The sequence below is a fragment of the Amblyraja radiata genome, chromosome 13 (assembly GCF_010909765.2).
Source record: "Amblyraja radiata isolate CabotCenter1 chromosome 13, sAmbRad1.1.pri, whole genome shotgun sequence".
Classification (NCBI taxonomy): domain Eukaryota; kingdom Metazoa; phylum Chordata; class Chondrichthyes; order Rajiformes; family Rajidae; genus Amblyraja; species Amblyraja radiata.
The window spans coordinates 32925098-33028619 of record NC_045968.1 but is presented as its reverse complement, the minus strand read 5'-3'; the positions used below and the strand labels follow the sequence as shown (position 1 = coordinate 33028619).

Sequence of the window (103522 nt, the reverse complement as noted above, 5' to 3'; positions counted from 1 at the left end):
AACTCCAGCACCGTGCTCACGCACAGGCAGCACCTGTGGTTAGAATCAAACCCTGTCTGGTGTCTGGTGCTGTGAAGCAGAAGCTTGACCGCTGTGCCATTGTGCAGCCCAGGACAGGAAGTTCCAAGATGTGGAGCCGTCAACGTTCGAGGAACGATGATATATTTACAAGTCAGGGCGGTGTGTGATTTGAAAATAATTTACAAGATTCAAAGAAAGAAGCAGAGGGTGATGGTGGAAAGTTGTTTTCTGGATGGGAGGCCTGTGACTAGTGGTGTGCCAGTGCTGGACCCATTGCTGTTTGTCATCAATATCAATGACATACAAGGCATGATTAGTAAGTTTACAGATGACACTAAAGTGAACGGTATTGTGTATAGTGAAGATGGTTGGGCAGATGGGCTAAGGAATAGTTGATGGAGTTTAATACAGAGAAGTGTGGGGTGCTGCATTTTGGGAAGTCAAACCAGGACAGGATCTACACAGTGAATGGCAGGGCTCTGCGGAGTGTTGTGGAACAGAGGGATTTATGAGTGCAGGTACATAGTCAGGGCATCACAGGTAGATAGGGTGGTCAAGATAACTTTCGGCACATTGGCGTTCATCAGTCAAAGTATTGAGTGAAGTTGAGAAATCATGCTACGTTGTAGAAGACGTTAGTGAGGCAACTGTGTTCAATTTTGCTCACCCTGTTATAGGAAAGATATTAAGCTGGAAAGGGTGCAGAGAATATTTACAAGGATATTGCCAGGACTCAAGGGCCTTAGCTATAGGGAGAGGTTGAGGAAATTCAGAGTGTCTCCGAGGATCCTCCAGTGCTTCTACTCAGCGGCTGTGGAAAGCATCTTGTCCGGAAATATTACAATCTGGTTTGGGAATTGCTCTGCCCAGGACAAGAAGGCTCTGCAGAGAGTAGTGCGTTCAGCCGAACGCTCTATGGGAACTTCACTCGCCCCCCTGCAGGAACTATACATCAGGAGGTGCAACTCCAGAGCCAATAAAATCATGGGAGACCCCTTCCACCCCAGCAATGGACTGTTCCAGCTGCTACGGTCAGGCAAACGCCTGCGTTGCCATGCTGTGAGAACGAAGAGGTTGAGAAGGAGTTTCTTCCCAGAGGCCATTAGGACTGTAAACTCCTATCTCACCAGGGACTAACTTTTACTGTCACCACTCTACTGCTTTTTTTTAAATTGCCGTTTTTTTCCCTCCGCCCACAATATTTAATATGTAAAGAATATGTGATTTTGTTTGTTTGTCTTTTTGCACAAAGGCCGCGAGCATTGCCACTTTTCATTTCACTGCACATCTCGTATGTGTATGTGACGAATAAACTTGACTTGACTTGAGCAGGCCAGGACTTGGAGCGGAGGAATATGATGGTTGATTTTATAAAGGTGTATAATTTGCAAATTTGCAGATGACACAAAGCTGGGTGGCAGTGTGAACTGTGAGGCGGATGCTATGAGAATGCAGGGTGACTTGGACAGGTTGGGGGAGTGGGCAGATGCATGTCAGATGAAGTTTAATGTGGATAAATGTGAGGTTATCCACTTTGGTATCAAAAACAGGAAGGCAGATTATTATCTAAATGGCGTCGTTGGGAAAAGGGGAAGTACAATGGGATCTGGGGGTCCTTGTTCATCAGCCTATGAAAATAAGCATGCAGGTACAGCAGGCAGTGAAGAAAGCGAATGGCATGTTGGCCTTTATAACAAGAGGAGTCGAGTATAGGAGCAAAGAGGTCCTTCTGCAGAACCCCTCTGTCAGTGAATCACCAACTTCCTGACAGACAGGAAGCAGCATGTGAGGCTGGGAAAGCACATCTCGGACCCGCAGACCCTCAGCATAGGAGCACCGCAAGGCTGGATATTCTCCCCTCTCCTTTACTCTCTACACCAACGACTGCACCTCCACAGACTCCTCTGTCAAGCTTCTCAAATTTGCGGACGACACAACCCTGATTGGACTGATCCAGGATGGGGAGGAATCTGTCTACAGACAGGAAGTGACGGAGCTGGCGTCCTGGTGCCTTTGTAACAGCCTGGAGCTCAATGCTCTTTAGACAGTTGAATTGATAGTAGACTTTAAGAGAGCTCCCCCTCCCCTCCCCCCACTCACCATCAACAACACCACAGTCACATCTGTGGAGTCTTTTAAGTTCCTTGGAACCGTCATCTCCAAGGACCTCAAATGGGAGGCCACCATCGACTCCACAGTCAAAGAGGCACAACAGAGGATGTACTTCCTGTGGCAGCTGAGGAAGCACAATCTGCCACAAGCAATGATGGTCCAATTCTATACTGCTATCGTAGAGTCTGTCCTCACCTTCTCCATCATGGTCTGGTTTGGCTCAGCCACCAAGCACGGCACCCAGAGGCTGCCGCGAATCGTTCAATCAGCTGAGAAGGTTGTTGGCTGCAACCTTCCCCCCCCATTGACGAACTGTACACTGCAAGGGCCAGAAAGCGAGCGGATAAGATCATCTCTGACCCCTCTCACCCTGGTCACAAACTCTTTGAAGCACTTCCCTCTGGAAGGTGACTCCGGACTGTCAAAGCTGCCTCAGCCAGACATAAAAACAGCTTTTTTCCACGTGCAGTAGCTCTACTCAATAACCAAAAGTCTGTAGCGGGATTTTATTTCATTCACTTGTTTAAACTATAATGTTTTATTCTTAATGGTTTATGTTTTTTTCTTAATGGTTTACTGTATGTCGTGTTGTTACTTGCGAACGGAGCACCAAGGCAAATTCCTTGTACGTGTACATACTTGGCCAATAAACTTATTCATTCACTCATTCATTCAGAGTAGGTAGTCGGAACCTTTTTTCCCAGGATTGAAATATCATATACTATAGCTCTATTGAGTCCATAGCTTTAAGGTGATTTTACGCAGAGGGTGTTAAGTGCCTGCAACTCGCACCTAGAGTGGTGGTGGAGGCAGATACATCAGTTGCACTTAAGAGACTTAGATAGGCACGGATATGCAGGGAATGGAAGGATATGGATTATGTGCAAGCAGTTAAGAGTTGGTTTTGGCATCATGTTTGGCACAGATGTCGTGGGCCAAAGGGCCTGTTTCAGTACTGTGCTGTTCCATGTTTTGTCACAGCTCAAGGCATGCATTTGTTGCACGTGGAGTTGTTTCAGAAACCTGATTACCTCTCTATTCCTCCCTCTGTGCACTGTCTTTATCATTTCTCCGACTACACCATCCTTCCCCTTGTTCACTGTTCCCATCCTTTCCTCTGACCCGTACCTTACCCCTCCTTCTGACCATACCTCCATCCCTCCCTCTGATACCCCCCAATCCAGCGTTGCCCTTCCATAATATCCCTGCCTCCACATTTCTACTCCAGTTCTCTCGATTGAGGTTTCATTGTGTTCTCTATGTCAACAAAGCTCAACCCCTGCTGGCCCGAGCTGACTGTCCAGTGTACTATCCCTCTCCCTCACCGTCCCTCTTGCGTCAACTTTCCTGTTGCCCCATCGTCCTCACTCACCCTCCTGTTCTTCTGATCCCCTCAGTGTCTCTCTCCACCCCCCATCGTGCATCGCTCTCCTGTTTCCCCCCCTGACGGCCCTTCGTGTTCACACAGTCCCTGCGCTGTCAGATCGCGGCCCAGTCCACTCTGTGGCCTCGCTCCTCTCAGCTCTCGTCTCCTTCAATCTGACAGCCCACGTTCACTCTGGTCCAGGCCCCCTGTATGGCCCGGACCTCTACCTGCTTATGATGCCCCCTCATTGGACACCGGCTCAGTATTTCCTCATGTAGCACTCTGAACACTAAGCCAAGCGCCACACTTTAATGAAACGGCACAGTTCATTACGGTTCCCCACAGTACGGCATTAAAAACATGTCAAAAGTAATTTATTCGCTCTTTGGACATGTCTTTGGACATGCTCAAGACATAAAAGGCAAATTCAATTTCTAATTCTTCCTTCATTGAACATCCTGTGAGATCCGGGTATTAAATGAAGAGTTTTAACTTGATCACCTTGTGAAGCCTCAGTCAAGGGAAGCCCACTGCATAAAACATATTCATTACCATAAAACAGATTTTGAGATGAATTACATGTGTTTTTTTGGTTTTAATTCCGCTCAGCTTCGCTTTTGTTATCCATGGCAGGTTGTAATACGGGGTCAGATTATTTTATAACTCCCACTTCATACTGAAGGGCAAATGTAAACTTGCTGTCAAACATTTTATCCGAGACGCCAACATTGAGGTGCTTGTTATCTTCCGTGTTGCAAATGCCCTCCCAGTAGCCCTCCTTGGTCATGTTGAGTGGACACGCTACTTTACCATACACCTGCACATTCCTCACATGGGGGATCTTAAGCTTGAATTTGATCAGCTGGTGAGGGGGCAGTGTGCCGGAGAGAGGCTCCACCAGCTCACAGCCGTCTGTCCAGGAGCTGAAGATCTTGGGGAAGCTGGACAAGTGGACATTCTTGTTGGTGCAGGAGATCAGGTATTCGCAAATGTGGTCGTGGGTGGGGCTGCGGCTGGTCTTCTCCTTCCCGAAGATCGCAAAGACATAGAGGCCCGACTGAGGGAGCTGGATCTTAAACTCCACCCAGTTGCCGAACTGAGTCTTGAAGACGTGGCTCTTCATGTCCTCGTCTGACAGCCGGACGTCATCGCAGGACAGCTTGCTGGCGAAGCTCAGCTCCACGTTCACCATGAACCTGATCGCACACCTGCCGTCCTCACAGTAAATCAGGGGCTCAGGGTGAGACGGCTGCAGAAGCCCCTTGGTCTCTGTAAGCCAGCTGGGACCCATGGGGTTATGAAACGACTTTGGCAGCTTGAAATTTTCATCAATCAAATCGCATCTGACTAGATAGGCGCAAATAAAGGAATACGTCTCCTCTTCCGAATCCCAGAGTTTTGCATAGATTTTTAACTTGTGGTTCCCCGTCTTCTGCGGCAGAACCTCCAGCTTCATTCCGTACTTGGTCAAGATGATGATAGCGCAGTCCTTCCTGTCGTCGAGATTGTACATGAACAAAGTTGGGGAATGGCCCTCTATGTTGATGATAACTCTTCCATTCACTGTTAGAGAATAATTACAATCAGTTAAACGTGTCCAATTTGACCAACTCCCTTCTGTATTTCTGCGGGGGCTTATTCCTGCTTTTCCGCTGAGTTTCGCTAACTCTTCATAAGAAACGCGGTGTACTTGACACCCTGCCATGGTACCCTCCCAACTGTTCCCTTCTACCCACCATCGCTCCCTCTGGTGGCGCAACGATAGAGTCGCTGCCGAGCAGCGCCAGAGATGCGGGTTCGATCCTGACTACGGATGCTGTCTGTACGGAGTTTGTACATTCTCCCCGTGACCTGCGTGGGTTTTACTGCTTGGTAAAATTGTAAATTGTCCCTAGCGTGTGTAGAATAGTGTTAATGTGCGGGGATCGCAGGTCAGCGGCCCGAAGGAATGGAAATCCTCATCTTGGCAATGGATGCAGAGATAATGGACAAATTGAGAGTGAAGAAAGGTTTTGTCTAGATAACTGTGGACGCCAGCGGCTCTAGACTGGACCATTCTGACCAATTGTTACCCCAGGGCCATCTGGAACTGTCGCCAATCCTGCACTAACCTATCTGTCTCTTGCCTCCTCCTCTGCCAGAGTGTGAATAACTAGAGACTTAGCACAAACTAGAACAGCGCCTCACATTCCACCAGACTATTCCACAACTTTATGGCATGAATACGGAATTCTCCAATTTCAGGTAACCTCGGTCCCGTCCTCACTTCTGATGTTCCCAGGTCCTCTTACACACTGCCTTCCCTCTCCCAACCACTCTACTTCTTCATCACCCAGGCATTGTTTCCACTGCCCCCACTATTCCCATCTGTCCATCTTTCTTCCTAATTTAGTTCCATGCTTAGCAACTCTCAGCCTCTGTCACTATATCTGTCCTTCCCTCAAACCCCTCTCCTCTTTCAGTCCAAACAAAAGTCCCGACCTGAAACTTCATCTGCCCATTTCCCCTGATTCACTCTGCTGTCTGACTCGCTCTGTTCCTTCAGCAGATTGTTTTATGCGACATTTAAACCCCAATTTGGATGATTAAAGCTAAAGATCAGGGTTAGATCCTGGAGATTTCCCAGTACCCTTGGTTCAAGGTCATCTTGTCTATACCTAACAAACTTTATGCTGGCATTTCCAATGGATTGAGTGAAAAGAAAATGGTTTCTTGGATAAAACACAAACGGCTTGACTCTCTCTTAGCACCATAAAAAATGACATGGCAGTGTTTTAAAGATCTTCCCCAGGTGTCCCACAGAATAATTATGCCTCTATTAACATCACTTTGATTATCTGGCCATTAATTTCATTTCTGCTTCTGGTATCTAGCTGTGTGTAAACTGGCTGGTGTGTTTCCTAAATTATAACATGACTATTCTATTGGCTTTGAGAAGTCATGCAGTTGAAATTGGTATAATAGAACAACAGTCTTTTTCTACTCAGACTGTCATTCAATTGATGTATTGGTAAGCTGCGTTTGTATAACATGCGGTCTGGTATTTCCTGGAAATGGGCATTGAAATAGTAACATAGTTCATGGGCTGCTCCCTAAACTTCCTCAATCGTTTCTGTTAATTCTGCAAACCTTTCATGAAGATCTTGTGCACTCCCAGCCCCTCAAGCAAATCACAGCAAACTTCTTCAATTGGTCCTATTGTAAATAGGCTAAACCCTTATGCTCCAATTCTAGGTGCGACAGAATACAAATTTGTATTTCTGATGAATTGAATGACCTTCTGGCACAATTGTGCCATATTGTGATGTGTTTGTAAATGCCATTGATGCTGATTTTGTCTTCTGCTGATTCACAGAACTTCTACACATATCTCTGTCTCTTCCCATCCAAATCCCTTTGTTTTTCTGTCTCAACTTCCCTCATGCTTGAGTAAGTACATTCTTATGCTCTCCCATGTACATTCTACCAGCCCCCCTGTCTCCCTGTCAACGTGTAACATCTTGTATCTCTATTCTGTGTATCTGAGTATTTTTATCTCTGTGACCCATTGCCTCTAATCCCATATCTTTTTTGTGTCTCTCTGTCTCTTTTTACCTGTGTCCCTGTCTCTGTATCAGAGTAATATAGCATGTAAAACAGACCCTTCGACCTACCTCGTACATGATGCCCATCTAGCTAGTCGCATTTGGCCCATATTTCTTTAAACCTTTCCTACAATGTACCATGAATCCAAAAATATTTTAAGTATTTTTATTGTTATCGTCTACCATGGTCTCGGTGTCTTTATGGCTCACTCTCTTTATTTCTCTGTCTCGTTTCATCTATCTCAGTATCCTTGATTCTTTGTCTATGCCACACTGTCCCTGTGTCTCTTTGATTCCTCATCTATCTGTCTGTGTCTATGTCTCAGTTTCTGTGCATCTGTCTCTATGCCGTACTATCTCTGTTTCACAGTATTTCGTCCTGTGTCTCTATGTTTATGACTGCTTCTCTTTCTCTGTATCTGTGCCTCTGTTGTTGTGTATCTCTGTCCCTGTTGTCTGTGTTGCTCTATCTCGGTGTCTATGTGTCTGTCTCTGCACCTCTCTGTCTCAGAGTCTGTCTCTCTATTTCTGTGTCTCTGTCTCTGCATTTCTCTGTATCTGGTTGTTTCCTTTGCACCAACTTGGTCTCTCTCACACTGTCATTCACTTTTACTTTCTAATGATTTCCTGTCCATATTAAACAACCCTAAAATGTTTAAAGTCATCACATTCTGTCACTGTACCTGTGGATATCACCTGCACGTCTGGGTGGATGTACTTCAGACCCATTTCAAAGAAATCTCCTGTCCTGAACACCATGTTTTCAAATATCTTGAGGGAAATCCTCGGGGAAATCAGCTGCCACTTTTCCTCCATAGGGAAATGATTATTGATGAAGAGTGTCGGATGTGTGAAGAAATAAAACTCAACATACCTGTAATAGAAAGTCAGCATTTCTTAGGCTGATATAAATTAAATCCCAGAGAAGCCTTGCAGAATGGTACCAGTTAATGTTGCTGTCTGGTGGGTTCAGAACGTCTGTGTGAGCTCTTCAAGTCACTTTGTGTGTCCTTTACTAGTGAGGCCACATCTTCCATTAAACAGTTCACTATCACTCTTAAAGGTAAACTAACTATTCTCTCGCACAATTATAAAACAGAAATCTGAGAAACAGCCAGCAGTGCAGGTCAGTTGTGATGTAGTTTTCCAGACCTAGACCAATCTCTCAAAGAGGGAGAGTAGCACGGTATATTTGTAAGTGAACATGTAAATGAGCCACGTGTGTGACGGGATGATCTAACTGGAGTCAGCACACATTCTAGTTGTTGTTGGTCTTCAGTAGAGACAATAACTGTGACCTCACCAGCCGTGCCATGCGACACACAGACTATCTACCAGTATAGAGACTACTCACCAGTACACAATCCACCTACCAGTACACACAGACCACCCATCAGTACACAATCCACCTACCAGTACACACAAACCATACACCTGTACACACAGACTATCCACCAGCACACACAGACCACCCGCTAGTACACAGACACCACACCTGTAAGCACAGACCACACAGCACAAACAGACCACACACACCAGCACACACAGACCACACACCAGTACACACAGACCATCTATCTGTACACACAGACCATCTACCTGTACACACAGACCACACACCAGCACATACAAACCACCTACCAGTGCACCCCAGAGAAAGAAGGGAAACTACAAATATAAGGCCCTGGTGAAACATATAGTATTGTATAATTTGTAATATTGTATGATTTTGTGTTCTGTCAATGTGGAAATGACAAAGGAAGAGCAGGATTTACTTGCGGGTGAACTTAGAGCAGGTCTCATTCACGTGGCCTGATCCCCAGGTACTGTCCAGAAGGTGCCACTTCCCGTCCAGAAACACGGCATTCCAGGCATGGTCTGAATCACCTTTGAACTTCTTCCCAACTTCGTAATTATATCCTTTGGAGTATCCTGCGATTTCAGTACACTGTATATCTGCAAAACTAATTTGTTGGTGGTTAATACACATTTGATCAGCAACCACTTCAAGTTGTGATTAACTTCTGCATTAAACGCTGTGATCTCTTCCAGTCATATTAATGTCCAAATGAACATGTGTTTGGTTAGGGTAAAAGCGCGTGGGATCAGGCACATAAAGGGTGGCAGGCAATGTTGAAGGGTGTAGGATTGCAGGAACGATATGGATACTGGGGATGGCTCCACAAAGATCCTACAAGCATCAAAGACTGTTCACTAAATCTTGATATCAATGCACCAAGGAGAAAACAGGTGGAGAGGACAATCTTTAGGGCCAATTGGGCTCCAAAATGAAATGTAAACAAAATTGATTACCTTTCTCTTGGTCTGGCTTCCAGCTTACGACATATTTGTTAGTTTCTTTGATACAATTCAATTTATTGTCATTTGGACCCCTTGAGGTCCAAACGAAATGTCGTTTCTGCAGCCATACATTACAAAACAAAAAGACCCGAGACACAACACAGTTTACACAAACATCCATCACATCGCTGTGATGGAAGGCAAAAAAAACTTATCTCTCCACTGCACTCTCCCCCCCATGTCAGAGTCAAAGTCAAAGCCCCCGGCTGGCGACGGCGATTGTCCCGCGGCCATTAAAGCCACGCCGGGTGATGCAAGGTCGCACACCGGCTCTTGGTGTTAGAGCCCCCGGCGTGCGCTCGCAAAGTCCCGCGGCCATTCCAAGCCGCGCGGGGCGATGCTGTAAGGCCCAGCTCAGGTGCTCTTCAACCCCGCAACTCGGGCGGGTGAAGTTGCCGTTGCGGAAGCCCCGAAAAGCGGTCACCCAGCAGGGACCCGCGGGCTCCCGCTGCCGCCATCTGCCAAACCCGCAGTTGCAGCCTCCGAATCTCCGGGGGTCGGGTCGCAGCAGCGTCCACCACAGCTCCACCCGCTCCGGACTCGGCCAGCCCCGTGACGGTGAGTAGTCGGCAGCTCCGCAGCTGGAACCCCAGGTCGTTCCTGTTGGAGGCCGCTCCACGTTGCAGCCCCAACGACAGCGGAGACCCGACAAAGAAAAGGTCGGGTCTCCCGTGCAGGGGAAATATTTTAAAGTTACCCCCTCCCCCCCCACCCCACCCCCACCCCTACACACACATACCCCAACAACAAAAAATAACAAAAACTACATAAAAACGAGACAAAAAATAATAAAACACAGACGGACTGCAGAGGCCGCTGCTGACGAGAGTCGCGCCGCCCACCGTCGTAATAGAGTCACTTTAATTATAGATTCGTTTGTCTAGCTGATTTGAAGTGCAAAAGATCTAGATTCTTTAGATTGAGATTCTTTGATCTAAATAATTGATTTCTGTCAAGGAAGAAGAAATGTTTACAGGCACATTAGGGGTTAAACATGATAGTTTTCCTGATCAGGCACTGGAAAAAAGAGTAACTCATTCTGTGGATGTAATGTAGATAAGATTGATGCTACGCCATGAAATCACATCAACATTACTTTCTCAGTGACTCGCGTTCGAACCTGACCATGTACACATGTATAGGAAGGAACTGCAGATGCTAGTTTAAATCGAAGATAGACACAAAATGCTGGAGTAACTCAGCAAGGCAGGCAGCATCTCTGGGGAGGAGAGAACTCTCAAGAGATGCTGCTTGGCCTGCTGAGTTACTCCAGCATTTTGTGTCTATTTTATGTACACATGTACCTGTCTTTATGGATTTTGTATGTCCTTCCTGTAGCTGCATGTGTTTTCTCTGGATGCTCCGGTTTCCTCCCACACTCCAAAGATGTGCAGGTTTGTAGGCTAATTGGCTTCTGTAAATTGTCCTTTGTAAGCGGGATAGAACTAGTGTGTGGGTGATGGCTGGTCAGCGTGGACTTAGTGGGCCGAAGGGCTTGTTTCCGCACTGTATCTCTAAATTAAACTCAACTAAGACTAAAGAAATTCAGCATATCTCCAATGACCTTTACCAATTATCTACAATGCCTCAGAAAAAGCATCCGATCTGAATAATCACAGCTTGGTTTGGCAAATGTACTGTCCAAGTACGCAATGAATTGTAGTCATGAACACAGGCCAGTTCATAATATAAACTAGCCTCCCCCCCCATCGATCCCATCCACACCGTGCCTTGGGAAAGCTGCCAACACAATCAAGATCCTCTGACACCCCTGTCATTCTCCCTTTTTCCTTCTGTTATCGGGCAGAAGAAACAAATACAGGTAGTTTGAAAGCATGTCCCACCATATTCAAGGACAGCGTCTTCCTGCTGTAATAGCTAGAATTAGGAAACTTGATGGGATGAAATGGGATGCAGTGAGAGATTGGGTCCATGATCCCAGATCAGTAAAATAGAATGAATATAAAAGGACATTCAAGTAGCTGACAGACTGCTGCCCTTTTGTGGAGATGGGGGTTCATTAGAGTGACTGCAATGCCTCGGCTGGATGAATCCAGGTCGGACCACACCTGGATGAACATGACTCGTACCTCGGCAGGGGGGGACAACAGACATTTGCCGGAATGTTGTCAGGATACAGGAATCATGAGTCAAGAGTGTTTTAATGTCATACGTCTCCGATAGAAAAATGGAAGTAGCAGCACAACAGAATATGTAAACATAGTACTCTGTAAACAATATAATAAATGGAAAAAAAAGTTATATATAAGTTATATATATATAGAAGCAGGTTATTGGCTTCTGTAAATTGCCCCTAGTGTGTTGAATAGAACTAGTGTATGGGTAATTATTGGTTGGTGGGTCTCAGTGGGCCTAAGGGCCTATTTCCATACTAAAAAACAAGCAAAAACGTAACATCTACAAAGTATGGATAATGGGAATGGAAGAGAAGTGAAACATTCCAACATTGGAATGTGGGCATAACACAAAATGCTGGAGTACCTCAGCGGGTCAGGCAGCCTCTTAGGAATGCATGGGAGAACAGGCGTGGACCATCCCATCCCTGGAATGTGGGGATGGTACAGGAGGGGACCGTCCCAGTATAGGGATATAGGGGAACAAAAGGAGTGGACTGTGCCAAAATTGGGATGTGGGGTTTGGAGGAGTGGATCATTCAGGCAATGGAAATGTGGGGGCTGATAAGTTCAGGGCCGTAACTTGCAGCTCTGGGGCTGAAGGTGGCGAGGAGTGGGGAGGGTTGGACAGGGAAGCTGCTGAAGAAAAATAATAAAAGTGACATAAAACCGCCTTACCTGCACATTTCACAGAAGAGTCCCGAGTACCCAGCACACACTGCTTTTCCAGACTTCAGAACATCGATGGCATCAGAATGCAAATGGTCCTTGTTGTGATATCCCTTCACATCATACTCTGCAAATACACAGAAACCCTGTCTACTACATTCTGCTTCATCAGTGGCTTCACAGAATCCGTCGGCACTTGCAAAGTGCAATAAAAGTTTGAAAATATTAAAAAGCAGGTACCTGAACCTTTGTCTTCAGAAAGATGGAAAAAGGAGGGGAATGTGGGACGATAAACAGCGAAACTCCGAACCTAACCTTGGAAGCGACTGCATTGAATTCATGTCTATCACTATGATTTACAGAGGTAAACTCTGAATAAGCAAATACATAAGACTTTTACATTCATATATATATATTTCAACTGGGTGCACTTTGTGTTAATATTCACAGTAGACAATTAACTCACTAAGATTCCACAAGCAGGCAATGTCCCTGATTCTGAGCTAATAGCCCTTGAAATGGACAATCGCTTCACGATCCTCCCAGACCATGCCACCTCTAATTGAGTAGACTTCTCAATGTACAATTCACAACATGATTAGAAAATGCTTTTGTTGATCAATGGTTTATAATTGAGCACTGTTTACAACATGAGAAAATGTACTTATGAAATATTGGTATCATCATATTTATTATGATATCTACATAAAATATACATTGGCTGTTTGCATTCCACTGGGAGAAATGTTGTTATCACTAGGCGGCACATTATGTGGTGGGGGAATGTCCTCTCTGCTGAAGAGAGTTGAAGAGAAGGGAGCCGCTGGCGACGACGGATGCGAGGAGTGGGTTGGTAGGAGAGGCTGGTAGGCACCTCCAGCGCCTTCAAGGTTGGATGCAAGAGGCGCTCCCAGGACACAGACATAATCGGGTGAGGAGAGGGATCTCAGTTCACGGGCCAAGCTGGTCAAGGGTTCCACTGTTCTGGTGAAATGAGGAACTGTCAGTCGCTTTCCAGCCAGCACAGATCAATGTTCAATCATAGTCACTGCTCCCTTTTCCTCAGACAGCAGAGGAGCCGTCACCCAGTTGCTGTTATTTACACCATGAAACTCATGTTTTTTCTAACAAACTGGAGTCTATTGTGGCAATTGTTTGATGGGACCAACCAATTATTTACATGACCACATCGTCTCTCCACAACATGCAGGAAAGTTTATTTTTCCTTTCCAAAAACTATGAAGATTCCACCACCCATCAAGTGCTCAGCAGTAAAACTGCTTCATCCTATTGTCATTATTTTTCTTGGCTACTAACTGCTCTGCTGTTGTAAATGCTTTCTCTTTACTTACTCTGGTAAAACCATTCATGATTGTGTACTGTTCTATCACGTCCCTTCAGTGTGTTAAGGAGAAATTCAGGGGTGATCTAATTGAACTATACGAAGCAGGCTGGAGAAGTTGTATGGTTACTCCTGTTCCTCTTAATGCTACATCATTGCAGTATTGGAAGCTCCCAGCACTTTGCTGCCTGCAGGGAAGAAGTCATCGAGCCGGCCCCTGCTCGAAGGACCCGAAGCATTGCGGCCTGCAGGGCAGATGCTGCCGAGCTCGTCCCCTAAAGACAACATCTTTAGCCGGTGATGACAACGATGACGGACGTGATGGGCGAGAAGCAAAGCCCATAGGAGAGGAAACCGGGGACTGGTCTAACGCACCCTCAAGGTTGGCTGCGGGAGTTGTCCCTGGGTCACAAGGTGGATCGGGCGATGAGAGAGACATTGCGTCCAAGGGGGGCGATGGCTGGAGGCCCGGACTCAGTGGACTATTTCAGGACACATTGCTACTCGGTACTACTCCTGTGCTTAGGTATGGCAATACTTTTCTGGACTATGTGGAAGAAAATAATTTCACTGTGCGTTTGCACATGTGATGATAAAAAACACCATTAAAATGACCATTGGACCATTGGTTAAAATCCATTTAAAACTTGAAACGTTAACCCTTTTCCTTTATTCAGCTGACTGTTAACACTTCTGAAGTCCAACATTTAAGGTGTATCTGGATACATGCTTCAATCGCCAAGCTAGAGAAGGCTACAGACCAAGTACTGGGAAATGGGATTAGTGTAGATGGGTATTTGACGGATGGCCAGGATTGGTGGACCTGTTTCTGTGCTGTAACGCTATGACCATAAAGAATATTTTACTCTTGGTTTTTTGTTTAGTTTAGTTTAGAGATACTTGGCCTATCTAGTCAAACATCAACCATCAATCATCTGTATACTAGTTCTATGTCCTACACACTTGGGGCAATTACTGAAGTCAAATTAACCTACAAACCCGCATGTCTTTTTTTGGAATGTGGGAGGAAACCAGAGGATCGAGAGAAAACCCACTCGGTCACACGGAGAACATACAAACTGCGCGCAGATTGCACCCATAGTCAGAATTGAACCAGGGTCTCTGGCGCTGTGAGGCAGCAACTCTACTGCTGCGCCAGTCGATAAAGTACAACTTTAGTAATTAAGCGATTGGACTCTTGTGGTGCATGGACCCAAGGCAAATTGTTGTTGGCAGACAGTTACAAAGCTGGCTGAGCACATCCCCTTCTGAGACACACTCGAAGGGAAGAAGCCAATAGGTAAAGCCACTGAGTTCACTTCTGGGATCTGGCAAAGAGATGTAGATTGATGGCATTTAAACGTGGTTGTAAAGATAGTTCAGGCACATTTAATTTCTATTGCAAATAACTCCTTTGCAGAACTGTTAAGATAATTTAACTGCAGATTTACCAATATGACAACAGATCCACATCCACATTGCTCGAATTTTCTCCAGATCCGTGCTTGCATACTGCAACAAATTCTGTACCAGGGCCTCCACAGAACCCATTGGTGGAACCTGTTATTACAGGAGATGGTTAATGGTGAATACATCATGCTATCTGGGGAAGCTTTTCATTTCAAGGAGCTCCAATTGCAAGTATTTGATATGTGCAGAAGAAATAGGTTCAGTATTTTCAGCTTCTCCCCAGATCCAAACATCACTTTTTTTTTAAACTAGTCACCAGAATTTTAGTTTAGTTTAGAGATCCAGCATGGATATAGGCCCTTCAGCCCACCGAGTCTATGCCGACCATTGATCACCCATTCAGACTAGTTCTATGTTATCCCACTTTCTCATCCACTCCCTACACACTTGGGGCAATTTACAGTGCCAATTAACCTACGAACCTGCACGTCTTTGGAATGTGGAAGGAAACCCATGTGGTCACATGGAGAACATGGAAACTCGACACAGACAGCACCCAAGGTTAGGATTGAATCTGAGTCTCTGGTGCTGTGAGGCAGCGGTTCTAAGTCTGGCCTCTGATTACTGACAACCGTTTGCCACAATTTTAAACAGAGCTCCTCCTCTCAACTAAAGCAGTCGATTTCTGTCATCCCTCACTCCCAAAGCACCAGTCTAAAACTCATGTGTGAGCCTTCCATTAGAGAGGAGTGGTAGCAGAAGCAAGGGAGGAGGGTATGATGGAGGACTATGGGTGGGGATGTGGGTCAATGGGGGACTGAGTGTGGATGGATCGGTGAATGATGATGCTGTCAGAATCTATAAGTAGTAAAGTCCTCAACAACTTGTTAGCATCACATCATCCCTCAGATTTCCTCAGAATCACCCACTGTCTTTCTCTGGACAGACACCAATATCACCAGTGGGACGCAGTGGTCCCACTTCAACAGTTTGAGGAGGAGATCAGGTGCCATCTGTTTAGTTCTATCTAGACTGGGCAGTGAGGCTTGCTGTCCATGTCGAAGTGTGTGAAACTTTGAGTGCTGGTTGGGCAATGAAGGTATTGGGGATTGCTAAACTTGGGACATTCTTCAGGAGTTACCGTGGTAACAGCCAGTTAATGCGAATGAAAATCAGTCTTCAACCATGGACAAGGATACCTGCACAATACACACTAACGCCTGCAGAAAGATTCACCTCTCAATATAGTTTTAAAAAAGGCTGATTTTGGTGCCTTGAATCGCAACATAGGTGTTTGGAAATACAAAGTTCAGTTTACGTGCACTCCCATTGTAAAGATGTAACCCTACAGAGCTAGTGCCTTCACCACCCAATGTATTGAAGTAAACAATGACATTCTAACTATTGAAACTCTATTTAATCACCTGCTGTTATCTTTGTGCTTAAAGGGCATAACATCACAATGTATTTTCAGTTCGGAGAGTGATTCTCCAGAGATTTTCTCAGAACCTTCCAGATATGTGTGTCAATCGTTTTTAGAGAGAGAGGGGTGGGTAGCTGGAATGCACTGCCAGTGGTGGCAGTAGAGGCAGATACAATAGTGGGATTTACGAGGTTTTCTGATAGGCACCTGGGATTAGTTTAACCCGGCATTCTGTTTGGAATGGACACTGTGGGCCGAAGGGACTATTCTTTTGCTGCTCTGCTCTATGTTCTAAACTAATGACACTGAGAAAACTTACATCCCTAGGACCCGATGACCGAAGGCAGAGGTAATTGTGTCATTTCAGAGGCTTTTCGGTATTTACGTAAGGAATAGAGAGATATGGGTCATTAACTTAGCATCATGACTGGCACAGACATTGTGCGCTGAAGAGTTTGTTCCTGTGCTTTACTATTCTATGTTCCATATTCTATTGTTCACTTCCAGTCAATGTCTGGATCAGGTTGGCTCAGATTCTGCGGAGGGGGGGGGGGGGGGGGGGGGGAGTGAGCACAAGTGAAGCCTATCTGAACTTAGTGAAGAGCTAGCACAGATAAGATTCAAAAGTAGAAGCCAATTAAAGAGCAGAGATTAAACAATTACCCCTCAGTGAATAGAAATTATGCACTGAATGTTTCCAGCATCTTCCGTGTGTATTTCAGGTTTCCAATGTGCATATTAGTTTGCTTTTGCAAAATATAATTGCTTTGGGATGGGAGTGATGGGAGGATTTGATTGGGCTGGGACTCAACATGTGTTTAGTAATTCCATCACACAACCTGCTTTTTGTGTACCCTGTGGTCTCACTTTGAATGATATATCAACTAATTGAAAACCACGGACTCATAAAGTTCGTGATTTCGGCAATTTGTCCTCCAGCCCCTCCATGTGACTGGTACACTGCGGTACAAAGGAACACAATATTACAATGGCTGGAAATCTGAAATACAACCAGAAGTCTAGGACATCCTCAGCAAATCAGTGGAGAAAATTGTGGAGAAATAAATGGTTAACTTTCATTTTCCATCAGTTCTGATAAAATGTCACTCTGTGTTTCTCTCTTCACTGATGCTGCCTGACCTGTTGAATGTTTCAAGCGGTTTCTTTTTTTAATTTAATGCATGATGTTGGCTTGGTACAATACCACGCAACACAGGCCTGTAATTCCCAGCAGCCACTTGCACGTGGCTTTCACACCAGATCCCAGTAGGTGTTGGTTCAGCTCCGCACGTACAACTTAGAGCTAGGTACTTTGATAGCTTTCTTTGAAACCTATTTAGTTGGCCCTATCACATTACCTCCCTAGCCGCCTCAAGACCCTGACTCCCACCCCACCTTGACAAACATGAACCTAATCACTATTCCATCTCATTTGCCATCACTTTTCAATCATGAACCCCATGGCTTCCACTAACTGCAGAGTACTCGAAACACCACTGGACACTGATCCCACACCCAACTCTTGATCTCACTGCTTAATTTTTAACTTCAGCATTCCCGCAAACCCCCCCCCCCCCCTTCCCATTGTGAATCCCACTCCACAATCTCCAGCCTAACTCCTCTGCTCAAACATGGCTCCTCATCACTGGCAACTGACCTTAGTTCTGATCCACTGGAAGTTCCTGACCCTAGCCTGACTCTGGACTGACCTGATGTGGTTCATGCACTCTGTGGCATTCAAGGAAGCAAGGGGGACAAGGTCGTCTAAACCATGCACTGCAACCTCTGGGGATTTTCTGGGGCAAAGTGGCAAACAGGTCTTCAGTTAGCCACTGAAAATGTTGTGGAGTTCCAGGAACAGGGTACTTACTGACATTTCATTTACCATTTGGCCAGAGCAGTCTGAAAGTAGAGCACCCCTCCCCCCATTTCTCTTTGATACTTGCCTTGCAAGCATACAAATCAAGAGCCTCAAATTCTGCCACATTCATTTTCATGGACTTCAGGTTGTACATGTCATCTGAAAAATAAAGTAATGACTGTTATGTGAATGATTTACTAACGTCAACTTGGTAGCAGATTCATTCCCTAAACTTCTCAGTCTCTAAACAGTGTACATAATCTTTTGCCCTAGGAAGACAATAAACAATAGGTGCAGGAGTAGGCCATTCGGCCCCGAGCCAGCACCGCCATTCAATGTGATCCTGGCTGATCATCTCCAATCAGTACCCCGTTCCTGCCTTTTCCCCATATCCCCTGACTCTGCTATCTTTAAGAGCCCTATCTAGCTCTCTCTTGAAAGTATCCAGAGAACCGGCCTCCACCATCCTCTAAAGCAGAGAACTCCACAGACTCACAACTCACTGTGAGAAAAAGTGTTTCCTCATCTCCGTTCTAAATGGCTTACCCCTTATTCTTAAACTGTGGCCTTTGGCTTGTACTTCTACTACAGCCTTACCTGCTTTGCTAACTGTTTTAGAATAATGTGACTTCAATGGCCATGCATCTTTAACCCTGGATATTTATCTGGCACTGATTTGACAGAGGATAAAAAGAGGTAGAGTTACGATTGTAAATTAAATCTATAGGATTTTGATCAGCTGGGCAAGTGTAAGATGTTACATTTTGAGAATTCCCGCACATTGGGAACTTGGGGAGTGTTGTAAAGTAGTGGGACCAAGGAATACATGTGGATAGTTCTCTTAAAGCAGCATTGCAATAGATAGGGTGGTATTGAAGGTTTTTGGCACACTGACTTTGTCAGTCTGGGAATTGAGTATAGAAGTTAAGATGGTTACAGATGTACAAGATATTGATGAGGCTGCACATGATATTGTGTTGGTTTTGCTGCAGAGAAGATTTATGAGAATGTTGCCAGGATTTGAGGGTCTGAGGTGTAGGGAGAGGTTGGGCAGGCTAGGACTTTATTCCTTGGAGCGCAGGAGATTGAAGGGCGGTCGTATAGAGGTGTATAACATCATGAGGTGAATGGACAGATAAATGCATAGTCTCTTTCCCCTGGAAGGTGGAATCAAGAACTTAAAGGCATAGGTTTAAGATGAGTGGGGAAAGATATAATAATAATATGAGGGGATTAATTTTCACACAGAGTGTGGTGGGTATATGGAACAAGCTGCCAGATCAAGTAGTTAAGGCAGGTAAAATAACAAGATTTAAAATATATTTGGACAGGTACATGGAAAGGAAAGGCTTAGAGAGATATGGGCCAGATAGATACAAGCAAATGGGACTAGCTTGGATGGGACATCTTGGTCAGCAAGATGTGACTCTATGGCTGTGAATCTATGGCTGCTGATTGAAATGCAGGCATTATTAATTATTATTATCAGCAGCCATAAACCACCATGTTCAGTAACAGAAGACATCTTGAACAGCCAGGTCTATTTAAACTAACTATTCCAATATCTATCAACCATTCAACCTCTGCCGATCCAGAGAAAACAATCCAAGCTTGACAAGTAATAAGGAAGGTAGATAATGGAATGACATTTCATGAAGACAATATGTATTTTTAGTAAGGTGCCTGCAAAGTTCAAAGTTAGGCAGAAAGGCAAATGGACATAGCAAGCTGATAATATAACATTGGATTAAAAGTCACCTCAGTACAGAGAAGAAAAGGGTAATTATTGAGGAATGGTCTCGACCCGAAACTTTACCCATTCCTTCTCTCCCGAGATGCTGCCTGTCCCGCTGAGTTACTCCAGCTTTTTTGTGTCTATCTTTGGTAATTATTCAATGTTTAAGTGATAGGAGGGTTTTATGTGTGAGTATGTCAGGCTGCAGCACCAGGTCACTTGAATATCAATGATTTGGAAGTAAATCTTGTGCAATGATTGAAGGTTTTGTGGGTACAAATATTGTCTGTTTAATTATAAGCAAGAGCTGGAGACCTCAGTAGGGTATCAAATGACTGAAATGGTGGTCAAAAATGGCAAATGCATTCCAACACACCAAAGGAAAGTGTGGTAAATATGGTATTGGGGCATTGATTATAAGAGTCAAGAGGTCATGATGCAGCTTTATAGGATTTGGTTCGGCCAAATTTGGAATATTACATACAGTTCTGGTCGCCCCATTGCTGGGGGAATATGAAGGGTTTGGGGAGGCTGTAGAAGAGGTTTATCAGCGTACTGCCTAGATTGGAGGTATTAGCTCTAGGTTGGACAAACGTGGATTGTTTTCTTGAGCATTAGAGGCTGAGAGGAAAACTGATAGAATGATATAACATTATGAGAGGCATAGATAGGGTAGACAGTCAGAATAGTTTTCCAAGGGTGGAATTGTCAAAGATGAAAGGGCATAGGTTTAATGTGAAAGGGGCGTAGTTTGAAGGAGATGTGCAGGGCAAGTTTTTTACACAGGTGGGTGTCTGGAATGCCCTGCCATGGGTGGAGGTGGAGGCAGACACGTTAGTTGCATTTTGCAAGGAATGGAAGTGTATGGATCATGTACATGCAGATGAGATTAGTTTAGTTTAGTATCACGTTTGGCTTAGACAATGGGGGCCGAAGAGCCTGTTCCTGTCTTGTGCTGTTCTATGTTCTATTTTCTGTGAATTGCATCTTCATCTGAGGAAGTTACCTGCTGCTTTTTCTGAAGGTGTTTAATGATCCTTTTAGTCGTGCTGTTGGGGGTACTTTTCCCACTGCTGCTCAGCTGTATGAGCATAAATGTATTAATTAGCAGGAGCATTAATCTCCTTGTTGGCAGCATTGGCAGTGCACCTACATTGTTCCCCAGCACTTTATGCTTCCCAATCAATTAATAGTAAGTAAAGAATCAACGTTGAAGGGAATATTCTGTTGATTCAGTTCACAAGGTGAGTAGCAGGTGGAAAGACTGTTCTGTCCAGGTCATCCATTCCAAGAAATTTCTCGCCCCAATCACAGCATCTAGCTCAAATGTCCCACTATTATGTTCCCGTGTAATTGACATGTTTGACTACTGTAAGGTTTAGGTTTAAGTTTATTATTGTCACGTGTACCGAGTTGCAGTGAAAAGATTTGTTTTGCATGCTGACCATTCAGATCAGAGAATACAATACATAAATACAACCAAGTCAAACTCAAGTACAGAGATGGAGCAAAATGCAAGGTCCAGTGTGTATAGGACAAACTGACATCAATTCACAATGCCCTGCCTTGTCGTGCTCACTACTATTTACAGTATAGTCCCATTTATACTTCATTAAGACCATACCAGTGAGGATGTTGAGAGCCTGCACTATCACCTCATCCCTACCAATAGCTACCACTGGGCACTATATTCCCACTGGGAATGCACACAGTCTTGGTGTGACAGGCTGGGACTGAACTAAATACTGTTCTGCCTTGTTGGTTGTGGCTCTCCCCAAGAAGTTGCCAGTTAGCTGAGAAACGTGTTCACTTGCAATGATCATCATTGTTGTTTTGCACTGGGGATCTTAAGTTATGGGTATGATATTTAACGTGTGATGAGGATCATGGACTATAACTGAAATGGAAACCTTGAACCAAATGCTCTTTGTTGCAGTTTCTATATCAGTGTGAAGGCTTGCTGCCAACTTCTCCTGAGATATTTTGAATCCTTTTGTAGCATGGAAACACTGATCATAACAGAGTACATTGACTTGACATTTTCTTGGATTGGCAAAGAGTAGTTTTATTCAAAATCTTTCAAAAGAGCTCTAGTTCCAGATATAAAAACCACAAGGCTGCTGTCTATTAGTGCACATTCACTCATTGTTGAATTCTCTGCAAACTATATTCATGAGTCATGGAGTGATACAGCCTGGAAACAGGTACTTGGTGGTCCATTGTATCTGTACACTCAAGCATCAGTTTTTACAGTAATGCTATTCATTATATTTCACCCATTCTTATCAACTCCCCCCAGATTCTAGCACTCAGTTACACGCTAGAAGTAATATAGAGTGGCCAATGAACCTAACAACCCGCACATCTTTGAGTTGTGGGAAGAAACTGGAACACCCAAAGGAAACTCAGAGTTGCAGGGAGAATATGCCAACTTCATTTACACAACACTGAAGGTTATGCACCTGCCCCACTTAGGAAACCTGAGCGGAAACCTCTGGAGACTTTGCGCCCCACCCAAGGATTCTGTGTGGTTCCCAGAGGTTGCAGGTGGTTGCCGGAGGTTGCAGGTAGTGAAAGCAGGTAGGGAGACTGACAAAAACCTCCGGGAACCTCCAGGAACGGCACGGAAACCTTGGGTGGGGCGCAAAGTCTCCACAGGTTTCCGTTCAGGTTTCCTAAGTGGGACAGGAGCATTAGGATCAGATCCAGGTTGCTGGAGGAGTAAGGCAACAGCTCTGAGCCACAGTCACTGAGCCACACAGACGGAACAGTACTTATTTCACACTGAAAGTAGTTTTTAACCTTGCAAATTTATTTTGTGCCTCTTAGCACTTTATATCTCCTTACATACATTTTGAAAATTTGAATGTCAGAAGAGTGAGAAAAAATGAAGTTTATCGTAAATGATGTTTACTGAGAGTGTAAGCATGGAAAAATATTTCAAAGATTTGACAAAATCATGTGGAATAAATTTAAAGCAACAATGGGTCTGGTGCTGGCGACTGAGGTGGCCAATTGGAAGGGTGATCATCATATCAAGGATTTAATTAGCAATGGAGAAGTTCAAAGAACAATCTAAATCTTTGGAATTGGAAGAGAGATAGGGAGGTGGGAGATCTAGCCAGGTCATAACAGAACTAAAAATTGATAAGAAGTATAAATGAGGATTAAATGTTTTTGGAGGAGATGTTTCAGGCAAAGGTGAGGTACATTCCTGAAGAGAGTAAGGTTAGGACCTTTTTAAAAAACAAGATTAAATAGGAGAAGTTGAGGATGTTCTCCTTGGAGGGAAGGGGGCTAAGGTGGACAAAATTAAGGTGATTTTAGATAGGTTAGTCAAAGGACAGTTATAGGCTGCTTTTACAAGGACTGTAGGATACAAGTGAGGTTCTGAAGAATTGGCGATAGGAGGAAGAACTGTTTTAGTGACCTGGAACTCACAAGGGCAGTGGAAGTGGAGTTGATCAATGATTTAAATGGAAATTGGATCTGCCATTGAGAGGAATAAACATGTTGCATCACAGGTTAGAACAGGGATTGGGAAAGGTTGGATTGCTGCACAAAGAGCTGGCGTGTGCTCAATGGAGTGAATGGCCTTCCCTCCTTCTGTAACAGGTTGAGTCCCTGACATCTAAACATTGTAGGTGATTTAACAGCATACACATATTCAGCTAAAATGGGTCTTCCTAAGAAGAATATTTAGAGGAATTTTGGTCAAATATGGGCAAACGGAACTGGTGTATATGGGTATCTTATTCAGCATGGGGGGCTTGGACTGAAGGCCTGTTTCCATGCACAATGACTATGACCACATCAGGATTATCCCTTGAATGTTCTGCCTCCTCTGGCATCCTACATTTAACTATGAATGAAGCCACTCACATTGTAGGCAGTAAGATACAGTTGTGAGTTTTCCATTCCACACCCAATTGAAATGGCCAAACTGTTATTCTAGTTCATGGTTCTCAATGCAAATTCCAATATACAATACACACTCTAATAGATCCCCTATATTTGTACAGGGCTCCATTTGTGTGTGTTGCACCAGCTGGGCATGCCAAAATAGAGTGAATCCATCACCTAAGCCTCTGCGCTGTATCGCTCAAAAACACCAACCATGTTGGCTGAGGTTTTTTTTTCCAAGTAAAATTCCACAGTGATTTTAATTTGAATGGTCTCAACTGGGCCAAATAAAAGTTTCTTGTCAAACATGTAATTTAGATTGTTCAGTGTTCTAATTATTTTTGAAAAATGAAATATTTGCTTGAACCAACAACAGAAAGTGCTGGAAATAAGCAGCAAGTCAGGCAGCACTTGTGGAAAGAGAAATGGTTAACGTTTCAGGTCGGGACCCTTCATCAAAACCAGTCCGGAAACATTGCCGGAACTGTTCTTCTCTCTTCACAGATGCTAGCAGACCTACCAAGTGCGTTTTCTGTTTTTGTTTCAGGTTTCCAGCCTCTGCAGTATAACTTGCGTCTCTGAGCAAATATAAAGTTCTCATTGATGTAACAGGGAGCTCAAGCCGCACAAATGAAGAAGAGAGCAGCTTTACCTCCACAATACCCACCTTTAATTTCTTTTAGCTTATATTTTTGACCAGAGGCAACATCTGCAATATCAAGATAATGTTTTTCAGTTGCAGTGTATCTTTGTGACATTGCATGCAGCAGCACAGAATAAGAGAACACTTAAAAAAAAATATTTTACATATAAATGTCCTTGGCTGATTTGTCAAATTCGGCACTTCAGCCCTCTGAGTGTGTGGCAGCCATCAACTACCATTAGGACTAATCTAACACTACAATCTGTTTTATTCCCCATAATTGTTAATAAACTCTCTCAGATTCTGCCACTTACGCACATCAGGGGTAATTTAGAGTCGCCAAATTAGTAATCAAAAAGGTCAATGAGGGACATGCCATAGTTGTTGTCTATATGGACTTCAGTATACATTTGATGTAGTTCCACATGGTAGGCCACTCTGGAAGGTTATTATGCATGGGATTCAGGGAGAGAGAGAGCCTACCCACTGGATAGAGAATTGGCTTCATGGAAGGTAGCAGAGGGCGAAGGTGGAAGGTTGTTTTTTCAGACTGGAGACATGTGACCAGTGGTCTGCCTCAGCGATCTCTGCTGGGCCCATGGCTGTTTGTGGTTTAAATCAATGACTGGGATGAGAATGTACAAGGTGGGCAAGTGGGATGAGGAATTATTAATGGAGGTTAATGCAGATAAGTGTGAGGTGTTGCATTTTGGCAAGTCAAAACAGGGCAGGACCTTCACAGTGAATGGCAGGGTTCAGGGGAGTGTTGTAGAGCAGAGGGATCTAGGAGTGTAGGTACATAGTTCCTTGAAAGTAGCATCACAGGTAGATAGGGTGGTCAAAAGGCATTCAGCACATAGAACAGTACGGAACAAGAACAGGCCTTCGGCCCACAATGTCCGCCAAACATGATCCCAATCTCTTATCTATTTATGCATACTCCATATCTCTCCATTCCCTGCATATCCATATGACTATCCAAATGCCTGTTCAATGCCACTATTGTATCTGTTTCAACCATTAATGCTGGCCAGTTGGTTCCAGGCACTCACCACCCTCTGCGTAAAAATATTGTTCCGCATATCTCCTTTAAACTTTGCGCTTTCCTCTTAAAGCTATGCTCTCTAGTATTTGATTGCTATACCCTCTAGTATTATCTACCCTATGTACGCCTCTCATAATTCTGTATCTCCCCACAACCATCTAAGTCTGTCCAACCTGTAGCAAATATCCCCTAATGCAGGAAACATTCTGGTAAACATTGGTCTTCATCAGTCAGAGTATTGAGTTTAGAAAGGTCTGAAGAAGGGTCTAGACTCAAAATGTCACCCATTCCTTCTCTCCAGAGATGCTGCCTGTCCCACTGAGTTACTCCAGCATTTTGTGTCTACCTATTGAGTATAGAAGTTGGGATATTCTGTTCCAAGATGTTGGCGAGGCCACACTTGGAGCATTGTGTTCACCCTGCTGTTGGAAAGATGTTGTTAAGCTGGGAAGAGTGCAGAGAATATTGATGAGGGTTTTGCCAGGACGTTAAGGCCTGAGTTGTAGAGACATGTTGTGGAGGCCAGGACTTTATTCCTAGATATGCAGAAGGATGAGGGGTGGTCATGTATAAGATCATGAGGGGAATAGATAGGATAAATGCACAGTCTTTTACCCAGGGTAGGGGAATCAAGAACCAGAGGCTCAAGGTGAGAAGGTACAGATTTAATGGGAACCCGGGGAGCAACTTTTTCACACGTGGAATTATGGAATGAGCTGCCAGAGGATGTAGTTGAGGCAAGTACTATAACAACATGTAAATACATTTTTACATGTACATGAAGAGGAAAGATTTAGATCGATATGGGTCAAATGTGTACAGGTGGGGCTAGTGTAGATGGATCATCTTGGGTGGCATGGGAAAGCTGGGCAGTGAGAGGTAACCACGGCACCTGGGGGAATCTCATCTAGTCAAAAGGAAAATGTTTAAACAACACACATAACACCGGAGGTCAGGATTGAACCCGGGTCATTGGAGCTGCTAGGCAGCTGTTCTACCAGCTGTGTCACTGTGCCACTCAATTCCAGTCATTGCAGTGAGTTTCCAACGTACCATTATTTCTCTCTGCCATGAAGATTGAACATCGGGTGTATGGTATCCACTGTTCCAAAAGCCTTGGTGGAGGGTTTATTCCCCATGGTAGGGGACAGCATCCCTGGACATGTCTCATCTGTCTGTGGAGGATTCATGGAGAAACCATTGATGCAGGCTAATATGAGCCTTAAGGGGGATCCATTTAAATAACATACCTATGCCTATTAAGATGGTCAGATCAATCACTTGGACACTATTTATTTTCAAGGCCATAAGCTGTCAGTAAAATCAGGGAATGAGAAGCTCAGGACAACAATACAATTCTGATAGTTTCCAACCAACTTCCACCCCCTATCTTGACTGATTTTTGGAAGTTACTTTATAGCAGGAGTGAATGGTTAGTTTAGTTAATTGTCATGTGTACCAAGGTATAGTGAAAAGCTTTAGTTACGTGCTAACCAGTCAGCGTCATTAGTGATCTTCATTGGAGCGCCTTTCTTGTCCTGGTCTCCCCAGTAGCAACATTGGGCTCTCCCAGAAAGGATTCAAATCAAAGAACATAAGAATAAAGGAAAGGCAAGCTGCAGAAGGCCATTCACTTCCTCTTGCCTGCTCAGCTACTCGATAAAATTGACAATTATTTTTTAGCACAAAGCTACTTGCATGTTCTGAAATTCAAATCCCTTGATTCTCCTAATATCCAGAAGTCTATTGGTGCATGGATAGGGTGACTGCACACAGTCTTTTTTCCCCCAGGTTAGTGGAGTCTAAAACTAGATGGCGTAGGTTTAAGGTAAGAGGGGAAAGATTTAATAGGAATCTGAGGGACAACTCTTTATATGCAACGGGCTGGTTGATGCAACTACAATAACAGCATTTAAAATACATTTGGACAGGTATGTGGAGAGGAGCATTTTAGAAGGGTACTAGTCCATATGGGACCCGATGGGTCCCATCCCCTCCATGGGGAGAGGGCGGCCTGTGGCATCACACACACACTAACACCCCCCCCCTTGATATTATATTAATATTATTCATTTGCTCCTTTTCCTCCTTCCCCCACCCTATCCACTCACACATAGCCCCCAACTACACAGGCATGGTTAGAGAGGGAGAGGGAGGGGGGGTAGAGAGGGAAGGGGTAGAGAGGGAGAGGGTGAGGGGGTTACAGAGGGAGGGTAGATGGAGGGGAAGGGGGAGGGGTAGAGATTGAGGGGTGGGGGGGCACGCGGCGTCACAGGGGAGGGATGGTCCCCGAACGCAATACCCCGCCACTCACTCATAGGTCCCAATACTCACCACTCCCTAGAGAGGGAGTGGGGTTGGTAGAGAGGGGGAGGGAGGGCAGAGAGGGAGGGGGGTGGGGCAGAGAGGGAGGAGGGGCCAGAGAGGGAGGAGGGGGCAGAGAGGGAGGAGGGGGCAGAGAGGGAGTGGGGCAGAGAGGGAGGGGGTAGAGAGTGAGGGGGGAGAGGTAGAGAGGGAGGGGGTAGGGGAGGGGGATAGATAGGGAGGGGGTAGAGAGGAGGGAGGACAACTTGCTCTATTTGATCTTATTTGATTGTGCACGACAGGTTGATTGCATTCGTGGAAACACATGAATGTTGCAATCTCCCACCCCTGTCCCATTGTGATGTCATATGTAAATGAGATCCATTGTGATTGGACGTCTGTGAGATGGCACTGTGACATCATCAATGGAAAGTGCTGCAAGAGTCTCCCACTGAAAAGCAGTTAATTAAAAAAAATAAACGATTAAAACAAAAAAAACCTCGGAAATATTGGTTGGAAGGCGACGGGAAGAAATTTATCCTGTCGAGGGAAAAAATGTGAGTAGCATGTGTGAAAATGGGAAGGCGGTGGTTAAGCATTTTGGAAGAAGATACAAATTAAGGAGATTAAAAGAAAACCAACACTACCCTGCATACACATGAAAATTTAGAATGTTGTGAACAAAGGAAAGAGTTTTGGTATAATATAGATTGTTCAAATGCAAGAAAATGGGACCATCGTAGCTGATCATGTAGGTCAGCATGGATGAAATAGGATAATAGGCCTGTTTCCATGCTGTATGATCCTTTGACTCGATATTGAATATATTCAGCGAATAACCTTCTGCACCCCATGGACAGAAAATTCTGGATTCATTCTCATCTGTTCTTAATGGCCGGGTCCTTATATTGAGATGGTTAACCTTGATTCTGAATGCCCTGAATAGAGAAAACATCCAGCTTGCTCAATGTCAGTAGTGAATGTGAACACAGGTTCTCTTGTCCAATTAATGATACAGGTAGTGAGCAACTGGCCCTTGTGCAGATCCCTGTCTCCCAATCTGAAAATAATTCCTTTACTCTTGCTCTCTGCTTTATTCTGTTCACCAATCATCAAAAATTTCCAGTATATTTCCTCAATACCATGGCAGTCAAATTCTTTTGAGCAATCTTTTATGTGGCACCTGAATGGCTTCATACAATTTCTACAGCAACACCATAGAAAGTGTCCTAATAAGATGCATTACAGCTGGTTATGGTGACTCCAACTATACTTAATGATGCCTCTGAAAAACAGCCAACATACACCAGAGAACACCCTGGTCTTTCCCTCTTTTCCAGTATCCCGTTGCGCAGAAGATACAAATTCTTGAAAGAATATACCACCAGACTCAATGTACCACAGCTTCTTTCCTGGTGTTATCAGACCCTTGAATGGGCCTGTCATGGGCTCGCGATGAATTTCCAATTTTTTCAATCAACTTCTTTGTGGCCCTTGCACTTTTTTTTAATCTACACTTTCTCTGTGGTAAAACCTCTATATTTTGTACTCTCAAACATAGAACATAGAAAATAGTGTACAATACAGGAACAGGCACTTTGGCCCACAAAGTTTGTGGTGAACATCTCTTATCTACCTACACATAATCCATATCCTTCCATTATCTGCATATTCATATGCTTATCCAAAAGTCTCTTAAATGCCACTATTGTATCTGCCTCAATCACCAACTGTGGTAGCACGTTCCAGGCACTCATCACTCCAGAACGTTTCAGGCACTCTGAGTAAAAAGGTTGCCCTGCACCTCTCATTTAAACGTTGCCACTCTCATCAAATGCCCTCTAGTTTTTGATTTTTCACATCCTGGTAAAATGGGTCTGAATGTCTACCCTATCTATGCCTCTCATCATTTTATATACCTCTATCAGGTCTCCTCACAACCTCTGGTATTCCAGAGAAAATAATTCAAGTCTGTCCAATCTCTCCCTGCAGATAATATCCCCTAATCTATGCATCACTCCTCACCCTTTCCAAAGTCTCTACGCCCTTCCTGTAATGGGGTGACCAGAACGGCACGCAATACTCCAAATGTGACCTAACCAAAATCTTATTAAGCTGCATCATGATTTCCTGACTCTTATACTCAATGCCCTGGCCTATGAAATCAAGCATACCATATGCATTCTTTACCACTATCCACTCTATCTACTCGTGTTGGCACTGTCAGGGAGTTATGGACTTGGAACCTAAGATCCCTCTGTATATCAGTGCTTTTAAGGGACACGCCATTAATTGTATGTTTCCCCCTTACATGCACCTCCCATAGTGCAATCTACTTGCTCGGATTAAACTCCATCTGTCATTTCTCTGCCCATTTATGTCACTGATCTTTATCCCTTAACAGTCTTCCCCGTAGTCTGTATCCCCAGCAATCTTGGTGTCATCTGCAAACTTACTAACCAACCCACCAACGTTTATGTCCAAGTCAATGTCCAAAAAAACTATTAATTGGAGATAAACTTTGTTTATTTTCTAAAAAGAAGAAACTGCGGATGCTGGTTTACAAAGAAATCTCCAGGAATTTGTGTCTATTTGTTTATTTGCTCTTTTGCACTACCTGATGCACAGATGTATGATTAGACTGGATAACATGCAAAACAAAGTTTTTCACTGTATCGTGTGACTTGAATATAATAAAATATACCAATACCAATGTCATTTGAAAATCCACTTTCACCACTGTTACCTTCATGCATATATGTATGTTCATGTTATTTATTTTGTGAACTGCAATCTCAGAATTTGTCAAACCTGACGTACCTTTCTGAAATTTAGATTTGCTTCTGCCAAATCATAATATTATTTTCTATGTGCCCAGGTACCCATTTTCTTAACAACAGGTTCCAAAGGTTTTTTCGTACTAAATTCAGGCTAATTTGACATAGTTCCTGTTTTTTCTCTAAATGCACTATAGCTCCTTGTATTTTCTTTCCTTCATTTCTTAAATAATGCAGTGACACTTCCCGCCTTCCATTCTGTTGAAACTGCTCACGATTCTGCAGAATTTAGGAAGATGACAACAAGTGAACCCACTCTCTCCACAGAATCCCTACGATGGAGTTCATCAGATCCTAGGGATGTATCTATTCCCAGTGTAATTAATTTACTTGACACTCATTTTTTTCAGCTCATCTTTCAATTGCGACCTACTTGCGACTCCACTATTTCCTACATTAATATTTGTTTAATTTTGCTGTCATTTCTTTATTCCCCAATTTTCCTGCCTCAGTCTGGTTTTATATTTAACTTTCCTTATCAATAAGTTGACCCTCTGCTGAATTCTGAAAGTTTTTCAAAGCTCAGCTTTACTGTTGTTTTTTTTCGCAAACTCCTTTTTTTCTAGGATGTATTGATCTCTTTAACTTCTAATAGCTATGTCTGATCCACCTTTTGAATTGGGTTTATTTGCCTCAATTACGGTTAAAACACAAAGCATGTGCTATAACACAAGGATACATGCTCAACCAATAAAAAAACAAGTCCAAAGCCAAAGTAGGATCTAAACTAACTATACACACTTATTCTATAGGACAATAACTAACTTCATACTCAGTAATAAGCTGTCAACATGTTAGGAAATACACAAGCTAAAAACCCAGCCCAATGCCACATGCAATTCTAAAATGCCTTTACACAGTTACACAATTGGACAACAAAAACTAGGCGTGTAAATGCCAGTGTATCGTTGGGGTTATCAAGTGGGGATCGTCCTTCACTGGTGTTCCGTTGAGTTAGGTTCACAACACTTCGAAAGAGCTCAACAGTTAGTTCAGACGTTAGTTAGAACCACCCCGACTCAATACCTGCTCTCATCAGTTATGCTACCAGTATACGCTACTAAGCAGCTAACTTTGTAAATATCGACTAAGTAAAATAAACTACAGATGATCGATTCAACACTCAAGCAAATGCTAAATACTCTTATCCTTTCTTACACTTATCCTAACCTTCCATCAAACAATTGTAATGCCACTAATATCAACCTCACATATAAAACCGGAAGGAATACACTTACTGCGCGTTGCACATTTCCTTTCTTCTCCACCAAATCCACCTACTACCTTGCTCTGCTGCCTCTGGCATCTCCTTTACAGAATGACGTAAACCCTATCCGCGAATTCCTAGCTCTCCAAATAGCGACGTGGTTGGTCTCGCAATGAAACCTCTACAACCCACCTCAACCGAACGTACTCTTGTACTCCATCCTCCCTGCTCAACCTCTGCCGTCAAATCTACCTATCTAAGCTTTTTCCTTTCATAAGCCTCATCCACTGAGTTTTCCCAAGGTACCGTCAGTTCTATAAAATACATTATCAACTGACTAACTGACCATAACTAGCCTCAAACTAGTACGAATTATTTCCTGCAGAACAACAAGCTTTCATCTCAAGCCTACCTTCATTTCCCAATCATTAATTCTCCTTAGCTGACTTAACATATACCCGTCTGAAAACTTTCCTCCTCTACCTTTCTCTCCCTCAGACAAAATGAATAGCTACGCTCTCAGCCCTATTGCACACTGAATTCAACTGTTCTCTCAAATGTTGTAGCAATACACTTCAAGACCTGGCTATGCTACCAAGTATTCTTGCCATAGAGGGAGTACAGAGAAGGTTCACCAGACTGATTCCTGGGATGTCAGGACTTTCATATGAAGAAAGACTGGATAGACTTGGCTTTTACTCGCTAGAATTTAGAAGATTGAGGGGGGATCTTATAGAAACTTACAAAATTCTTAAGGGGTTGGACAGGCTAGATGCAGGAAGATTGTTCCCGATGTTGGGGAAGTCCAGAACAAGGGGTCACAGTTTAAGGATAAAGGGGAAATCTTTTAGGACTGAGATGAGAAAAACATTTTTTACACAGAGAGTGGTGAATCTCTGGAATTCTCTGCCACAGAATGCAGTTGAGGCCAGTTCATTGGCTATATTTAAGAGGGAGTTAGATGTGGCCCTTGTGGCTAAAGGGACCAAGGGGTATGGAGAGAAAGCAGGTACAGGATACTGAGTTGGATGATCAGCCATGATCATATTGAATGGCGGTGCAGGCTCGAAGGGCCGAATGGCCTACTCCTGCACCTCTTTTCTATATTTCTATGTTTCTAAGTATACTGACCTTGATAAAGATTAGTCTTACATCCTGACAAAACTTTGCCATCTCTGAGCATGTATAGATGATGAGGTATGTACATTTGCATTAAATTACGTATTAACTCTTTACATGTTAGCCACTGCTCCTTTACTATCACAACTTTCCATAACGTTTTCCAATCTACCGTGTTTCACACTTTCATAGATTCCTTTGTGTAGATTTAAGACCTTGGTTTTAGATTGAACCAAATCAGTTTCATAATACCATCAGATTTTTATCACCCTTATCAGACTCCTGAACAGCTAGAAATCAAAAAGGAAAACAGAAAACCTACAGCAGGTCAGGGATGACCTGCAGGTTAATGTTTCAGATTAATATATTTTTATTTGGTCATTGTGGTGACATAATTGGTGCAAGTGCTGCGTACAGCAGCATGAGTGGCTGAGAGAGAAAGACCCATGTATGGAAAGGAGAGTGTACAATGTGGGCTGAACAATGACTCCTACAAACAGCAGAATGGATTTGATGAGACCACAGACAAAGAGAAGGTTAGATTCAGAGTATCAGTTGTACACCTGGTGCCAAAATGAAGGGAATTCAGAGGAATGAACGGCCACAAGGTGTAATACACCTAGGTGTAGGAAGAAGGACAATCAGTGACATTTCACCTTGGCTTGAGAGAAGGGTGTTACGTTCTCCCAAAACAAGTCATTTCGTTCAAGGCAGTGCACTGAATGTTAGAAACATATAAAATAGGTGCAGGTGGAGGCCATTTGGCCCTTCGAGCCTGCACCGCCATTCATTGAGATCATGGCTGATCATCCACAATCAGTAACCCGTGCCTGCCTTCTCCCCATTTCCCTTGATTCCGCTAGCCTCTAGAGCTCTGTCTAAAGCCCCTGTCCCACTTACGTGCCCTTGGCACACTAATTACGCGACCATGAGTTGAGGCGCGACGGTTCCGCGAAGGTCGCGGGCGATTTCATGCGCCCGCACAGCCGTCTGGAGCGGGTGACGTCATTTGAAGATGGACACAAAATGCAGGAGTAACTCAGCGGGACCGGCAGCATCTCTGGAGAGAAGGAATGGATGATGTTTCGGGTCGAGACTCTTCAGTCTGAAAGAAGGGGCTTGACCAGAAAAGTCACCCATTCCTTCTCTCCAGAGATACTGCTGGTCCAGCTGAGTTACTCCAGCATTTTGTGTCTATCTTCAATTTTCTTGGCCCCACTCTGGAAGTAGAAGTGGGGGCGGATTTGGACCGCAAGAGCCGTGAGCCCCAGGCCGTGCTCGGTGATCGTTTGCCTGCTTCTGCTGCTGTTGGAGGTGAGACGTTGCGTCGCGCCAGGGTCTTGGGCCTGTCCCACTTTGGCCGTCAGTTACACGACAGACTGTTGGCGCACGAAGATTTCGTTCACTACAAAAATTTCGGACCCCTGCGCGATTTCCCCTCGCGCACAATTACATACCCCTCCGTGCTTCTCAGTGGGACCAGCTCCGCACGGCCATACGATGCCTGTGCGCCTCAACGCGATGACGAGGTAGCGTAATTTGCTTGCCAAGGACATGTAAGTGGGACAGGCCCTTAACTCTCTTTTAAATTCATCCAGTAAATTGGCCTCTACTGCCTTCTGTGGCAGAGAATTCCATAAATTCACAACTCTCTGGGTGAAAACGTTTTTTCTCATCTCAGTTTTAAATGGCCTCCCCTTTATTGGGGACTGTGGCCCTTGGTTCTGGACTTCCCCAACATTGGGAACATTTTTCCTGCATCTTGCTTGTCCAGTCCTTTTATAATTTTATACCTATAAGATCCCCTCTCATCCTAAATTCCAGTGAATACAAGCCCAGTCTTTCCCAATCTGTCCTCATATGACAGTCCCGCCATCACGGGGATTAACCTCGTGAACCTACGCTGCACTGCCTCAATAGCAATGATGTCTTTTAGGAGACCAAAACTGCACACAATACTCCAGGTGTGGTCTCACCTGCAGGAGGACCTCTTTACTCCTATACTCAAATTATCTTGTTATGAAGGCCAACATGCCATTAGCTTTCTTCACTATCTGGTATACCTGCATGTTTACTTACAGTGACTGGTGGACAAGGACACCCAGGTCTCGTTGCATTTCCTTTTTTCCTAATCTGACCCCATTGAGATAATAATCTGCCTCCTTGTTCTTGCCGCCAAAGCAGATAACCTCACATGTATCTACATTATACTGCATCTGCCATGTCATGTATCAGACTGTGATGGTGCTCAGAGATGGTGACAAACTTAAAGAAGCAAGGGTGCTATGATGTAGCCTTCAGTGTGGTAATCCAGAAGGATGTCACACCTACACTGGGATGTGTTACAGCCTGTGAAACTGATAAAGATAGACATGGTTAGATTTAGAAGATTGCCTCAATACAGGTCACTAATTCCTTTTTGCAAATGACAGGTGAATATGCAGACATTGTTTTCGGATGAGAGAAACTACCTGTGCAAAATAGTGCAGGGGAGATCACACTGCTTCAGAGAGATGGGCAGGATGAAGTCTAGAAATGACTTGACACTCACCACACGCAGACCATGTGATATGCAAAAGAAGAGAACATCCCAGGAATAAGCAGCACTTCAGGACAAGCTCCCAGGGGTACCAGAGAATGCACTACTAATCCTACAAGTGTGAACACCACAGCTGAGTATCAGGTCCCAGAGGAAGTTAGGACCAGGTCATGAGGAATTGTTTGCTGGCCCAAGCCACTGGAAGACATCAAGCCAAAGGAAAAAGTTGTTGTGGATGTTTTATCTTCTGTTTTTCATTGTTAAAGAGAATTCTAACATGCGGTAATAGTTGTAGTGGCTTGCTGAACCCCTTAGGGTTGTGAGGTGATTGGCTGCTGTCCATTTTGTGGCAACAATATCTGTGTGGAAAGTTCTAGAGAGTCTGTCACTCTCATTGTCAACAGGCACAGAAAGAAGTGCAGTCACGTTGATTTAAACGTCTACCTCAATCAATAAGGTCCCTGTCGTGTTATTTTTAATTATGAACAATTTTCCAATATCTTATACCTCAATCATACTTTAAAAGCAACTGGATTCCCATAAAAGAATGCAACAAGAAGTAGACGTGTTAGTTCTTGTTCGGCTGCCACAGACTCATTAAGCCAAACGCCCTCTTTATGTGCCTGTAACGTCAATGCACCCACACATTTATGGTCAGTGATCCATCATGGCTGATCCAGTATTCAATTAAATATTGGCTGATCAATGTTTCAATTCCATGGTTCCATGACCCTTAACTAACAACATTCCAAACAATCTTAGTTTTGGGATTTTCCACAGGCTTTTTTCTGCAGCTTTTGGGAGGCAAGTGTTCCAGATTTCCCCACTCATGCTGTGCATAACATTACCTGAAAACCATCTTCAATGCTCAGGCTCTAATTCTAATTTCACACCGCTTGTGTTAGACCCCCCCCCACTTGGAGAGTCATAACTGCCACTGTTACACCTGGCCCGAAACCCTTTATCACCTTAATACATTTAATCACCTCGTAATTGTCAGTACAACTCTATGCAACCTAGCTTGCTAGTTAACCCTTTAAACCGTGTTATAATGTTGGCAAATCTCTGCTCCACTTCTTGCAGTTCATCTAATCTGAGCTATTCTGGTATTCAGTAAAGAACACAGTAATGCAGGATGGGTCTAACTAAATCTAAAAGCAAAATCAACATTATTGCTTGGTTGGCAATAAGGGAATTCATTTGCATACTTAAATAAGCCCAATGCATGAAATGTATGACAACTAAATATATCAAACCTTTTTTGTCCTTGGATTCCAGGGAAGGTTCAGACACTTTATCTGCTGTTTTGCTACCTGTGGAGAATTTGCATCATCATCAAGTTTTCTATTCTTCTTAAGTAAAACTAATAATATTTATAAATAAATGTTACATGCAGACATATCTTTGTTTAGTTTAGTTTAGAGAAACAGGCCCTTCAGCTACCGAGTCTGCGCTGACCAGTGATCCCCGCACACTAACACTATCCTACGAACACTAGGGGAAATGTACAATTATACCAAGCCAATGAATCTACTAACCAGAGGAAACCAGAGCTCCCGGAGAAAACCCACGCAGCTCACAGGGGGAACGTACAAACTCCATACAGACAGCACCCGCACTCAGGATCAAAAAACCTAGTCTCAGGTGCTGTGACCCAGCAACTCTACCACTGTGCCGCCGTCCGCCCTAAAGGCAGATGTGTATTACTATTGGAGAAAGATAAATTCCAACAGCATCTGATGTTCATTCCAAGGAGGATTCAGGGAGAGCCAGACAACTGGATGGAAAATTGACTTTATGGAAGTAAGCAGACGGCGATGGTGAACTGGAGGCTGGTGACTAATAGTGAGCCTCAAGTATCGCTGTTGGGCCCCCATTGCTGCTTATGGTTTATTTCAATGATTTAGATGAGAATAAACAAGGTATGATTATTAAGTTTGCAGATGACACCGAAACAGGTGGTATGGTAGATAGCAAAGATCAAATATTACAGAAGCATGTTCATCATTGGGCATTGGATGAGGTTTAGCTAATGGAGTTTAATCTGGATAAGTGCAAGGTGTTGCATTTTGGGAAGGTAATCAGAGCAGGACCTTCACATCAAATGGCAAGTGTCAAGAGAGTGTTGTAGAGCAGAGGGATATCGGGGTGCAAGTACATAGTTCCTTGATAATGCCGTCACAGGTCGATAAGGTGGTCAAGAAGGCTTTTGGCACATTGGCCTTCATCAGTCAGAGTATTAAGGACAAAAGTTGGAATGTTACTATGTTACAGTTATACAAGACGTTGGTGAAGATTTTAGAGTATTGTGTTCAGTTTAGGTCACCTTGCTATAGAAAAGTCTGAAGAAGGATCTCAACCCGAAACGTCTCCTATTCCTTTTCTCCAGAGACGCTGTCTGACCCGCTGATTTACTCCATCTTTTTGTGTCTATCTATATCTAAATATGTTGTTAAGCTGGAAAGATCGCAGAGTACATTTATGAGAATGTTGCCAGGATTGAAGGCTTGAGCTACAGGGAGAGGTTGGGCAAGCTAGGACTTTGTTCCTTGGAGCGCAGGATGATGAGGGGTGATCTTATAGAGGTGCATAAGATTATGAGGGGAATAGATAGGGTACTATAACAGCACTTAAAAGTCATTTGGCCAAGTACATGGATAGGAAAGGTTTAGAGGGATATAAACTAAACATGGGATTAGTGTTGATGGAGCATCTTGGTTAGCATGAACAGTTTGGGCCAACTGGCTTGTTTCGGGTAGGCCATTTAGGACTGAGATAAGGAAAAACTTTTTCACCCAGAGAGTTGTGAATCTGGAATTCTCAGCCACAGAAGGCAGTAGAGGCCAATTCACTGGATGTTTTCAAGAGAGAGCTAGATTTAGCTGTAGGAATCAAGGGATATGGGGAAAAAACAGGAACAGGGCACTGATTTTAGATGATCAGCCATGATCATGTTGAATGGTGGTGCTGGCTCGAAGGACCGAATGGCCTACTTCTGGACCTATTTTTCTATGTTTCTAGGTTTCTATGCCATATGACACTTTGACTGTCATTAACATCTCTGGTCCACCCTAAGTGTCAGCCAAGGCTCAGTGCTGGCACTCTCCTCACTGATTCAGAATTAACAGGAACAGACATAACTTTGGGCCACAATGTCCATGCCAAACATGATGACAAGTTAACTAATCACCTCTGCTTGCACAGGATCCATATCCCTTCATTCCCTGCATAACTATGTGTCTATCTAAAAACTTTGTAAACGTCACCATTGTATCCACCACCACCACCCCTGGCAGTGTGTCCCATGTACCCACCACTCGGTATAAAACACTTGCCATCAATCTGAAGAAGGGTTTTGACCCGAAACATCGTCTATTTCCTTCGCTCCCCAGATGCTGCCTCCCCCGCTGAGTTTCTCCAGCATTTTTGTCAAGCTGCCATTTACATCTCCTTTAAACTTTCATCCTTTGAACTTATGCCCTTTAGTCGATTACATTTTCTCCCCGGGACATATGTTCTGACTGTATCCACTATCTATGCTTCTCATCATTTCATATATTTCTATCAAGTCTCCCCTCAACCTCTGATGCTTCAGAGAAAATAATCTAAATTTGTCCAACCTTTTGGTTCTGCAACTAAGGTCAGTCTGGGCAAAGATAACAGATGTTGGATGCAAGGGAGGCACAGTGGCACAGCGGTAGAGTTGCTGCCTTACAACATTGACAGCGTCGGAGACCCGGGTTCCATCCTGACTACGGGTGCTGTCTGTGCGGAGATTGTACATTCTCCCCGTGATCGTGTGGGTTTTCTCAGACCTTCGTTTTCCTCCCACACTCCAAAGACAAACAGGCTTGTAAGTTAATTGGCTTGGTATAAATGTAAATTGTCCCGAGTGTGTGTTGGATAGTGTTAATGTGTGAGGATTACTGGTCAGTGCGAACTTGGTGGGCTGAAGGGCATTTTTCTGCGCTGTATCTCTAAACTAAACTAAACTAAAAGCTAAAGCGAGCCGACTAATGCTCCAAAGTTTATAGGATCTCACAGCATGAAAACAACCCACCATCGAGCGCCCATTTACTCCAATCCTACCATAATCCTTTAGTGTGAAGAAGGGTCCCACCCCAAAATATTGTCAGTCTACTTCCCCCACAGATTTTGCCTGTTGAGCAAACTAAGTTCCTCCAACAGTTTATCTCTTGCTCCAGGATCTGCAATCTCTTCTGTCTCCTCTCCATAAATTCATAGTAATACAGTGTGGAAACAGGCCCTTTTGCCCAACTTGCCCTCAACATCCCATACCTCCGCTCTTGCTTCCCCTCCCCCAATCGCAACAGAGACAGAGTCCTCACAGTCCTCACCTTTCACCCCATCAGCCATCGAATACAGAACATAATCCTCCGACATTTTTACCTCCTGTAAAGGGATCCCACCGGTAGACTAATATTCCCATCTCCATCCCTTTCTGCTTTCCGCAGAGGCCATCCCCTCCTCAACTCCCTGGTTCACTCATCCCTTCCCACCCAAACCACCCCCTCCCAAGGCACTTTCCCCTGCAACCACAGGAGATACATCACCTGTCCCTATACCTTCTCCCTCGACTCCATCTAAGGACCTCGACAGTCCTTTCAGGTGAGGCAGAGGTTCACTTGCACCTCCTCCAACCTCATCTACTGTATCCGTTGTTCTCAGTGTGGACTCTTATATATCGGCAAGACCAAGCGCAAACTGGGCGATCATTTCGTTGAACACCTATGCTCAGTCCGCCTTGGCCTACCTGTTTGCCCGGTTACATGGCTTCCCATTCCCACACTGACCTTTCTGTCCTGGGCCTCCTCCACTGTCAGTGATGCCACGTGGAAATTGGAGGAACAGCACCTGATATTTTGCTTGGGCAGCTTACAACCCAGCGGTCACAAATATTGATTTCTCTAATTTCAGGTAGTCCCTGCATTCTCTCTCTCTGCCCCTCCCCCATCCTAGTTGTGCAGCTGGTTCCACTGTTCGCATCCATATATCCCTTCGTTATCACCTCTTGCGCAGCCACCAATGGACCATTGTGGGCTCCACCTTTCCCTGGTCATCGGTGCCGGCTCTGATTTACTCTGAACCTTTTCATGCCTCTAGTTTCCTTCTCCCCTGACTCTCAGTCTGATGAAGGGTCTCGAACCGAAACATCACAGGTTCCTTTTCTCAAGGGATGCTCCCTGACCCACTGAGTTACTCCAGCATTTGTGTCTGCCTTCTTTACCAATCTGTCTACTGGTGTTGCTACTTTCTGTGAGCCATCGATCCCACGATACCTCAATGCTGTTAAGGGTCTTGTCATGTATATTTTTGTCTTATATTTGATCTCCCCAAATCATCTCTTTACCCTTTGAATATAAGTGGATAGAGAACTGGCTAGCAAACAGGAAGCAAACAGAAAGCAAAGAGTAGGAGTAAACGGGTCCTTTTCAGAATGGCAGGGAGTGACTAGTGGGGTACCGCAAGGCTCAGTGCTGGGACCCCAGCTATTTACAATATATATTAATGATTTGGATGAGGGAATTGAATGCAACATCTCCAAGTTTGCGGATGACACAAATCTGGGGGGCAGTGTTAGCTGTGAGGAGGATGCTAGGAGGCTGCAAGGTGACTTGGATAGGCTGGGTGAGTGGGCAAATGCATGGCAGATGCAGTATAATGTGGATAAATGTGAGGTTATCCACTTTGATGGCAAAAACAGGAAAGTAGACTATTATCTAAATGGTAGCTGATTAGGAAAAGGGGAGATGCAACGAGACCTGGGTGTCATGGTACACCAGTCATTGAAAGTAGGCATGCAGGTGCAGCAGGCAGTGAAAAAAGTGAATGGTATGTTAACATTCATAGCAAAAGGATTTGAGTATAGGAGCAGGGAGGTTCTACTGCAGTTGTACAGGGTATTGATGAGACCACACCTGGGGTATTGTGTACAGTTTTGGTCTCCAAATCTGAGGAAAGACATTATTGCCTTAGAGAGAGTACAGAGAAGGTTCACCAGACTGATTCCTGGGATGTCAGGACTTACATATGAAGAAAGACTGGATAGACTCGGCTTGTACTCGCTAGAATTTAGAAGATTGAGGGGGGGATCTTATAGAAACTTACAAAATTCTTAGGGGGTTGGACAGGCTAGATGCAGGAAGATTGTTCCCGATGTTGGGGAAGTCCAGGACAAGGGGTCACAGTTTAAGGATAAAGGGGAAATCCTTTAGGACCGAGATGAGAAAAACATTTTTCACACAGAGAGTGGTGAGTCTCTGGAACTCTCTGCCACAGAAGGTAGTTGAGGCCACTTCATTGGCTATATTTAAGAGGGAGTTAGATGTGGCCCTTGTGGCTAAAGGGACCAGGGGGTATGGAGAGAAGGCAGGTACAGGATACTGAGTTGGATGATCAGCCATGATTATATTGAATGGCGGTGCAGGCTCGAAGGGCCGAATGGCCTACTCCTGCACCTATTTTCTATGTTTCTATGTTTCAGGTGACCAACTAGTCACAGAATCTTCATGTTCTCTCCTTGCTTTATTTTGTGCACATAGTTTTAATCTCAGAGGTGACATTGGAATACAAATTGACTAGTGCAGTCATGGTGTGCCACCGTTCTGTCTCGATCAGATTCTGTGGGGAAAGCTGTAAACTAATCTTGATTTCATTCTTGGATTGCCACATCTCATTTGTTTTCACTGCACCACTCTTATCCATGGATATTCTGTCTGCTGAGTATGTGTTCTGTGTTGTACATACTGACAGCATTCTTCCACGTTGTAATCACTCATTTATATGTATTTCCACTTCCACTCAATCCACAGGGTTGACGATGCTGCCAGTTATCTGCTACTTTAATTCTCCGTCCCACAGTGTTTCAGACCTCTCTGCCTTTGGCCTCTGACTTTGTTCCAACAGAGCCCAACATAAGCTTGAGGAGCAACGTCTCAACTTATGACCAGATACGTCACAGCCCTCAGTGAGCTCAACAGTTTCCAATGTTCAGTCATTACAGCTTTGTCCAGTTTTCAATATCCAGGACTTCTTTCTACTCTTCTGGTGTTTCAGATTTCACTCATGACCCATTCACAGCTCCCCGAGACACACCTTTACTCCACTCTTTCAGCCAACACTGTCGCCACTATTCCCTCCTGCTCTATGCCTTCAACTTGAAATACAGTTTCTCTCTTTTTCTGCTTCCATATCTTTCCCTTTGTTGTTCTAACCCCATCAGTTCAGTTAAAGAGTGGCACGGTGGCGCAGTGGTAGAGTTGCTGCCTTACAGCGCTATAGATCCGGGTTCGATCCTGACTACGGCTGCTGTCAGTATGGACTTTGTACATTCTCCCCGTGACCTACATCCATTTTTTCCAGGAAGCTACGGTTTCCTCCCACACTCCAATGACGTTCAGGTTTGTAAGTTATTGGCTTGGCATAAATGTAAATTGTCCCACGTGTGTGTTGGATAGTGTTAGTGTGCGAGGATCGCTGGTTGGCGCAGACTCGGTGGGCCGAAGGGCCTGTTTTCCCGCTGTATCTCTAAACTAAACTAAAAACTAAGCTAAAGTAACGTCTCAGATCATTGCCTGAACTACAAAATAACTCTTGGCCACTTCTATTGCAAACAGAAAAGCTCAAGTTTTTGAGACCATTCCTCATGTCCCCTGTAAGTGAGGTGGGGATGTAATGGGGGAGGTGCGGGTGGTGAGGTGAGTGTTGGTCAGAGATTGTAATAGTTAATATGGCATAATATGAGCAGCAAACTCAACCTTTGAATCATAGTGGCAACCAAGGCATCCTGACTAGCATAACAGTGGAAGGCCCATTATCATCTCTATCACTCTAGGTCACTGTTGTAAATTTGCCCTTCACTCCTTAGTCCAACTGCAGATGCTACCTATGATACCACTGTGCTCCCTCTGCACTGCTCCTTTTGTTCTTCTGTAAACCTGTTTGATCCGTTCACTCATGATTGAGACTGTTAGATGTTAGTCTTGGAGTCATAGTGATACCGTGTTGAAACAGGCCTTTCGGCCCAATTTGCCCACATCGGCCTACACTAGTCCCACCTGCTGACGTTTGGTCTGTATCCCACCTTCTTGTCCTATCCATGCACCTGTCTAACTGCTTCTTAAACGTTGGGATAGTTCCAGCCTCAACTACCCTCCTCTGGCAGCTTGTTCCATACACCCACCACCCTTTGTGTGAAAATGTTACCGCTCAGATTCCTATTAAACCTTTTCCCCTTCACCTTAAACCTATGTCCTCTGGTCCTCGATTCACATGCTCTGAGCAAGAGACTGTGCATCTACCTGATCTATTTCTCTTATGATTTTGTACACCTCTATAAGATCATCCTCATCCTCCTGCGCTCCAGGGAATAGAGTCCCAGCCTACTCAACCTCTCCCTGCAGCTCAGACCCTCTAGTCCTGGCAACATCCTCGTAAATCTTCTCTGTACCCTTTCCAGCTCAACAACATCTTTCCTATACACATGGTGCCCAGAACGGAACACAATACTCTGAATGTTGCTCTGTACTATTTGTAACTAACCCATGTGATATATTGGGGATTTTTGCCTAAACAGGTAGATAGCTTACAGGATACCCCGGGCTTTGATCAGACTGAACTCAAACAAGGGACGTAAGGGACTATTACTTGCAACTAGTCAAAACTGCAAAGACACAGGAATCAAATGTAATGTAGCAAACCTGCATCTTCACTTTTAAGTGATTTCTTCTCTGCATTTGATGGGGATGGTTGTTTGTCTGTGAATGAATAATTAATTCCAATTCAGAAAATTTAAAAAATATAGACCTACTTACAGCAGGAATGCTTAGCATCTCCATCATACTAATTGAAGCATTGCTATAGACATTCTGACTTACATTCAATGCCCCTAGCAATGAGGCTTTCTTTACCACCCTATCCGCTGGTGCTGCCACCTTCAGTGAGCAATGAACTTAGATTCCAAGATGCGTCGCATTGCAAAGCTGTTAAGGGTTTTGCCATTAACCGTATACTCTCCCCATACATTCAAATCTTTAAGTGCACAACCTTACACATGCATGGGTTAAACTCCATCTGCCGATTCTCCACCCATTTCTGCAGCTGATCTATATCCCACTGTATCCTCTGACAGCATTCTCAATGTCCACAACTCTTCCAATTTATGATGTTGTCAGCAAACTTACCAACCCGCCTACATTTACATCCAAGTCATTTATGTATATACAGTGGCTTGCAAAAGTTTTCATACCCCTTGAACTTTTCCACATTTTGTCACGTTACAACCACAAACGTAAATGTATTTTATTGGGATTTTATGTGATAGACCAACACAAAGTGGTGCATAATTGTGAAGTGGAAGGAAAAAGATACATGGTTTAAAAAAAAATTTACAAATAAAAAACTGAAAAGTGTTGCGTGCAAAAGTATTCAGCCCCCCGAGTCAATACTTTGTAGAACCACCTTTCGCTGCAATTACAGCTGCAAGTCTTTTGGGGTATGTCTCTACCAGCTTTGCACATCTAGAGACTGAAATTTTTTCCCATTCTTCTTTGCAAAATAGCTCAAGCTCAGTCAGATTGGATGGTGAGCGTCTGTGAACAGCAATTTTCAAGTCTTGCCAGAGATTCTCAATTGGATTTAGGTCTGGACTTTGACTGGGCCATTCTAACACATGAATATGCTTTGATCTCTAGCTGGGTGGTTTAGCGCTCCCTAACTTTATGTACTATAATTGGGCAGTAAATATTAAAAATATGATTCACCTGCTGGACAATTCTGCCCAGCAGGTGGACTGGATTGTAATGGAGAGAGAGGACTGCTCTCCGTGTAATATAGGAGCGACTCTCCTTTCACCAATGAATCTGAATAACAAAAATTACAATAGAAATCCAATCATACATAGTGCAATTAGAACTTGGAAACAAATAAAACAGAATCTAAAATTAAGAAATCTATCTCTTTTAATGCCAATAGTCAATAATCCGTCGTTTAAACCTTCTACATAGATAAATCATTTACACAATGGGAAAGAATAGGAATTAAAACGTTCGGAGACTTGTATGAATTTGGAAAATTACTATTATTTCAACAATTACAACTGAAATATAATTAGAGAAATAATCAATATTTTAAATATCTTCAATTGTGTGACTATCTGAAAAAATACACAAAAGACTATCATAACATGCCTCCAGACTTACTGGTCGAAGCAATGAAGACAAAGGCCGAATCAGCAAACCTAATATCATACTTATACAACACTATTTTAAATATAGAAATACCTACAACTGATGGTATTAGAAGAGACTGGGAACAAGAACTAGCTATAAAAATTTCAAAAGAGAGCTGGGATAAACACTTACTATATGTGCATAAATGCTCGATCAACGTACGACATACTCTAATTCAATTCAAAACATTACATAGACTATACTATTCAAAAACAAAAATAAATAAACTTTTCCCTAACGTCTCACCCATTTGTGATAAATGTAAGTCTCATGAAGCTACCATAGCGCACTCTTTTGTTTTTTTGTATAAAAATCCAAAAATTCTGGAACGAAATATTTGAAATCTTCACAAAACTATTTAAAATAAAACTCATACCAAAAGCAGAATGGATTATTTTTGGAATAACGGAAGGCAGCCCTGAACTAAATGTGTTTCAAAAGAATTTACTTAATTACGGGCTAATAATGGGAAAAAAGCTTATACTCAAATTCTGGAAAAATGCTCCTATACCAACAATAAAAATGTGGATTTCAAACGTGTTCGAAACATTACACCTGGAAGAGATTAGACTCCTCCTAGCAGGCAAAGCAGACCACTTCCAAAAGACGTGGTCTGCATTTATGGACTTATTACAAGCATAAGGTGCAATAGTAATTTAAAAAATAAATGGTGCCAGGATCTGGTAATGGGGGGTGAAAAATATGGCTGGTATATCCCTTTTTGCGGAGTTTAAAAAAAAATAATAGTGCGATTGTTTCTCTTTTTCTTTCTTTCTTTTCTAGGGTCTATTTCTTAACTTTCAATCAATCAATCAATCAACCTTTATTATCATCTTGCAAGCAACAGTTGTACAGTGCAAAATGAAAAGACGTTTCCCAGGGAATAGCGGAGCATCGCACATGAAATTTAAAAAATTTCACACATAATACTAAAAACAATCCAGTCCCTGATGGAACAGTATAAATAGTTAAAAGCAGGTAAAACACAACGTTAAAATACAATAAACCAATCATAAAATGTCCAGGGCAGCTGATTTGAGTGGCCAGTGCCAGTTATTAAAGTGGCCAGTGCCAGTTATTAAAGTGGCCAGTGCCAGTTATTAAAGTGTCCGTGCCAGCCGCAGAATCAAGTGACTGTGAGTACAGAGTGACTGTTTAGCAGCCTCACAGCCTGTGGTATGAAGCTGTTTAGCAGTCTTGTAGTCCGGACTTTGATGCTTCGATATCTCTTGCCTGATGGCAGGAGATCCGGTGTATGTGGAGGGGGTGCAGTTTGTCCTTAGCAATTCTCTGAGCTTTTTTCAGACAGCGGCTCTGGAACAGTTCTTGTACCGAGGGTAGGGAGATGCCAATGATCCTCTCTGCTCCCCTCACTACCCTTTGCAGAGCCTTCCTGTCCGAGCAGTTGCAGGTGGAGTACCACGTATTTATGCAGTACATGAGTACAGACTCCACCGTACCCCTGTAGAAAGTCCTGAGGATGTTGGTGGGGAGTGCAGGAAGTGCAGTCGCTGATGGGCCCGCTTGACGGTCCCAGTGGTGTTCCTGGACCAGGTGAGGCTGTCTGTAATTTGCACACCGAGGAACATTATGCTCTCCACTCTCTCCACTGTAGTGCCACTGATGTTGAGGGGTATATGCTTTGGCTGCGCCCTCCTGAAGTCGACAACCATCTCCTTCGTTTTGTCGACATTTAATTCTAGATTATTTTTGTCGCACCAGTCCACTAGTTGTTTTACTTCCTCCCTGTACATTGATTCGTCATCTCCGCTGATGAGTCCCACCACTGTTGTGTCATCCGCACATTTTATGATCTTCTCTAACTCCTTTTCTAATGGGCTCTCTTTTCCCAACACTTTCCTGCACTTTCACGACTCTTTCTCACTTTCCTTACTTCTTTTATTTCTATCTTTTTTAAAGTTCAAAAATGAAGGGGTAAAACAAATGTAATGAGATATATGTGGTGTGTATTACTGCAACTTAATGTACTTCTAATAAAAAAGAAAAAAAAGAAAAAAAAAAAAGAATATGCTTTGATCTAAACCATTCCATTGTAGCTCTGGCTGTATGTTTAGGGTCGTTGTCCTGCTGGAAGGTGAACCTCCGCCCCAGTCTCAAGTCTTTTGCAGACTGTAACAGGTTTTCTTCCAAGATTGCCCTGTATTTGGCTCCATCCATCTTCCCATCAACTCTGACCAGCTTCCCTGTCCCTGCTGAAGAAAAGCATCTCCACAGCATGATGCTGCCACCACCATGTTTCGCAGTGGGGATGGTGTGTTCAGGGTGATGTGCAGTGTTAGTTTTCTGCCACACATAGCGTTTTGCATTTAGGCCAAAAACTTCAATTTTGGTCTCATCTGACCAGAGCACCTTCCTCCACATGTTTGCTGTGTCCCCCACATGGCTTGTGGCAAACTGCAAACGGGACTTCTTATGGCTTTTTTTCAACAATGGCTTTCTTCTTGCCACTCTTCCATAAAGGCCCGATTTGTGGAGTGCACGACTAATAGTTGTCCTGTGGACAGATTCTCCCACCTGAGCTGTGGATCTCTGCAGCTCCTCCAGAGTTACCATGGGCCTCTTGGCTGCTTCTCTGATCAATGCTCTCCTTGCCCGGCCTGTCAGTTTAGGTGGACGGCCATGTCTTGGTAGGTTTGCAGTTGTGCCATACTCTTTCCATTTTCGGATGATGGATTGAACAGTGCTCCGTGAGATGTTCAAAGCTTGGGATATTTTTTTTTATAACCTAACCCTGCTTTAAACTTCTCCACAACTTTATCCCTGACCTGTCTGGTGTGTTCCTTGGGCTTCATGATGCTGTTTGTTCACTAATGTTCTCTAACAAACCTCTGAGGCCTTCACAGAACAGCTGTATTTATACTGAGATTAGATTACACACAAGTGGACTCTATTTACTAATTAGGTGACTTCTGAAGGCAATTGGTTGCACTGGATTTTATTTAGGGGTAGCAGAGTAAAGGGGGCTGAATACTTTTGCACGCCACACTTTTCAGTTTTTTATTTCTAAAAACATTTGAAAACCATGTATCATTTTCCTTCCACTTCACAATTATGCGCCACTTTGTGTTGGTCTATCACATAAAATCCCAATAAAATACATTTACGTTTGTGGTTGTAACGTGACAAAATGTGGAAAAGTTCAAGGGGTATGAAAACTTTTGCAAGCCACTGTATATCACAGAGATTCCAGCAAAGATCCCTGCAGAACTCCACTGGTCACGGACCTTGAGCCATAATATCTACCTTCCATCACACCCTCTGTCTTCTATGAATAAGCCAGTTCTGAATCCATACAATCAAGTCATCAGGAATCCCGTACATCTTAATCCTCTGGATATGCCTGCCATGAAGCACGTTATCAAATGTCTCACTAAAATCCATGTTTACAACATTCACACTCTACCTTTATCAATCTCCTTTGTCGCTCCTCAAAAAACTCAATCAAGTTATTAGACTCTAAAATCTTTGCAACCTCTGAAGTCGGGCAATAGTTTCCTCTCTTTTGCATCACTCCCTTCTTGAACAGTGGAGTAACATTTGCAATTTTCCGGTGCTCGAGGACCACTCCCGACTCCAGTGAGCCTTTGTACAGTTTCTCTATCGCCAGTTGGCTATTGGGAGGCTATGGTACAATACTGCTAGTGATTTCACTTTTCTTATTGGTGAGTTCTACCATATTGCCTCAGTGGACGAACCGTCCAGTCCTCCCAGATTAGTAAAGCAACTCCACGCACTTTTTTTTAACCTTCCTCTCTTTGTCTGAAACATCAAAACCTTGGAATATGGAACTGCTAGTGGTTCTTGCAGCACCATAAGTCCAAGTACTGATCCAGGCTCTAAGTTCATCTGCTTTACCCACAATACTCCATGCATTGCAATAAACACATTTCAGCCCATCAGTTTCAATACTTCCTACCTGCCTTTCCTTTCAGACTTATGGTTATAACCTCCACCTTCCCAAAGTTCCTTCAATATGCTGACTTTCTACTCTGATGTTCACTTACAGGACGATAGACACAAAATGCTGGAGTAGCTCAGCATACCAGGCAGCCTTTCTGAAGAAATGAAACAGTTGACGTTTTGGGTCCGAACCCTTCTTCAGACCTGACCCGAAACGTCACCTGTTCTTTCGGGTTGGGTTTGAAGAAGGGTTCTGACCCGAAACATCACATGCTTATTTTCTTCAGAGATGCTGCCTGACCCGCTGAGTTTCTCCGGCTTTTTTATCTTCGGTATAAACCAGCATCAGCAGTTCCTTCCTAACCACTTCCAGGAAGCTGCATACATTCCGACTCACTCCCATATAGCAATGTACAAATTGACACACTCCCAAACAGCAGTGTAGAAATTGACTCATTGCAAATAGTAATGTTTATACAGACACACTCGCATATAGGAGTGTGAAAAGTGACACACTCACAGAGAGAGTGTACAAACTGATACACTGCCAGGTAGCACTTTGATAACTGCCATACCAGCTTCCAGAGTACAAACTGACATACTCCCAGAGACAAGTATGCAAATTGAGACACTCACAGATAGCAGTGTATAAACTGACTCTCACAGATAGGAGTGTGCAAATTGGCACACTCATAGTCAGCAGTGTACTGACTGACGCACTTGCAGATAGCAGTGTACAAATAGACCTACTCCCACATAGCCGTATGCAAAGTGACACACTCGCACATAGCAGTGCACAAACTACCACACTCCCAGGGAGCAGTGTACAAGCTGACCCATTAGCAGAGAGCAGTATACAAATTGACAGACTACAGTGGAACAATGCAAACACCATATCTCTGGCATTCCAGATATGCTTTCAAGAACGTTGCTCATAACACCAAATTCCATTGCTATTGCTCAGACTTGTGAAGGAGTATAAGGTGAGCACACGCTTGCACCAACCTGCTTTGTTCACTTGTTCCGAGACACCCTCATCTTCTGGTGTAAAAATATCTTCTCCTGTGAACGAGATATTTATACAACTTTAGAATTTGCGCTGAGCAATTCTGTGTCTTGTACTTGAGGAGAAGGTTCGTTAATTTTAATACAATTCAAAGTCGGCGGTCTTGAGCTACCATCTACCTCATTGCAGACCCTCGGACAATCTTCAATTGGACTGGACTTTATCTTGCACTAAATGTTATTCCCTTTATCCTGTATCTGTACACTGTGGATGGCTTGATTGGAATCACGGATAGTCTTTCCGCTTGGCTTGCAACAAAAGCTTTTCACTGTACCTCGGTACATGTGACCATAAACTAAACCAAATCCTGGGGAGACCGTGGAAATAATGAAATACATCCATGTTTAGTTAGTTTCATTTAGTTTGGAGATACAGCATGAAAACAGGCCCTTTGGTCCACTGAGTCCTCACCAAAGATCAATCATCCATTTACACTACAGGCGGAAACTATAACAACATTTAAAAGACATTTGAACAGGTACATGGATAGGAAAGGTTTCGAGGATTATGTGCCAAATGCATGCAGGTGGGACTAGTACCTACACTAGTGTGACTTGGGGCATCTTAGTCGGCACAGGCAAGCTGGGCTGAAGGGCCTGTTTCCATGCTGTATGGCTTAATGTGAGACCCTGGTGCATACCACCACTCCTTTGTAAGTTCTGGTCTTTGTATGAATACGGACTCATTGCTGTGATGCATTGTGAATGCAGGCAGATTCCCAGTTGGTCAATAGCCCGGTCGTGAATGTCCTGTTGGATTCAGTATTCAGTATTCAGTATTTACTTTAATGTCATTTTAACTGAGTACTTACATACACAGATGAAACAAAAAAAATGTTTCTCAATCAGTTCCCATCAGTGCGGTTAATAAAAACAGAATAAATACATATAGCTTTAAAAATTAAAAATAGGCCTAAAAATTGAAATATAAACAGGCATTCAGACCAAACAGTGCCTTTGCTTTGACAGGTGCCTAGCTGTCAAAGTATGGGAGAGGTTAGATGTGTTGGTGTATGTATCATTCACCCCACAGTATCATTGACAATCTTGGCACAAACATGAACAAATAAGCATAGTTCTAATGGTGAGGTGTGGTTGTCAGTTCTTGGCATTAAATAAGTATTTGGAACCAAACAGCTCTGGATGGGAACGTGGGAAAAGGAGTGAGCTGTTTAACTCCTTTGACAGTCCATGGATGGTCTCTGCATTTATTCCACATGCTTGCTTTTCCCCCACATCCCTGAATGTCTTTGGCTCGGAGGTCATATCATATTCATAGCAAAAGGATTTGAGTATAGGAGCAGGGAGGTTCTACTGCAGTTGTACAGGGTCTTGGTGGGACCACACCTGGAGTATTGCGTACAGTTTTGGTCTTCTAATCTGAGGAAGGACATTCTTGCCATGGAGGGAGTACAGAGAAGGTTCACCAGACTGATTCCTGGGATGTCGGGACTTTCATATGAAGAAAGACTGGATAGACTCGGTTTGTACTCGCTAGAATTTAGAAGATTGAGGGGGGATCTTATAGAAACTTACAAAATTCTTAAGGGGTTGGACAGGCTAGATGCAGGAAGATTGTTCCCGATCCAGAACAAGGGGTCACAGTTTAAGGATAAGAGGAAATCTTTTAGGACCGAGATGAGGAAAACATTTTTCACACAGAGAGTGGTGAATCTCTGGAATTCTCTGCCACAGGAGGTAGTTGAGGCCAGTTCATTGGCTATATTTAAGAGGGAGTTAGATGTGGCCCTTGTGGCTAAAGGGATCAGGGGGTATGGAGAGAAGGCAGGTACAGGATACTGAGTTGGATGATCAGCCATGATCATATTGAATGGTGCAGGCTCGAAGGGCCGAATGGCCTACTCCTGCACCTATTTTCTATGTTTCTATGTTTCTATGTCTCCAATAAATATTTGGAACAGTGGCAGAAATAGTTTCTCTTGATATGATCCATCAGTTCCCTGAAAGTTACAATGTAAACTCTTAGTAACTTTCTAAATTCCAGTTGCGTGTAACAAAAGGAAAAAAAATGTTGATGATCTGATGAAGGGTCATTTTCATGAAATGTTGCTCTCCTCACTGCAGCTGCCTGAACTGCTGAGTGTTTCCAGAATTTTCTCTTTTGATTTCAAATTCCAAGGATCTGCAATTGTTTTCCTTCAATTTCGGTTTGTGTAATCTCACTTTCATAATTTATTCCTTGGGGACTAGGTATATTCTGGCAAATCAACCCTCCTGAACAGTGGTGGACTGGATCTAAAAATATTGGTTGCCAGGAGACAAAGGGGGCCCACCCACAACTACAATGCTATCATTTAACAGGGGCCCACTTGCCATCACTTGCTATCACTTCATCAGGGGCCCACTTGCCATCGGGCAAGTCAAGTCAAGTCACATTTATTTATATAGCACATTTAAAAAACAACTCTCGTTGGCCAAAGTGCTTTACATTTGTTATAAGAATAGTATAGACAAACAAACTACATACATATATACATATGCAGATGACACCCTGGCCAATCCGACACTGCTCCTGAACCACTATCTCCTCCCAAGGTGCAATGCCAGAGCTGTCGACAATCTTCAGAAGTGAGCATCATTTCTCTTCACATGTGTTCCTGCTTCCTGGACTTGAAGGCCACATTTCATCAACTCATTGTTTACTTGTTAAATCTTTTCATAAGATTTATAACAATCCATAAGACTCCAGGAATTCCTACAACAAATGCCTTTTCACCTTTGTCCACGATGAACTGACCATAGTTGCAACTATTTATATTGTATCTTCTTATGATACGAAGGAGGTAATTTTGTTTCATTGAATCGGTTGGCTCACAGGCCAATTTCGTTCCCCACCAAATTTCCCTGTAATGTATTCTCCCCATATTTCTGTCAACAATTCTGGGGGGATCCTCACATTAGGGGCAACTTACAATTAATCTACCAACCCTATTGTCTTTGAGCAAGATGGCTGCTCTACAACTCTGTGTTCAACGCCTGAAGGTAGAGTTTATTAAATAGTTGCACAAACCCACGAAGACCTGACGGGCCGCGGCCTTTAGGGGGAAGCTGCCGAGCCGGCCCCTGCTCATCCCCGACGACCAGAGACTGGAGAGAAGGGAGCCGGCAATGGCAGACATGAGGAGCAAGGCTAGTGGGAGCGGGAACCGGGGTCTGGCCTTCCGTGTCCTCAAGGTTGGATGCAGGAGGCGCCTCCAGGACACAAAGGTGGACGAGTGAGGAGAGGGATGTCGGTTCACTGGACAATCCAGGAAGGTGAAGGTTGGAGGCCCAGCAGCAGCCTGTGGCTGCCTGGATTGGGCGCCGCTCATAAGACCTAGACCTAAATTTTGAAAATGGCACCAAATCTTGGCACTTCTTGCATGTGGCCTCAGTGGACTAAGTCTGCATACTTTGCTAATTGCAGATTGTGCATGCATATGGCAATACTTTACTGAACTGTATGGAAAACAAACATTTCACTGACAATAAAGCACTGTTCACCATTGACCATTGATATATTGGAGCAAACAAGGACACCTTGCAAAATCCAAATGGTTTCACAGGGAAAATGTGCCAACTCTACACAACCAGCTCCAGGAGTGGGAATCAAATCCAGGTTTCTGTGAGGATCAGCTCTACTAGCTGCACTTATTCTCTCAACATTATCTTGCAATTTAGTGGTTCCATCTGCACCACTCACCAGTGCCGGCTCTCCCAGTGCCAACAGCAGAATTGGATAGGTAGTTTCTATCCCATCTTTCACATTTATCAGTATGGTAATTAATTGGAACTCGAATAAGGATCCAAGCGGGACCTCATCAGTAACATCCTGCCAATACCCAATTCATGATTCCTCCTGCTGCTCAACCAGTTTCCGTGCCAGGTCAATAATCCACCCTCAGTTCTGTGAGCTTCAACTTCAGCTTCCAATTTCTTCTGAAAGATTTTCTCAAAAGTTGTCAGGAAGCCCACAAAATAACATCAGAAATATTAAACATTAACCCATTCTACTACATTAATTAACAATATTGAAAATGTAACAAGGATTGTCAGGCATGATCTGCCCTTCACAAATCCACTAGTTGTCTCTGGCAACAGACATTGGGGTAATTCGACCATGTGGCCATAAGAAATAGGAGCAGAATTAGGCTATTTGGCCCATCGAGTCTACTGTGCCTTACTATCGAGGCTGCTCTATTTTTCCATCTGAACCCCATTCTCCTGCTTTCCCCCATAACCTTTGACACCCTTACTCCTCATCTACATTCTAAGGCTATGTCATTTTATTCTGAGGCTGGGCCCTACACCCCCACTACTGGAAACTCCCCTTTCACATTCATTCTATCTAGGCCTTTCATTATTCATTAGATCTCAATGAAATCCCCTCTTCATCCTTCTAAACACTAGTGCCCAGAGCCATTACAGGCTCCTCATATGTTAATCCAATCATCCCTGGGATCATTTTCCTAAACCATCTCTGGACTCTCTACAATGTCAGCACACCCTTCCTCAGATGTGGTGCCCAAAACTGCTCACAATATTCCAAATGTGGTCTGACCAGTGTCTACTTATAAAGCCTCAGCGTTACATCCTTGCTTTCAAATTCGAGTCCTCTTGAAATGGATGCTAGCATTGCCTTCCTTACCACCGGCTCAGCCTGCAAATTAATTTCTCCCCTTCACAATTTGCAACTTTTCTATCCTCAAGCTTTACAATTTTCAATTCTTCTGCCTTTTGGGCTCGCATCTATCTTTTTCTCTCTGATTTTTGTCCAACAATCTACCCTCATCTGTGTTCACCTATTACGGCCATGCTCTGTCCTGTTCTTCCTCGCTTTCAGCTTTTTTTCTTGCCCCCCCATCCCTTGCAATTAGTCTGAAGAAAGGTTCAAACTCAAAACGTCGCCAGTTCATGTTCGCCGGAGATGCTGCCTGACCCACTGAGTTACCCGCAATTGTTTAAATTATCTTCATGCTGACCCTGGACCACATTCTGCAATTCATGAAATGGTAAGTACATGGAATAATGAACACTTTGCCAAATGCCCCGGTCAGATGTGGAAAACTTGGAAGTTAAATGCTGAGCAGGACAAACCTTTCTGATCGGATTCGTCAAATGCTGATGCTTGTGGTTTCTTCTTAGAATGTTTTCCTGCAAGAGATTCCATCAGAGGCAAGTTGGAAACAGTGTGAGACAATACTGGGACACATTATGATTGTATCATTTTAAATAGATCGATGAAGGTGAAATGAACTCATGATGAAGTGTCGACCATTTCTCACTGTGTCAACTGAATAACAAAATACTGCTGTAAATATGAAATGAAAACAAAGACTGGCAAAAACACTCGGCAAGTCAGGCAGTGTCTGTGGAGAGAGTCACGAGGTCAGGTTGATGAGCTGATCTGACTTGGAGAAGTTTGCTTTAAGCGTGGAGAATGGATGTCTCTCTCCCTCTCAAACACGATCCCTCCACCTCTGTCCTCTTCAGCAACTTAGAAGATGTATTTTCTCAATTTGCCAGTCCTGTCCTAATAAATGGGCATTGACCTGGAACCTGAACTCTGTTTCTCTCTCCACAGATGCTGCCTGACTAGTTGACACATTAAAGTCATAGTAATAACTCACAGCACAGAATCAGGTTCTGCAGTCCATGCTGGCCGTTGAAAACCTATGAAAACTAAATCGACACTGATCCCACTTTTATTCTCCCCACATTCCCACCAACTCTTCCCAGATTCTACCACCCACCTCCACACTGGGCGGCCACTGATCGCCTATCCAGTGGACATATATCAGGGAAACAGAAGCACAAATCGGGTCTAGTGAGGCCACAACTGGCAGTGGGAGCACTCAATAGATAAAAGGTGATGTGTGGTCCCAGGTGGTGTGGAAGAACCTGGCTGATAACCTGGCAGCTGCTGCATTTTACACCAGCCAATTAACTGACTGATCCACACGTCTTTGGGCAGTGGCAGGAAACCAGACCAAAGGAAGCCCACACGGTCACAGGGAGAGTGTGCAAACTCCACACGGAGATCTGGATCAAACCCAGGTCCCTGGAGCCACGAGGCAGCAGCTCTACCTGTTGCATCTACTACATCATGCCAACTGTCTTCACTGATTTTGATAGAAAATTAATCTAGGTAACAGGGGGATGGATGTGTTTTGCTGAGCTAATTTCACACGCCGGGTGCAGACCAATTCCCGCCTCTCCGAGTGCAACTTGACAAGAGCCAAGTGTTGCCTGAGACAATGAAGTGGCTGTGACAGAGATAGCCAGCCCTTGCTGGATGGGCTTTAGAGAGCACTGAACTGGCTGGTTACATATCCCAGGAAACAGAAGCGGAAATCAGGTACAGTGAGGTTGTGGGAGTCAAATGAGAATTCAATAAACACTAGGTGAAGGGTTGCTTTAGATGGTGTGGCAGAGCCTGGGGAGAAAGATTGGGTGCTAAAGTGGCAGCTCTGCATTATAAAATAGTTACTCTGTACACTCTGGGAAAGTACAATGTGACCTCTGAGCTGGCTCCCTCTCAACGTGTTGTGGAGGAGGTGGATTCCATGTTCCACCCAGTGATGAAAGACATCATGGCAGTAGGGGTCAGTGATCGGGGGTCACTGTTAGGGTGAGAGTTAGGATCCTCGCACCATCTCACGAGCTTTAAACGATGAAGGGGAGAGGGAGTCAAGGGGGCAACATTTAGAAATGTGTGTAAGGCAGTGGCTGGGATTGTGTGGGTGGGGCTTGCTGAGGAGCTGATGAGCCAGTTGATCTGAAACCTGTCCCTTCCCAAGCCTATAATGTCACAGAATCATTGTCATACAACATAGAAACAGGTCCTTCAGCCCACCAAATACACGCTAACCATCGTGCTCAGCTACACTTACCACATTTACAAATAGTGAAGCTGATTCTGAAAGCCCAGCTGCCAAGTTACTGTGAGAAACATGTTTGTTTCAGATGTTATTAACTTTGGGTAAAGGGCCTGCCTTCCCATGAAAAGCGCAGAGGAAAGGACATCTGTGGAAGTCTGGGTTCTTCCGCGACCAGTTTCTCTGAGTAGCAAGTGAACGGTTATTGTCCAGCATGAGGTTCCCCTGAACCAAGAGAGGGGATGAGATGGCATTAGCCTTTATCGGTGCTGCATGACTCCAGGACTCCACTGACAGTTTCCACAAATATTACCACATTCATCCGTCTCACAGCCAGCCACCCATGTAACAACCTGCCCACCACTCTCCAGCAGCGGCAGAATCTGTGAGTCCCACATTGGCCTCATCAGTCACCATAGGACCCACGTGAGTAGAAGCATCCTCAACCCCAAGGGCCTGTCAACCATATCCGTATCATAGGCATGCCCCTGTGGATATTGTTGGGGGGGGATGACTGGTCAGGGGAGATCAGCAGCAGCTGCAGTCTGGTTTGTGGTGTTGGTTCTGACTCTCAAGCACATTGGAGAAGGGAAAAGCCACAGTGATCGGAGACCCATTGGTTAGCGGGACAGACAGGAGGTTCCGTGGCACCAAACGAAACTCCAGGATGGTGTGTTGCCTCCACGATGCCAGGATCAAGGATGATTCAGAGCAGCTGTAGAGCATTCTCAAGGGGGAGGATGAGCAACTCGAAGTTGTGCGCGCATTGACACAAATGATATAGATAGAAGAAGGTCTGAGGTCCTTATGAGTGATTATGGGGTGTTTGGCAAAAGGTTAAAAAGCAGGACCTGAAGGGTAGTGATCTTTTATTATTTCCAGTGCCACGTGCTAGTGAGGGAAGGAAAAGGTGAACTTGTGGCTGAAACGTTGGTGCAGGGGGCAGGGATTAAATGTTTTGGACCATTGAGATTTCTTCTGGGGCAGTGGTGACGTGTACAATTGGGAAAAGTTACACCTGAACTGGAGGAGAATTGATATCTTGGCGGGCAGGTTTGCAAGTGCTACTCAGGAAGGCTTAAACCAAATTTTGTAGGAGGACAGTTTCCAATGCAGGTGAGAGGCTGGAAATTCAGTAAGGAATGCGATGACAGCAAGTTCAGTAGACAGGATAGGCAGGAGCACAGCAGGGATTAAGGATGGAGTGTTGGAGTAAATGACATCAATTTCAATGTGAGACAACTGACATGAAAGGTGGGTGAACTCAGGGTATGGATAGGTACATGCGATTGGGATATTATGGGCATTATGGAAACCTGGCTTAGGGAGGGACAGGGCTGGCAGCTGAATATTCCAAGGTACAGGTGCTATAGGCGAAACAGACATGGGGTAAAAGAGGAGAGGGAGTTTCTCTTCAGTGTAAGCTAGCATCTGTAGTTCCTTCCTACTAAGAGGGGACTGCTCTGCCTGACAGTTGGGTAGAGGGGTAATTGATAGAGATTCATGTATTGGATAAACATCTGAACAGAGTGTGGGAGCTGAGTGCAACAATTGGAGACCTTGGCAACGTGGTTGCAATTGATGCATTGGGCTGAATGGCCTCTGATCATTTAGTGAGAGTCGATATTGCTGTTTAGTCCCCATTCATACCTGCATTATAAAACTTGTTCAATGACGACTGGGATATCTTTCTCATCTGAGGTGATGGTGCTGAGAAAACAAAGTTCAATGTTTGTTTCAGACATTGCTCAGTGAATCCAAGAGAAGACATTTCCCAGCCCATGTATTAAGCTTGGGACAGCACAAGGAGCAGAATCAGTGAATCAATGAGAAAAATGGAAGGAGAAGGGAGAGGGGGTGGTCACATGGAAACCAGATGTGTTAGGGGAGAATTATTTAAAAATTGGAGAGTTGGAGTAGTTTAATGTAGTTTAGTTTAGAAACACAGCGTGGAGACAAGCCCTTCGACAGAGTCCATGCTGACCATGCATTAGTTCTATCCTACACACTAGGGACAATTTACCCAAGCCAATTAACCTAGAAACCGATCACTGTGGCTCTCTCTGACTTTTCCCTTCCCCAATGTGCCTGAGAGTCAAAACCAACACCACAGACCTGACTGCAGCTGCTGCTGATCTCCCCTGACCAGAGAACCTGGGGAAAACCCACGCCATTACAGGGAGAACATACAAACTCCTTACACAAAGCACCCAGGATCAGGATCAAACCCGGTCTCTGGTGCTGCAAGGCAGCAAATCTGCTGCCGTGCCACTGTGCCACCCCAAATGCAGGACATTGCATTCTGTGCTCCCAAAGTGGCCTCCTATAGATCGATGAGACCGAGCATAGACTGTTTCAGCAAACACTTATGCCTAGTCTGCCAAGGTCTGATGGATCTCCCAGTTGCTGACCATTTTAACTCCTTTTCTGATTCGCATACTGATCTTTCTGCCCAGGGCCTCCTCCATTGCCAGAGTGAGGCCACACACAAACTGGAGAAACAGTAACTCATCTTCTGCTTGGTTAACTTACAACACAATGGTACGAACATTCTGAAGAATGAGTTTGAAGAAGGGTCTCGACCCGAAACGTCACCCACTCCTTCTCTCCAGAGATGCTGCCTGTCCCGCTGAGGTACTCCAGCATTTTGTGTCTACCTTAGATTTAAGCCAGCATCTGCAGTTCTTTCCTACATGGTACGAACATGAAATTCTCCAATGTTAGATAATTAACCACGGAACAAGGGCCCCGACCCAAAACGTCACCTATCCATTTTCTCCTGAGATGCTGCCTGACCAGCTGAGTTACTCCATCATTTTGTGTCTATCTTTGGTATAAACCAGCATCTGCAGTTCTTTGTTTCAATAACCAACAAACTCCCCCTCCCAAACTCCCTCCCACTTTTCTTTCCTTTATTTCCTGTGCCTCACCTTCCCTTTCCCCTGTCCCCTTCCACCTATATTCCTTTCTCTAACTTCACATTTCATGCCTCTTCTCTTATCTCTCAGCATTTTGTCTTATTTCCATTTGTGGCCTTTGTACACCCATCTGCTTATCTATACGCCCCTTACCTGTATCTACCTGCCAAGTTTTTATACTGCCCCCATGTCAGCGAAGGCAACATGGGCAAGTTGGGCCGAGGGGCCTGTTTCTATGCTGTATAACTCCATGACTCTATGACCTCTCTTACAGGTTTCTCCCCCCCCCCCCCCCTACTACAATCTGAAGAAAGGCTCTGATCCAAAACATCACAATGTGATACGATATGATAGAACTTTATTTATCCCAGGAGGGAAATTGGTCTGCCAACAGTCATAAAACACAATAAGAGACATGAAACATGAAATTAAAGTGATTAGTGGAAAGTCCAGGATTGGGGATGTGCAAAGACTGCTGAGGGGGATGGGGGGAGGGGGGTGCGTGGGAGGGGAGTCATTCTACCCCACAACAGACAGGGGAGGAGTTGGACAGGGTAAAAGGAAAAAAAAAGGATCTCCTGTGGCGTTCTGTCCTGCATCTTGGTGGAACCAGTCGGTTGCTGAAGGTGCTCCTCGGGTTGACTATTGTGTCATGGAGGGGGTGAGCTGCATTGTCCAAGATGCTCCGCAGTGTGAGGAGCATCCTCCCCTCCAAGACCATCTCTAGTAAATTCAACTCAACCCCCAGGTCGGAGCCAGCCTTCCTGATGAGCTGTTGGGGTCCACGGCCTTCGCTCTGCTGCCCCGACACACGGCAGTGAAGAAGATGGCACTGGCCACCACCAATTGGTAGAACATCAGCAGCATCTTACTGCAGATGTTGAAGGAGCAGAGCCTACTCAGAAAGTACAATCGGCTCTGCCCTTCTTATATAGTGCCTCAGTGTTCCTGGACCAGTCCAGATTACTGTCCAGGTAGACTCCGAGGTACTTGCACTCTTGCACATCCACACCATTGATGGAGACAGAGGAGAGGGATGTTCCACCACTCATAAACTCGGTGTTGAGCTCAGCCCACACCACTCAACAAAGTCGTTGATTACACCTCTGTGTTCACCTTCCCTCCCCTCACTGGTGCACCTCACAATTGCAGAGTCATCTGAAAACTTCTGCAGGTGGCAGGATATCTGGTCCAAGGTGTAGATGATGAACAGGGAGAGAGGACTGTCCCCTGTGAGGCCCCTGTGGTGTTCACTACCATGTCCGAGATACAGCTCTGCAGCCTGACATACTATGGTTGACCAGTCAGCTAGTTGGTGACCCAGGGCACCAATAGAGCATTCACCCGCATCTTTGTCAGTTTTCTCCCTAGTAGTGCAGGCCTTAGTGCGGTTAAAAGTAGGCCGGATGGTGTTACAAGGGTTAAAAGCACAAATATCACCTATCCATGTCCTCCAGAGATGCTGCTTGACCTGCTGAATTATTTTGATCTTACTCTGAACGCACCTCAACTATATTCACTACCCACTTTCCCCATTACTTAGAAGTTACTTTAGCTCAATAAAATAGCAAAACTGCTGAAACTGCAGATGCTGGAATCTTGGGGGTGGCACAGTGGCTCAGTGGTAGGGGTGCTGCCTCACTGCGCCAGAGATTTAGGTTGATCCTGACTATAGGTGCTGTCCGTGTGGAGTTTGTACGTTCTCACTGTAGGTTTTCTCCATGAGCTCAATTTTCATTCAATATTTCAAATACATGCAGGTTAGCAGGTTAATTGGCTTCTGTAGATTGCCCCTCATGTATAGGACGCAAACATGGGCTAACATAGAACTAGTGTACAGGTGATCGATGGTCGGTGGGAACTTGATGGGCTGAAGGGTTTTTTCTCCACGCTGTATCTCGAAACTTCAAATCTCACCGGTCCAGACAGTCACAGACCATTCATTGGTAGCTCCAACATATTGGATGACAAAGAGAACCAGAGTCCCACCCAGCAAATTCACCTGGGGGCTTAGGCACTGCATAAAGCCCTGTGAACCAATTTTGTCAGCTGTCAAATCTGTCAATGGTCAATGTGCCTGACATTCAGAATCATTGAAAATAAAACAATTTAAAATTATGAAAATAAAATACAATTGAATAAAACATAAAACATTTTAAAATAATTAATTTTTCCCCATTGCTTCCCTCTCCCTATAATCCTTATTCACATGATCCATCAGTTCTGCATATAAAGTGACTCTCAGACAGACTCAATCCCCTCATGCCGAAACGCTCCACCCATAAGCCATTCAATCTGCTGCTGAACCAGTTACACTTTTGTGCCAAATAATGCTATCCTGCGATCTGTCGCATAGGTGAGCTGCCAGCCCGAGAGACGTGACGTAACAAAACAACACACTCTGTCCTCTGCTGGGTGAGATGTCATGTTGAGACATGAGGGCCAAATGTTGATCTCTTGGATGTGGAGAGGATGTTTCCACTAGTGGGAGAGTCTTGGGCTAGTGGTCTGAGCCTCAGAATTAAAGGACGTTCTTTTAGGAAGGAGATGAGGAGACATATCTTTAGCCAGAGGGTGGTGAATCTGTGGAATTCTTTGCCACAGAAGGCTGTGGAGGCCGTCAGTGGATATTTTTAAGGCAGAGATAGATAGATTCTTGATTAGTACAGGTGTCAGAGGGTATGGGGAGAAGGCAGGAGAATGGGGTTAGGAGGGAGAGATAGATCAGCCATTAATGAATGGCAGAGTATTGATGGGCCGAATAGCCTAATTCTGACATTATGACCTAATGACCTTAACAGTAGGATCCTTGACCTAAATAACTGCTGGATCATTTAAATAAGACATCGCCTCCTAATACTTACTGCCATCATTCTGATCTCAGTGCCTGCACTTGAGAGGCAAGGTCCTGGGTGCTGGTGGGCAGAAGAAGCCACAGGTAAAAAGAGATGTCCTTTATATGTTCAAGGCTGATCTCTCAATGGCATAATGATGTGAGGCCCTGCTAACATTGTTACCTGTGCCTAACTGTGTGAGAGTTACATGGCATTGCATACAATGAAGGGAAGAGATTGAACTTTTTTTCGCCTTCCATCACAGTGAGGAATGTGGAGGTGTCACTGTGGTGGACGTTTATGTTAAAATGTATTTTGTGTGTTCTGTTGTTTTTTATTAGTATGACTGTATGGCAAATCAAATTCCTCGTATGTTGCAAAACATACTTGGCTAATAAAGTATGATTGTGATTGATTAGGTGATTCGTGGACTGATCTCAATGATTAATCGTTACGGGCTCTAAGGATGGAATGTTTGCTACCATTGCAACGCTCCACTCTCTATCAATTGTACGACATGTTTTAACTTCAAACAACTCATTCATCTCCTGTAAGGATGCCCGAGTCTGCCTTCACATTCATAAATTGTGTTATAATTCTTTAGCTTTGCTAGGCCATTCCATTCCGATGCTCTGACCATCAGAGAAACATGGTGAGTGTTTCACTTCCAGAGATGACCCACGAGACCTGAAGGGATTGCTGAAGGTGGCTGCACAGGTGGATAATGTGGTAAAGAGGGCAAAGGCAAGGCAAGGGACGGAGAGAGAGAGAATGCAAGGGTTACTGCAACAACTCCTGCAACACATGTCCCTATACCTTCTCCCTCGACTCCGTCCAGGGACCCCAACAGTTTTTTCAGGTGAGGCAGATGTTCATGGACCACCTCGAAACATCTACTGTATCGGCTGTTCTAGGTGTGGACTCCTATATATCGGCGAGACCAAGCGCATGCTAGGCGATTGCTTTGCTGAACACCTTCGCTCAGTCCTCAATGCAATCTCCCAGTTGCCAAGCACTTTAATTCCCCTTGCCATTCCCATACTGACCTTTCTGCCCTGGGCCTCATCCACTGTCAGATTGAGGCCAAACGCAGATTGGAGGAACAGCACCTCATATTTCGCTTGGGCACCCTATGCCCAGCGGTATGAATTTTGATTTCTCTAACTTCAAGTAAACCTTTCATTCCCTCTATCTCCAACCCTTCCCCACCTTAGCCATGCTACTAGTTTCATTGTTCTGCTTAGTTTCACTGTTTGTATCCACTCGTTATCACCTTTTCCACTGCCAACAATGGACCATTGTGGGCTCCACCTTTCTTTGATCATCTATCTGGCTGGCTTTGATTTGTTCTTTTCATATCTTTCATTAATTTGTTCTTTGTACATTTTCATATCTCTAGTTTCCATCTCCCCTGACTCTCAGTCTGAAGAAGGGTCTTGACTCGAAACGTTACCTATTCCTTTCCTCCAAAGATGCTGCCTGACCCGCTGGGTTACTCCAACATTTTGTGTCTATCTTTGTGCAAACCAGCATCTGCAGTTCCTTCATGCACATTTTGTAAGCTTAACTCAGGGCAATCTCATGAAAGATTCCCTGGGGATTACATCAGAAAGCATGTGTACAACATTAGTGAACTGGCTGTGCAACTGCTCACAGTAACACAAGATTTTCACAAGGGCAATATCAGCCTACTATATCAAGTTGGACTTCTAACCTCATACAATACTGGAAGATAAGTATAATGCCCCTGTCCCACTTAGGAAACCTGAACGGAAACCTCTGGAGACTTTGCGCCCCACCGAAGGTTTCCGTGCGGTTCCCGGAGGTTTTTTGTCAGTCTCCCTACCTGTTTCCACTACCTGCAACCTCCGGCAACCACCTGCAACCTCCGGGAACCGCACGGAAACCTTGGGTGGGGCGCAAAGTCTCCAGAGGTTTCCGTTCAGGTTTCCTAAGTGGGACAGGGGCATTATAATACTATAGTAGTTGAAGAGCAGCTCTCCCCATTTATGTCTAATGGAAAGTGAGAACGATGTAAACTTTCTCCAATTCACACTCATCACTGACATACAATATATATATATATATATTATTGAGCTAATAAAGTACAAATGGGCAGCTCAGTACAATTCAGTCCGAGGATCCAGGTTCAGCCCTGACCTCTGGTGCTGTCTGTATGGAGTTTGCATGCTCTCCCCATGACCGCTTCAGTTTCCTCTGGGTGCTCCAGTTTCCTCCCACATCCCAAAGTTGCATGGGTTGGCATCTGATTGCAGGTGAAGTGGCATAGACTTGATGGTCTCTTTCAATGTCATGAGGAAGTATGGTAATATGTAGCAAAATCGTCTGAAAAATATCCTGAAATGTTAGCTCCCTTTCTCGCTCCACAGATGTTGCCTGAGCTGCTGAGAATATTGGGGTTGATTATTTTAATCAAATCCCTCATTCTTCGAACCTACATACATTAAAAGTAAATATTGCAGTCTCTCTTACCTATCTGGTTGTTGGCTTCAGGAGTTTCTTTTCTGCTCGGCTGTTTTCCTGTAAAAATTCAATCATTTTCCATGATTGTGTTTTGTTAATTTAACCTATAATTTTACCTGGCAGAACATAACAGTCCTTGCAGGCCCCCTCTCCCATTGATCCTGGAATCCATCAATCTTCTCCAACTTGAAACCCTTCTTGATTACTAGATTCCTGAATCTTCCTGAACTCAGGACCACCATATGTCTGAAGAAGGGTGTCGACCCAAAATGTCAACTATTCCTTCTCTCCAGAGATGCTGCCTGTCCCACTGAGTTCCTCCAGCTTTTTCTGTCTCCGGTTTAAACCAGCATCTGCAGTTCCTTCTTACACATACTGTAAGGAATGTTTGATTGTGTCCCTTCGAACTGCTTACTGCAGCCAAGGGGTGAAATAAAATGAATCGACCACTATTTATTTTCTCTATTTATCAGTATTAATATATGCATTCAAAACCAATTAATGAATACATGGCGTTTTGCATTCTCAAATGAAAAGCAACAGAAAATTTCAGAAGCTTCAAGGTCCTGCAATGCTCATAAGTGATAGGAGCAGTATTAGGTAATTTGGCCCATTGTCTACTCCACCATTCAATCATGGCTGATCTATCTTCCCCTCTCAACCCCATTCTCCTGCCTCCTCCCCATAACCCTCGACACGCATACTAATCAAGAATCTATCTATCTCTGCCTTAAAAATATCCATTGATGGCCTCCACAGCCTTCTGTGGCAGTGAATTCTACAGATTCACCACCCTCTTGACTACAGAAATTCCTCCTCATCTCCTTCCTAATGGAACGTCCTTTTATTCTGAGGCTCTGATCCACAAGAGGGATCATCTTCTCCACATCCACTCTCTCCAGGCCTTCTGTCCTGAATGGATATGAAAGATCCAAGAGCAAAATCTGAGAATGGGAAGATGTGTAAACAACCAGTACTGGTCCTTGGAAATCATCAACAACATTACCCATTGTCACAGTGATTTCTCTGGAAGTTTTCAGGGCACAAGTGTTCTATTGTGTTCCCAACAACCTCTTCCTCTCAGCCAGTCCCTTGGGTGTGGGGATGTCTAATTTCTGCATTTGAAGTATTGTGTTCAGTTTTGATGTACATACCCTGCTGTAGGAAGTATGTTGTTAAGCTGGAAAGAGTGCAGAAAAGATTTACGATGGCATTGCCATGACTTGAGGGGCCTCAAGGGATAGGTTGGACAGGCTAGGAATTTGTTCCTTGGAGTGCAGGAAACTGTGGGATGGTCTTTTAGAATTGTATAAGATCATCAGGGGAATAGATAGGGTAGATGCACAGAATCTTTTACCCAGAGTAGGAAAATCAAGACAGAGGATGTAGGTTTAAGGTTGGAGGGGAAATATTTAATGGGAACCTGAGGAGCAATTTTTTCACATAGAGGGTAGTAGTTAAATGGAATGATCTGCCAGAGGAGGTACTTGGGAGGCAGGTACTATAATAACATTTTAAAGATATTTGGACAGACACGGATAGGAAAGGTTCAGAGGGATATGAGGCAGCTACAACTAATGTAGATGGGTCATCTTGGCTGGCATGGGCAAGTTGGATGGAGCGGCCTGTTTTCTTGCTGTATGGCTCCTTCTGTGTGGATTGTGAGATGGATGCTGGGGTCACGGTGGGTCCCATTGGCTGCCACAATGGGACAGGCTGGAAATGTAGCAGGAAATGTACTCCTTCTATCATTTTCATTGGACTTCTAAATACCTCTCTAAGTCTCTCTTACCTCTTTCTGCGGGACGAGGGATGTTTTCGACTTTCTGTGGCTGTTGTCCTGGAAGAAATTTCAATCATCTTCCATTATTTTGTCTTGCGAATGGATCTTAAACATGTAACCAGCTGAATTTTTAGCATTTTTCTACAGGCACAAAACGTGATTTAAAAACTCTGGAGTTCTGTCCCATGATGAATGAAGCTGAACATCTATCAATGGGGGCTGATTATTCTTGGCTCTTTCATCATCATGTGAACTTGCATCAAAGATTGAAAATGCTGAGGCTGAAAATTGAAAATCCTGAAAAAGCATAAACCATCAGGTGAAGCAGCAAACAGTATGTGGAAAGAGAAACAGAATTAATATTTCAGGTCAAGGATATATGATCAAAGCAGTAGGGGTCCCAGACCTAAAACGTCAACTCTGTTTCTCCCTCCCAGATGCTGCCTGATTTGAAGCGAGCTTGCAGCATTTTGTATTTTAATTTCAGACTTTCATTTACAGTTTGTTTTTGTTTAACTTCAACGATTATCTGTCAATTCAAATTATTCCAAGGGAAAATATCCTGCGATGTTCAGTTATGAAGACAACCCTTTGATTACATGTATATTGTGACAGCGCCTCCTCCCTCGTGCCACTCTAATCTCAGGCCAGGATAAACCCACAACTAGCAGCACAAACAGTGCCTGGCTGCCAGAGAGTACTGATACCTGGGAGATAGGGAAAGGTAGAGAGAGAGCGAGAGAGAGAGAGAGAGAGAGAGAGAGAGAGAGAGAGAGAGAGAGAGAGATGGACAGACAGAGAGAAAGAGAGAAATGGACACAGAGAGACAATAGACAATAGACAATAGATGCAGGAGTAGGCCATTTGGCCCTTCGAGCCAGCACCGCCATTCAATGTGATCATGGCTGATCATCCCCAACCAATACTCCGTTCCTTTCTGCCTTCTCCCCATATCCCCTGACTCCGCTATTTTTAAGAGCCCTATCTAGCTCTCTCTTGAAAGCATCCAGAGAACCAGCCTCCACTGCCCTCTGAGGCAGAGAATTCCACACTCACTACTCTCTGTGAGAAAAGGTGTTTCCTCGTCTCCGTTCTAAATTTACAAGTGTATGTGTGTCAGTGTGTGTGTGTTTGTGTGTCAGTATGTGTGTGTGTGTGTGAGACATTTCTTTATTTTTTTCTATGGCCCTCAATAATGTGCCAAATCTATATCACTAAAAGTAAGATCTTGACCACTTCCTGTTTTTCTGTTTCATGATTTTTGAAAAAACAGAGAATTCCACAGACAGATAGATAGAGGAGTGTTAAAATGTTTAGTTTAGTTTAGAGATACAGCATGGAAACAGACCAATTGGCCCACTGGGTTCACACTGACCATTAATCAACCGTTCACACTAATTCTGTGTTATCCTACTTTTCCACTGCCTACACACCAGGAGTAATTTGCAGAGGCTAATTAACCTATAAACCTACATATTCTTCGGATGTGGGAGGAAACCGGAGCACCCAAAGGAGACTCACGCGGTCACGGGGAGATCATGCAAATTCCGCTCAGACAGCTCTGGCTCTGGCACAGTGATACAGCAGCTCTACCAGCTGTGTGACTGTGCCACCCATGTCAACCATAGAAACATAGAAACATAGAAATTAGGTGCAGGCGTAGGCCATTCGGCCACTCGAGACAGCAATGCCATTCAATATGATCATGGCTGATCATCCAAAATCAGTACCCCCTTCCTGTTTTCTCCCCATGTCCCTGATTCCGTTAGCCCTAAGAGCTATATCTAACTCTCTCGTGAATACATCTAGTCAGAAATTTCAAAAAGGATTATTCAGCAGTAGGTTTGAAATGTGAGGAAGCACTATTACTCCAGGTACCACTGGCTGATACAAAGATAGCCGCATTAAGTAAGTGAAGACATTGAATTCCACATTTCACTCTGTTTATCAGACAAGGACATCATCTGCAGTGATCAGATTTGCAGTGGCCATGCATTATATCTGGGTGGATATAATGCATGTCTGGGTGGTCATAATGCATGCATAATTATATCTGGGTGTCTGGCTGTGTAAGCAGTTCTGCTCAATATCGCCCTCTGCAGGAGAGCAACGCGGTGTCCACTGAACAGATCACATTGGGCCTCTGTTTTTGAGCCCCACAGGCTGTAACGAGTAACTCAACGCAAACCAATAATGGAGAAATAGGTAAGGGAAACAGGCAACAAAATGCACAAAGTGACGGTGCTTGGAGAATCACCGGGAATTTGATATAACCGAGGTACCGAATAAATACAGGAAGCACTGGGAGGTAAGAGTTGGTTTCAGGGAAAACAATAGAAGCACGTGTTAGAGCATTGGTGGCTGCATGAGATTTTTCAAGACAAATATGTATGAAGGAGATTCTGATGTAACAATGTTTCCCCACTTGTCACGTCAGTCGACATGATGTCAGTTACCTCTGAGATTGTAAAATTCGACAGTCTGACATATTCAATAGTGCAACATACAGTATGCAAGGTGTAATGGATTATGTTGTATTAACGAGAATTGACTGTATGTCAATCTTCAATTGCACAGTGTTTATTTATACTGAAGATGTGTTTACACCACTTAGTTATATGAGTTCAAAATTCAGTTGACATCAAATCAATATTGAACGAGTTTCTTAAATGCTTAACCCTCTCATAGAATGAAAATCTTAAAGATCAACTTATTGTCTTATAATGTCCTGTCTAATTCCCTTTTACAGTCACTACTGTACAGCTTATGCACTGAAGAGGGAAACCTACAATGAATATCACAGATTTCTCTTACCTCTCCGTCCGGTGGAAGGGGAAGTTTCTGTTCTCCGTGGGTGTGTTCCTGTGAAATGTTTTAATTGTTATCTGTTATATAGTTCTTTAACTATTTTCCAAATTAGTTCTATGACAGACTGTCAACATAGGATAAGCCAAATATGTTTATTTTCCATCTCCAAACTCTATGTGTACGGAATTGAAATATAGCTTCTGATCCAAGGTGTCATAGTCATAGAGTCAACTTTGGCCCAACTCATCCATGCCAACTAAGATGCTCCACCTAAGATGATCTCCATTGCCTGTGTTTGGCCCATATCCCTAATACCTTCCTATCTGTGTCCCGTCGAAATGTCTTTTAAATATTGTAATTATATCTGCCTCAACAATGGTGAGCAGGTACAATAACAATATGTGCATGGTGTATTGACCATTCTTTGCTTATTATCCATTATGGGAACATACTTCAAAGATTCAAACATATTTCAAAGATTGTCCTTTAGTTTAGAATATTGCAAAGCAGAACAAAGGTCTATTCTATAAAGATCTATTCTACAAAGATATTCTTCTCATGTTTTGGAATATTGGTTTGATAATGTACCCTGACCAACATAATATTGGACAGTGATGTCATTAACCTGAACATTGACTCTGTTCTTTTCTCCACAGCCTTCTGCCAGGTTCACCGAGTATTCCAGTAACCTCTACATTTCGTTCAGGGATTCTGGAGCCTATAGATGAAAGCTACAATGGATGAAGCATTCGTTGCACCAAAGGCTCTGAATGGCTCCTAATTTTAACCCTTAAAAAGTGAGGCTTGAATGGTGCAATGTTGATGCAAGATGTTTGTTAAAGCTGGACATGTTGGGAAAGGAGTTGCCATCAACAGCAACCACAAAGCTGTAGCGACTGAGCACTAGAACCTACTTAAACCGATGTAACCGATGTTCAATCAACACATCATTCAATGGGTCAGTTTGCCTTCAATGTTTTATTTTAAATGAAAACCAGAACTTCACTTGATGTTTTGGAATTCCTATCTAATTCTGTCCTACGTACCTACCGCTTGACAAAGTACATGTCACACAACATGCCCCTCTTACCTCTTGGTTTTGGACGAGGTGCGGGTTCTGTTCTCCGAGATGGCGTTCCTGTAAAAGGTGTCATATATCATCGTTTATAAAGTTCCTTCGACTATTTGGCAAATCTGTTTTGTGACAGACTGTAACATCATTAAACAGATACAATATGGGAATTTTCAACTGAGAATTCCATCCTGGCATGCAAAACAGCAGGCGATCGGAGGGGCATTTATCTTTGTAGTTTCTCCATCATACATCAAACATTGTTCTGCAAGTCAGAATATTCTAAAGTAGAACATAACCAGCCTGTAAAGATAACTTTACTTGATGCATTAATAATGACGTAATCGGAGTCACCTGGAAAGCTGGGCCATTGACCTGAAATGTTAATGTGCTTCCCTCTCCTCAAATATTGCCTGATTTGCTGAGCACTTTTCTCTGTATTTATGATGGAACTCCGGACGCTGTAAATCTGAAGCTCCAGTTGGTTTGATAATGGTCCAACCTGCATCCGGCCTTTACTCTTAGACAGCTCCCATTTGGAATGAGGAGCTCAAAAATCTTCATTAAGGTGGAATCTTCCTGTCTATCTGTTTTCCCCCCTAAATAAAGCAGTGAGTGCACTGTATCAGTAGTTCATTGGGACTTTGTGCTCAGCCCCACATAGTTTTGAGTCATTCTTTAAAGCAGGGCCTTTTGGAGTGTTTACGATTAACCTTCCTGCATAAGTGTGGTCCAGCTTCTTGTTAGAGATAGAAGCAGGAGGAGGCCATTCAGCCCCTTGCGTCTTCATTACTGTTCAGTAAATTTCTGGCTGATCTTTTACTTCTGCAAAACTTTCCTGCATTAAACTCATAGCCATTGACTGATTGATTGAAAGATACAGCATGGAAACAAGTTCTTTGGCCCACCGAGTCCACGCCGACTATCGGCCATCTGTTCGCACTAATTATTTTGGGATTTGGGAGGAAAACGCCTGGAGAAAATGGGGAGAATGGGCAAACTCCACACACAGAGCTCAAGATTGAACACAGGTGTCTGGCACAGCGAGACAGCAGAACTACCATCTACACTATTGTTTCCTTAATATTCAACATCTATTGACCTTTGTCTTGAATGTATTGGAGAATTCCAGAAATGTATTGCCTCTGTTTGAAGGATTTACTTCTTATCTCAATTCTGCACAGGTTTGTGCTGCTCGTTAGATTACTCTTGTATTCCTATCCCTTACTTGCCAATTCTTGCACCACTTTTGATGAAATTTGAAATTTTCCCAAACCTCATAAATGCTGCATTATTTGGCAACATTTTAATTCCTGCTCTGCTTCTGAAGGCATCAGACTAAGTTTCTGCAACAAAACTGATTAAATTGGTCTTAACCCATTGCAAAATCCAAATGATATCGTCAACATTAAGTGAGTTTGCTGAAAGCTTATTTGGTGCTTCAGATGAAAGCAGAACTCTTATTAACTGTCAAGCAAAACAATGGAATATAATGCTGACCAAATTAGGAACCAAGAGGCTTGGACAAATGATCCTGTATCCCGAGTTCAAATCCTATCAAGGTAGATGTGCAATTTAAGACCATGCTCCAGGTTCGTAACCTGGAGCATGGTCTTCCCTTAGAAAAGATAAGCATAAACATGATGGTACCACCATCTAGTTCAGCATCTATCCTTACCAGGTCAAGCCCATTACAATGGCTATGTGATTGCAGGTAATATACGATGAAATACTTAATATCGACCTTGGCTTCAAACTCTATTGTTGTAAAGATCCACTTGATTTAGTTCTTCTCACAAACATATGTCTGGAAGAACTGTCCTACCAACTAACTCTGTAGCACTCGTTGAATTAAAGCCTACTCAGAATGAATGTCACAATAGCGTGATATGCCCTGCCCACCAGCAAGTGAGAAGCAGCAGAGGTGGCAACAGTGTGGTATTCAGTAAAGAGAGAGTAATCTTGGAAAACGTGAGGAATCACGCCAAATATGGTCCAAGAAACTGCCTCCTGCCCGCCAACCACTGCCCTTCCTCCACTGGTGGAACAGTTCTCCTCTCTGTTGAACAACACATGAAAGAAGCGAGGACACAGAATGTATTGAATGATTTTAGCATCCATCACAACTGAATGAACTGGTAGTGTATTGAAGGACAAGACTGGATCTGCAAAAGGTGGTGAATTAATCAACAACAGGATTCACTGTCTTGACTTCCTCCTCATCACCATCCCTTCGCCAGTCACATTTTATTTGTCCCTGCCTCTTCCTGTTTTCTGCAGACAATAATCCCTCCACATCTCTTTAATTCACAACCCTACCTACCCAACCTATCCCCTCCCCATCTAATTTGCCCTCTCATCTTAAAGCTATGGCCTTTACTATTTGATATTTCCATCCTGGGAAAAAGTTTCTGATTGTCTACCCTCTCAGGTCTCCCCTCAATTTTTCCAGAGTACCTGAGAAAACAGTCCAGGTCTGTCCAACCTCTCCCTGTAGCTAACACAGGCATAACTCTTGTAAACCTCTCCTGCAGCCTTTTCAAAGTGTCCACATCTTTCCTGTAAGGGGGTGATCAGAACTACATGGGGAGCGGACTGTGTCCCCTCCCCATATATCATACACCAACACATCTAACCTCGCCCATACTTTGACAGCTAGGCACCTGTCAAAGCAAAGCCACTGTTCGGTCTGAATGTCTGTTTTTATTTCAATTTTTAGGCCTATTTTAGATATGGTAATTTTAATTTTTAAAGCTATATGTATTTATTCTGTTTTTATTAACTGCACTGACGGGAACTGATTGAGAAACAATGTTTTCGTTTCATCTGTGTATGTAAGTACTCAGTTAAAATGACATTAAAGTAAATACTGAATACTGAATACTGAATACATGCAATGCTCCAAATGTGGTCTAACGATAGAAAACTGCATCATGACTTCCTCACTCTTAGCTTAACCTCCCAACCTATGAAGGCAGGCATTCTATATGTGTTCTTTATGACATTATCTATTTGTGTTACCATTTTCAGGGACTTGGACCACGAGATCTCTCTGTGCATTAATGCTGTTAAAAGTCTGGCCATTACTTATATAATTTCCCCTATATTCTACCTCCCAAAGTACAATACCTCATATTTGCTCCACGTGGCATTTCTCCACCCATTTCTGCAGCTGATCTATATCCTGTTCTATACTTAGACAGCCTACCTCACACTTCATATCCCTAACAAACCTGGTGTCACCTGCAAACTTACTAACTAACCCATCTACTTTTACCTCCAAGTCATTTATATATCACAAACAACAGAGGTCCCAGCACATATCCCTGTGGGGTGATGAAGGGTTCCGACACAAAACATCAACTATTCTTTTTCTCCAGAGATCCTGTCTGATCCTCTGGGTTGCTACAGCAATTTGTGTCTATCTCTGTGGAACTTCACTGGTCACATTGCCCTTCCATCACAACCCTCTTCTATCAGTAAGCCACTTCTAAATCCATACTATATATTCACTTCTCTAGTCTAGTTCAACAACATCTTCCAAACCCACAACTTTACCACCAAGAAGACAGATGCAGGGTGGATGGTGTAGCACTATATGAAGACCCCCCCCCCCCCCTCCCTTGTTGCACACCATCCCGATTTAGAATTATATTGGTGTTTCTTCATTATTGTTGGTTCTAGTAAATCCTGGGACCCTCTCAATAGTACAGAACGGCCAGGAACATCGGGCCTCCGTAGAGGCAATTGCGGTGGCCTCAATAGGCCTGACTTTGGGGTGAACTTGGGATAGGGACTGGACATTGTACCTTCCCCCACAGTGGTGTCCATTGTGGGGGGATGATTTTTTGTCTAAGGTAATCCTGTTAGTCATTGTCCAAGATGGCTGCCGTGAAGGGAGAGTGGACACTGGCGCGCTTTAGTTGCCGCTGCTCTCTCTTCACATTGTGTTTTTGATTTTTGTTTTTGGACTGAATTCTGTTTTTAATTTGTGTTTCTGTGATGTCTTTATTATTTATTTTATTCTGATTATATGTTTATATTTCCTGTTAACCTATGTAAGGTGTCCTTGAGATGTCTGAAAGGCGCCCAATAAATAAAATGTATTATTATTATTATTACAGTGGGAGTGCATTCATCAGAAGGATCTGAGTGGTTCAAGAAGACAGCTCATCACCACCTTCCCAAGAGTAACTAGGAATGGGCAATTAAATTCCCATTTAAATTATTCCCTTTCACCACTGTACGATTTACACACCAAACAAAGCAAAGACAAGCAAACACCACATGTTTCTTACCTCTCTCGGGCCAAATAGCATTTTCTGCTGCCTGTGGCTGTATTTCTGTAAATAGTTGAAATTATTTGTCTATTATTCATTTTCATTACAACTTAATGTACAACTGGTTAATATAAAGAATTGGTTCATATAAATAATTGCATATAGATTTTTATTTCAAGAAAAATCTCAGTTGTTCAATGAATATTGATTGAAACATGGGGACTAAAGCATAGTGGGCTGCAGCAGAACCTGAGAGGATATTTGGCCCATTAACAGAGCATGGTTTTAGAACAAGCAACATGAGTGAAAGATGGCTGTTCTGGTCAGAGTGCAAGTTTCCTCCATGTATTCTGGTCTCCTCCCACATCCCAAAGATGTAGTATTAGTTTCATTGACTGCTGCACATTGTCCATTGATGAAGGGATGGGCAAGGAACTCAGGAGGAGAGCGAGAATAGGTTGCAGGGGTACAGTGAAGTAATGAGAGTTGGACTAATGGGATTGCTCCACTGGGAGCTGGCCATGGGCAGACTGGTCATTATCAGTTAATAAACTCCACTCAATTGTCCATTAGTGTTGTGAGAAGCAATTTCCAGGCCTGTACTTTGAAGGAATTATTTTCTTGCCAATCTATTCCTTTCTGACAATGATGTAAATACTTATTTCAGCTTGGCACCATCTTTAATCTTCTCAGATGGCCACAGATGGATCACGTTTCTCATAAGACTTTTGTTTAATGAAATATACTTTGTGAGAATTATAAATTGTTGCTTTAAAATATTGCCCCTGTTTCTCAAGTGCCGAACATTGTAACCTAATTTAGGAAACTGTCTCAGCATAATCTTCCCTTATTCTGATTAGGTTAGTCCACATTTCAAAATCCAAAGACAGTCATACTGTCAACTGGAATGGAAGCTAACGGTTATGTGACTGGATTAATATTTATCTTACTGGGCAGAGTTAAGATCAATACACAACATAGCAACTGGGAACTTTAAGGTTTATTAATTAAATGTATCTGCAATGAGAGAAACCAATATCAGTAATGAAACCATGAAATCACAGACCTGTTTTAGGTCAGACATGTGACTCCAGACATATATGAAAGTAGCTGACTCATAGAGTTCTGACCAAGCCTAGCTAGTCACTTGCACCAAGGCCCAAGTCGATATGTGTTGTCATCATGATTCTTTTGACTGTCACAGGATCCTTTGCCATGAGTGAATTGGGATTATAACATTTAATTGGATAATTGTTTGGAAAACATTGGTTTGTGTCCGTCCAGAGTATTTTGTCCCCTTTTGAACACTACACTTTGAGAAACATGTGAAAGTTATAGAGAGAAACATAGAAACATAGAAAATACGTGCAGAAGCAGGCCATTCGGCACTTCGAGCCAGCACCGCCATTCAATACGATCATGGCTGATCATCCAAAATCCGTACCCCGTTTCTTGCTTTCTCCCTTGATTCCATTAGCCCTAAGAACAATATCTAACTCTCTCTTGAAAACATCCAGTGAATTGGCCTCCACTGCCTTCTGTGGTGAAGAATTCCACAGATTCACAACTCTGAGTGAAAAGGGTTTTCCGCAACTCAGTCCTAAATGGCCCACCCCTTATTCTTACACTGTGACCCCTTGTTCTGGTCCTTGGCCCATATCCCTCTGAACCTTTCCTATCTATGAAGCTATCCAAATATATTTTAAATGTTGTTTTGGTACCCAAGTCCTAGAATGATTCTGGAGTGAGGGATGTTAGTTCTGTAGATGGGCTGAAGCAGCTAGTGTTGTTAACCTTGGAACAGAGAAGGTTGTGAGGGGATTTGCAGAGAGGCTTTACAGTCAGGAAGATATGGACAGAGTAGATAGAAAGAAACTGTTCCCATTCCTCTTACAAACCAGTACAAACTTCATGATTGTAAGAACCATTTGTACCTAATATCCAGTCAATGGTTTACTGCTCAAATTGTATTTCCTTTTACACTGCATTTCAATAATGAATTAGATGTCAGTTCTGTCTCTTTCCTTTCAACAATTTTTAATTTTCTGCATAAATGAGAAGAAAATGATCCGGTTCCAAAACCCCATAAATATTCTTTACCTCTTGTTGGATCTCTCCTTCTGCTTTTATCCACATGCTTTTCTTTCTGAGGATATCTGTCTGCTTCTCTATCTGAAACGGTAATAATAATTTGTTATTTGGTGTTCAAAATGATTGGTTAATCACGTGCACCATTTGTAGTGCAATATTTTCAAATCAGTTGGAAAAGCGATGCAACGGTTAATTGTCAGGGAAAGTGGTCATATATGAGTGGTTATGAGAAATGAGCTCAGATAATTACGTTGATGCTTGTTGGGAATGGTTTCATTAAATAGTCGACAGCCCATTACTCCACACAACAGGAATCTCAGCTTGGATACTGACAGCTCCCAGTCCCAGGTATATTATACTTGATGTTCAACGTCATAATTATTGCCAAGTCCCTCACCATCGACGTCCTGGTGATCACCATTGCCCAAAAACTCAATTGGAAATACTGTGGCAACAGCTTGGAGGTCAGAGACTGACTATCCTGTGGCGAATGAATCACCTCCTGACACTCCAAAGCCTTCCGGCCATCTACAGGGTACAAGTCAGGAGTGAGATAGAGTACTTGTCACTTGTTTTGATGAATGCAGCAAGTAGTTCGACATCATCAAGGACCAAGCAGCACACCTGAAAAGGCATCTACCCACCATCCTCAACACCATTTACCTCCATCAACAGCACACTGACTGCAGTGTGTGCCATTCACTAAAATGTACTCCAATTACTCAACCAGGCTACTCCAACAGCTTCTCATGCTCACTAACTCGAAAATCAAAAGGATTTGGGCTTTCAGTGTAGTTTCCCCCCTAAGTCACTCAGTAGCTTACATTACAAATATACCACGGGTTCTTCATTGTTTTTGGGTCTGGAATTTTCTCCCAACTGCACTATGGTAGCAGGTTCACCAGAGGGGGGGGCAGCATTTCAAGAAGGCATCTTACTCCCACCTTATCAAGGGGAAATAGGGACGAGCAATAAACACTGGCCTTTCCAGTGATATTAAGACTTGAAAATTGATTAAAAAAAATATATATAGATATAGATAAAATATAGATTACGGATATAAATGCGCTAAATGTGCAATATTTTCGGCAGTTCATACTGTGACCTAGAGCCACACCAAGAAAATTAACGCTGTGATAAGAAAATAGGGAGTAGAAACAGGAGTAGATCTGCTCCACCATTGAAAACTCCTTCGAAAGGGCCTGTCCCACTTTCCCGAGTTATTCACGAATTCTCCCGAGTTTTCAAACTCGCAGAATGTTCATAACGAGTCCGTAGGAGGCGGTGGATATATCGTAGCGTCTCGTTGTGCCAGCCGTAGGTAATCGTGGCGTCAGGTAAGTCGGGACGTTTTTTCAGCATGATGAAAAATGTCCACGAGTAAACAAATAGCCCAGAGTACCTATGGCTGGCATAACGAGCCGCTACGATATATACACGGACTCCTACGGCCTCCTACGGACTCGTTACGAACATTCTGCGAGTTTGAAAACTCGGGAGAATTTGTGACTAACTCGGGAAAGTGGGACAGGCCCTTAACCATTCACCATTCTCTTGGTTCATATATTTGGATTCCTTTAACGTCCCCAAGACAGGACAGAGCAGAATTATGAGGTTGAGTTTTGTGGACCAAGAACAGTTCGAAGTCATGAAAACAGCATGAACATTTCATGTTGAGGCAGCTCATCCTGTTGACATTCTTAGCCTAAACATATTCCCAAACTACAGGAAAAACACAGCCGATTCAACCAACATCATTCACGCTCGATTCAATCTGTAATGTTATAGGTAGAAACAGAGGAGAGATACTGATTGAGGACCTTGCACATCTTTTGAGGTTCTACACATAGATGACCGCTTTGGTATCCGAGGGGTTCTATTTGGCGAGTCTTTTTTTCCAGGTAGGGGAATAAAGCACTAGAGAGCACAGGATTAAGATGAGAGGAGAAAGAGGTCACTGAATTTTAAGGGGTTGCTCCACAATTGCTCCTGACTGATGGAGTCAAAGGCTTTAGATTGAAAAAACCACGTGGTCATGTGGCTCTGTGTATTTTTCTCAGAACTGTTGCATGTGAAGGTAATGTCCACTCTGCTTCTCAATGGACACATCAGCATTACAATAGAGAGAGTAGCTCCTCTGCATTCTGCATTAGAGGTCTCTGGTGATGGCTTTCCCTGGCAGGCAGCAGGGATATCCCCCCTATAGATACCACTGTTGGACCTTGCTCATGTCATGAAAGTGGCTATGACTGTAGTACATCTGGAGTATTCATCTCTTCCCAGATGTGGATGACAAGGTTATGGATTTGTAACTTAACTTCTTCAGCACTGGGTTTCAGGACTTCAACAGTATCTGCTCTGTTGCAGAGACAATGGTTCTGCCAACCTGCAACCCCTGTACAACAGTGCACCAGACAGTACAGGTTCATTGTGAGATGTGAGAAACATGGACCATTTTCCACTTCACATGTCTTATAATGCACAGCACCTAGCACAGATTATCCCACTTAAACAACTAAGGCTATCAGCTCAGCATCTTACTTCAACCACCACAAACCAAATGAAAACCAAAAATAGATTGAGGAAATCTTAAAATAAAAGCAGAAAATACTGAGATGAACAAAGGAACATGAAACACGAAAAAGGAAGGCACATTACACTTCCTAATATCACCCGTTAACTGTCCCCATTTGACTGGTGGACCCCTCCAACCCACCCCCTTGGCAATCTTGACCTCATCTTATCACAGAAATTCTCTTTGTCCTATCCAGATCTTCCCCAACCTTCTTCCTCCACAACTTAAAACAAACTTGTCCTCCCTTTTTCAGTTGCAATAAAGAGTGATCAGCCTGAAAGATTACCCGTTTCTCTCTCCCCACAAATGCAGCATGACCTGCTGAGTGTTTTTCACATTTTCTGTTTATATTTCATGAGCCATGATAGCATCAGCATATGAGCCGAACATTTTGAATACATCGGAGAGAAGCCGTCTTCAGATGTTGATAATAACTTTAAATAATTAATTTAAACATCTTTATTAAGCTACAGACTTTATTCTCAAAACTTTTACCTGCCTTCTGTTAATTAATTGAAGAAAATGACAGTTGACAAGAATTGAAGCATATTTGGATTTGATTCTTCTTAGAACTATTACCCATTGATCCAGGCAGCATCCTGGTGAACCTCTTCTGCACTGGGATATGTTAGATTCCAGAGGTGGCAGGACCTAAATGAATATCAGAAGCTGTCCACGCAAGGGATAGCCTACATCTTCAACCAGTTTTTATTTCTTATGTTTTAATTGAGCTTTTTCTATTATGAAATCTGGACTATTAAGTGTAAACATTGTCACGCCTGGCGTGTAGCAAACCAGGCACATGGCTATGTGTCCAGCGAGTCCAGCACAAAACTTAATTACCTGATATTTCCGTGTTGCTCTCGTCACCACTATCAGACGCTTCTGCAAAAAGTTTTAATCATCAGTACAAATAAAGAGATTCTGCAAACCAAAACCTGTTTCTATTCAAGTATGGTCCTAGAAAGACAGTTTTAGTTATCCGCACTGTGCCAAGATGGAGCAACTGCCTGAGAGGAATTTCAACCCCAACCCATTGTTCTAACAACAAAGTGTAGTTCTACAGGTATCAGATTCAACTCAAGTAAATGACTTCACTTAAAGGTCTTTTGGCTTATTTGATTGTCCCGCTTCCCCTCATACCTCTTAACAACTTCATGCAGCCTCCTGCATAGTAATGTTTTCTATGGGAAACCTCCTGCATAGTAATGGTTTTCCTGGGAAAACCAATGCAAATGCCACTGAACGGTATTGTCATATCTGATTGAAGCAGAACAGCTTTCTATATATCCCATATGAACCCAGCTTGATTAAGTGGGATGCATATGGGGTAAATAGAAATAGTTAGTGCCATTGTCAGATGTTTCTAGGATCAAGTGAGACAGACTTAATATAACAGGCAACAGATAGGGAAAACATTACTATGCAGAGTGATATGATGTGGAACGCATTATTATAAAGGTTGGTGCGGGAAAGGTCAATCAGGGATCCTGGAAGAGAATCCTACCAAATCTCACGTGTCGGCTGTCCCATCACTCCCTGTTCCTCATCCACAATCAGAGGAGGTGCCACAGCATTCCTTTCACCCCTTCCTTCCCCATTGTCCCAGAACTCTTCTTTCCGGGTGAAGCAGTGATTCACTCACACTTCCGATCGATCCAATGTATTGTTCTCGGTATGCACAGTGTGGTCTCCTCTTCATTGGGCAAAACAGGCAAAGATAGGCTGACTGCTTTGTGCAGGACCTGTGATCAGTCTGCAGGGGTGACCCTGAGCTTGCAGTTGCATGCCATTAAAATTCTCCATTTTACCCCAATTCTGATCTTTCCATCTGACACCCTCCACTGCATAATGAGGTCCAATAGAGGAATAACATTTTGCAACCTTCTGGAAATGAACATTAAATCTTCAAACTTCAGATAGACTGCTCCTTCATTGTATCCCATCATCATGCTTCATCGCATTCTCACCTTATTTGTTTAATATGCCTCACAAACAGTTAGTACACACTTCTTAACATCTGACCTTTCTTAGCCATCTCCACATTTTCTTTTTTCTTACATCTCACTCCTGCTCCAGCTCTGCTATTAAACTATAAACACTCCACTTTTTCTCCATTACTGAGGAAAGGTCACTGAAATGTTGACTCTTTTCTCTTTCCACAGATGCTGCTTGACTTCTTGTTTGGTTTTAGTACACTTTGCTAAGCTGACCAGAAGGGTTCCATAATAGCACATCACTAATCCATGCCAACAAGCAGCTCAGAGTTTAGAAGATTCAATACTTGGGTGACGTGCTATTTACAGACATTGCAGGGACTGAGTGTTGCCACAGGAGGGCTGCAACGTGACAAGGCAGAGTTGCTCCTCATCTTATAGTTGCACCATTGTAATAATAATAATAATAATGAATTTTATTTATGGGCGCCTTTCAAGAGTCTCAAGGACACCTTACAAAAATTTAGCAGGTAGAGGAAAAACATGTAAGGGGAATGAAATAAATAGTAGAGACATGACTAGTACACAAATAAAGACAGAATTCAATTCATAACACAATATGAGGCAATTCAAGCACAGATGAAAAGGGAGGGGGACGTGGGGCTAAGGATAGGCAGAGGTGAAGAGATGGGTCTTGAGGCGGGACTGGAAGATGGTGAGGGACACGGAATTACGGATCAGTTGGGGGAGGGAGTTCCACAGCCTGGGAGCTGCCCTGGAGAAGGCTCTGTCCCCAAAACTGCGGAGGTTGGACTTGTGGATGGAGAGGAGACCGGCTGATGTGGATCTGAGGGACCGTGAGGGTTGGTAGGGGGAGAGGAGGTCAGTGAGATATGGGGGGGCCAGATGGTGGAGGGCTTTGTAGGTGAGGACCAGGATTTTGTAGGTGATCCGGTGGGAGATGGGAAGCCAGTGAAGTTGTTTGAGGACTGGAGTGATGTGATGCCAGGATTTGGTGTGTGTAATGAGTCGGGCGGCTGCGTTCTGGACCAGTTGGAGTCGGTTGATGTAGGTGGAGCTGATGCCAAGGAGAAGTGAGTTGCAGTAGTCCAGCCGGGAGGAGATGAAGGCATGGATGAGTCTTTCAGCAGCGGGAGGTGTGAGAGAGGATCTGAGTTTGGCGATGTTGCGGAGGTGAAAGAAGGAGGTTTTAATGACATAGCGGATGTGAGACTCAAGGGAGATGGTGGAATCAAAGATCACGCCAAGGTTGCGGGCCTGGGGAGATGGGGAGACAGTGGTGCCGTCGATGGTGAGAGTGGGGTTATTGATTTTGCTGAGTGTGGATTTGGAGCCTATGAGGAGGAATTCTGTTTTATTGCTGTTGAGTTTGAGGAAGTTATGTTGCATCCAGGTTTTTATAGCTGACAAACAGGAGTTGATATGGGAGAGGGGGGGGGGGGGGGGGGGGGTGTGGGGGGATTTGGTGCCGAGGTAGATCTGGGTGTCATCCGCGTAACAGTGTAACATTGTAACAGTGCAGGAGGCCACAGACAGAGAAGTCAGAGTGAGTGTGCAATGGAAAAATAAAGCAGCACTCCACTAGCAGTTCAAGGTCACCTTTGAACACGTGCTGCATAAACAAAAGTGCTGGAGAAACTCAGCGGGTGCAACAGCATCTATGGAGCGAAGGAAATAGGCAACGTTTGCGGGCCGAAACCCTTCTTGAGACTGATCACCCGCTGAGTTTCTCCAGCACTTTTGTCACGTTGTCCAATCTGTGAATGGCTTATCCAGTTTAGAGGAGACCACATTACGATCAACAAAAGACTAGTGCATGTGAACTTCTGCTTCACCATGAAGGACTGATGGGGTCCTTAATCAAAAATGTTCAAAAACCCAGCTAGCATAACGAGGAAGGATCTTTGTTCCTTTGCTGGAGTGTCAAAATCTAGTGAGGCAGAGAGTTAAAGATACAGGTAGATGTTTTAGTGGGGATATGACATAAATGTTTTCACCCAGAAGATGGTGGGTGTCTGGAACTCACTGTCTGAAAGGGTGGTGGAGGTAGACTTTCATCACACTGAAGCAGTTCTTTGGTGTGTATTTGAGAAGTTAAAGTCAGGGATAAAACTGGAGAGACTTTTTTCAACTGACTCGAACAAATGGCCTAATGCGCCTTCTTTTTTCCATGGGTCTGTGACCCTGAGGTTTGATGTTTTTTTGTGGCACTGCCACTCAAATGCATGCACTGATTGTTGGAAGCACTGGGTTGAGCTTGGATTGCAGGAATCAATGGCCACATTTAGAAATGAGGAAATGGACGAGCAAAGAGTGACAAATCTCATGGATTGTAAAAAAAACAAATAGGAGAGGTGAAGAAGCATGGAGTGACGCTGACTTTCAGTCACCAATCATTCTAATTTTCAACTCCACACCCACTCAGACCTCTCAGTGGGTAGCCTTCGACACTGCTTCAACAAATCCCAAAGTATACCTGAGGGACAGCATCTGTATTCCAACTGGGCACACCACAGTCAACATCTATAGGTCTGAAGAAGGGTTTCAACCCGAAATGTTGCCTATTTCCTTCGCTCCATAGATGCTGCCTCACCCGCTGAGTTTCTCCAGCATTTTTGTCTACACACCACAATCAACGATGGGTTAACAATTTCAGACAATGAGCATTTCCTTCTGTTTCCATTTCTCTAGACTGGCGTTTTGTTTCACTACTTGTACTGTTACCACCCTCTTCCAAGGTACACCATTACATGTTCATAATTTCTACCTCCTCTGCACTGCCATGGACCTTGTATTTGTTCTCCCCTCCCCACCCTTTCTCCCCTTTATCCTCCCAAACCTGGTTTACTCTGATTTTTTTCTGTCCTGATTAAAGATCAATGAGCTGAGACATCTCTCTCCTCAGATACTGCCTGACCTACTGAGTATTTCCTTTGCTCTCTGGTTGCTTTCTTGCATTCTAATCACATGACAAATTTTACCTGTAAAGTACATTCCACTAATTAGACATATTTTGTACATTTGATTATTATTCACCCCCCTTTTTCCAATCTAGTATGGTATCCTTCCTGAGGTAATTAAATATGCACAGTATTCAGGTTTAATTTTACCAAGACCCAGAAACATTAGCAAAAGAATAAAAGGATATCAGACATTTGCAAAATAATGTAAGAAATAGGAGCGGGCGGTCATTAAAGTTCCTGAAGTCACTTGCTTTCAATGACCAAGGCTGATGTAGCTCAACACCATTTTTCTGCACTATCCCCATACTCCCTGATTCCTTAATATCCAAATATCTATGGATCTCAGTTCTTAATGAACTCAAGAACTCAGCCTCCACGGAGTTTCAGGGTAGAGAATGCATCACCGACTGCGTGAAGACATTTCTCCTCATCTCAGTCCCAAGTGGCTGGTCACTTATTCTGAGACCATGTCCCTTGGTCTCGGTGACAACCATTCACCGAAGCAGGACTATTTATATGTAGTGTGATGGGACTCTGTTCAGATCTTGCTACTGTAAAAATTCAAGGAATATTTTGCTTTGATCATCTTCTTTTGCTGGGACATTAAACTATTGGCGGCATGGTGCCTCATTTCACTTAGCAATGCTTCCAGCCCTTCTGTCAATTGATTTGCTTGGAATCCTACCTGAGGAGGTGGAATAAAATGAACTTGATGTTTTTCTTCCTTGGCGTCCAGTCAGCACAGGATAGCCACCTTGAAAAGAAAGCGCCATACGTTTGGCATTGGGCACTGCTCAGATGATAGCTTGACGAGTTTTATTTTGCTTAGTAAATTGCTCACAAAAGATTTTCAAGCAGCTCAAAGTTTTATTCTTTGAGTGGTGTTGAAAATGAGACAAACACAACACCTAGGAAGTCAAATTGGTGCCCATATCCCTTTCATAAATTCTGTATTAATTTTATTAAGGCTAATCTGGGAAACTATGGATGAAACCATGGCTAATTGAAAGTTTGCAAAACTGCCACCATTATGAAGCCGCTTTAATAACCTATTTACTCAGTAAATCATCTCAAGGGACAGTATGAAGGTTCACAGCAAGATGTACTTTACAGGTAAATAAGGTGGTAAAGAAAATAATACTTGCCTTTATAATCAGGGTGTTAAGTATAAAAACAGGAAGTCTTGTTGCCACTCTACAAAACTTTGGTTTGGCCGTATTTAGAATATTGCATGCACTTGTCCCCTTTAAATCTTCACCTTCTTACTTTAAACATAAGTCCTAGAGCAGGGATGGGGAACCTTTTCATGTTGGACGGCCGCATTAAGTTAGATATAATCTAATAAGGCCGCATCCAAGAAACTTCAATTAGATACAAGATTATTTTGTTGAATCTTCTTTTACTCTTTGGTATTTTAAATACGTTCATTTTAAGATTAAAATAAAAATAATAAAAGACGAACAAAAACATATTAATAAAAATAAAAGGATTTATTCGACAAAATTTGGATTAATTCAAAAGGCCACAATTAATGGCCTAGAAGGCCGCATAGAACCTTAAGGCCGCAGGTTCCCCACCCCTGTCCTATAGTATTAGACTTCACTATGCTAGGAAAAAAGACTGACTGTTTATTTTATTTACACCTCTCATTATTTTATAAATCTCTATACCATCATCCCTCAGCCTCCTATGCTCCAAGGACAAGAGTGCAACATATCCAGTCTCTCCTTGCAACCCAAGCCCTCCAGTCTCAGTAAGAGTCTTGTAAATCTTTCTGCACCCTTTCCAATTTAATGATATTATTCCTATAGCTAGGTGCCCAGATCTGCTCACAATACTTTGTACAGTCTCACCAATGACGTACTATGGAGAAGTACAGGTTTTGTACATTTAGAGAAGATTCTCATGCTCAGGATTCAGTTGCCGAAAGTGTGATAGTGCTCAGGTGGAGATCACAAAGTGCCAGAACTGGGGAGTATAGAGTTTACCAGAGGTTTGTAAAATGATAAAACCATATAACACCTGAACTCATGGTGCCAGAATGGCTGATTGGCTTTAGCACTATTACTTCTTCTTAGCCCTTATCATATTTGCTTGCTTCTCTATTCAAAGTTATTGTTCAATTCAACAATACTTTCTGTATAACAAGAATGTAATAATTACAATATTTTCCTCTTATCACAAGGCTGTGGGTTCAACATTCATAAACCTGAGCTGAAAACCCTGCCTGTCATGAGTGCAACGCTGCCAGAAGTGCCTGACACTCATTCCTGGAATACCTGGATAAGTCGGACACCAATGTCAGACTCCTATTCATTGACTATAGCTCTGCTTTTAACACCATTATCTCAACCAAGCTCATCTCCAAACTTATGGAACTTGGAGTCATCACTTCCCTCAGTAACTGCTTCCTCGACTTCCTGACCAAAGGACCACAATCAGTGAGGATAGATAACAAATCATCCTCAATGATAATACTCAACACTGATGCCCCTCAAGAACGCGTTCTCAGCCCCTACTATACTGCTTATACACTCACGACTGTGCAGCCAAATACCAATCCAACTCAATCAACTCACAGACAACATCACCGATATTGAATAATGAGACAGAGTACAGAAAGGAGATTGTCAACCTTGTAACTTGGTCAATCAATCAATCAATCAATCAATCAATCAATCAATCAATCAATCAATCAATCAATCAACCAACCAGATTTATTCATCACATACACGATAAAGTGCAGTGAAATGAATTTGCCAGCAGTGGTACAATCAAAAAAGAACACACAATACACAATAAAAAATTAACACAAACATCCACCACAGCATTCTTCACTGTGGTGGAAGGCACAAAAGTACAGTCAGTCCTCCTCCATTTTCCCCCATGGTCGGGGCCATAACCTCCACAGTCGCCACTGTGGGCGGCCAGATGACAGGCACTCTCATCTGAAAGGTAAGTCCCGAATCGGTGCTTCCCTCCCGGAGGCTGCGGCTTCAAGATGACGTAGGCCGCAGGCCGGTGGTCAGAGCACTTCTCCAGGGATTCCCAGCGAGGGATCCCGCTCCGGATGGTAAGTAAGTAAGTCCCCGCTGCGCCCGCAGCTAGAAGATCCGCAGTCTGCGGCTTCAAGATGTTGTGGGCCGTGAACCGTCGGGTTGGAGCTCTTCTTCTCCGGTGATCCCCAGCGAGGGATCCCAGGCTCCGGATGCCACGTCCATGGCTAGAAGCTCTGCAGACCGCGGCTTCAGATGTTGTAGGCCGCGAGCCAGCGATTGTAAATAATCCATGCTGCGCCCGACTATGGGAAGGACCGCACCAATCCTTGGTGTTAGGCCGCGAGGGAGTCAACATGGAAAAAGTCGCCTCTCCGTGGAGGAGACAACTGAAAGCGGTTTCCCCCTTACACACCCCCCCCCCCCCCTCACCACCCTCCTTAACTGAGAGACATTACACATTTGGACATACGAAAAAAACAAAAAAAGTAGAAATGACTAACACGCTGTTGGCAGGGCAGCTGTTTTGCAGCGCCCCCACCGATTCACCAAGACACCAACCTTTCCCTCAATATCTCCAAGCCAAAGGAGATCATGATTGACTTCAGGAATGAAACAGTACACACACCCCAATATATGATGATGTTTCCGAAGTGGAGATGGTCATGAGCTTCAAGTTCCTAGGAATAAATATCATCAGCAATTTGTCCTGGACCAACCACATCAAAGCTATGGCCAAGAAAGCACACAAACGCCTCTATGTCCTTAGATGGGTTAGGAAGTTTGGCATGTCCCCAACAACCCTCACCAACATCTATAGATGTGCTGTAGAAAGCATTTTATCGGGATGCATCACAGCCTGGTTTGGGAATTGCTACATCCAAGACCACAAGAGATTGCAGAGAGCCCAGACCAACACACAAACCAAGCATCCTTCCATTGACTCCATCTATACTTCATGCTGTCTTGGCAAGGCCACCAGCATAATCAAGGACCACTCCTTCTGCTCCCCTCTCCCATCAGGTAAGAAGTACAGACGTTTGATTCAGGGACAGTTTCTTCTCAGCTGTTATTAGGCAATTGTACGGTCCTTTCATCAACGAGTGTGGCCCTGAACTCCCTTCTACCTCATTGGAGACCTTTGAACTATCTTTTGTCGGACTTTTTCAGACTGCAATATTTTATCTTATGTTGTACCTTTACCCTTTACCTGTGCACTGTGTACGGGATTGTATTCATGTGATCTTTCCTTTGACAGGATAGCACATAACCAAAGCATTTCACTGTACTGTGGTTTACGTGACAATAATAAACTCAACTAAACTAAACTATTACATGTTAAATGAAGCTCCCAGATGTACAGGAATGAACTCAAGGCCCTGTTTCAAAGATGCAACTTGGCACTCACATTAAATGTCACAGAAATGAGGGCTACAGAATATGACGGCAGTTCACAATCCCAATCTTCCTTGCTGCCCCACTAGATACACACGACTACCCTGAGCTGATGTGACCCGCATGGTTAAATGCACTCCAAGGATAGAAAACTGCTCATCACTCAGCGAGTTTGATCTCTGTCACTTATCATACACTGAAACAACTAAATCCTCTTCTTAAAATGAGTGCTCTGATTGCAGCCAGGTCTCTGTTATTCTGTTACTCTGTCAGCTTTGCTCAGGACCCTGGGAGAGCAGCTTTCCATAACAATTCAAACATTTCATTTACATTCACCTATATCACTTTAGGAATTACCTTGAACCTTTACCCACTAGTTTTGAACACTACGAATGAAATCAGTTTCTTCTCTCTTTCCCACTTCTGATAAAAGGTCTGGGCTGACAACATCAATGTTTCTCTCTCTGCTCATGCTGCCTGATCGGTAAAGTTTTCTTGAATTTTCTGTTTTGATATAAAATGTTCAATATTTACAGTTTATTGATTTCCTTCCTCATGCCTTGACCTCCTTTACTGAGCTGGGCCACAGATTTTCAATTGAGTTCAGCAGAGCAAGTTTGATATTGCACCCCATGTTGAGAAATTCATTTGTGAGCTGCAGCGTTTTTGAACAAAGTGTCAATGAACAACATTTAGAAGTTGAGAGGTTACGTTGCAACTTTATAAAACATCCGTTGAACCGCACCAGGAATCTTGTGTCCAGTTCTGGTCGCCATACTGTAGGAAGGGTGTGCTTGAACTGGACAGTCACCAGGAGAGGAGAGTCACCAGGATGGAAATTAGACAACAGAACTTTAATTATAGGAAGAGATTGGATAAGCAGAGCTTGCTTTCCCTGGAGTGTAGAAGACGGAGAGCTTACCTGTCAATGAGAGTCAAATTGAATCTTTCTCCCTGGTAGGGGTGTCAACGGTTAAACCAAAATTACATCGATTTAAGATGAGAGAAGGTTGTATCAAAGGGGAGCTGAGGGATTTTCTTTTTTACACAAAAAAGGTTGATATCTGTAATTTATTGCCAAAAGAGGTGGTGGAATCAGATACAAATATTACATTTAAAAGCCATTTTAAATGGGCAAGGCATAAAAGGAAACAATTTTAATGCGAGCAAATATGATTAGTGTAGATGGACAAAAAGGTTGGTGGGCCAAATGGCCTGTTTACGTGCTGTACAATATAATTTTATGACTTTGAATGTCTCTGGGTTTGGACATGATTGTGGAGACATGGATATTCTGGTAATTTAGGTCATCTGCAATTTGCCATCCAACACTTCTATGTAGTGGGACCTGAAGCACATTTAACAGGTGGCACATAACATATGGAAGGATTGAAATAACTATTGCCCAACTGGTAGAGTTGCTGCCTGATAGAGCCAGAGACCTGGTTTGATTCTAACCTCAGGCACTGTCCATGTAGAGTTTGTGCATTCTCCCTGTGACTGCATGGGTTTCCTTTGGGAGCTCCAGTTTCCTCCTTCATCACAAAGATATACCAGTTGATAGATTAATTGGCCACTGTAAATTGCTCCTGGTGTGTAAAGGAATGAGAGAATCTAAAGGGGGAGGGGTGTTGATAAGAATGTGGGGAGAATAGATTAAAACTGGTGATAAAATTGGCGTAAATTAGTAGTTGATGGTCTATGAGGACTCAGTGGGCCCTCAATTATATGTAATGCTTTTTTTTAAAGAGTTTTTTAGGTGGAAACAGTCTAGTCATAGTCTATGGTATGGAAACTTGGGCACTTTGGTTCAACTTTCCAACCAAGATGCCCTTTTACACTTGTCCCATCTGCCTGCGTTTGGCCCATATCTCTCTGTGCTGTACAAAACTTTGACTGTAAGAATTTGAACCTCTACTTTTGGACTTGGATTCTTGAAATTACACATTTTTGTAATTCAGACATTGTGCAATATATCATCCTGAGCTTCCTCGCCTCCATATCTTTCTGGTGTGGCACTAACTCTCATATTTTCTTTCCACCTTGCTGATCGCCAGAAATTTGGGATGCCACTGATAGCTCTCATGACCCTTCTCCACGTTTAGTGGTGAACAGTCAAGCCAGGGACACTGTGATATTTGTGATCTGGAGCACAGAAGGGCTATCACCTCTATGAACAAATTGGTAACCAAATGGAAACTTTGCAGCCAGTTGATTCCATCCATCTAGGCTGCCAGCACAGCATCTTCCCCTGTCAGGCAGTCCATGTGGTTACTATGACTAAGTTATCACTCCTCCTAGATGCCTCGCTGTTGGAGGATCTTATTCAAGATGGGAATGCAACTAGGATCCTCTAGGAGACATTCCAATATCTGCATTTCTCCAGGGAAGTATCGTCTAGAGAGGTTTGCATACTGCCATTATCTGCAACTCTTTTTTCTATATTTGACCCATCTGGTGGATCTACTCTGCAATGGTTCCCTTTTACTATATGCTTGATGAAAGATGAGGGAAGTGAATGTGAGGCCAGGAAGTCTAGGACGGGAAACAGGCATTCCATTTCATTGGCAATAGAACTAGGAAAGGAAGAAGTTATACAATTAAGGCAGGTTTCATTCAATACATGGAGCCAAGTTCTCAGTGAGAGAGATAACGTGGACTGAAGATGAGACTATATACGTGTAAGCTAGGGAGAGGGTTCTGAGTGAAGGAAAAGATCTAGTCAACATATTCAGCTTGAAGATTACCAAAATGGATGGTGAAACTAAAAGATAGACAGAGGTATGAAATAACGACAACACAAAGGCTCAGAGATTATTTACTGTTATAAAATAATTAGAAAATAACAGTTCAGAATGCAGTGGAATTAATAAGATTAAGTTGCCCCCTGTACAACATTGTGTACAGAACCTGAAATAAAATGGGGGAAGTGGGGACAATAGCTTCACAGAAAAGAATAAAGTCCTGGCAGCCAACTCAGCCTACAAGTCCAAACTGAAGCCTGCTGCCGGCATAAAACATGCTCCTTGTATTCTGCAATGTAGTGGAACAAAACTGGCAATATAGTGGAACAGAGCTACTGGCAATTGTCATACTTCAGAATGATATGCAAACTGGCTATACTTGGAGAACAGTGTCGAGGTCTGATTGCTGCACCATAGAATGGATATGTAGCATTAGAGAGAGTACAGAAGTGAGTCACCAGGATGTTGCTTGGAATGGAGGGCTGTGGTTGTAAGGAGAGTTTGGATTGGCTGGGTTAATTATTACCGGAATGTAGGTGGTTGAGGAGTGACCTTATCGATGTTTATAAAATTATGAAGGGCTTAGATTGGGTGGATAGGCACAGTCAATTTCCAAGAATGGGAGAGTGTAAAATTAGAGGGCGCAGTTTAAGGTGAGATGGGAAAGATTTAAAGGGGTTGGAGAGGCAAGTCCAGAGGATGATGTGTTATCCGGACAGACACTTGGATAGGAGAGGAGTGGCAGGATATGAAGATAAATGAAGACAAGTGGATTCATGTAAATAAGTATCATGGTCTTTATGGATGTTGGGTTAAAAAACAATTTCTATGGTGCACAGCTTCATCTCTGAACCAAACATTACAAAATAACCAGTTGCACATAAAAGGTGGTAAACTGTTTATTTTCCTTACTTTTATCCGCCCTATATTCCTGAGGTTTCCTGGAAGGTCTGGCATAGTCACGGGGTCTTGCATTCCTCTTGTCAATCCCTTAAAAGCAAAGAAACACACAACAATAAACTAATTCTGTTAAAGTGCAAAATCGCTACATAGAGTAAGTGTGTACCCAATGATCCTCGAAGTGGAGAGAGATGGTGACAACCCCAATTTTGTAACAGTGGCCAGTGGTGCCAGCTGTGGCTTGGGAGATTTTGTGATGGTGAGGCTGATTTCGATTTGGGTTTGGGTTTTACTCTCACCTGTCCAGTCGTGCTGTCCAGTCCTGCTATTGCCACTCTCTTCAGTTCCCCATCATCAAAGGGAACCACTTACTTTTTGCCTGTTTTGGCCAGTTGTGAACATTGCTTCATTCATTCTCATAAATACACAGTGTGGAATCAGGCCTTTCGGCCCAACTCATCCACGCCAGCCAAGATATACCCAAGTACCCATGATTACCATTTGGCCGCGTTTTGTCCAAATGTAAATGTATCTCCTTGTACCACTTCCTCTGGCAACTTGTCCCATATATGCTTTACCTACTGTGTGGAAAATTACCTCTCAGATTCATTTAAATCATTTATTTCTCATCTTAAACCTGTACTCTCTAGTTTTAGAGTCCTCTACCCTGCGAAGACGACTTTTTCAAAATACCCTATCAATGCCACACATCATTTTATAAACCTCTATGAAGTCATGCTCAGCCTCCATTGGAAGTGCCAGCTGTGGCTCCAGGGAAAACAGTCCTAACTGAATCAATGTCTCCCCACAACTAAATCGTCCGGACCAGGCCACATCCTGGTGAATCTTCTCTGCACTCTCTCCAGTGCAACCACATCCTTCCTCTAGTGTGATGAGCAGAACTGTACACAATACACAATGTACATCCTAACCAATTCAATTATCTATGTGCATCCTAACCAATGGTTTGTCGTCCCCTGAAGACCGTCCGGTGAAGACCAGAGTACCGAAGAGGATGGAGTCGGCAACAGCGGTCGGGAGGATCAAGGCTGATCATCCCTTCACGGCAGAGGGTCGCCCCGGCGTGCCGCGGCCATACCCAGCAGCAGGCCCCGCTCACCGCCCAGTGAGGAGGGAGTCGGACGGAGGGCCGGTAAGCAGACGGACTGTGGGAGGCAGTGCACTGCCTCGGCAGTGGAGTGGGCCATTAACCCTGCAACAACATGGGGCTCAGCTGGACTGTGCGCTGCTCCAAGAGGCCGAATGTGTGGACTGGACATGACCTGCAGCGGCACGGAGCGGTGGAGCAGAGGTGGAGGACATCAACAGCCACGCTTGGCCAGGCCAACCCTATGACGCCGCTAGGATAACGGGTCTATATGGTCAGGTGAAGAACCCTGCACTTACAACTGGCGATTTTGAATACTATCTTGGTATACTAATACTATACACTTGTACTGTATGCTTATCCAATGTACTAATTGCTTAACTGAGATATATCTAAGTGCTTATGTATAGTGATACTTGAACTCAACAGTATACAGGTCCACCATAATTTTCGGGCAACTGGTGGTCTGGCGCCCCCTTTGATCCAGACAAAATTACAAGAGCGCAGTTGAAACTCCTCTCTGGAATTTCCTCTGAAAATGTGGTGACCAAGCCAGGTGAGGCGGACAATCATCGGGACTTGTGCGCCAATCGGTGGGTCAAATATGCCCCCTGCAGCCGGGGTTTGGAACTCCAGTGCAGCCGGTAGGGCTCTGGAACTCCGGCCAGTCCGGAGCCGGTAGATCCGTTCCAATAGCCGACATCCGCGGCTGATTGGTGGGTTGAATTTGCATCCTATGGCCGTATATCTGGAACTCCGGCCCGGTTGGAGCTGGCAGATCCGTTCCCATAGCTTGCTTATCTCCCCATTCCATGCATACCCATATGTATCACAAAAGCCTCTTAAACGCTATCTTATCTGCCTTCACCACACTCCAGCAGTGCGTTCTAGGCACCCCCCACGCTCTGAATAAAAAACCTGCCTAACAATTCTTCCCAAACTTTGCTCCTCTCACCTTAAAGCTATGCACTCTAGCCTTTAATATTTCCACCCTAGGAAAAAGATCCTGACTGTCTACACAATCTATCTATTCCTCTCCTAATTTTATCTACTGTTGTCAGTTCTCTTCTCAACCTCCTGCGTTCCATCGCAAACAATCCAAGTTTGTACAGCTCCCTTGAATCAAACGGCCCCTAATTCAGGCAGCGTTCTGGTAAACTTCTTCTGTACCTCTCCAAAGTATCCACATCCTTCCTGTAAAGATCTGGAATCTTTGGAGAGGGTGCAGAGGAAGTTTACTAGAATGCTGCCTAGATTAGAGGGTTTTAGCTACAGGGAGAGGTTGGATAGACTTGGATTGTTTTCTCTGGACCGGAGATTGATCGGTGACTTGACAGATGTATGTAAAATTAATAGTGGCATAGATAGAGTAGATGGTCAGGACCTTTTTCCCAGGGTGGAAATGTCCAACACTACAGTGCATCGGTATAAGGTGAGAGAGGGAAAGTATAATGGAGATGTACGGGGCAAGAGTGGTCGGGGCCTGCAATGTGCTGCCAGGGGTGATAGTGGTGGCAGATATGATAGTGGCATTTAAGAGACTATGAGAAAGGCACATGGAAGGGCAAGGGATAGCGAGATATATTGATCATGTACAGGCAGATGATATCAGTGTAACTTGGCATCGTATTCAACACAGTATTGTGAGCCGAAGGGCCCATTCCTGCGCTGTACTAGTTGAGGTTCTATGTATGCTCAAATGGTACAACCAGGCCTGCAGGCAATACTCTTAATTTGGCCTAAAAAAATTCCTATAAGGCTGCATCATGACTTTCGACCAATACCGACAGGCATATCATATGCCTTCTTTATCTACTGTGTTGCCATTTTCAGGGAGTTATGGATTTGAGTAGGAGTGCTGATTTTATTCAGGGAGAGGAAATTATGCGATTTCTATGGGACACCGATCTCTAATGTACATGTCAGCCAAGCCCAACCCTCACTGAGTCTCATCTCCATGTGATTCCCACCCCATCTGGTGCAGTCTGCAAATGTCTCCATCTCCACCATAACCAAGCCTCTCTATGTGATTCTACAACCGCCCTCTATGCATTTTGATAAACCCATGACCCCACACAGCATGGTTAACTGTTGATGCATTTATCAACTAAGAATGGACTATTAATCCCAATGACATCCAATAACAACAAAAATGGTTAGGTAGAGCTTACCATGGCTGATTGCCTTCACTTATAATTTACTAAACTACACGTTTAAATGAATTAATTTATCTCCTAAAGAGTGATCACAGTGTCATTGGTTGTATTAAGCTGTGAATGGATTTGAATTGTGACCTGCACCTGATAAGCTTTGGAATGAAATTAAGCAAATCTCAAGTAACAGACACCTAGAACTGTACAGAACAATAATGGGACCTTTGGCCCACCATGTCAACGCTGCCCTTTTTTATCCTTTCACGTGAATACCATTTGTCTGCATTATATCTGTATCCTTCTAAGCCTTGCCTATTTAGGTGTCTATTGAATTATTTGTTCAACAGATTAAAGGACAAAAACCACTGCCACTCACCCTCATTATTTGCCTTTCTAAAGTTTCCAAAGAATCAGCAACATCCCGAATATTAATTAACTTAGCAATTCCAACCCTGGATAAACCTGGCCTCACGTGCCGCTGTGGGTGATCTCTGCCACATTTAAATTCTATTAATATTTCTCTGGTGCTGTTAATGTCATTAAGGTCCTTGTAGAAGAACGAGTGTAACATTACTCAGGGTTAATTTACTCTTGCCACGTTTGAACTCCCTGATAGTCTCCAGGAACGGTTAATAACTATTTTACAAATAAGGAGCTAAACTGTGCTTGTCCGTTTTAATATCTGTGCATAAATTCAGTGTAGACAGGGTATAAATTTCGCCCTTGGGCTTTGAGGTCGCATTACAGCATGTGGCTTTGTGGTCGCATTCAGAATGCCGATCTTCTGATACATACAAATACATCATCTGATACATACACTCAGTTTCATAACTCATACGAAGGAATATAAAAGGGAATATACAAACAAAGCTTTAGTCGCAGTGTTGTGATTTGGCTCTGCTCTATTGGAGGGATATTAAAACTTTGGTGAGATAACTTGGTATTTTTAATCAGAACAACTTAGATTACAGAATGCATAAAATTAGACATGTGAAATCGAACAGATAGAAGCACACCGAAGCAGGGAAGGTGGAGAGGGGAGGGGTAGGGTAGGACAAGGATGGGAGATAAAGTCAGGGCAGAGCAGGAGAGGGAAGAGAAATGGAAGCGGTGTACATAAAAAATTATCTTGGGATTATTGAAATACAAGTTGGCTGAATTCGCTGCAATGACTAGTTTGGGAGGAGAAAATGTGGGATCATGGAATCCTACAGCACTGAAATGGGTCTTTCTGATCCACCTCTTCTATGTCTACGCTAATCCCATTTACTGGCATTAGGGAGCATTTCAAACATTGGAAATGTATCAGTTTCCACTAACTCTTCCAGATATTCACACTCTTTATGTGGAAAATGTACCCTCATATCTCCTTTAAATTTCTCCCTTTTTGCGTTAATTCTGTGCCTCATTTTAGACTGTCTTGCCCAGGGAAAAAACTCTTGACTCTATCCTATCCATACCTCTGATCATTTTATTAATCTCTAAAAGGTCACAAATCAGCCTCTTACATTCTAATGAGAATAAACACATCTTATCCAACCGTATAACTTCATCCCTCCATTCAGGGTAATATCCTGTGTGAATCTTTTCTGCACTCTCTCTATTACTTCCACACCCTTCCTGTAATGAGGTGGCCAGAACTGTACAGAATACTCCCAAGTGCAGTCTAACAATTTTTCTGTCATTTCAAATTTACTCATCAGACTACCTACACTCACATACATTTACATAAGTCACAAACAACACAAGTCCCAGCACTGATCCCTGCGGTATACCACTGGTTATGGATTTCCAGTCAGAAACCACCCATCCACCATTATTCTGTGTCTACTATCACCAAGCCAATTTTAGATCTGGTTTGGCGACACACCTCGGTTTCTTTTTACCTTAACCTTCTGGACCAGCCTACCATGTAGGACCTTGTCAAAAGCCTGCTAAAACCCATTGAGACCACTTCAATGTTTAGGTTTCTGTTGAATGAAGTAAGGAGGAATGCTCAGAGCCATGGAGTTACACGGCACAGAAACAGGCCCTTTGGCCTAACTAGTCCATGCGGACCAAGATGCCCTATCTAAGCTAGTTTAATTACTTTGCATTTGGCCCATATCACTCTAAACCTTTCCTATTCATGTAGCCGTCCAAATGTATTTTAAATGTTGTTATTGCACCTGCCTCAGTTACATCCTCTGGCAGCTCTTTCTATATACCCACCACCCGCTGGAGGATGCTTACATGGAGAATAAACAGGACCGGATGGGCCAAGTGCAAAGTATCTGTTTCTTTATCTTCCAGTAGTGAGAGGTTATAGTGTGGCTTGTCGGGTATATTGGGTGTATCCACTCACTGGGAGAAATTTACAGCGGCATATGAAAGAAAAGGGGATAGAGTGTCGGGGATTTAGGTGAGGAAAATGGCAGGAGGCACACATATATCATGAAGGCCCGGGAATTTCCATGGAATAATAGATAACAATGTTTTGTGGACCGTGACCGTACTCAGAAGGAGCAACAGAAAAACAGTCAATGTAAACAATTTCCACACATAACATTCAGCACATAAGTCCCAGCAGCAACCTGACTGTCAGTCCCTGCCCAGATACTCTCAACAACAAGTATTTATGCAGTGATTTCTCATTATCATTTCAAGCAAGTCACTCATTTAGATGAGGCTGAAGATACAATCACATGCCCACAAATCAGAAAGACTGGCTTCATGAGAAACAGGGATAGAATTGATGGAAATCATTCCATCAGCACAGAAATATTTTCTATTAGTGGAAACCAGAATCTACACAATTTAAATGTTGATGCCTGGATAATGCGACTTTTTAAAATTAATGGATACTATCTGGTATCTTGGGCAGCCTGTGCATTTTTTCCTTAGATAACTGATCATGTCCCAAGATCAGGGATGAATTTTATCTTGTTAGTTCTTTTCCTGTCATGTAATGCTAATAAAATCAAATCTTATCCTCAGGCCTTGAGGTATTTTCATAATAAGATGATATTTTGCTGAAGCCGGAATTTATTTTCGACAGCTACGTCATTAAGCTTTGAAGTGATCAAGGCTCTGAGCCACATATTTTTGAAGTTATCATCCTCGTCGTGGGTGAGGCAAATCTTCAAACGGAGTCTAGAAAGGAAGCATTTTTTTTATTCTGCTTTGCTTGTCCTGATGACATTGATTTTTACTGAGAACAATTCTCTCATGAACTCCAAACTTCAGAAAGAAGGAACTAACTTTTGATGGTGTTTTTCATGACTTGTAAACAGCGCTCGGGACTTCATGGGATATGTTTCTGATATGTTTCCTACAGCTATCAGACTCTTGAACCAACCTGCTCAGTACTTCCCCTGGCTATGAAACACTACGGACATCCTTTTGCACTACGATAGATGTTTTTAATTACGTATTTTTGCACTATTGTCTTGTTTTTTTTGCAGTATTTTCCCTTTCACTATCTTGTAGAATTTATACATAAATGAAATATAATTTCTGTTTTTGTGTGTTGTGTATGTGCTTGTGATGCTGCTGCTGCAAGCAAGATTTTAATTGCACCTGTACTTCATCATACTTGTGCAGATGATGATAAAATCAACTTGACTTGAAGCACAGACTGTTGGAGGATGCATGGCAGGCATGCTGCAGAGAACACAGGCCCACAAACAGCAGTGCAAATTACCAGCAGGCCTGTGCATTGGGTGTTATTTGCGAGAAAATATTGTTCAGGATTCCCTGGAGAACTACTCATTTTAAATATTCTCCCATTACGCCTTCTCAATGATGAGAGAGCATATGGCATCTTGGGTGGTTCCATAGGCATGTTGTAGGTGGCGCTACGAAGGGTTCAAGAGAACAGTAATAATGCAGTCATGCCTAAATCCTCTGGGATGGTAGAACCATTCAAACTGGTTTTCCATAATATCAATGAGAAAATGAACACCTTGGGTGTACAGTCTAGAAGAATCCATGTCTCGATGGGGAGTATTACCATATAAGGTGCAAAGAGAAGTGGACATCATTGTAATAGTCATGGGGATAGATCTGTTTTTTAAAGTTCAACAGTCTCAGATCAACTAGCACACAGATGATGGGTCTTATTCAGTGCTATATTCTTCTTCTTCACAGGCAGTCCATTGGGATCATGCGTACTCCACTTTGTTTCTGCGGGTTTTGAGGTGACTGATGAGCATGGTTGGAACTGTGACTCTTCCACAGAATGGACAGGAGGTGGCTGAGGGGGGGGGGGGGGGGTGGGTCATTGGTGAGGTGGTGTGCTTCTTCTGCTACTTCCACAGAGCCTCTGCATGCTCCTGATGCAGTGCGTCAAGGTCCTCAATACCCTTCCTGAACTTCACTTTAATCAGTCATGGGCCAGAGTTTCCCAAAGGTCAGTGGGGATGTTGCACTTCTTCAAGGAGTTTTTGAACGCATCTTCAATTTCCAATTCCAATTGCATTTCCAATTCCAAATTCCAAAGTTTCTCCCATAACAAAACTCAGAACAGTGTCTGTTTAGGAAGTAGACACAAGGAACAGTAGATGTTGGTTTACGAAGAAAGACACAGAGTGCTGGAGTAACTAAGTAGGTCAGGCAACATCTATGGAGAAAATGAATAAGTGACTTTTCAGATCGGGACCCTTTTTCAGATGGATTGTGGTCAGGGTGAGGGGCGGGGGAGAACAAAACTGGAAGAGGGGAGGGTCAGAACAAAGTCTGGTGAGTGATAGGTGGATACAGGTGAGGGTTTTTTTGATAGGCAGTTGGTTGGACTAAATCCAGAGATGAAAAGACAAAAGGTGTGAGATAAGGGTAGAAGAAGTGCAAATTGTGAAACCAAGTAGAAAGCAAGCAAGTTTATTTAAATAGCACATTTCAACAACAAGGCAATTCAAAGTGCTTTACACAAAGCATTAAAGAGCGATCAAAAGTTATTTAAAATAGTTGTTAAAAAGAATAGAAAATAAAACAAGCTAAAATAGAATAAGACAAGTATAAAATACACGAATAAAAGTTACAGTGCAGTGTAAGAAATGAATAATTATTTAATTTAATTAAAGGCAACGTCAAACAGAAAAGTCTTCAGCCCCGATCTAAAAGAACTGAGACTTGGAGCGGGCCTGCATTTTTCTGGAACCAGAAGAAGTTATATAGGTTGAAAGGGACGGGGAAGGGGAAACATCTGTATGAGTCCAGGAGGGGCACAGGGAAGGGGGGAAAGGAAAAAAAACAAAAAACAAAGAGGTTGTTTGTAGGTTACTTACGTAAAATTGTAGTATTTAATGTTTATACCATTAGGTTATAAGCTACCCAAGCAGAATATGAGATGTTGTTCATCCAGTTTGTATGTGGCCTCACTCTGGCAGAAGATGCCTAGGACAGAAAGGTCAGTATGGGAATGGTAAGGCGAGTTAAAATGGTTAGGCCTTGGGCAGGGGGTAGTTTGTGTGCAAAGGAATGAGTGAACCAAGGAGCTGCGGAGGGAGTGGATTCTGCAGAAGACGGAAAGCGATGGGGATGCCGCAGGAGGTAGTTGAGGCCAGTTCATTGGCTATATTTAAGAGGGAGTTAGATGTGGCCCTTGTGGCTAAAGGGATCAGGGGGTATGGAGAGAAGGCAGGTACAGGATACTGAGTTGGATGATCAGCCATGATCATATTGAATGGCGGTGCAGGCTCGAAGGGCCGAATGGCCTACTCCTGCACCTATTTTCTATGTTTCTATGGGATGGGAAGATGTGGATGGTGGTGGGGTCACGTTGAAAGTGGCGGAAATGTCAGAACATTATGTGTTGGATTGGTAGGCTGCTGGGGTAAAAGATGAAGTCTAGGGGAACTCTAACTGTTCTGTCTGGGGGGGACGGGAAGAGAGAGCAGAACTACGAGGCACAGAGGAAGTTCCATCTATGACAGCAGAGGGGAAACCACATTTACTAAAGTAATAGGATATCTGGCCACAGGGCTCCTGATGCAGGGACTTAAGGTTATCAGCACCTTCTCAACTCGAGTGGGCGAAGGCCAGGGTTCCTCAGGAGTTATACTTTTTTCAAGCAGGCTTTGAGCATATCTTTGAACCTTTCTTCCTGTAATCTTGTCCTTTGACAAAGCTCAGAATCATATTTTGTTTTGGGAGTCTCCTGTCATGTCTGGCAACTGAAGCTGTCTGAGTTTAATTTGCACCTCAGTAACTGCAGAAGACATCAATGTTGTCTCACCAGTATGCCTGGAGGATTTTGTGTATATAGTGTTGGTCGTGTCCATCCAGTTATTTGAAATGCCTACTGCAGTTCAGGTCTCTGAAGCATACGGGGAGTAAAGATCACAGTTGCCCAGTAAACCGTAAGGTTTCGGACTTGATCTTCAAATCCCTTGACCACAAAGGCTGTGCTGGCTCATTGAAGGCAGTGGTTATCTGGTTATCTGGTAATTAATGTCCAGAGGGCTGTCAGGATCACTGCAATTTCAACCAGTCTAATGTAACAGTGCCCAGCATGTGTATGTGATGTAGAGAATAGAGTCTAGATCCCTGGAGCACTGCTTCAACAGAATGTGAGGCAGGGGCACTTTTTTGAATTGGGGTTTGACAGATCTAAGATTTCAGCTAGCATAAATGCAGAAGCTATTTGTTAATACAGACAATAAGGAACAGATAGTCCAGCTATGAGGTGCCTGCTTTCTGGAGACACTTGGGATTTTGGTGCGTGGACGAATTTTGTCCAATGTGGGGAGAG

The 103522-nt window shown here is 43.5% G+C and overlaps 1 protein-coding gene across 2 annotated transcripts; it reads right to left on the bottom strand.

Annotated features, from left to right (window-relative positions):
• Positions 1–3313: 3313 nt before the first annotated feature.
• ky (kyphoscoliosis peptidase) lies at positions 3314–71889 on the bottom strand. Of its 2 annotated transcripts, XM_033031667.1 has the most exons (15): positions 71648–71889; positions 70564–70611; positions 67759–67806; positions 65976–66023; positions 55950–56006; positions 50793–50849; positions 44337–44393; positions 36873–36929; positions 24590–24631; positions 18370–18443; positions 15042–15150; positions 12258–12375; positions 8859–9047; positions 7767–7957; positions 3314–5062 (listed from the first exon to the last, which is right to left on the bottom strand). In XM_033031667.1, the coding sequence occupies exons 1-15, from the start codon at positions 71709–71711 to the stop codon at positions 4152–4154; spliced, it is 2070 nt and encodes a 689-aa protein (XP_032887558.1). In that variant the 5' UTR covers positions 71712–71889; the 3' UTR covers positions 3314–4151. The 2 variants fall into 2 exon arrangements, with proteins under 2 accessions (XP_032887558.1, XP_032887559.1); XM_033031668.1 differs by lacking the exon at positions 24590–24631.
• Between the last annotated feature and the right edge of the window lie 31633 nt (positions 71890–103522).

Excerpts from the sequence above, each read along its gene's own strand:
- ky (XM_033031667.1), bottom strand. The coding sequence starts at position 71,711 with ATGACACCTTTTACAGGAACGCCATCTCGGAGAACAGAACCCGCACCT. Across the intron at positions 24,632-36,872 it reads GGAATCCAAGGACAAAAAAG|ATGTTGCCTCTGGTCAAAAA; the intron begins GTTTGATATATT and ends TTGATATTGCAG. Across the intron at positions 15,151-18,369 it reads TTGATTTGTATGCTTGCAAG|GTTCCACCAATGGGTTCTGT; the intron begins GCAAGTATCAAA and ends CTGTAATAACAG.